This window comes from Leopardus geoffroyi, chromosome D3 (assembly GCF_018350155.1).
Source record: "Leopardus geoffroyi isolate Oge1 chromosome D3, O.geoffroyi_Oge1_pat1.0, whole genome shotgun sequence".
NCBI lineage: Eukaryota > Metazoa > Chordata > Mammalia > Carnivora > Felidae > Leopardus > Leopardus geoffroyi.
This window is the reverse complement of record NC_059339.1, coordinates 18,925,994-19,041,776: the sequence shown is the minus strand read 5'-3', so window position 1 is coordinate 19,041,776 and position 115,783 is coordinate 18,925,994. Positions and strand designations below refer to the sequence as shown.

The 115,783-nt window shown below is 44.2% G+C and overlaps 3 protein-coding genes, 2 long non-coding RNA genes and 2 other non-coding genes across 43 annotated transcripts; 5 read left to right on the top strand and 2 right to left on the bottom strand.

The window, feature by feature from the left end:
• The first annotated feature begins 19,053 nt into the window (after positions 1-19,053).
• CD3H12orf76 (chromosome D3 C12orf76 homolog) lies at positions 19,054-25,235 on the top strand. The gene is made up of 2 exons (XM_045457588.1): positions 19,054-19,259; positions 23,978-25,235. The coding sequence occupies exons 1-2, from the start codon at positions 19,127-19,129 to the stop codon at positions 24,061-24,063; spliced, it is 219 nt and encodes a 72-aa protein (XP_045313544.1). The 5' UTR covers positions 19,054-19,126; the 3' UTR covers positions 24,064-25,235.
• A 2,702-nt stretch (positions 25,236-27,937) lies between these two features.
• ANKRD13A (ankyrin repeat domain 13A) lies at positions 27,938-60,678 on the bottom strand. Of its 2 annotated transcripts, XM_045459748.1 has the most exons (15): positions 60,274-60,678; positions 49,885-50,017; positions 48,936-49,060; positions 45,494-45,539; positions 44,198-44,341; positions 42,944-43,133; positions 39,032-39,098; positions 37,576-37,657; positions 36,673-36,734; positions 35,604-35,734; positions 34,937-35,094; positions 34,112-34,225; positions 32,291-32,451; positions 30,732-30,799; positions 27,938-30,012 (listed from the first exon to the last, which is right to left on the bottom strand). In XM_045459748.1, the coding sequence occupies exons 1-15, from the start codon at positions 60,367-60,369 to the stop codon at positions 29,817-29,819; spliced, it is 1,773 nt and encodes a 590-aa protein (XP_045315704.1). In that variant the 5' UTR covers positions 60,370-60,678; the 3' UTR covers positions 27,938-29,816. The 2 variants fall into 2 exon arrangements, with proteins under 2 accessions (XP_045315704.1, XP_045315703.1); XM_045459747.1 differs by lacking the exons at positions 27,938-30,012; positions 30,732-30,799 and adding an exon at positions 30,806-31,759 and having other exon boundaries at positions 60,274-60,637.
• Positions 43,639-43,700, top strand: LOC123588622. The gene has a single exon (XR_006707940.1). It is a non-coding gene; the product is annotated as a U7 small nuclear RNA (small nuclear RNA).
• A 2,498-nt stretch (positions 60,679-63,176) lies between the features above and the next one.
• On the top strand, positions 63,177-115,537 carry GIT2 (GIT ArfGAP 2). Of its 36 annotated transcripts, XR_006707812.1 has the most exons (22): positions 63,206-63,401; positions 67,312-67,445; positions 68,963-69,075; positions 69,941-70,046; positions 72,042-72,128; positions 72,242-72,372; positions 74,537-74,631; positions 82,479-82,524; positions 82,663-82,668; positions 83,656-83,707; positions 87,013-87,085; positions 87,338-87,435; positions 88,461-88,572; positions 93,193-93,335; positions 95,413-95,562; positions 99,486-99,734; positions 101,329-101,418; positions 105,582-105,664; positions 106,250-106,438; positions 111,416-111,479; positions 112,195-113,423; positions 114,695-115,537. XR_006707812.1 is itself a non-coding variant. In XM_045459158.1 (21 exons), the coding sequence occupies exons 1-21, from the start codon at positions 63,350-63,352 to the stop codon at positions 112,405-112,407; spliced, it is 2,286 nt and encodes a 761-aa protein (XP_045315114.1). In that variant the 5' UTR covers positions 63,198-63,349; the 3' UTR covers positions 112,408-115,537. The 36 variants fall into 36 exon arrangements, 35 of the variants coding, with proteins under 35 accessions (XP_045315116.1, XP_045315150.1, XP_045315117.1 ...); XM_045459158.1 differs by having other exon boundaries at positions 63,198-63,401; positions 112,195-115,537; XM_045459159.1 differs by having other exon boundaries at positions 83,659-83,707; positions 112,195-115,537.
• Positions 83,714-84,924, top strand: LOC123588338. Its single transcript, XR_006707815.1, has 2 exons — positions 83,714-84,103; positions 84,642-84,924. It is a non-coding gene; the product is annotated as an uncharacterized LOC123588338 (long non-coding RNA).
• On the top strand, positions 88,795-88,856 carry LOC123588623. The gene has a single exon (XR_006707941.1). It is a non-coding gene; the product is annotated as a U7 small nuclear RNA (small nuclear RNA).
• On the bottom strand, positions 101,705-102,194 carry LOC123588337. Its single transcript, XR_006707814.1, has 2 exons — positions 102,081-102,194; positions 101,705-101,842 (listed from the first exon to the last, which is right to left on the bottom strand). It is a non-coding gene; the product is annotated as an uncharacterized LOC123588337 (long non-coding RNA).
• Positions 115,538-115,783: the final 246 nt, after the last annotated feature.

The window sequence follows — 115,783 nt, the reverse complement described above, 5'->3', positions numbered from 1 at the left end:
GTCCTTGGCTGGGGCGGGGTTGTTTCTTCTTGGGGCATTCTCGTATCCAATGGCCTTTTTCTTTACAATAGGCGCATTGATCTTTGTCTAAGTGCCTCCTGGGAGGGCGTGTTGTTTGAGTGCCTTCTGGGGGTGGCTGTTCTTTCTGGACTATATCGGCCAGGACTTTAGTCATTTTCTCTGTGGCCTTGATCTGTCTCTCTTCTGGGGCGTCCCTGTTGTTGTAGACCCGTTGTGCTATACGGAGCAGATCCTGGATCTGTTTACCTTCTAAATCCTCTAGCCTTTGGAGTTTTTTCTTAATGTCAGGAGCTGCTTGATTTACAAAGGACATAACGACAGCAGCCTGGTTCTCAGGGACTTCTGGATCCATGGGGGTAAACTGCCTAAAGGCTTCCATTAATCTCTCTAAGTAAGCAGCTGGACTCTCTGCCTTTCCCTGTATGACCGAATATACCTTAGCCAAATTGGTGGGCTTGCGAGCTGCAGCCCGGAGACCCGCCATCAGAGTCTGGCGATAAATGAGTAGCCTTCCCCTACCTTCTGCCGTATTGTAGTCCCATTCGTCCTGTGGAGGTCTGGTTAGGGGGAAAGCCGCATTAATGAGGTCAGGGTTAGATGTCGGCCGACCGTCGTCTCCGGGAACCAGCTTTCTTGCTTCCAATTGGATCCTCTCTCTCTCCTCTGTAGTGAACAGGATGCGGAGGAGCTGCTGACAGTCGTCCCAGGTGGGCTGGTGGGTGAACAGGACACTGTCTAAAAGAGCTATTAGGTCTTTAGGGTTATCAGAGAATCGAGCGTTCTGTATTTTCCAGTTGTAAAGGTCACTGGTGGAAAAGGGCCAATACTGGAGTCGGAGGTTGCCTGTTTCATCGGGGGGTCCTATTTCCCGCCGGGGTAGGGCCACAGTGGAGTCGGGGAGGGGAGGGTTTGGCTCACGCTGGGTGTGCCCGCGGGTTTGGCCGGCTGGCCCCTCGAGGTTGGTTTCGTTTTCAATGGGGTCCGGCGCGGCTGCTGCCTCCGGTCCTCCTGGTTCCGGCGCAGCTGCCACTTCCCGCACTCCCGGTTCCCCTAGGGGGGCAACTAGCGGGGCGACTGGTGGGGCGGCTGCTGCGGGCAGGGCCTGGGGTACGAGGGGAGGGGGATGATAGGGTGGAGGGTCTAAGGATAGTAGGTCCTGACTATCGGGCAATATGGGATACAAGGGCGCGGCAGGCATCCTTGATTTTGGGGGATCTTCAGGCCACATGGCAAGGACCTTACACGTTCCCGAGGAGAGGAAGGGGGCCAACCAAGGGGGTGGATTTTCCACTAAATTCCGCCATACAAGAATGTAGGGAATCTGATTCGGGTGTCCCTCGCGACCCGGTAGAAAAATCTTTGATTTCACCTTAGCAATTATAGGGAGGCAGAAAGTTCCTTCGGTTGGCCATCCAACGCCGAAGGTTGGCCATTCGGAGTGGCAGAGGGTTATTAATTTTCCCCGCCGGATGTCTAAACTCAAATTCTGTCCTCTGGTTCTAACATCCTTGAAGTTGGCAACGAGGAGAGAAAGAGGAGTGCTTTGAGATTGGCCCATCTGTATCCTGGAGGTGGAGGAAAGGATTAAAAGCAGAAACAGTAAAGTTATGAGGATTTCTGGCTGGGCCAGGCCAGGTCACCTGTGAAAGAGAAGGAGTTTAACACTTAAAGGTTATAGAATAGAGAACACAACACTTAGATCGCTAGCGCATTTCAGGTGTCTGCCACCCGAACAGAAAAATTCCGATGGGCCTAAAAAGGTGCCCCAGACGGGTGCCAGTGGACGTCTCCTACTGGACCTGACCGACTGCCCTATAGCGCGTCTGCCAGGGCTGTGTCAGTCACCGATACAGATCCCGCGCGGGAGAGCCAGAAACGAACAGACAAACAGAAACACAGAGCCGGCTCACTTACCGATCGGTCTCAGGGACGACCCGTTGACTTGGGGTCTGGTGGGTTTGGGGGGATCCCGGATGAGCCCCCAAATGATATGCCCCGATTCGAGAGACCCCCCCCCCGAAAACAAACCACCAGAGTCCAGAGTCAAAGCCAAGCGGCAAGGGTCATTTATTGCAGGTTCGAACCCGGTCCTCCGCGCACTCGTTGCCGGTGACGCTAAGAGGCCCTGAGCGAGGATCTTACAGCTTCTTTTATAGACAGGCACAAACAAGTTAGGGATTTTTTTGTGGTTACAGAGCTGTTATTGATTGACATTTAAAATTTGAACACCCAGCAGAACTTGATTGGTTCCCGCCTTTTTTTCAAACCACTCAGCAGAACTTGATTGGTTCCCGCCTTTAGGTCAGACCACAACCTGGCACGCCCTGGCTGGCTCCAGGAACGGCGTGGGGGGGGGGGGGGTGGGGGAGTCTTTTCTTTGCAGTTGTGAGTACACCTGGTAATTTTTCTCTTAATCTCTCATATCCAGGTCTATTTCAGGGTCGTTTGGTAGCAGCCATCAGTAAAATATACAAATCTAGACCCAACATAGCTTGAGGGAAAAACTATATTAAACATGTATTTTATATATATCAGTCATCGCCTGACATCCACCGAAAATAGACTAAAATGGTTTAGACCCTTCACCCCCCATCCAGCGCCTACCAGAGGTAGCTACTGGAGTTTCTATTCATTTATTTTTACTTTTTTTTTTTTTTTTTTTTAATTTTAACTAGGCTCCGTTTCTTGTGTGGGGCTTTGAACTCACGACCCTAAGATGAAGAGTCACCAACCGAGCAAGTCACGCACCCCTGGAATTCTTTTTTTAAGTTTATTTATTTTGAGAGAGAAGGGGCCGGGGGCGGGGGGTAGAATCCCAAGCAGGCTCCAAACTGTCGGCGCAGAGCCCGATGTGGGGCTCAAACTCACAAACCGTGAGATCATTACCTGAGCTGAAGTCTGACTCTTAACTAACAGCCACCAATTCACCCCATTGAATTTTTCAAAATAGAGATAAGGTCATGTATTTTTTAATGTTTATTTCTTTATTTTGAGAGAGAGGAAGAGAGGGAAATAGAGAATCTGAAGGAAGCACCCCTCTCAGCATGAGCCCAACACAGGGCTTGATCTCATGACTATGAGATCACGATCTGAGCTGAAATCAAGTCAGACACCTAGCCGACCGAGCCACTCAGGCACCCGTTAGAGATAAGGTTTTAAGACAGGAAAAGGACCAGAAAACTAAACTGCAGGGTAAAATACAGGCCTGAATAGTGGCTACCACTGCTGTGGATTCACCCCAGTGCCAGACTAACCAGGGGTCAAAGAAAAAGCCGGTATCAGAGAAAGGACCAGGTAAGACCTCATGCTATATATAGGTGTGGCCAGATGGGACATTGCAGCAGGGAATGTCCAAACAAACATTCTCCACTGGGGCCACGTCCTGTCTGTGAGAAAGAAGGACATGGGAAGAGAGACTGTTCTCATTTCCAGAGAGAGAGAGGCAGCAACTCACTTCCCATCAGAGAGCAGGAACCAGAGGATCTGGCCTGACAGGGCCCCAAGGCTGCTCAGATGACTGAGCCCTGAGTTGCCCAGGGTGTGGAAGGTAAGTTTATCAATTTCCTTATTGATACACGAGCCGCTTACTCTGTTCTTATTCAGCACTCGGCCTTGTCTTTCTAACCATAAAATTGTTGGCATAGGGAGGGAAACAAAAACATGCTGTCAGACAATGCCTTTAACTTGTAAATACAAAAGTCAGTTGTTAGTCATGTTTTTCTCTTCCTTCTGTCTTGTCCCACTCCATTACTTGGATGAGACTTAATGTATACGCTAGGGAGGAGGTTTGTTCTTAGGAAGATGGCTTATTAACATCTGGAGAATTCAAACCTTACCCTGATATCCCTTCTAATATGTGGAAGGAAGTAAATCCACAGGTTTGGGTTTGCAGTGTCCCAGGACAGGCTCTTAAAGCCCAACCAGTTAAAGTGACCTTAAAGGGGACGCCTGGGTAAAATAAAGCTGGCTTACAACCGTTTATTGATAAGTTTCTCAAACATGGTATTTTAAGGCCTTGTCAATCTCTTTATAATATTCCAATTTTACCAGTAAAAAAGCCAAATGGGGACTATCAAACTGTGCAAGACTTAAGAGCCTTTATAAACGAGGCAATTGTACCCATCCATCCCATAGTGCCAAATCCATATACTGTTCTCACCCATATCCCTGGTGATGCTAACTGGTTTACGGTTCTTTGATTTAAAAGACCTCTTCTTGGCGCACCTAGGTGGCTCAGTTGTTTGAGAGTACAACTCTTGATCTCAGCTCCAGGTCATGATCTCATGATTAGCAAGATCAAGCCCTACATTGGGCTCTGCTTGGGATTTTTCTCTCTCCCTCTCTTTCTGCCCCTCCCCTGCTCACACGTTGGCTCTCTCTCTCTCTCTCTCTCTCTCTCTCTCTCTCAAAATGAATAAACACTAAAAAAAAAAGTTAAATATTTTCTGCACTCAGCCTGGCATCCACATAATCCTCTGGGAAGGTAGAGAAAGCTGATCATACTTTTTTTTTTTTTCTTAAGAGAAAAAGAGCCAGTGGAGGAGAGGGGCAGAGGGAGAGAGAGAATCTTAGGCAGACTCCATGCTCAGTGCAGAGCCCAACACAGGGCTCTATCCCATGACCCTGGGTTCATGGCCTGAGCTGAAACCAAGAGTCAGATGCTCAACCAACTAGGCCACCCAGGAGCCCCATATTAATCATACTTTAAAATGACACCTTACTAAACTTAGTCCAGAGACAAGAAAATTAGGTTACTTTTTCAATAGAACTTCTCAGAATGAGGACTACTCCACAACAATCTATAGGACTCAGCCCTTTTGAGTTGTTATACAGCAAACTACATCTTACAGTGGACCTGATGTTAGATGATTATAATACTTTATTAAATTATTCACTCGAGGCTGGTTTAATTCATAAGTTACTTAACAAATATGCGGATCACATGCTCCCCAAACCTGATTTAACTATAACTGAAAGTCCACCCATGTAAGCCCCAGAGACATGGTTTATTTAAAAGATTGGGAAAAGAAATAAAATAAGAGATTGGAAGTCAAGGGGTGCCTAGCTGGCTCAGCGAGTGGAACATGTGACTATTGATCTCAAGGCTCATGAGTGTGAGCCCCACATTGGACATAGAGGTTGTGCAAAATAAAAATGATTAAGCAAAGTTTTTTTTTATTTTTTTATTTTACATCCAAGTGGGTTAGAATATAGTGCAACAATGATTTCAGGAGTAGATTGCTTAGTGCCCTTACCCATTTAGCCCACCCCCCCCCCACAACCCCTCCAGTAACCTCAGTTTATTGTCCATATTTATGAGTCTCTTCTGTTTTGTCCCCCTCCCTGTTTTTATATTATTTTTGTTTCCCTTCCCTTATGTTCCCCTGTTTTGTCTCTTAAAGTCCTCCTATGAGTGAAGTCATATGATTTTTGCCTTTCTCTGACTAATTTCACTTAGCATAATACCCTCCCGTTCCATCCACGTAGTTGCAAATGGCAAGATTTCATTCTTTTTGATTGCCGAGTAATACTCCATTGTATATATATATATATATACATACCACATCTTCTTTATCCATTCATCCATCGGTGGACATTTGGGCTCTTTCCATACTTTGGCTATTGTTGATAGTGCTGCTATAAACAGGGGGTGCATGTGCCCCTTTGAAAAAGCACACCTGTATCCCTTGGATAAATACATAGTAGTGCAATTGCTGGGTTGTAGGGTAGTTTTATTTTTAGTTTTTTGAGGAACCTCCATACTGTTTTCCAGAGTGGCTGCACCAACTTGCATTCCCACCAACAATGCAAAAGAGATCCTCTTTCTCCACATCCTCGCCAACATCTGTTGTTGCCTGAGTTGTTAATGTTAGCCATTCTGACAGGTGTGAGGTGGTATCTCATTGTGGTTTTGATTTGTATTTCCCTGATGATGAGTGATGTTGAGCATTTTTTCATGTGTCAGTTGGGCCATCTGGATGTCTTCTTTGGAAGTGTCTATTCATGTCTTTTGCCCATTTCTCCACTGGATTATTTGTTTTTTTGGGTGTTGAGTTTGATAAGTTCTGGATAGATTTTGGATACTGACCCTTTATCTGATATGTCGTTTGCAAATATCTTCTCCCATTCTGTCAGTTGCCTTTTAGTTTTGCTGATTGTTTCCTTTGCTGTGCAGAAGCTTTTTATTTTGATGAGGTCCCAATAGTTCATTTTTGCTCCTCATTCCAGCCCTGCTCTTGGCCCACCACTCAAGGCTGCTCAGCAGGATTCAGTCATGCAGAGCTCAGGTCTGGAGCCAGGGTGCTGCTGAGAAAGTGGGTGAGGGGGTGGCGGGGAGATTGTATAGACACTGGAGATGCGAGGACCTCCTGTGCCTGGACGGGACCGGGTCCTTCAGGATGACAATCGTCCAAAGAGAGAGCAGGGAAGAGTCACACAGGAGATTTATGGGCAGGAAATAAATAGAAAAGAGCTGGAAGTGGGAAGTAAATTATATGCAGATGGCTGGGGTCTGCATCCTAATCCTCGGGATCTGTAAAGCAGACTTCTGTGCACACAAGGGCAGCGACAGTAATGGGGTGGCCTTGGGGAAGGGAGGGTGAGGTCAGGGTGAGGTGAGAACTCAGGCCGCTGCCCCCGGGATTTGCCCCAACCCCAGATGGCAATTCTGTCCTCAGGGCTGCAGTCCCCCTGGAGCCCTGATCCGATCCTTTCTCCAATGTGATGAGGAGCAGGTCCAGGGTCTCTAGGTCCTTCCCAGCCCTCAGATTCCATACCTGGGACCAGGAAGCAGCACCTGAGCCACCCCGTCCCTCCGAGTGGCAGTCACTGTCCCCAGGACTTTGTGTGCAAGACACTGCCCGCCTCCCAATTTCCCTCCCCCGGTGACCACCTGGCCTCCTTCCTGCCTCCTGATTCCTGTCCATTTCCTGTCTCCTGGTCAGCCTCCACCTTAGTTTTCTATTCTTATTAGTTTTCTCCAATATGGGGACAGTGGAACCACAACCATGGGTATACTGCAACCTTCCCTAACCAGTCAATCCATCAACTAATCGATCCAGCCAAATCCAGGGGACCTTCATGGTTGTGCTGGGCCCGTGGAGAGTGACCACCAATTCCCCATATCATGTGACCTGTGCCTGCTCCGACCTTAGGTACTTGGGAGACACTGGACGTTCACACAACCTTGTCCTCCACATGGGTCCCCGAGCCCCTTAGGGAGGGTGACCATGACATTAGAGGTAATGCAATTTATCCAAAGTGGCCCAGTCTATAGGCGAAGCAAAGGGAAAACACCCACCGGTGCGGCCACAGAAACACCTGTGCCTGCCAGCCTTTGCCCTGAGCACTGGGAGGAGTAGGGGAGGGTCCAGGCTGGCACAAGAAAGATCACAGTGTGGGCTATAAGTGTGGTGTGGGGAGCAGGCCCATTGCTGTGTGGTTGGAGCAGTGGGATGTGACAGGGGCAGGAACCCCAGCCCCACTGCCAAGAGCCTCTGTCCTGGGCCTGTTCAGTCCTAGGAGACAGCTCAGCGGGGCTGTGAGAGCCAGTGTGTGCGGCCGGCCCGGAAGCCTTCACACAGGCCTCTAGAATTCCTGCCAACGAGGGAGGGCCTCGGGACAGCCGCACAGAGGTCTCTCTCACAGGGAGGCAAGCACGGGATTTATTCTGGTCCAGGGACCCGGGATTTGGGTGAGGAGAGGAGGAGAGAACTGTGCTCCAGGGAGCACCTCTCACCTCGCTTCTGCAGAAGGTCCCGGGAGCACGCGCAGGAAGGAGGCCGAGAGGGAACGTTCTCTGTGATGCCCACCCCGGGAGCGCCCTTTCACCCACGGGCAAAGCTGAGGGTGGCCCATGGAGGTGCTGCTCCGTGACCTGAAGGTGCAGAGGGAGAGGGTCCCCGGGTCCCCAGCGCCCGGCTCACACGGAAGCACTTTGTCTCCAGTTCAAGTGTGTGTGACAGAGTGCCTCATCGGACCGCCTCTGTCACAGGTCGCACCAAACCCGACCCAGTAACTGCCCCTGCTCGATTCCCAAGACGTGCAAGCCTAACATCGCCGAGGCTTTGATGCTTGGCAGAGGCAGAGCAGAAAAGAGCCGGTCTTGGGGGAAAGAGAAACTTTAAATAACAAAGCAAGAAAAGATACCCTAAGCCAACAGACATGACAGCTCTTATTCCTACATCATTAAAATACGAGAAGAACACACATTTCCTTTTCTCTCTGATTTCACACCCCGCTTCCTCAGTCTCCAAAGCTGCAGGTATAACCTGACTGCCCCCAGGAACCGTTTCCTGATGCACCTGAGGGCTGTTCCCTCCCTGCGGGTTCTTCATCCTCGCTGCTCGAATCATATCTGTGAACAATCCAATCTGTAATGACACAAGCATGTGTGGGGCTCAAACTCCCAAATCGTGAGATCATGATCTGAGCTGAAATCAGGAGTCGGACGCTTAACCGACTGAGCCACTCAGGCACCTCTGGCCAATAATATTTTAATAACATTGTACGGTGACTACACTCGTCATGGTCAACAGAGTAATGTATAGAATGATCCAATCAATATGTTGTGCACCTGAAACTAATATAACATTGTATTTAGACCAATTATTTGCACTGGATATATATCAATTATACATTATAATAAAACAGAAAAAAGAAGATAATGAATTATGGGCAACCTAGTTTCAGATTTATACTAGTGCTCAAAAACATCTGCTAAAAGAAAGATTTCAAGTTAATCATTGTCTTGATACTGGGATAGAAAGAATACAAAATAGAAAGGCGTGACCTGGCAGTCTCTCTCACTAGTAAATTCCAACAGAAAGCTCCTCACTAGCCCATCTTCCATGTCCTTAACCCCCAGCATCTGGATGCGTGTCTGAGGCCAGAGAAGCCAAACTGAGGCTCAAAGCCTGAGTCAGATGTCGACGCCCCCTAGTGGAGAAAGATACTTTGGGGCCTGAGCTGAAGGACTGAGTAAGGGAGAGAGAACAGGCTGCACTTCTAATCCTGACCCTCCCTCCCTCTAGATGTCCAGGCCTTTCAAACAGACAGGGCCTTTTTTTTTTTTTTTTAATTGTTTATTTATTTATTTATTTATTTATTTATTTATTTATTTATTTTTGAGAGACAGTACAAGTAGGGGAGCGGCAGAGGGAGAGAGAGACAGACAAACAATCTCAAGCAGCTTCCGCACTGTCAGGATGGGTCTGATGCAGGGCTCGATCCCACTAACCATGAGATCATGACCTAAGACTCAGAGGCTTAACCTACTGAGCCACCCAGGCACCCCTGCAGAGCCTCTTTGTCTTTGGACTGACTCTACCAAATTACCGGTCTCCTTCATGACTTGCACCAAGCTTAACTCTGCAGACATGAGACACATGGCATTTTTAGTCTTTGTCACCATTTATACGGACTAACATACATACATGCAAATTCACATCCTTACTGTAACAGACCTAACAGTCTGGGTGGAGGATAAGCCTACAGCTAACCCAGCGGTGAGCTTCAGTTCTGATCAACACTTGCCATGCATGAGTGTCACCTCATTTAGCCCTTACAACCACCCTACAAGGCAGAATATCTGCTATCACACCCATTTTACAGAAGAGGAACCCGAGGCCTACAGAGGTTAAGTTACATAGCTAGAAAGAAGTGAAAACTTGACCCCAAGCATTTTGGCTCAAGACTCTATGCTTGTAACCACCCCATTCTACTTTTGGCTTGGGGCAGTTCAGGGTACAGAGAGAGGAAAATAAACAGACTTTCCAAAAGGAAAGTCAGAAGCACATGGTAAGGAAAATGATGGAGTTGTGGTGGCTTTCCAGACCCTAGAATGCACAGAGAAAAAACTGTGGCTTCAAGTCACATAATCTAAGCGTGATGCAATGGCTTGTCAATTCTGTTGCATTGCAAATGTCTCCTTTAACTCCTTCTAATCTAGAGTTAGGTGTATCCTTCAGTCCCCAGTTCAGGGGGAAAGTCGATACATTATGGTCTTGAGGAAAAGACAAGCACTTGCCACAGCCCCTGAGGAAATATTGAGCACCCAGCAAATGTAAATATCAGGGTAATTTCTTCAAACACCCTTCCCCCACTCCCTGCCCTCTCCCTAGGCAAGAGCCTTTCCACACAAACTGCCAAACATAGAGAATGAGGCAAATGAACTCACATTTGCTTCCTGCTGGTTGAAAATAAGTGTCTGGTGACAGATTTCAAATCGTTTACTTGTTGGAGTTAATTCCTGACTCTTAACACCAACTTTGAAGCAGAATAATTACGGGGAAAAAAGAAGGTTCATTTGCACAGAAAACTCCCTGGCCAGGAGCATAAGTCTCTGAAATACAATTATGACTTGGTGTCATCAAACAAACAAAATCTGTAACTTCAGAAGTGCTCAAAGTAGGTTGTACTCAAACTGACAAAGGACAAAAGCTGCTGGAGTTGATGGTTTTAAAATGAGACTGTTGGCAGGGCACCTGGGTGGCTCGGTTAAGCGTCCAATCTTGATTTCAGCTCAGGTCATTATCTCACGGTTTGTGAGTTTGAGCCTGACATTCGGGCTGACAGTGCAGAGCCCGGTTGGGATTAGCTTCCTCCCTCTCTCTTTGCCCCTCCCCTGCTTGCTCACGCTCTCTCGCTCTCTCTCTCTCTCTCTCTCTCTCTAAATATAAATAAAATAAACATTAAAAAAATAAAGATACATAAAATGAGATTGTTCGCAGAAGTAAATTTCACCCTGTCTCAGGACACTAGAGCATACACATGATCCTGTTTAAGGAAATTTTTAAAAAGGCAACCTTCATTAACAACAAAAGGGGCAAGCTGTACCCAAGAAGGCCCTTGCTTTTTTCTGCTCCAAATGTAGCTGCAAATGTACATTTTGCAGCTGTATTTTAAATACATAACTTTTTTGGACGCCAGTCCCCTGTCATCATCTGACACTCCACTTCTGCTAGAGTTTCAACATTTTTCAAACTGTAATCTTCAATGCCCCAGGAAGAAAAATAGTCAAAAAGGACACGAAGGCCATATCGGGATTCCTGTTTCAGCACAACGTGCGCTGAGATGAACTGCCGATGTCAGAGGGAGGAGATGCGAGCACAGACGGTTGTGTCCTGCTTCAGCCCATGCGACAGGTCAACAGTCCAGCCAGCCATTCCCTTTGCTAAGATAACTGGAGTACTTCTTCAACTCGGGCTTCTCCAGGGTCCACCATGTCAGGATCCTTTTGGGTGACAGTCACAGCCACCCAATTCAACAAATAAGCTAAAGCAAAAAAAAAAAAAAAAAAAAAAAGAAAAAAAAAGAAATTGATTGGCTTAAGTGACTGTAGGACTCTACATGAATTTTGCAGTGACTGCAAACTCTAGCCCAGGAGTCCCGGCTAGAGGCACAGTTGTCATCGTACTTCCACCATGTCACGCGATCATCTCAGATCTCTCTTTTCTTGCGTGTTGACTTCATCATCCCAACAACAGATGCCCAAAGTGGCGGTTAGTAACTCAGGCGAAACAAAACAAAACAAAACAAAACAAAACAAAACAAAACAAAACACAAAAACCGGCTTGGCTGTAATTCCCATTGGGCTAGCTCAGAGTGACATGCTCAGGATTGGGAACCAATCACTGCAGCCAGAGGGACGGATGATGCTGATTGGTCACATCTGGGTCACGTGTTCATCGGTGGGGCTATGTAGGAGATGTATTACCCCATCAGCCTGGTAGGATGGGTGGTTCCCCACAGGGCACCTGCTATAACTGGAAGAAGGGGAATAGATGCTGGGCAGGCAAAACCAGAATTCATTTTATCAACACCATGGGATGTCCTGAGCCTTCTTCAACATCTCCAGTGAGTCTCCTGATGTTCACTTCTTGCTCAGAACTTCTCCCGTATGCTTTCCTGTTACCCCACGTGATTTCCTCAACACTCCTAAGGCTGCAGTCATATCTTTAGCCTGAGTCACCCCAAACATGGATTGAACCCCCCTCCTTTATTCCCCAAATGCCCCATTATGCATTATTGTGCATGACCCCCCGCTATGACCTGAATGCTTGTGTACCCCTAAATTCACATGTTGAAATCCTAGCCCCCAATGTGATGGCATCAGGAAGTGGGGCCTTGGGAGGTGATTAGGTCATGAAGGTGGAGCCCTCACAAATGGGATTATAGAAGACATCCCATAGAGCTACCTTGCCCCTTCCACCACGACAAAGTAAGAAGGCACCAGCTGTGAACAGGAAAAGGTGTCTCATGCGATAATGACCATGATGCTATAGCAGCACTCCAGCGGGTCTTAAGGGTTAACTTGCTTCAAGTGAACACACTCCTTACTTGCTAACCTAAGGCCCTTGATCTGTAACAGAACCAATTTACATGCTTTGAGATTTGCAGGCTTGAAGTATCTTGAGTGAAGTATCAGAACTTGCCTAGGCCACAGAGGCCAGCAAGTCTGTTTGAAGCCACCTCGCCTGTCTGATTAGCCTAGCAATTTTTTTTAGCAAAATATTTTTCTTTTGTTTAGGTCACACAGATGTCTATCTGTAGCCTGTGCCCTCCTTTGCACAAAGAACAGAATACTCATGCACATTATGGAAGAAGAATGAGACCCCCTGGCTCAAACCCCAAGCACTGAAATAACATTTGTGGCTGGCATTGAGTCTGTATGTGATGAAGAAATGTTGCAGGCCCCTGCACTCCCTTTGGTTATTAACTACCTTAGCCCCCTTTTTAATCTTTTTTAAGTTTATTTATTTTGAGAAAGAAAGAGAAAGAGCAAGTTGGGGGGAAGGGTAGCAGAGAGAGAGGGAGAGAGAGAATCTCAAGCAGGCTCTGGCAGCACAGAGCCCAACACGGGGCTTGAACCCACAAACCACCAGATCATGATCAGGAGTCAGACGCTCAACTGACTGAGCCACCCAGGTGTCCTGGTTAAACTCCTTTAAAAATGCGTGGGCCATGGGGTGCTTGGGTAGCTCAGTTGATCTCAGCCCAGGTCTTGATCTCAGGGTTGTGAGTTCAAGTCCTGCGTTGAGCTCCATGCTGGGTGTGGAGCCTACTTAAAAAAATAAAAATGCCTGGGCCAGGCAGAAGTTGGCTTTTGGACAGGAGTCCACCCTCTCACCTGGTTGCTGGCTTCCTGAATAAACCTCAAATTCCTTTCCAGTCAAAACTCATCTCTTGAGCAACAATGAATGATGATCTTTCAAGTGATGGGCAACAATGAATGATGATCTTTCGAGTGATGGGCAGCCAAATTTTGGTTCAGTAACAAACTGCCTTGATCTTGTACTTTTCCAGCCTCCGGAACTGTGAGCAATAATTTTTGTTGTTTATAAACTCCATAGTGTACAGTATTTTATCATAGTAGCCCAGGTGGACTAAAGTTTTGGGCAGAGGGTGGTTTTGGAGTCCATCACAGGAAACCAGAGACACCCAAATACCAGATAGCACCAACCGTCCATCTTGTGAGCCTTCTGATACTAGAAGGCTGGGGTTGGCTTCCTCCCAACCCAGCCATTCTCCCATCTGTATCATGCTTTCATCTCAGGGCCTCCACCATGTATATTTCAGGTGTCAGGTGAAAATGAGAAATTAAGATGATTTTACTATTTAAGCAATTTAGCTTCTTTTGTCTTCAGTTCTCCATTCCAGACCATCATCCGGGCTTTGCCTTTCATAACCAAAAAGGCCACCAAAGTATCTTCCTAAACCACAGTCACAAAACACTCCTTTCCTAAGTTAAAACTGGCACCTTCCATATCTTGGCTGTTGTAAATAATGCTGCAATGAACATAGGGGTGCATGTATCTTTGTGAATTAGATACATGCACCCCTATGTTTATTGCAGTGTTATTTACAGTAGCCAAGCTATAGAAGCAGCCCAAATGTCCATTGATTGATGAGTGGATAAAGAATATGTGGTACATATTCAAATATATATGATGGAAAATTATATATATACAACATATATATGATGGAGATAAATATATATATATACTTATATATATATACATATGATGGAAAATTACTCAGCCATAAAAAAGAATGAAATCTTGCCATTTGCAACACCATGGATGGATCTAAAGATTATAATGCTAAATGAAATAAGCCAGTCAGACAAAGACAAATACCATATGGTTTCACTCATATGTGGAACTTACGAATGAAAACGAACGAACAAAGAAAAAAAGAGACAAGCAAAACACCAGACTCTTAAATATAGGGAACAAACTGGTGGGCACCAGAGGAAAGGTGGGTGGGGTGATGAGTGAATAGGTGAAGGGGATTAAGAGTACTCTTACTGTGATGAGCACTGAGTAATGTATAGAATTGTTGAATTGTTATACACTGAAACTAATACAACACTGTATGTTAATTACACTGGAATTTCAAAATAAATAAATAAATTTCAAAATAAATGTAAATTTTTAACAAACTGGTGCCTCTCAATGCAAATCAAAACCACAATGATAATACCACTTTATACCTACTAGGGTAGATATAATTTTTTATGTAACTAAAAAAACCCCAGAAAATAGCAAGTGTTGGCAATGATGTGGAGAAATTGGAACCCTCCTGCATTTGTGAGGGGAATATAAAGTGATGCAGCTCTTATGGAAAATGGTTTGGCAGTTTCTCAAAAGGCTAAATGTAGAACTAATCATATGATCCAGCAATCGCATTCCTAGGTATATATATCCAAAAGAATAGAAAGCAGGAACTTAAACATGTATTTGTATAATAATGTTCATAACAAAATTATTCACAATAGCCAAAAGGTGGAAACAACCCAAGTGTCCAACAATGAATGAATAGATACACAAGATATCGATAGATAGATAGATAGATAGATAGATGGAAATATATATAATGGAGGGGTACCTGGCTGGCTCAGTCAGAACAGCACATGACTCTTGATCTTGGGGTCATGAATCTGAGCCCCATATTGGGTGTAGAGATTACTTAAATAAAGAAAACTTAAAAAAAAAAAAAATATATATATATATATATATATATATAACAATATTATTCAGCCACAAAAAGGAATGAAATTTTGAAATATGTGATCATATGAATGGACCTTGAAAACATTATGCTTAGTGAAATAAGCCAGACACAGAAGGACAAATATTAGATGATCCCACTTACATGAGGTACCCAGTATAGTTAAATTCATAGGAACAGAAAGTAGAGGTTACCTGGAATTTAAAAACAGTACAGGTTATTCTGTTACTGGTAACAGAATAGAGGTTATCAGTGACTGGGGAGGGGAGAAGGGTGAGTTATTGTCTAATGGGTAGAGAGTTTTAGTGGAGGATGATGAACAAGTTTTGGATATAAATAGTGGTGATGGTTATACAACATTATTAATGTATTTAATGTAATGCCACTGAATTGTACATTTATGAGTGGTAAAAATGATAAATATTATGTATCTTTAACCACAATACTAATTAATTAGCTGATTGATTGATTATTGGCAAGTCCCAAAATTTTGCCATTTTTGCTTTTATGTTTCTATGGGGGAAAAAACTATAAATGGAAATGTATTACCTAAACCGTAGGGACTTGGACATCACAGATTAATACTACAGTCTATGATCACGCAAGTATTCATTACACATACATTTACTGAGCACCTACTGTGTGCAAAGCACACCATGTTAGGAAGTTGGGAAGGAAAGGTATAAAAATGAATGAGTTTCAGATTGTGCTCTGAAGGTAGAGTTGTCAGATTTAGCAAATAAAAATACAGGAGGCCCACTTACGTTTGAGTTGCAGGTAAACAACTAATATGATATCTCATGCAATATTAGGGTTGCACTTTTACTAAATGTTACTCACTGTTTACGCAAAATTAAAATTTAACTGAATGTCCTACAACCCTGATGGAAGAAGTTTACAGTCCCGTTAGAGAAATAAGATGTTCATAAATCACCAGAGTATAAAGTACAATGAGCCGAGCATCAGAAAGTCAAGGGTGTGAGAATTTGGAGGTAGAAATTACTACATTTAATTGTAAATGGTCTGCTGTTTTAGTACTGTACAAATATATGTAATGTTACTAAGTGGAGAAAACAGGCTATTTTCAATATTTTTATTGTTTTTCTTCCTCCCCTCGCCTTTTTGCTTACTCAACATTCAACTGGGGCATTTGGGTAGCTCAGTTGGTTAAGTGACGGACTTCAGCTCAGGTCCAGATCTCGTGGTTCGTGAGTTCAAGCCCTGTGTCAGGCTCTGTGCTAACAGCTCAGAGCCTGGAGCCTGTTTCAGATTCTGTGTCTCCCTCTCTCTGACCCTCCCCCTGATAGTACTCTCTCTCTCTCTTTCATAAATAAATAAATAAACATTAAAAAAAAAGATAGTGATGACAACTATACAGAAGAGAAGATGGGCTTGAAGAAGAGTGAGTGTGGAGGCTGTGTCGGGGGCTCCAGAAAGGGCACTCTGAGGAATGCATATCTGGGCGGAAGACTCAATGGTGGACAGTTGCCTGCCATGCACATATCTCAGGGAAGAGCAGTACAGGCAAAGGGAACAGTAAAAATCCTGATGCAGGAACAAAAAGAAGGTCAAAGTGCCTGGGGCGTAATTACACACAATATATTCTCATTAAACAATTGCTTATTCTCTTGTTTTTCTCATTCTTTTTTTGAAGGGAGTGTAAGTTCAAATTGAAATGGTTAAATGATAGGCAGCCAAGAAAGATGAAGCTAGGCATCCAATAACCCACAAACTGTTAGACTACAATGACTTTCAGGGTTCATTTAATTTTTTAAATAATTTTTAAGTGTATTTATTTATTTTGAGAGAGAGAGAAAGTATGAGTGGGAAAGGGACAGAGAGAGGGAGAGAGAGAGAATCCCAAGCAGGCTCCGTGCTGTCAACCTCTGTGTCTATATAACCGTGAGATCATGACCTGAGCTGAAACCAACAGTCAGATGCTTAACCAACTGAGCCACCCAGGCGCCCCAGGGTCCATTTTAAACCCACTTTTCCAAGACGCATTTTCGAGAATAGTAACAGTCAATATCTCAATCACTTATAATGTATGATGTCAGTTGCATGTATTATCTCATTCAGTCCTCTAGCAACTCAGAAGCAAACTCTCTTATATATCATCCCTATTATCTCAGACACTGAGATCCATAGAGGTAATCTAGTGGTCAGCAAGACAGAAATTGGAAGTCTTGTCACTATGCCGTACTACCTCTTTCTACTTTTAAAGACATCAGGAACCCATGGATATTAGGATGGGCTGATGGACTTTCCATGAAAAATGAGTTAGGTCCCTGATCTTGGCTAAAGAGAAGCTTTTTCCTTCCTTCTTTCAGGCAGAGATTTGTTGCATGCCCTACATTCCAGCAGTTCCCAGGGCAGATATCTACAAAGGAAATCTACCAGCCTGCTGGCAATACACTTAGCTGATGCCTAAACTCAAAATTGTTGTTATTATTATTGTCATTGTTTCTTTTTTCTTCTTATGGTATCTGTCACAATTTTGAATTATATAAACCTCCGTGTGATTGGTGAATATCTGTCTTTTTAACTAACGTGAAAGCTATGAGGTCAGGTGAGTGAGAGGCACCTACTATTGTTCGTTTTGTTTTGTTTTTTTTAATAAATGAAGACACTCCCCTTTGGGATCTCCTGAGTTTGGATTGTTAAGCTTAAGAAAAAAATAATCAGATATTTTACCAGCAAAAATGAGTTTATTTGGGATTAAAAGAGAATTGAAATTCAGGATATGCAAGCTATGGCAAAACCGTAGACAAGTGCAACAAACAAAGGAGAGAAACTTATGGCCAAGAGGAACAAAGTTGGGAGGGGTTATTTTGAAGGAAAGTCCATTGGAGAAAAGCAAGAATTCAGGGCAATGACAGGGCAATTCTCATTGTCTGGGTTGCATGGGGTAGTCAATTTATTGTAGGAGATGCAATGTACATTTTTTCCTATGGGGGCCTGGAATTGATGATTCTTTCCTCTGGAGGATTCTTCTGTTGGGTCTGTAATTGACAGTTCTTCCTATAAGTGACATTAAGTGGTGTGCCTCTCCCTTTCTAGAAGCTAGAAGCTTCCCCTTCTAGCATGCTAAGTCCGTTTTAACAAGGTTTCTCTTTATTAATTTTCACAGGATAGGACTACAGAGAGTTGACAGAATGCTTTTCCATCTCTTTGCATTGTGAGGTAAACAATGGTAAACTGCAAATCAAGCCTTAAAAATGAGGCCAGGCAGTGCCTGCAGTGGTAAAGCCTCCAGATTCAGAACTATATATGGGTCAAAGTCTAGCTCTGCCACTTACAAAGCCAAACACTTAACTAAGCTCTGTTTCCTCATTTATTCAGCAAGCATTCAGAGAACGTACTATGTTACTAGTCTAGGCTCTGGGACAGAGCAGCGAGCAAGAATGAAATCTCTGCCTTCAGGGACCTGACATTCTAGGAGGGATAGCAGGTACTCAGAAAATAATAAAATGTACATTGAACGCATTAATGTAAGTGGGGATGAGTTAAGAGGGATGCGGGAGAGAGAGGGAACAAGGGGAGGGAGAGTGTATGTATGTTGAGCGAGTGGGAGAGTTGCAATTTTAGAAAAGGATGTCCAGGTAAGGGCTTCTTGAGAAGGTGGCATTTGTCAGATGGCAATACAGTGTCTATTTCTTGGGCCTGTGGCGAAGATCGAAAAAGAAAATGCACAGATTCGTTAAAACAAACAAACGAACGAACAAAAAACAAAACAAACCAAAAAACCTTCGATAGACCCAAAATGGACGCAGCAGACTCCTACGTAACCCGCGTGGAGCTCACAAAAAGGGGAACGTTGGTCACAGCGGAATGGTGATCGAGGTGGACGTTGCCCCAGACGGACCGGTGATCCCGCTGAAAATTGGCCCCGGGCGGAAACGCTCGCCAAACGGGAATGCTAATCCCGTAGGAACCACTTGCGACAGGGCTACACTGGGCCAGGGATTTATGGTTACCCTGGTAACGGCGTGCGCCGGCTGGGCGGAAGCAGCGGCGGAAGGAGGCGCGCGGGCGGGGACGGAGGCGAGGCTTTCGGCGGAAGTGAGCTCTCCGCCGCTTCGAGCCTGGGAAGATGCTGCGTCGTGTGTGGCGGTGGCTGTGCTTCGGCCTGGGCAGCCTCCTGGCTGGGCAGGCGGAGGCCCCGAGCCCCGTGGAGCCGCCGGAGCGGAGCAGGCCGTATGCCGTGCTGCGTGGGCAGAACCTGGGTGAGCGACCGCGGGCTGGCGGGCGGCGGGGGCGGGGTGTGAAGGTGCAGCTCTTTTCCGAAGGCTCCGCGCCGCGGTTGGTACCCAGTGGGCTCTCCCTCTGTGTGCTGGTTGCATGAATGACCTGGGAGTCGAGCCCCCATTTCTCTGGCTGCGCGGGCCCAGGCTAGACAACAAGGGTGACTTAATGAGAAAGGTAAGGAGGAGTGCAGCCCTGTTTTACGGATCAAAGTGAAATTCAAAGAGATGAAGTTAATTGCCTACGTTTACACAGCTAGAATAGTGGTATTGGAAGACAGTGTATCCCCCCCGCCCCCCGCCCTGCTTTTCGAGCGTTTTCGTTATGCCCCTTCACTCTGAAGAAAAGAGCCAAATTAGTACCTGTTTTCGCTAACCTAAAGAAACCCGAAGAGGATTAAAGGCAAAAAGTGGAAATAGCGTTGGGCAGGTTTTCTGCAGTGCACACCTCCGAGCAGCGGGAGTGGCACCACCAAACTCCTTCCCTGGAGCTACACTCGGCATCTTAGCATCAAGCCGTTATAGCTTTGAGATGTGTCTTAAGGAATCGGAAAAGTCTAAGACAGGTTGTTTGGGGGTCTGGGAAGCTCAGACGTGATTCCGTGTAAATTAATGGTAATTGCTTTTTCCCTTCCCACTATTTCTGCTTATTAAAGATTTTCATAGGCACACTACCTTCAGAGAGCAGGAGAAACTTGTACTAGAACCTCGGTTTTGTGGAGCTTGAAACCTACCTTTTGGGAGGAGCTCTAAAAGACACATACACACACACACACACAAACATACATACATACATGTGGCTGGCTTTGAAAGGGGTCCTGAAGCTTAAAGCTTGGCCGACTTCTGCCAAAGTCAAAGTCCTTCCTTTCCCACTGTACCTCGTGGATACATCTGTATCTCTATGCCACAGAGAATCATTTTGGGTTATCTTGACTCCTCATGAATTCATATTGAATATATGTATCAACCACTTACTGTATTGATACATTCAGCATTCTGTCATTCAGCATTCTCCTGAGTGGGTTCCACGTGCTCTGTGGCTTAATCCTTTAGAACAGTTTCTCCACCTGGGTACTACTGACATTTTGGACCAGATGGTTTTTGGTGGGGTTTGGGGGAGGCGAGGCCCACTGTCCTGAGCACCATTAGGGGCGCCTGGGTGGCTCAGTCAGTTAAGCATCTGACTTTGGCTCAGGTCATGATCTCATGGTTCATGAGTTCGAGCCCCACATAGGGCTCTGTGCTGACTGCAGAAGCTGCCTGGGATCCTCTGTTTCCACCCCCCTCTCTCGGCCCCTCCCCCACTTGCACACTTGCTATCTTGTTCACTCTCTGTCTCAAAATAAATAAACTTAAAAATATTAAAAATTAAACAACATTAAAAAAAAAAAGAAGACTTTGAGTGGCATCCCCAGCCTTTACCCACTAGATGCCAGTTGCACACCTGGCTCCTAATGAGGATAATCAGAATATCTCTGGACATTACCAGATGTCTACTGGAGGCCAGATCCCCCTGGTTGAGAAGCAATGCTGTAGAAAAATACTGTTCATAGAGTGGTCTGCAGACCAGTGGGTCCCCAAACCACTTATCTGCAAAGAGAGGACTACAGAAACTAAGCGTTTAGAAATTTAAAAATTTGACATTGTTGCAACATTGTTGCAAGCAAGTAGAGACCAGTCCCAGGTGTCCCTGGACTGTAATGCTTTGCAGGCAGAGGGAGCTGCTAAATAGTCATGCACATAGTAATGACCTGGGACAGGCTAAAAGTTATAAAATCTAGTCCTTTACCACAGATGGTTTGAGAAACACTTCCCTAACAGTCCTGTGCAGTGGGTATTTTTGTTCCCCATCTTTTCAGAGGAGGGAACAAACACAGAGAGATTGTATAACTTACGTTAAGATCACACAGCCTGTCTATGATCTACATTGGGATTCCCAATCTGGGAACCCAGTCTGACCCCAAACCCTGAATTCTTGACCACTGTGCTATGCTGCCTATTCAGGGCATAATAATGGCTTTCAATTATAATATGCATGTTATATGTCCACACTGTTGCTGAGTGCTTTTCATAGGTTACCATAGGTAGGTTTCAAGAACCCTGGTGGGGTGGGTTTTATTTGCCACATTTGATAGATGTAGGAAATGAAGCTGACCGATGGGAAGTAACCTGGGAAGTAACCGTAAGGAAGGACCTAAATAGTCTTAGGTTCTGCCTGCTCCTGCCGTTCAGGCAGCTAATACCATGTGCAAAGTATGAGAGAGGTAAAAAGATGAAGAATAGAATTTGTCAGGCCCCAAATGGATCGCTGTCCAAACGGATATTGTGTAGCTAACAATTCATTATTTTAAAACAGTTTTGAGATTCCATTCTCCACTTCCAGTCACCTGCGTTCCTGCTTTTGGAGTTTGTTTTTTTTCCAGAGCGCTTCCAAAATGTAAAATGCAAGAAAATGGTTTAAATAGAATAAGGCAACCTAGGTTCAGTTTCAGTCAAATTCATGGAATTCAGGACTTTGAAAATGAGGGCAGGTATGTAGGTAACGAGGCCTGTTTTTGAGATATGACTTTTAGCTTGTATAAGTTGTAGGTTGTCTTTGTCACCTGTGTCTTTTCTTCCCCTTCCCCCCCTTGCATAAATATATATATATAGAGAGAGAGAGAGGGAGAGAGAGTCAGCTTTTAAATAATAAAAGTTTGGGGTAATAAAATAATAATAAATAATAATAATAATAATTATTTTATAATATATAATTTTATAATAATAAAAATATTATATAATATATATAATATATATAATAATATACATTAATATGTTAATTATATATAATAATATATATTATATAATAAAAATAATATATAATTTTATAATAATAAAAATAATAATAAAAAAATAATAATAAAAGCGTGGGGGCATTTTTGTAGGGATCACAAATACCCCCACATTACTGACTTAAATAAAACTGTGGTCAAATCTTATTTTTTCAGTAGCCACAGTGGAGAACAACCATGGTTAGGCTCCAACTGGAACCTGGCATGGGCCCACATATTTAAAAACAAATGTACATTTGCTTGGTGAAGGTAACATTTTGAACTTTCCAAAGAGCTCTGAGGTACTCACACAAATGGGATTGCCCTTTCTTTCGCTGGGTTGCTGGTTACGTTAATTATTTTTAAAATTTTTCTTTATTTTGAGAGAGAGCAAGAACATGATGGAGAGGCAGAGAGAGGGGGAGAGAGAAAATCCCAAGCAGACTCTGCATCGTCAGCACGGAGCCCGACACAGGACAAACCGTGAGATCGTGATCTGAGCTGAAATCAAGAGTCAGACACTTAACCGACTGAGCCACCCAGGTGCCCTGGGTTATGTTAGTTTAAAGCCCTGGTTCTTATGTCTAGTACTGTACCGGGGCTCAACCCAAGTGATGAGTTGGAGGCCCTGTTTCTCACTGGAGCTCCTGGAGATTTTAGATGTGAGATTTGCTCTCCAAAATGTAATAGGTTTGTGAACTTAGTTCATTGCTTCTTGGCTCAGAAGGCCTTTGTCAAGACTCATCTAGAGATTGAAATGCTTTGCTCTTTTTTTTTTCATCTCCGTTTTTACGAACGACTTTCACGTAGTTGGGCGCCTGGGTGGCTTAGTTGGTTAAGCGTCAACTTCAGCTCAGGTCATGATCTCACGGTTTGTGATTTCGAGCCCCACATTGGGCTCTCTGCTGTCAGCACTGAGCCTGCTTCAGAACTTCTGTCCCCCTCTCTCTTTGCGCCTTCCCCACTCATGCTGTCTCTCTCAAAACTAAATAAACGTTAAAAAAAAAAAAAAAAAATGAGGGGCACCTGGGTGGCTTAGTTGGTTAAGTATCTGACTTCAGGTCATGATCTCATGGTTCGTGAGTTTGAGCCCCATGTTGGGCTCTGTGCTGGCAGCTCAGAGCCTGAAGCCTGCTTCGGATTCTGTGTCTCCCTCTCTGTCTGCCCGTCCCCTGCTCATGCTCTGTCTGTCTCTGTTAAAAATAAATAAACATTAAAAAATTTTTTTAAACTTAGAAATGTGGTTGGGCTCTCTGCTTCTGTTCTTGTGCCCTGTAATCAGATGGTTCTCCGTATAGCAGCCAGAGGGATCTGTTTTCCCTACTGAACCAGATCATGTCATTCTTTACGTAAGGTCCTCAAAGTCATCTTAAATCCCATGTTGCCTTCATGGTCTACACAGCCCTGCGTGAACTGGCTCCAGCCTTCCTCTCACTTCATTTCCTGCCTTTCTTCCTTCCCCTTCAGCCATGCTTGCCTCGTTCCATTCATTGGCTTTCTGGGCTCGTGTGGCCCTCAGGGCCTTCCGTTGCTGGCCCTCGGGGCCGCAGTGCTCTCCCTGCAGGTCTTTGGGGCGGCCAGCTCCTTCCTTCATCGTGGTCTCCCATTTGTGTGTCACCTTCTCAGGTCCTCTCTCCACCTCCCTCCCTGCTGTTACCCAGCCTCTACCCGTCACTATCGCATTCCTTCAAGCCACGTGAGATGCTCTTATTTACGTTTTCTCTCCCACATACGTGGAAACATCTCAAGAGAGAATCTGTTTGTGTCTGTCTCCCACACACCCGGCGCAGTGCCTGGCACTGAGTGGCATTTGATAAATCGTCGTTCGTGAACGGATGAGCTACAGAAGCTGGAGCTGCCGCTAGGAGGTAACCTGTCTTCCTTTTGCAGTGTTGATGGGAACCATTTTCAGCATCCTGCTGGTGACCGTGATCCTGCTGGCATTTTGTGTCTATAAACCCATTCGGCGTCGGTGACAGCCGAGCAAACCAGTTCTTCCACGAGTATTTGAGAAAAGAGTAAACTGTGTTGCACGTGGGTCATTGGAGAAGTTGGAATCAGCACCTTCCTGCTTGGAGATGACCTTCAGTCTGGACTGTTGTCAAATGTGAAATGATTTAGAAAAAACAACTGGCAGTTATTTTTTCCTAACACTGTAATGCAAATAATTGGGTCTGCTTCTCAGTGTTTCTTTTTGTACCTGGCTGCACTTACACTTGTTACAAGGAAGACCTGAAGCTCCAGGTTTCGTGTAGAGATGAGAAGACAGTAACTATGTGAGCAGTGTTAAAACCACACTGGGAAGGTCTGAATGTTTGAAAATACTCATTAGAAGTAGACTTAACACGTAGACATTCCCTTCTTAGAAGAACCATTTGGTCACAGTGGGGTTAAGAATCGCATATGTTTTTAATCACACTGAGTTGGCCTAGAATGCTCCGGTTGCAGAGCAGTGTCAGCTGTGGGGAACTTAGGCCGTCACTCCTCATGCTGCATCGACTCTGCACTCAAATGCCCCCGTTCAGGTCAGGGTCACGTCACGTAGGCCTGTGACCGCACGCACCTTCGGCTGGAAGGTTCTGAGTTAGACTGGAAACGTTACTGGTTGGTCTATCTGAAAAAGCGCTCCATCCCACCGAAACACATTGATCTCCCTTGGGCTGCGCTTAAGTCTTTCTAGGTGGTGGCCTAAAACTTGTGGCAGCTTTGCAGATTTGGAACCTAAAAGAAACTCAGCAGGAACTCTTTTTAGCCCAGGGTGAGGAGGTTCTCAACCAACAGAAGCGTGTGTTCATTGTAGGAGGCAAAGTGGCAGGTGGGTGTGTGTTTGCACAGATTTAATTTCAACCTCGAAAACGCTGCTATTTTGCACTGTTAGACTGGATTTTTTTTCCTATTGAAATGATACAAAGTGGTTATCAGTATTTATTTTAAGGGTGCTAAGTTTAATTTTTTTATTAAATTGAAATGCTTACCTTGTACTTCAGTCACAGCACTGATTTTTTTTTTTTAATCTGCACTAAATGTGAAATAACTAATGTGGGATACTGTAACTGTTTGACTTAAGGATTTTGTTTGTAACCCTGACATTGAGCCATTGAATGTTCACTGTTGAGCAAAGTGTCAATTAAAGTAAACCTTAACATGCTGTTTTACTCCTAGTGATTATTTCCCAAGCGTCTAAAATGCTGGTGTGCATTTGAATCCGATCTACTCAGGGAAGCACCGTGAAGTTGAATTTTAAGTTTATGTGTAAAATAAGACAGCTGCCCCAAGCCAAGGTATTATTTCAGAAGACTGGGCCGTAAGTAATCTCTCAGGCTGGGTTAGGGGTCAGAAGACCTGGATTCTGGTCCCAGCTCTAATTACAGACAGGCTTCACTTCTCTAGAGCCTTGGTTTTTTTCATCTGTAAAGTGATGTGTACACACTTTATCTTTCTTAATTGTGGTGGAGATCAAATGCTGTGAAACCAATATAAATAAGGAGGGGTCACCACCTTTGGCCTGTCCTATAAAAGACCGTGGTTGTTGACTGCAGTGGGGAGGAGTAGGTGGGATTCTGAGACTGGCATTGACAGTTAAGTCCCAGAAGTGCACACCCCCACCTCATCTGGAGCGCCATTTCGATATGCTAACTAAAAATGTGTAACAATTTTTTGGATTTTAAAGGGAGACAGTAAAAACTTGGTAGGCCCAGGGTGCCTTGGTGGCTCCGTTGGTTAAGCATCCGACTCTTGATCTTGGCTCCAGTCATGATCTCACAGTTCGTGGGTTTGAGCTCCACATTGGGCACTGCACTGGTGACGCAGAGCCTGCTTGAGATTCTGTCTCTCTCTCTTTCTACCCCTTCCTTGCTTGCACATTCTGTTTCTAAATAAATAAACAAAGAACTTGGTAGGCCCATAAACCTTGTAGCCTGCTGTTTGTTTGCTCAGTGATCACTAGGCAGGTTACAGTAGGATCATGTTCCGGTTTTCTGAAACGATCTTGCAACAGTTCTTCCACATACAAACCCAAACCTAGCCTACACCTTCATTCCAACATTACCATCTGTTCAGTATGAGACTGCAAGCTAAAGTTAGACAGAGGGTAATCTTTATCGAAAGAGGCTTATTACAGAGTAAGGATACAAATCTCAATTCTGGGGGAGAGCGAATTTTACCCAAAACATTCATGCACGAGAGACTGACCACTAGTCCTTTACATGGAATTATTTTACCTTCATCTCTGGTTATACAGGGTGGGGAGGTAGCCCAGACCTCCCAAACTGAACAGTGCCCTGAATACCTACCGTATACCCAGATGAGCAACGTTCACTTCCTTTATACCAATCATAAAAATGATTTCTCTTAGTAAACAGTAATTTTATTTTAAAAAAATTTTTAACGTTTGTTTATTTTTGAGAGAGAGAGAGAGAGAGACACAGAATCCAAAGCAGGCTCCAGCTCTGAGCTGTCAGCACAGAGCCCGATGCAGAGCTCGAACCCACGAACCGGGAGATGATGACCTGAGCCGAAGTCAGACGCTTAACTGAGCCACCCAGGCGCCCCTCATCTCAACTTCCTTTAAAATGGAGATTACTAAATCTGCAAGCGCTGCTCGGGATTTAGGGACTCTGGAAGACTTAGGAGTATATTACATTTTTTCCAGCTGGACCTCAATCTTAAATCCACACATTTCCAGGCACAGGCCTCGTGTGGATTCTGAAGCCCTTCACGGCACTGCACATAGTCCCGTGGGGCTGCTGTCATGCACTTTGTCCTTGAGGTCTTCCACGTTCAGCAGGAAAGTGGTGGTTTGGCAGGTCTCTGTCCCCTGGTGTCACGTACACACTTAGCTTCCTCGACAGATCCCTCACGGTATGTGTGCTCCGGGAAGAGTGTCGAGCACTTTGTTGTACTTAGCTCCTAGCACTGTCTTACGTGCAGAAGTTGCTCGGCCGGGCCCCCTAAGCTTTAATGAACCTAAAGGTAAAGAAACCATTAGTCTTTTAATTAAATCCAGCTACTGCCTCTCATGACTGACAACTAAGTTTTCTTCATGGTGTCCCTCCCCCCACAACCCCTTCCCCCCCCCGGCTCAGTGTTATTTTACCCCCAAAAGCAGAGTAGCTCCTTCACATCTTCTGGGAAACACCAACGCCTCGTTTCTGGAACCCAAACATTTTTTGCCGGTCACTGCCCTTTTTTTTTTTTTTTAATTTTTTTTTCAACGTTTATTTATTTTTGGGACAGAGAGAGACAGAGCATGAACGGGGGAGGGGCAGAGAGAGAGGGAGACACAGAATCGGAAACAGGCTCCAGGCTCTGAGCCATCAGCCCAGAGCCTGACGCGGGGCTCGAACTCACGGACCGCGAGATCGTGACCTGGCTGAAGTCGGACGCTTAACCGACTGCGCCACCCAGGCGCCCCTGCCCTTTTTTTATTTTAATCGCAACATAATTAGGTGTAGGATAAACCTGGAAGCCCCCACCCTCACCTCAACTTGTGAGGACAGCCTCATGAAGCATTTCAGCTTCAGAGGGGAGAGCGGATTCATTCGGTCACATGAGCGATCTGATGTCAGCCTGGCTCCCTGCGCTCCTCGAGGGCCAGCCATCTACGGCAGGCGGACTGGGGTCTGGCAGCAGCCCCGGCACCAGCTGGCTTTTTAGTTTCCTTCTGAAACGAGTAGCACTCGGTGTGTGGACCGTACGACCCGGGTGGGAAGGCTGGGAGAGGCAGGTCACCTTTGTCACATACTCTTGAGTATCGCAAGGCATCCTCGTGCTCTGGTCACGTACGTAACAGGAAGTGGGAGCGACCAGAGAAACCGTATGAAAAGGAAAAAAAAAGACTCCAAGGCGGTCTAGGATATCGTACGAGCACCCTCTTGGGAAGCAATCTTTATTTGCATTTTACGAGAGTGGACACGTAAATGAAACACGCTGCAACGGTGGACACACGCTCAGTCCCTTTTTAACTGACTTCCTGGGGAGCCCAAGACCTCAGGAAGCACAACAATGGAATGCAAACACAGAAATTACTGATGATTCACCGCAGTGAGTAAACGACGTGGCCTAACTGCAGCTATTCCCAAGAAGCGTCTTCACGCAGGGAAAACGCGAGGTGAACAGGAGTGCCAAGCTGGGTCTTTGAAACGAATGTGACACTGCAGTACACTGGCCTTGTGTGCAGACAAAGAATCTTGGCCGGACCGTGACAGACAAGGCAGATGGTTATGTGGAATCAAAAGCACGGTTCTTTGTGGCTAAGAACGTTTTACTGGCAACGCTCACTGTAGGATACAGACGTTCACTCTAACAGTAGTCTATGTCTCCCTTCCGATCCCTAAAGGAGCGCAACAGATAGGAAATAGATGCAGAACGAAGGGGGCTGTTGTTTACCAGGGCATTTTCAGTGCAGCCTGTGGGGATGAAGAGGCGGGCCAGAGGGACAGTGCCCTCATCTCTGTTCCCCTGGCTTCTTCCGTTGTGTTGTGCGATGGTTATTTACAGAAGGGTCAGATAAAATCGTTAACTACTAAAGGTATCCAAAAAAGGCCTGAGAAAATCTGGTTAAAATGTATAACCTTGTATTGCTACTGATGGGAGGAGTTGTTTTTACATCTTTTAAAAATAATAAAAAGATTCTGTTAAAAAATATATTTATCCAGAAAGATGCTGACTTGAACTCTAAAAAGCGATGCGGAGTCATCATTTTCCCTTTGGAACACAGAGCTACTCTTCCAACTGCAAGTCTACCCCTTCCTCTGTAGTGAGCCCAGGCCTGCGGGGGGGCCGTCCTAGGCCTCGACGTGGAAATCTTTCACGAGGGAGGGCGTGGAACACACCTGGTTTTGGTTCTGGGCTGTCCCACTGTGTTGGCCAGCCTGCCCCATTCAACAACAAGCCTCAGGCTCTCCTAGCTGCTCCTTCAGGGCCAGGATTAGCTGCCTTGGATTTAGCCTGGAAGATCCTGCTCTCAAAGGAACTGCCTTTATAAATTCAACTCAGACCCCTCAGTAAGTGGAGTGAGGTGGTTTGAAACTATTGGTAATTTTTAAGGCTAAGGCAACATCCGTGGTCATTTGTATATCCTAATGTGATGCAAATAGCCCTAATCTAAAACCCGTCCTGTACATGTCTCCTCTTTAACTTTAGCTGGGGGTGGAAGGAATGGACGAAGGTGGAGAAGGAGGAGGAACAGTGATAGTGTCCTAGAAACCCTGTATAAAGGTAAAAACAAAAGAGTAGATCGGCACAGATTATCCATTTCTTTGGTGAACTGTAAAGAAGCGTCTCATAAATTCTCATAAACCACGCTCTAAAAAGGCTGCTGCTCTCATATATAAAAGCACCCTGACTCTGCAATAACTTGTTTTGTTATCACTCCTTGGTAAAAAGTAATCTACAAACTCGCGGGGATTGGGGTTTTTGTCTAAAGCTGGTAGTAAAAACGTGACCTGCAAGCCAATACAGCTAATGGAAAGTGACGATGCTCTCCTCCCCTTAGCGTGGAGATGGGGCCTGCCGGTCCCCAGCCCCTTTCCAGGGGGAGGGTCGTGGGTGGGCCCGGGAGCCCCTGGTCTCGCACCTCTGAGTAAAGAAAGGGCAGCTGCTGTCTGCCACATACGTGCGAGGCTGCGAGGCGCAGGCCCTCGGCCCCGGGGCACTGGTGACGCAGCACTGGCGCGCAGCTCGCGTGCAGCCCAGAACCTCCGCTGGGCGCGGCCGTGGGCACAAAGGTCTATTTGTCAGTCAGAGACAGCTGTAAGACCTGCTGGAGCTCCGCCTCCTCCTCCCGCAGCCGGAGCTCCCGCTCCTCCAGCTCTTTGGCAGAGAGCTCCATGGCCAGCTGCAAGTCGCTGTCAAAACGGCTTGTCTCGCTCATAGCACCAGGGCACAGGCCTTCCGTGCTGGTGAGGAGGCTCTCCTGGATGGCCCTGCGGTAGAAGGAAGAGGGGGAGGAAGACAGATCAGCAGCAGCATCTATAGTTGACCGCTCACCGAGAGCACCCCACGCCAGGCATCTGATCGGCACTGCACGTGCACCGTGCCATTCAATCCCACAGAACCCTGGAGGCGTGGGTGCCGTGTACAGGGGAGAAGCCCGAGGTGCAGAGAGGTAAAGAAACCTGCCCGAGATCACCCAGCTACTAAGTGATCGGGTGAGGAATGGCACTTGATCTCTTTTAAATCAAAACCCAAGTTCTTCAACAGGCTTTCGTTTCTGCCTGGAGTATGTGAAAATACTTACAGAATAAAGGTTTCCAGTGTCTACCACCCCCTCCTTTAAAAAGATAATCTACTTGTGTCTGTAGCTGTTCCCCAAAGCCTCATCATTTTTAAAATTGTATAAACTTCCCACTGAGGGTTTCTCAGACCCTGTGTAATCATACATTCTTTGTAGAAGGTCAGACCGATCAAAAAGCCATTAACTAGGCACCTTTCTGCCAATGGCACTGGCCTGGGACTAGTCCACAAACAACTCTATCAACGGTTCCTGGAAACAAGGCTACCAAGCGTTTAGAACTACTTCAGCGAGTAACTGCCACAAGAAGAAGCAGAAGAGCCAACTCTCAAGTCTCTCCTGCCAGGCAGGATGCTGGCACCAAGTGCCTATGTCCACCTGGGTGTAATCACTAAGAGTCGTGCCAGTCACCTCTCATACTGGGCGTCATAGGCATGTGTCTGGTTGATCCCTCCATTCGAAGCTGGTCCTGAAAGTTCCTACAAAAAACAAACGTGATGGACATGAATACCTCCTAGAAGGAACAGGTGTCGTACCGATTAGGAAATGGAAGTGGCAAGAACAAAACTGGAAATGTTGACATGCCCATTATTGGTGGCACTGTGTGAAACACGAACAGGGACTTGGGTCATCTCAAAAACGACACCTAACTGTCAGGTGGCATATGGTATGCTGCTGTGATTAACACCCACAGCCTCTCATACTTGACACAGAACAGTCTATCAGAACAGCTTTGGGCAAAGTTTAAATGAACAAAGCAGACAACTCCTTTAAGCAAGGTGACACTACCTAATTCAATATTTGTCATCTTTGACTCTGGCTGCTCCCCTTTGCAAAATGTATGCTCAACAAAGGTTTATGCAGGTATTAGGGGGAAAAATAAGCTCACTATTTGAGGGGAAGGAGAGCGTACTGGACTGACCGTGATGTCCAGGCACTGAGTCTTCTCCCAGGAGGCCTCACAAAGGGAATATGCTGGCCGTGGGTGTGGTCCTTGGCCCAGCAGCAACTGAATGGTTCTAAGAACGGAGCCATGGGAAATGGACGTGGGTAGGGCTCACACTGCCCCGTCTCTGAGTCTCCAGAATAAAACCAGAATGCCAAAAATCTGAGCTTGGACACTGGAGCGTTGAGAGGGTGCCCCTCTCAAAGCTTAGCCGATCTGTGAGTGCGGGGGCTGGGGCCGCTTCACCACGGAATTTCCACTCTGCAAACATGCTGGACGAATGATGGAAGGAAACAAGAAACCAACGAACAGACAGGCTCCAGGAGCCCAGGACATGCCAAAAGGTGGTGGAAACAGAAGCAGTCCGGACCCCAGCAGTGTCAAGGAGAGCCACGGGGGGGCAGGGATGGAAGGACTTGATGTTGGGCGAGGGGACCACACTGTTGGGATGGAAGGACTGATGTTGGGCGAGGAGACCTGGGGAAAGACTCACCTGAAAAGACAGAGGGCAAGGGTTCTTATGCTGGTCTGCCCTATCCTTAGCTCCACCCTTAGCTAGGCACTCTGCCAGAGTTTGGGATTATGCCCCTTACAATGCAATAAAACATTTGAGCAAAAAACAAAATTTAACAAAGAATCAGCCACTGTTTTCATCACACACTTACTGAGTGTCTTATGAGACCTACCAACACATGGACGATATTCCAGAAAAAGTACAATGATGTGAACTGGCATGGACTTACAATTTCAGTACTAGAAAATTTGCACACTCCATCTGACAAATACATGGTTGTTGGCTGCATGGGTGAACCTGGAAGGAAAGTCTATCGGGAGACATCCTGTGAATGCTCCTAACGGGGGCTGTGCAGATGGTGTCATGTAAGATGCTTTTGTGGAAGACCAGGTGCAGAAAATATCTCTGTAAATACCGTGACTACCCCAAACTCGTTATGTAGGGTGAGTCTTCCGAGTTAGCTAAAACTGGAAACCTCCCCTTCCCTGCCATTTGTTCTGATAAAGGCACCTGGCTCCTGCTGGACTCCAGTAAACTCTGCTGGATGGCAAACTGCATTATCTCGTAATCTTCGTCTTGTAAATGCACATTTCTGCCATTGTCTTGAACGTGATAAGATTCCGGGATTTCAAAAACAGACTGATCAACCTCAAAGTTTGTGACCTGGGAAGCTGAAACACAAGGAGTGACAGTCCGGTGCCTGAATCAGTAAAATGAAGTTCCATTTTACGTTTATAATTTAAAATTAAGAAAAATTGTTTTTAATGTTTATTCACCCTTAAGAGACAGAAACAGAGCGTGAGTGGGGGAAGGGCAGAGAGAGAGAGGGAGACACCGAATCTGAAGCAGGCTCCAGGCTCTGAGCTGTCAGCACAGAGCCCAACGCGGGGCTTGAACCCACAGACTGTGAGATCGTGACCTGAGCTGAAGTCGGACTCAACCGACTGAGCCACCTAGGCACCCCCGTTTATAATTTAAAATTTATAAAAACATTTTCAGTTAAAAAAATGAGAGAATTAAAATGATTAAAATCAAGGCTTGCTACTATGAGAGATTTTGAGGAAGAAAAACCTTGACAGAGAAAAGTACCAAAATACCGCCTTTTTGTTTTTGTTTTTTTTATTTTAGTAATAAAATTAACTCATAGTCAAGAAAAATAAGGATTTCTCTCTCTCTCTCTCTCCACCCTCTTTCTCTTATTTCCAAAGTCCAGAGGTAACCGGTGTTTACTTGTATGTCTTTTGAGGAATGCAGTGCGTATATGTGTATACTCAGTCACATCAAGATCTCTTTGTATTTTTTCCTTTTTATGAAATATGGTAAACACATGAAAAAAGTATAGGTCTGTAAACTAAAATAAAAAGATAATAACATGTCTATGTATCCCTCAACTAGCCCAAGACACAGAACACTATTTTTTACACAGTGAAAAAAAACAAAAACGAAAACGAATTGTTATGTTTCTATAAACTATCAATGAGTAACTAGAAAATAAAATTGAGTAAATAATCCATTTACAGTAGCATCCAAAAGAATTTGGATGGAAGGTAAGGGAGCCTAAGGAAATTTTGGGGGGAACAGAATTATTCTACATCTTGATTGTGGTGGTGGTTACATGGGTACACACGTTTGTTAAAATGAACTAGGGGCACTGAACTAGGGGCACCTGGGTGGCTAGTTGAGCTTCCAACTCTTGACTTTGGCTCAGGTCATGATCCCAGGGTTGTTGAGGTTGTGCCCCTCATCAGGCTCTGCACTGACAGCACAGAACCTGACTGGGATTCTCTCTACCCCTCCCCAACTCACTTTCCCTCAAAATAAGTAAATAAACTGTAAAATATATAAACTAAGGGCAGCTGGGTGGCTCAGTCAGTTAAGCGTTGACTTTGCCTCAGGTCATGATCTTGAAGTTCTTGAGTTTGAGCCCCGCATCGGGCTTTCTGCTGTCAGCACAGAGCCAACTTTGGATCTGCCCCTCTCTCTCCACCCCTCTCCCGCTTATGCTCTCTCTCTCTCAAAAATAAAATAAAATAAACATTTTTAAAAAATGCACTGAACTGTCACACTTAAAGTGGGAGCATCCATACACCTCAATAAAGTTGGGTCTTAGGACTATGCTGTCTTTTTAATACAAGTGGGGTCATATTCTACAAGTTGTTTTTTCACGGACTCTAAATGAAATCTAAACTTTTCTCTCATTCAGAGCAGAGATCTACTTCATAAGATACTCCAATGTCAAAGTGAATAATTAGTTGATAATAACTGAATGTGTGTGTGTGTGTGTGTGTGTGTGTGTGTGTTTTAAATCACAAAGCCCCAACTTTTCTTTACCTGAATCCACCTGGGTCCCCTCCACATTCTGAGATCCAGTTTCTTCAGCAGTGCTACAGCCATTAACGTTTCCAAATGTAATCCGTGCATTTAAGACATGAAACAAAGGAATTTCTAACAAAATAAAAGCTTTTATAAATAAACTTTACGCGAATAATAACAGTAACCATCATTTCCTGAGTGCTTACAGTGCTAGTAAATACTTTTTATAAGTCAATGTCAAATACTTTTTATAAGTAGGACTTCCCTAACATAACAACCCTCCCCGATATACAGATGGGGAAACTGAGATTCAGAGAGGTTAAGCAACTTTTCCTAGATCACAGTGAATAAGTGGTTGAGCCGGCATTGAACAATGTGTCACAAATATGCAACTGTCCAAAATTTAAGTTCCTTACAAGTTGTATGTGTTATATATGGTGTTAGGCATTCCAGTGCGGGCCCTAAAACATACTGATGGTGTCCACGGTCTTCCTCAAGAAACTATCTGATCTGATGCTTAACTTAAGTAAGGTTTGACATGAAAACAATGAAGGTGTCACATTTTTGTGCCTTTTTACATCTGTTAGCATCATCGGTAAATAGAACTGGTGGCTGGGGGATCTAATTTTGACATGCAAAAGAACCAAGAACCATGACACTTCTCCAGCCGCGGTAAGCGAGAGGGTAACTGTGTCCTGCTCCATGAGGTCTGCTACCTTTGCCTGATCATTTGATCAGCTGCCGCCTGCCACCTTTGCCTCAAATGCTCCGAAGCCCGGAAGCACATCCTGTCACTCACAAAAGCCTACAGATGCTCTGGGGTTTCCAGATGGTAGACGGTACCTATCTTGACAGGAAATCCAGGTGGGAACTCCAGCTTGATGAAATCTCTGAGCCGTGCAAAGTGAGCGCTGGTTCGGGCCATGAGGTCAATGATGGGGACGACCTGCTCCACGAGGGACAACGGAAAGTCCTCGCACATCCACAGCATCGCTTTAAACCTGCGGGACCGACCGACACAAAGCTGAGGCCGTCGTCCCCAGAGAAATGGGACCGCTTCTACGCAGCCAGCTAGACAACACCAGCTTCCTCACTGCCCCGTCTGCCCAGTCACCGTACTTCTCTTAATGCGGAGCAGGGAAGGGGCGAGACCCGTGAAGAATGAAGATCACCGTGCAATCTGGCAATCAGGAGAAACGGCCTGCCCTGTGACCTCCCCCTGCAGCAGTCTGAATTGACTGAAGACGCTGATAGCTGGTGCGATCATTTCATTTGATCAGCTGAAGCTTGTTGGCAGCAAAAAACACAAGGAATTCTTACATCCCATCTCTACTCTATTTGGAGAAGGGCTTAATAAGAAGATGGGCAATCTACTGTTAGCTTTTATCAGGTGAAGTAACTTCAAATTATGTTTAAAGGAAGGGGACACAAAAACGACAACAGGACACCAGGAAACAGCAGAACTTCTGAGACAAGAATCTGTAAGCTGAAAATGGCCGCTGAGTCTTACTTTTGCGTTCTAATCGTGAGCTCCTTCGGCCTTCCGATGTCCCGGTCTTTCAGATCAAACTCTTCATTAAAGTATTCATCCGGCGTGATGGCCGTGGGGTTGTTGGCGGTGGCACACTCTGTGGTGAGGTCCTGCCGAGCCAGAACTCGGGGGAATTAGAAATGCCAAATGGTGCTCACAAGTGGAGGCCTACAGCACTCAGCCTCTGAGGCGGACACGTTAACCAACTACGGATCAGGAAGTTCTAGTCATTTCCTCTCCCCTTTTCTTTCAGTTACTGCGCTGAAAATCTATAAAGGCATTATGTAGCAAGCCTAATGGGTTTCCCCGTGTCAAAACATTTCTCCACTCTCCTTTGCATTTTTATCTCCTGATTATAGAAACAGAGAGAGAAATATCTGACAGCATGGAAGATCTGGAAGGCATGGGAGTTTAAGTTCCAAATCTGTCATGCTCTCGCTCAGGACATTGGAAAGGGAATCTCATTTCTCTGACCCTCTGCGATCAACTGTACCAACTTCATGTAGTTGGAAAGGATCAAGTCAGAAAATGTCTGTGAAGGCACTCGGTTGAAATAAAAAGTCCTGAATCCTGTTTTTTTTTTTTTTTTTTTTAATTTTTTTTTTTTTCAACGTTTATTTATTTTTGGGACAGAGAGAGACAGAGCATGAACGGGGGAGGGGCAGAGAGAGAGGGAGACACAGAATCGGAAACAGGCTCCAGGCTCTGAGCCATCAGCCCAGAGCCTGACGCGGGGCTCGAACTCACGCACCGCGAGATCGTGACCTGGCTGAAGTCGGACGCTTAACCGACTGCGCCACCCAGGCGCCCCCTGAATCCTGTTTAAGTTTACAGATGAGAAGGCACCTTCTACAGTCACGACCCTCCTCTAAAATTTTTACCTGCAAGATTCATCTAATTCTCTTCTAAAAGAGTATCTCGAGTTCTGGCTTGGGAGCACTCTTCAGCATTGCAACCAGAGTGGCCTCTTCAGGATTCAGTAAATGCCATCGCGGCACAGAAAAGTCATGTCCTTTGTTGAACCTGAGAACTCGCTGCTTCCACTTACCCCTTGAGCACCAAACTGGTGTTCCACGGTTCCCAGCAAAGACTCCAGGGGGTTCCTGTCCGCTACAGAAGGGGGGAAAGGTTTACTGTCTAATATTATACCTTACTTGTGACTACAGAAAGAGATTCTCATGCTATCTTAAAGTTTTGGATCCCAGCTACCTACATCAGGAAGTCCATTTATGGATAGGGTGGCAAAATCATCCACAGTCAACATCGGCTAATTTATCCCTTATGGGACATACTTTTTATCAGGGTCTCTAACCTAGATGAACAACAACTACAAGAAGTAAAGCAGAAAAGCAGCAAGAGTTTGGATTCAGGAGTGAGGCTGACTGGGCCGCAGGGTCCTCATCTGTCAAACCAGAGTCCTGGTGGCAGTGGGGGCGGCGAACAGTAACTGAGCGCTGGCCTCACTGAGGGAACGTCTCAAAGGTTTGCGTGAGGGAGCTCATCTCATCCTCCCAAGCACCGCCGTTTCACTGCTGAGGGACCTGAGCCACAGAGGGTGCAGGTAACTTCACAAGGCCACAAGACTGGCCACCGGTGGGGCTGTGCAAGAACAACCACGTATTGGCAATGCTTTGGCTCACAGCCCCGGTTCTGTCCAAATCTTTCACGGTGAGAGTTTCGACTAAATCACTCATTCTGGTGAGAACTAGTCTCCGATATCCTTAACTACCTCCCCTGCCTTCTTGTTTCTTCGGAAACGATTCGCCTGAATGGCTTTAACTCCCCTTGAAGCTAACTACAGGTAATACCTTCAAGAACAGGTCAGTCTAAAGGAGATTTTTGTAAAAAAGAAGTTAGGGCTAGGATTAGCCTGACCTGATCATGTTAACCCCCAAAATGAACGAAACCAACAAAGGCTCTCTCTAGCCTAAGGAAAAGCGGGGAGAATTACCTTTGTATCTCTTTTTTTCTTCCTCGGTCAGGTGTTCTGTCCGGATTTTGGTTATCACACTCACATTGTTTACTGTGTAAACCTTGGGAGACGTGTGCAAAAGAAAACAGTGACACAGGGAATCAAAACTCAAAAAATAAGCATAGCAAGAGCAAGAATGCTGAAGCCAAAAAATAAAGAAAAGAAAAAAAAAATTCCAGCAAAATAAAAATGAGAAATGGTTGACAATCATTAGGATCCCTCCGAGAAAATACACAAGCTAATCAACTTAGAAATGCATCAGCAACTACTTGGCATCTCTGACAGTTTTAAAGACCGAGGAGTAAACGGGGCAGGGACGGGCTGCATCTCCCTGCCTGCCCTTTGTGTTGCTAATCGCTCTCAAACAAATGTCCTGATGTTGAGGCCTGCCGGCTGGATTTCTAGCGATAGGCACCCAAACTGGCCCCACGTACTTCTCTGCTGATTTGTGGCAATCTTATAATAGGACGGACTTAGACAGCCATCTGCTGGGCAGAAGGAAAACGGAATGAACACAAGGTTCTCTCTACCTGTGAGGCTTCAGAGGAAACCAGCGAGTCACTACTTAAAAGGGATTCCATCGATGGACAAAAAATTATTTTCACCGCCAGAGTGAATGCTCTGTTGTCAAGGTAGACTGAGAAATTTGGGGGTCTGGAAGATCAAATCTCACGGTAAACTGAGAATTAGCTGTATGCCATACGTGGATTCCCAACGTTCAAAGACTGAGGAAGCAGCGGAACGACTGTGTCTAAATGTGTCTCGCTGAGCATGACGTAAGCCTCTTTGCCCCCTCCGAGGTCACCAGAGGATCCTGCGGCACCACACTCCAGCACGGGAGCCATCAGTCCCTGCTGTACTGCAGGGCTAACGAAAGGCCAGGAGACAGAGGCGTCCCAGCTAACAAGATGCCAGATGACTCGACTGACAGTTGTCTGCACTATGACAACTACGTTCTTAACGCACTGATGTCATGTAAGTGGGTGTCAGGTCACTGGTTCCAATTAGGCTGACTAGGAAAATGGAGGCTCATTAAAGCTACTTTACTTTACTTTTTTTTTTTTTTTTTTTTTTTAACCCACTCAGGTTATTAAAAAAAAAAAAAAAAAGATCAACATGCAGGTTTCAGTCTAATCCTTTCTTTTTCTGCTTAAAGAATTAAAGGAACAGTCACTCCTCTGGGGACAACTGGCACCCGTGTTCATTTCTCTATGACATAGTTTCTCTTTTGGCATACCTAGGGACCTCCTCAGGACATGCGAGCCCATTTTCTGCACATCAGATCAGATACAAATCCAAGTGAGAGACACTAAGCAGCATTTTTTCCCCCAGAGCATCTCCACGGCACAGATGCATGAAAAAATCTGAACAGACTCCTCATTTGCATAGAAGCTAAATAGCTATATTAAATCTTATTTTAAGAGTTTCCTTTTACCTTTGCTTCGTAACCATTAACAACTTCTGCTTTATCTGTCCTCCAGCCCCAGAATCCGGATTTAGTTCTGATAAAAAGTGAACACCACAAATTTCTACATGTACAATATGCCATTCAGATTTATCCCTGCAGCCTTTACAGTTTATTTCCCCCAGCTTAAGTTGGTGAAGGACACTTGGAGATTACGGTCCTATTGTCCACAAAAGGATGCTCTCAGTGACAGATGGCTTAAGTAGCCCCACCCCCTCCCACTGTTACTAATCAGCTCGCCTCACCCCTGGCATAGAAAGCCTCCATTCTTGGCGTCTTTACAAAAACTGCCAGCACAGGCGACAAAGGTGGTGACATTGACTGGACAGCTGTCCTAAAGAAATGAGTGAAGATGACCAGCATCCAAGGGCTTGCCACGAGGTGGTATCTGGGTCAGAGCATTTATCCGGATCACCTTAACTGTGGGTATGGACATCAGTGGCTCTGTCCCCATGAGCAGCTGCATCTCAACTGAGGAATTCTTAGAACAACGAGGCACAGACCATCCTGCTCCTCAGGAGAGAGCGGGTGGGGCAGGAACTCCTCACTGTGGCGAGCTGCTTGGAGAAGCCATTAATGCCTGCGAAATGGCTTGGGAGTCACACGTTTTACCAGGTTTGGTGCAGCAGGGGAAAGGATGTTAAAAGCAGTTTTCCAGCCCAGACAATGACTCCAGGTCTGTAGGACTGCTATTAAAGCAGCCTAGCATCCCAGCAGCAACGACAGCACTGCTAAAGTGCCTGAAAACCCAGTTATTCGACTCAACATACTCCTGGGGAAAAATGCATTTAGGAACCAAGAGCAGCCAAGAGGTTCTGGTTCTTTTTCAAAGCAGCGCGTCCTGGGAAATACTACCACTCACAGGGAAGCCCTGACAAGCCTGGTCTGCCCTTTTGTCTAGGACATCACATCCTAGCTCCACTGTGACTGCTGCACTTGGCCCTGCGTAGGACAACTGCCTGCCTTCCACCCTGACCCCAGAGGGAAGTGGGGACATCACGCAGGAAGCTCCGGGAGCCAGCAGATTAGCCAGCTCACAAAGATCCGTGTAATTTGTGCCTCGTGTTTCCAGTTTCATTAGTCCAGACAGGGCATACAGAGTTTTATGTGTATGTTACAGCTCATCAGAGAAAGGAAGGACCAGGGCTTTAGTTTTCCAAGTAGTTGTCCACAATTAGTGCAGCATGACCCACGGAGGGAGAGAGGGAAACCCCAAAGGGATTACACCAAATGCTAGCTTATCTCCACTTTACACTTCAGAAACAAAACCGCAATCCTGGGGGCGGGGGGCAGGGTCCACACTGATTAACAAACCAGAGTCCCCTCTTAGCTTCAATAATTGAAAATCAAGATCGTCCTTTTATAGTTAACAAAGTCAGTCCTCGGTTCCTTGCCTTTCACCTAGTCACTTGATATTCTGGCCTGGGAAAGGACTGCTTTCTGGCACACGGTCTGCCGAGGTACCAAAGGATGACTCCATCTGCCCCACTTCATCCCGTGAGCATGCTGGGGAGACGGAGCTGCCCCCTCTCCCTGGAGACCACTAGGCTGCTCACTCCTTTGCCTCCGCTCAACTGGCAATCCTGGCTGCTCTGCCTCCCTTTCCATCCCCACGCTGACAGCTTGGTTATTAAATTCGGCATCCTATTTTAAGCCCAAAATTCTAATAACTCCTCAACCCTTGATTAACTTTATGCACAGAGGCATCTGAAGATGACAGGGCAAGACCCAGCTCCCCCTCTGCATTTTTACCTCTGCCCTTCTCCGCTGAGGCTGCCACACCAAAAGCCGCTGAGCAAGCCCTGTGGCTTGGAGGCTGCTATGCAATTCAGAGAGAGGCTCTGAGGGCAGCAGAGAATGTTCTGTTTTAGGTTGCCAGAGCATACTCTTTCAGAGAAGAGAAAAACCCAGACTGCAGCCAGAGGGGACATACTGGCAGGCCAAAAACTCATGCAGGAAGCAAGCATCAAGCTCTCAGCAAGCTTCAAGCTTCTTCAGCAAGAAGAAAGAAATGGATGAAAACGACTCTCCTAAGAGAGCACACCTTCCGAAGTCAATCAAACGCATGCTCCCACCTCCAGTAAGAAGGAGGTGTGCACTTTCTCTACCAGCAAATCTCACACTCAAGTGCTCAAACCCTTGCTCGATGCATAAGCAGCTCACTGACTGCATATACTGAGTTCTGAGCACCACAGAAAAAAAGCAGCTGTTTTCCAGAAATCCTCTCTCAGAGACCCACTGTCAGTTGCCAAAGGAGGTTAACCCGAACCGTCTGAAGAACTCGTGACCATACAAATCCCAGAGGTGCCTCAGCCCTCAGTAAAAATGGGAAGTGCCACCGTTTCCCATTTGCCCTCCGTGGGGTAGCCGCCAGTAATCGGCACACGCTTTGTAAGTTACATGTCAGAACAGTGACTCTAGCAACTCTGCCGATGACCCAGAGGGAACGGCGGCTCTCCTCAGGCATCGTAGAGTCGTGGGGGCTTTAGCAACGTCATCTCGAGATTCACTCCTTTCTTTCTTTCAGGTAAGGAAGCAGAAACGTGGAAAGACAGAGCCACCTCCCCAAAGCTACATGGTTACTTAGCAGCCCTGCCAATGGCATTCAGTCCTTCCAACTTCCACCTCTGCAGCCGGGCCGTGGTACTGAGGACGGGCCCGCTATTTCCCAGCTTTACAAACAGAGCCCTTTGCTGCAGGGGCCCTCCCTGTCTACAGAGGTGTGTGCCGAAGCCTGAAGGAGTCTTCCCGAGATGCTACCAGGTAAAGCCACGGCCCATTCCTGACAGACAGCCGTCACCTGGCAAGGCTGGGGTGCCAGGAGACTGGTGATGGGGGACTGAGCCTGCCTCCCAGGGCTACCGCTGCCAACACAGCAGCAGTACTGGGACACCACGTGGGCTGGCATTTGGCTTTCTCTTCTACTGCTAACAGATGCCCTAATTCCACAGCTCCATCTAAATCAGAAGAAAAAGGGCACTTGAGTCTTATGTTTGACTCAACAGAAAAGTTTGTCTCACTAACATATTTTATGGAAACAAGAAAAGAAAAAGATAAAAAAGAGGAGAGTTAGTATATTCATTAAGAGTAAAGAAAGCCTAGATCCAGGATAATATGTGTCCACGTTAGCTCAGGTTATGCTGCTTTGGTTTACAGAGAGCTGGATGTGACATCCTAGGCAAACACTCAGGGCTCTTACAGATTCCCTCAGCTCAGTGCGTTCTGTGGGGAAATCACTCAGGCTAATAGCTCTGACAGCTTCCGCTTCCCTTACATTCCGAACCTCTTCATGCCTCTGCAGGGCTCAGAGGCAGATGACCAGAGACAGTGTTCTCATCCAGGTGAACCAAGGCACAAACCTCTCCAGAAGCTTCTTCTGGTGGAGTCTGGAAAAGAACTGCAATCCCTCCAGACTCTTGGCTCTAAACTATTAGGCCTCACAGGGGAAGAGAACCACATTTAACTATATGGTAAGCGTGTATCTGACTAGTATCAGTACAACCACAATCAATACTGGGTCAATTCTAGCTTCCAGAAACTCGCAAAGCTCCATGGTCTGGGACTAGGGGGTCTTGTGGGTCCCCAAACACCAAAACAAAAATAAAATTCAAGTAAAATCCATTAGAAAGGGCCCATAAAAGAGTATGAAGATGTTTCTCCAGGACTTAACCAACGTTAATGTCTATAAAATGATCTATGAAAGAGGATGTCGGCTGTGGCTTCTTTTTGGTTAGAACAGAGAGCAACTTGAAAATCCACTAGTGCTTATTATGCCATATTAGAGAAATCCCAGTCCACCCACAATTTCCAATTCATATCTACATGCCACCAAAGATGGCAGTAAAGGGATCGGACATTAAAATGCAGAACCTAAATGCGTACCTTTCAAAAGCAATATTTTTAGTATCGAGGCTGGTGTTAATGACTGGGCTCGTGAGCCGTCTCTCAACTTCCCTACTTTTTGGCTTCATCAAGTCCAGGGTGAGGCGCTCCATTTCTTGGGACAGGTCAAAGTGCTCGGTGGTGACCACCCTGTCATCATGGTTGACTTCCATCAGCTCCGCCCGGTTGTCTGTTAATGGAAACAAGAGCGTAACTAAGGGCCATGCCAGCAAGATGCAAAAACAAGGAAGCCTCAAAAGTTAAAATGCATTGTCTTTCACATTTGTCCCCCACCAAGGGCCACCTACCAGATAAGACCTGAATACTATGATTACTGACCACCTACTTACATGGGAATTATCCGGCCAGTTTGCCACAACCCACAGGAGGCTTGGGGCCGTCTTCCCCAAAGTTGCAGACATTTACAACAATATGCATTATTTGTTAGCAATACATCTGTGTACTTTTTAAAATATACCATTTACACAATTAACATAAATCATTTATGCACAACATTGGGCTGGCAATGCCACTTTTCTCACCCTCTGATAGGAGGATCATGCCTGCTTACAGAGGGGATATAAAGAGATACAAGACAGAGTCTCAAATTCTGGGCTCAGGAATGTGGGACATTCCAAATGGTGACAGTGTTTGGTGGTAAATGATAAGGGCTAGAGAATGAACAGAACTATCCAAAGTGTTACAGCTCCTTTAGAATTTGTCTAGCAGGCTTTCCGGTCCTTACCAGAAGACCCCTTAAAAAACAAAACAAAACAAAACAAACAAAAAAACCCCCAGAGAAACAGAGAGAGAGAGAGAGAGAACTATCCAAAAAAGAAATAGAGGAATTGAGAGTTGAATAATTAACAAGAATAACCAACAAAAACAAAAAACACAAAACACATGCCCCAGACAGTATCAGATAAGGTATAGGAATGCAAACACATTTTGATGGTTAAAAATCACTCTTGTTGGGGTGCCTGGGTAGCTCAGTCAGTTAAGCGTGTGACTTCAGCTCAGGTCATGATCCCACGGTTTGTGGGTTCGAGCCCCGTGTCTGGCTCTGTGCTGACAGCTAAGAGCCTGGAGCCTGCTTCGGATTCTGTGTCTCCCTCTCTCCCTTTCTCTGCCCCTCCCCTGCTCAAGCTCTGTTTCTCTCTCTCTCTCAAAAAGTAAACAAACAAAAAAAAAATTAAAAATCACTCTGTCACTTAGTGTGAACAGTGATTATGAAAACTGAATAGAATCACTCACCTTCTCCCTTAAATATAAAACTGCGCCTCCCTCTTATCCAGCTCATGTTCTCAAATCCCAGCAATGTGATATCCACACGCAGTTTGGCACCACTTTTCCAAATGCGACAGACATCATTCGGGCATATTCTGGAAACCAAGGGCACTGGAGAAGAGAAGTGTACTACTGAGGAAAAACTCGAGGGCCGAGCAGAGCACACAGGCCCAAGGAATCAGGATTCCAGCTTTAATAATAAAAAGACAGGAGCGGCACGCATGACGGTGACCCTCAGAACTGGGTGTGGCTCCCCCACTTACAATAGGGAAGCCACTTTTCAAAACTAAAAATGGACCTTTTGTTCTGTAGCTCTTTATGGAGGTGCAGATGTGTCTTTGTCCAGACACATGAATTTCCCAAGGACATCCCTGATGCCAACACAGACCTGTCTTTTTGACCATCATCAGGGCTACCGAATGTGTCCATCTGGCCTTCTTGCTCACATATGCTGCTCCTACCACGTCGCTGCGCCCTAACACACTGGCATATCCGTCCCTCAAAATATCAAACCTAAAATATCTGAAAAATGCAGATATTTGCATGAGAGAAGAACTTGTAAGTTTTCCAGAAGAACCTGAAGCTCTCTTCTTTCCCATACTTTTTTACTTCATTTAAATGTTTCATTATGAATGTGACTTCTTGCCTGGAAGGGAAGTCAGAGTGAAATGGCTGGCAGCCTGGGAGTTAGGAGCTGTTATTAACTGATCTACAAAGAATAAAAGTGGAACATCTATGAAAATTACTGTCAGTCACTTTGCCTTACATAAGATTTTGGAGCAATACATCCACTTTGTGAAAAATCAAGCTATTCCAACATCCATCTCCTCCTCTTCTTTCTAATAACAAGTTTAAAAGAAGCAAGTTGAACCACATAAGGAAATGAGTAATAAATTACGGTAAATCTTCTTACTAAAATTGTAGCCATTTAAAGTGACATCTTAAAAAACTAATAATATGGACAAGTGTCTCCTATTAAGTGACAAAAAGTGGAGAAAAAACTGTCTCTATATTATATTTACAGATACTTGGGAGAAAATCTCTGTGCGTAGGGGCAAAAACGAGAAGGAAAACATTCAAGGCATTAACAGCTTAAGTTGTGCTTCAGTGAGACTATAGGTGACGGTTTTTCTTTATTTTTTTACTATGCATTTCTTAGACTTAAAAATATATACACATGAAAATCTTAGAAAGGAAAAATAAACTTCTATTCAGGGTCAATACATCTGGAAACAAATAAATTTTAAGCCCAGAGCCACTCACCCCAGCTGGTGAATTCCCATTTCATCTGCACATAGAAATCCGGAGCCTGAAGGACAAAGGTTTAAAGTAAATGACCCTTGGCGCTATAAACTAAATGCAAACATGGTAAGGGTTAATGAGGTTTTAGAGGGGGAGGAGGAGAGAACGGAGAAAAGAAGAAGAAACATAAAATGCAAACCCGTCAAAAATAAGTGCTTATTTTATATGCAGGCTGATATTTTACCTCGATATAAAATATGTCTAGACAGTCAATAAAGTTAACTGAAGGCAACAAGGTTAGAGGGGGATAAAATCAAATCTGATTTAGGATAGTCTGGTTCCTAACAGTAGCAGAAAGATGAGCCTGGAAGATGGGCTTACACACTGCCATGCAGTGTGGGTAACAGACTGTCCTGGGCAGCGAGAAAGGAATGTCAAGTCCGTCCATTCTACAGGGAACTTGACTATAAAAGTTTGTGTGCTGGCAAGTGCTTCATATTCACTGGACCTCGAAACCAGAAGAGGCTGCCAGACATCACTTCCCCAGGAAATTGATTTTCCCTCCAGTTAAGAGACTTCTGCCCTCACTTTCCTCTTAAACTTTTAGTACTTGGCTTTATAAAATTTTACACCACCAGAGCAGCCCTGTTTAGGATGACTTTCTGACCTACCATGAATTCTGTAATTTTCTTTTAATGTTTATTTATTTTTGACATAGAAAGAGTGTGCACACATAGGGGGTTAGGGGGTTGGGGGTGAGGAGGAGGAGAGAGAAAGGAAGACAGAGAATCCAAAGTAGGTTCGGTCAGCACAGAGCCCGATGTGGGGCTCGAACCCACCAATGAGATCATGACCTGAGCCAAAGTCGGATGCTCAACCAACTGAGCCACTCAGGCGCCCCTGACCTGCCAGGAATTTTTACAGAAGGTTCTTGGAGAGCTCTTAAGAAGTCCAGCAGTTACCATCCAAGAAGAGAAATGCTAGAAATCCCAGATGTTGTTCTGTTCCTTCCCACCCCCGTGGTTTGTCACAGTTTTTACAGGACAGGACAGGAAGGGCAAGGATCTAGCCTAGAGTAAAACCAGAATTCCAGTGATGGGCAAAGGCCCTCTGAGGGGCAGCACACAAGAAAAGGTGGGCTTGTTTTAAGGAGACTGTTGAAAGACAAAATGTCAACCACAGCATCTGGTGCCACTGAGCACACAGGTCATTCACAGGCTGTCTACACCTTCAAGCAGAGAGCACAGTACAATGCAGTTTACTGCTATGGATCAATACAGGTAAGAAAAGAAAGTCCTTTACACTGAATTTTTTAAAAGAGGGTGAGTCCACATTAAGTCATTTGCTGTTTTGCTGAGTGGGCAGATGTGTTTTTAGTTCCTCCTCCGGTACGTTAGATAAGAAAACAATAAACCCACTTGGTCTTTGCACACCAGACACAACTGTTTAAAAACAATGCATACAACCATTTCGTATTTCATGGAAGGATTCATGCAGCCCATGAAAAAGGAGTATCTCTAGGAATGCTTTTGCTTGAGTGTCATACAAATATGTCTTTAAAAAAGAGTGCTCACAGCAAAGGAAACAATCAGTAAAACTAAAAGGCAACCAACAGAATGGGAGAAGATATTTGCGAACAACATATCAGACAAAGGGTTAGTATCCAAAATCTATAGAGAACTTATCAAACTCAACACCCAAAAAACAAATAATCCAGTGAAGAAATGGGCAAAAGACATGAATAGACACTTCTCCAAAGAAGACATCCAGAAGGCCCAACAGACACATGAAAAAATGCTCAATGTCACTCATCATCAGGGAAATACAAATCAAAACCATGAGATACCACCTCACACCTGTCAGAATGGCTAACGTTAACAACTCAGGCAACAACAGATGTTGGTGGGGATGCAGAGAAAGAGGATCTCTTTTGCACTGCGAACTGGTGGGAATGCAAACTGGTGCAGCCACTGTGGAAAACAGTGTGGAGGTTCCTCAAAAAACTAAAAATAGAACTACCCTACAACCCAGCAATTGCACTACTATGTATTTATCCAAGGGATACAGGGGTGCTGTTTCAAAGGGGCACGTGCACCCCCATGTTTATAGCAGCACTATCAACAATAGCCAAAGTATGCAAAGAGCCCAAATGTCCATCGATGGATGAATGGATAAAGAAGATGTGGTATATATATACAATGGAGTATTACTCGGCAATCAAAAAGAATGAAATCTTGCCATTTGCAACTACATGGATGGAACAGGAGGGTATTATGCTAAGTGAAATTAGTCAGTCAGAGAAAGACAAAAATCATATGACTTCACTCATATGAGGACTTTAAGAGACAAAACAGGGGAACATAAGGGAAAGGAAACAAAAATAATATAAAAACAGGGAGGGGGACACAACAGAAGAGACTCATAAATATGGAGAACAAACTGAGGGTTCCTGGAGGGGTTGTGGGAAGGGGGATGGGCTAAACGGGTCAGGGGCATTAAGGAATTTACTCCAGAAATCATTGTTGCAGTATATGCTAACTAATTTGGATGTAAATTTTAAAAAAATTAAATTAAAATTAAAAAAAAAAAAAGAGTGCTCAGATAACGGGCAGTGATTGGCTTACTCATTGCAAAACTGTTCCTTTCCTCAACAGAGCTGTTAATTTTTCTCAAGAAATACGTTGACTAAAGCTGTGCAGTGGACTTATCTGGCAAATATCTTTGGAGATATTTTGGGAAGCTCACTCATGTGCTTAAATGGAGAATAAATGACAGGAAGATTGAGGCACAGGTCCTTTCTTGTCTCCTGTTGCCCTGAGAATATTGCACAACTGACTCCTAAGAACGTTGCTGCAGGTAACAAAGACTGTCTGAAAAATGGCAGCCGTCATGCAAAATGGTCGATGAGCCTGGAGGCAAACTGCTATAAAAATGACCCTCGAGTATCACAGAGCCCATAAACCTTAATTCACAGATAACTGTCATTACTGGCCAAAAGCCACTGGGCTGTCAACAAACGAAGCCAACAGATTTGAAGTCAAAAAATGCTAATGGCTGGAGTCAACAGGTGTGGCAAGGAGAAGGTGCACACACACATCGGAGCTCACGGGCCCTGGAAACCCCGGTACAGTAACCAATGCTCATCACAATTTCCTCAAGATGACCTGTGCTCAGAAGGCCACTGTTAAGAAGACAAGCACCCGGACAAATTAGCTGATATATATTTGTCTTAAGCTATCATGTTTAAGTAGCACTTAAAAGGGTAGGTCTAGTGACCCAGAAACGTAATTTGTGAAAGACCTCATACATTTAGTAGAAAAGCAACAATACTATTTGGTATTAAACAGAGCATGTTTATGACTGAAAAACTCTCACGAAGGTACACGTGGATGTCCAATTGTGTCTCCGGCTATGCTGTCAGCAATTGACCCACATCATGGCATCGTCAGATTTTTATGGATACCTCGAGAATCTTCTGGAGCAGCTCAGGCACCCCTTCCAGGGCCATGGATGTGTTGTGGTAGTCCCGGTGCTGCAGAACGGCGCACACCATCTCGGGGTCACCAGTGCTCACAGCCTCGTGTAAAACTGGAAACCAAAATGGTGAAACGTCATCGCCCAGTAGTCTCATGCTCTCTGACAAATTCCTCAGCCAGTCTGAAAAGAATCTACAGATCAAAGACTAACATTTTCTTCAGAGACACAGAGGCTACAGTCCCACCTCACTTTTATGACCGTGGCTGCTTATAGCTAGCTCTTAACAGTGAAAAGAAAATACAGCACTCGTAGCCTCTTGATCAAACCAACTTCGATCCTCCTCCCACACCCCCTTTCTTCCCACTGGTTCTGAAATCCTGCGTGTCTTCAGAGAGCTGAGCTGGCTTTATCTGTGTGATCGCACAACTGTGGTCACGTGGGGATAGGGCAGGTAGGGCTTATGCATCTTCTTGTTCAGCCAACATAAAATCACTCTGACCGACAGTATCATAGATAGCTTGCAGTCAAGTGAAATGCCAGGGTTTCATTGGAAAAGGCTACTTTTAGCCATAATTTCTTTTTGATTTTGCCTATGCTGACAGATTCACTGGAGTTAACATCACATTCCTCAGAGGGAGTCCGGCCTCCATACTTGTGTATGGTACGAGGGTTTGTACTCAGAGCTGCTTTCTGGATAGGAGTCACTCTCTACTGAGGGCTTCTGGCCCAGGACACAATTCTGACCATCGTGCTGCAGGCCAGCCAGCAAGCCTCCAAGGCCCTCATCAACTCACCCCGGTCCCTGGTCCCAAGAGAGAAAGAGTCTTAAGGTAAAGATAACCTGAGGACAATTATTGGGACTGGCCTTTATTCAGTTTGGTTTCAGATGAAAGCAAAACAAAAGCTTTTCAATTTGATTTTAAAAGTATACTTGCCTGTCCATCCCTCACGATTTTCTTTTGTAACATCTGCTTTATGTCGGAGCAAGACTCTAGCAGATTCCAAATGTCCCAGAGAAACAGCAAGGTGCAGTAAGGTTCGGCCTCGTGGATCCAGAGCCTCCACATTCTGTGAAGTAAACACTAGTGTTTACAGGATCGTATACTGTATATTATATCAAAACATGGAAATGTGTTTAAGAGATAAAATTTAGTATAAAAATCGGGGCGCCTGGGTGGCTCGGTCAGTTAAGTGTCCGACTCTTGATTTCAGCTCAGGTCATGATCTCACGGTTCGTGAGTTCAAGTCCCAGGTCAGACTCTGAGCTGGCAGTGCAGAGCCTGCTTGGGATTCTCTCTCCCCCTCTCTCTGCCCCTCTTGCTCAAGCTCTCTCTCAAAATAAATAAATAAGCTTAAAAATTTTTAATTTAGGATAAAAATAGAAAATAGTATTTACACATTAACTACAGAAATATGTAGGAAAATGAATGCTTGCACATGGGCGTGGTTGAAATATTAATTTGGCTATAAATAAAGATGATAACTACTGAGTTCCTTTTTCTATAAAGTTAAATGCCTAATAAATAAACGTTGGCTATAAGCCTCAGATAATGAAACACATCTTTTGCTCTCAACGGCACTCAAAGTAAGACTAAGTAAAGGCTAGGAGCTTTCATGAAATGCAGCCACCCTCTGACACAGAACATGGGGGATTTCTCAAGTATATGTCAGCACTCAGGTCTAGAACAGGAAGTGTAGGACTTCAAGCAAAACTGAAAGTTCAGAAGATAATTTGGGTCAGAATAAAATTACATTCTCTAGCTGGGTCCCACCAAAACGCCACTCTCATTACTCTGAACGGATTTCCAAGCGCCCTAACGTAGCAGCATCCACGGGTCCTGTGACACACATGACCTGCCAGGCGTGTATGTGGACATATTTACAGGTAAATGTGAGAACAAGCACATGCCGTTTTGGTCCATTTCCCCTTGAAGGTTTTCTTCCCTGTGCCAGACACAGCGGTTTGGCTTTCGCTCTTTATGCCTATTCCGGCCCGCCCTCTGCCACCTGCGTTGGGTGGCCAGAGCCAAGTGGCAGTTTCTCTGGCGGGAGCTCAGTCTGAACGCTGAATGCTGCCTTCCAAAGATGACACTGAACGTTCTTCCAAGGACACAGTAAACTGCCATGGGACTTTTGGGATATAAAAGTGCCATCTACTTCTTAGAAGACGTGCTTTCTCTTGATTTGCGATGCCAGTTGCTACGCAGCCTCCACAGATACCCAGAACATGCCACGTACTGGCCATAGGGGAGGAAGGCAAACAGAACGAGGCAACTGCTGTCCACCAGCTACTGAACTTCCCTGCTTTGCTAATTGCATCATGGCCACTCTGCAGTGAAGACAGGAACTGTTATCGAGGAATAACAGCAGTGGCGGAAGGCATTCTGCTGAGTGAACACACGTCCTCCTGGACCAATCCCAGGCCTCAGTGTTCTCTCAAGCACTGGAATACCAACACATCTCCTGGCATGGGGCCCAGGGCACCTCCCAGGATTCCCTGGCTTTTCCCAAGGGTATGGCTTGTCTATCTCACCAAAGACTGAGAATTCCAAAGGGCCAGATCCAAGTCTTATATTTCTTAGCTTCCTCCACCACCCTAGTCTCTACTCTGCAGTAAATCATTGTTTTTAAAAAAGTAATACAGCTAAGACTTTTAACTGAGTTGAAGTTTAGCAGGAAAGAAATAATTAGCAAGTTCATTATTTCCTTACACATCTGTTATACAGACTGTTTTCTCACCGAACAAGTTCAGTCCACAGGAAAGGTGTTGGGTTTAGGACACGGCCTGACAGACAGGAAATGCTTAACAATATTTATCACAGAAATGGGGAAATTCTACCTAATGCAGGTCACACCCCAGAACAAAACTAACATCTCAGACTAAGGATTGACACCCAAGCTCCTGGGCAACCACTAGATATGATGTGTAAAATCAAAGCCAAATACACTAAGTTGTTGGCTCTTTCCTATTTTGAACCACAGGTAAAACCATATGTATGAGATGGACAGCAGCACATTGTGTATTTTGCTAATTGTAGCTCTGAAGGGCCTCATGTAAGGAAAGAAGAATACTATATTATGGTGACTGTTATTAAAAACAGCGGATGACTGTGCCAGGGGCCACCTGGGTGGGCTCAGTCGATGAAGCATCCAACTCTTGATTTCAGGTCAGGTCATGAACCCACGGTTCGTGGGTTCGAGCCTCGTGCCTGGCTCTGCAATGATAGTGTGGAGCCTGCTTGAGATTCTCTCTCTCTCAATCTCTCTCTCTCTCTCTCTCTCTCTCTCTCTCTTTCTCTGCCCCTCCCTGACTCATGCTCTCTTTCTCCTTCAAAATAAATAAACTTTGAACTTTTTTTTTTTTTTAATTTTTTTTTTTCAACGTTTATTTATTTCTGGGACAGAGAGAGACAGAGCATGAACGGGGAAGGGGCAGAGAGAGAGGGAGACACAGAATCGGAAACAGGCTCCAGGCTCTGAGCCATCAGCCCAGAGCCCGACGCGGGGCTCGAACTCACGGGCCGCGAGATCGTGACCTGGCTGAAGTCGGACGCTTAACCGACTGCGCCACCCAGGCGCCCCGAACTTTTTTTTTTTTAAACAGTGGATGATTAAAGTAGAAATTAGCAAAACAGGATAGCAAATCAACACAGAAAAATCAACAAAACCAAAAATTGGTTCTTGGTAAATATCAACAAAACTGACAAACTTTCAGCTAGTTTGACCAAGAAATGAAAGAGAAAAGACTCCAGTTACTGAAAGGAGGAATGAAAGAGGAGATATCACTACCAACTCTACAGAAACACAAAATATTTAAAAGGAATACTATGAACAACTGTATGCCAACTGAGTAACAGAACTTAAATGAAAGGCACATATTCCTAGACAGATACAAACTAGCAAAACTGACTGAAGAAAAAACAGAAAATCTTAACAAACAAGTGACTGAATCAGTAATTTTTAAACTTCCCAGGAAAAAATTTTTAAACTTCCCAGGCCCAGATCACTTCACTGGTGGATTCTACCAAACATTCAAAGAATTAATATCAATTCTTCACAAACTCTTCCAAAAAAATGGAAGATAAAGGAAAACTTCAAACGCATCACAAAAAAAGAAAACCACAGCCCACTACCTCTTACAAACATAGATGCAAAATCCTCAACAATATATTAGCAAAACAAATTTAGCAACACATAAAAAGAGCTGTTCAACACCAGGACCAAGTGAGATTTATCCTGAATGCAAAGGTGGATTAACATCTGATGAGTAGTGTAATATATCATATCAATAGGATAAGATAAAATAAAAAACGCATTATCATCTCAGTAGATGCATGTGAATGTGCTCTGAAATACTAACCTTCAAAGATGATGGTATTAGAAGTGGGGCCTCTGGGAGGTGCTCAGGTCATGAGGGTGGGGCCCTCATGAGTGGAATTAGTGTCTTAGCAAAACAGACCCCAGAGAACTTGCCAGCCTCCCACCCACCATGTGAGGACACAGTGAGAAAGCTACTGCTAGGAACCAGGAAGAGAGCCCTCTCCAGCCACCACACCTAATCTGCTGCACCATTTTCTTGGACTTAGAGCCTCCTGAACTGTAAGAAATTAATTTCCATTGTTTATAAACTATGCCGTCTATGGTATTTTGTTACAGCAGCTCAAACAAGACTAAGCTCTAAACTGATCATAAGCCCAGGGCACCTGGCTGGCTCAGGCAGTTAAGCATCCGACTCTTCAGCTCAGGTCATGATCTCACAGTTCGTGAGCACACAGCCTGCTTGGGATTCTCTTTCTCTCCCTCTCTCTCTGCCTCTCCCCGGCTGGTGCTTGCTTGCTTGCTCTCTCTCCCTCTCTCTCTCTCTCTCTCTCTCAAAATAAATAAATAAACTTAAAAAAAAAATAAATTGAGGGGCGCTTGAGTGGCTCAGTTGGTTAAGTGTCAAACTTCAGCTCAGGTCTTGATCTGGCAGTTCATGAGTTCAAGCCCTACATGGGGCTTTGTGCTGACAGCTCAGAGCCTGGACCCTGCTTCACATTCTGTGTCTCCCTCACTCTCTGCGTCTCCCCAGCTCATGCTCTGTCTCTCTCTCTCTTTCTCAAAAATAAATAAAGATTAAAAAAGTTAAATTAAAAAAAAAATAAGTTGATCATAAACCCAAATGTAAGAGCTAAAACAACAGAACTCTTAGAAGAAAAATAGGAGTACGTCTTTGTGACCTTGAGTTAGGTAAAATCTAATCAGACACAAAACCAAAAGCATAAGAGACCAAAGAAAATACAGACAAACTGCACTTCACCAGAAGTGAACACTTTTGTACCTCACATGATATCATAAAAAAGGTAAAAACAAAAACCAAACAAAAAAACCATTCCACAGAATGGGAAAAAAATAGTTGCAAGTCATTTATCTGATAAGGGGCTAGTATCCAGAATATATGAAGAACCTTAACTTCTCAAGAATACAAAAGACAAATAACCCAATGTTTAAATGAAAATAGAATTGGAATAGACATTTCTTCAAAGAAGATACGCCAGTGCAAAGAAGTGCACGAAAAGAGATTCAGTTTCACTAACCGCTAGGGGAATGTCCATCAAAACTGCAGTTAGGTAGCACTGCACACCCACTAGGATGACTGCAGTCATAAAGACTAGCAAGTGTTGACACGAACGTGGAGCAGCTGGAACCCTCATCCACTGCTGGCGGGAACATCAAATGGGTGCAGCCAATTTGGAAAAACAATTGGCAGTTCCTCAAAATGTCAAATATAGGGGCGGCTGGGTGGCTCAGTTGGTTAATCACCCAATTTCAGCTCAGGTCATGAGCTCGCAGCTCGTGAATTTGAGCCCCGCGTTGGGCTCTGCGCTGACAGCTCCAGACCCTGGAGCCTGCGTCAGACTCTGTGTCCCCTCCATCTCTCTCTGCCCCTCTCCTGATCTCTCTTTCTCTCTCAAAAATAAACAAACGTTAAAAAATTTTTTTACTAAAAAAAAAAAAAAATAACTCAAGTGTGGGTTAAAAGAAAAAAAAAGTCAAACATAGAGTAACCATATGACCCCACAATTCCTCTCGTATTTACCCAAGAAAAAGAAAAACACACTTATATGAAAACTTATACACAAATGTGCATAGCAGCATTATTCATATAGCCAAATAGTGGCAGGGGGGAACAAAAATATCCGTCAGCTGGTAAATGGATAAACAAAATGTGGTACACCCAGACAATGGAATATTATTCGGCCATAGAAAAGAATGAAGTACTGATAAATACCACACGTGGATGAACCTCCAAAACGTGCTACATGAAAGAAGCCAGACACAAAAGGCCACATACTGTATGATTCCATTTGTAGGAAGCATCCAGAATAGGCAATCTATAGAGGCGGCAAGTAGATTCGAGGTCGCCTGGGGCTGAAGAAGTTGAGGGGAAATCGGGAGTGATTCAGGGAGATGGGGTTTCTTTTTGGGGTAATGAAGATGTTCTGGAATGTGATAGTGGTGATGGTGACACAACTCAGTTAATATACTAAAAACCACTGAATGATACACTTTAATGGGTGAATTATATCTCAACAAAGATGTTTAAACAAAAACCTACATAAAAAAAAAATCCTACGTATGTATGTGCTTTATGTAATACGTACAACTAACCTATTATCTATATACTGTTTAACGAATTGCTTAATTTCGGTTGGACTTCAGTTTGCTCCCTTGTAAACTGGGAACAATAAAAAACACCTACCTTACAGAGTTCTCACAAGAGTTAAGGCACAATACTTAACCCCGTAGAAGCACTAAGAATTAGCTCTTATTATCATACACCCACATATGGAGTTTCATATAAGCTGAAACTTTCTCCCTAACAGAGATCTGTTCAAATTTCATTACAGTTAACATAAGGGTCTCCAACCAACGACATTAGCTCGGTGGGCGAGAGCTTTTGGAATTAAACTGGAATTCACATTGGAAGCTGATCACTTTGGTTTTTCCTTTAGCTTTCTTCAATCATGAACTGTACCAAATTAAAAATGCTCACCTCTTTAAATGATAACAGTTCCCCCAAAGAGGAACAGGAATGAGAGTTCTGCACATCTCCTTCCTATGTGCTAATTTAAGCCCACTAACTTTGCTTGCTCCAAGCCTTGTTTACATCCTGCCGCCCTCCGGAGGCAGGAAGAGGCCAAGCTTTGAGTGTAGGCTGCAGAGCCAGATGACAGGCCCGCTTCCAGGCCCTGACCGGCCTCAGGTGAATTTCTCAAACCTTCTGGGCCTCCCCACCGCACCTAGCACCTAGCACCTCGCATGAAGCAAGTGCTTCATAAACTTTCACTGTGACCTCTTGCAGGGCCTCCGGGAAGAGGCTGCTAACTGGCCTTCCATTCTCTCAAGAGTCAATCACCCTCATTCTTGTGCATCTCAGACTGCCCTGGTCCTCTGCGGCTGTGGCCCACACTGACTCCCCCACCCCAAATCAGGCAGGAAATGGTATCCATGGGTGTAGTTTCCTCCGGTGAGCCTGAGCCCCCAGGGCCACGGGAGAGCACCCGAGAGCAGGCTAGCTCTTCATCTTGGATGCCTGGCTCCTGGCAGGATGCCAGCCAACAGGCGCCAACCTGAATGTGAACCCAGTGCCCGACTTGGCCTGCCGTAGACTGGGGCGAGAACCCCGGGGTGGCTCCCTGTTCAGCTCTGAGTACTGCTGCTGCCTAGAACATCCTCTTCCTCTTGCCCTGATGGTGGTGGGCTTTCACCTGCTGGCTTCCTAACTGGGGGCTGGCCCTCGAGTTGGGCCTCATCTGCCACCCTCCACCCTACTGGGTCCTGGGTACCCCCCCCCCCGCCCCACCACACATATAAAGTACATTGCTGACCTTTACATATGTCCCTGTTAAGTGTTCGCTCATTCTCCCAGCATCTGTAAGAAGGCCAGAGATGTTTAACAGACCTCTCTACCTAAATGACAAACATCATAACCATGACACAAATCATCTCCACTGCACAACTTCAAGGCCCCACTGAATATTAAAGACCAGAGAGCTGATGCGTTAAGAGGCACTTAATAAAGTGCTTCTGCTGAGCCAACATGGAAAGCCTAAAACTACTGCAGAGTTGGCAAAGTCCACACTCCAGCTTGCAGCAAGACCTCGGGGTGGGGGCTGACTCACACACACTCACAAACGTGCCTGTCCTCTTCCTCTGGATGAACTTGATTCTCTCTGTGCTGCTGCTCTTAGAACAAAACACAATTCTTACAGCCACCCGTGTGCCTGCTTCAAGTCTCACTCGTGGGATGGAAGGAATGAAGGACCGGCCAGCAGAGGCTTTCTGGCAAACGAAACACCAAGTGAAACAGCTGCTTGTACTGCTGGGCGACAGGAACTTTTTGTTTTTAATTATGCACCCAGTATAGGTTCCTTGCAGAAAAACTGGAGCATACAGAAAAGAAACAGAATCACAGCAGCAATGATGACACAGGAGGTTACTCCCATTTACTATGTGGCCGCACTCTCCGATCTGTTCTCTGCCTTATTGTCCAGAACTGTGAAATGGAGGTACTTTTATGGAAAGAAGTAGAATGCAAGGGTTAAGAATACAGCACTAGGGCAGAGTCCAGCTTTCTGAGTCCACACCCTGGTGCAGCCACTGGCTAAGCATGCAACTGAGCCTCTCCACTTCATCTGGTCTCCTTATCTGTAAAATGGGGATTGTGATAGCATTCACTCCAGGGGATTCGGTGTGAGAATCAAATCTAAAAGTGCATATAAAGCACTTTGCCACAGTGCCTGGCAAAAGAGTAGCCTTGCAGTGCTACTCTCCCTGTTTTTACAGATGAAACAATCCAGCAAGGGTGAATAACTAGCCCAGGCTCACAACGTAATCAGCATTTAACAGAACTGCCTTTAAGTCACAGAAGTAGGAAGCTGTTGCATCGTCAAGAGATCTTGACAAATAAGAAAGCAACGAAGTATCTCCTGTCACATATTTTAATGATGGCCACGTTCAACTTCTTAACCCTGAACCGGTTACATAATTTGCAGGGCCTAGCAGAAAATGAACACGCAAGGCTCCTTTTCCAAAAAAAAAATAATGAGGAATTTCATGACAGTGACAGCAGAGCATTAAACCAAGCACAGGCCCTTGCTGACCACAGGTAACACACACACCCTTGAAGCCAGCCAGCCCCATCTCGACCCCTTCAGTGGCCAAGTTTCAGGACTGAGATTAGATGATGTGGTCATGACAGTCAAGCTTTCAGGGGGAAGATGTTTTTTATGAATACACTTAACTACCTCTTATCCAGAGGAAACTGGTATACTGGGAAATGGTCTACAGTGATAACCGGTAACAGAGGCAAAACCAAATAATTAGCAAGAATGAGTATTGTTCCTTTGACTCCCTTGACAGTACAAGTTCACTCCAGGAAAATCTGCTGCAAAATTATAATTCTCTCATCACGAATGTGCTTAACATTTCTCAAGGGAAGAAGCACAGAGAACTTTCAATGGACATTTTTTTTTTTTTTACACAGCTTACAGAATGAGGAGATAATTATGCCACATTTTTTTAACTGTTTATTTATTTTTGAGAGAGAGAGACACACAGAGCATGAGCAGGGGAAGGGCACAGAGCGAGGGAGACGCAGAATCCAAAGCAGGCTCCAAGCTCTGAGCAGCCAGCACAGAGCCCAATGCAGGGCTCGAGCTCATGAACCTGAGCGGAAGTCAGACGCTCAACCAACTGAGCCACCCGGGCGCCCCTGCCACATTTTAGACTATAACCGAGACTGTGTTCTTATCAAACAAGTTTTTCTATAGAGAAAAACTGCACGGCACTCAAACTCTTTTCTTCATCTCCAATGAATAGGAAGCCTGCTGTTTTCAGGAATCAGTGTTGAAAAAGTATGTGGTTTAATGATGATGATGAAATTTGCTAGCAAAAGGGAGCTTAGTTCTAGGACTTTCTTTGTACTTTATCTCACTATTTCACAAGAAACGGGGTAGCCCCAATACTGAGGAAGTGCAGATACAAAACACAGCAGGATTGCCTGGGTCATTTTTCAACTGTCCAAGGTGAGACACTTTCAGCTGAGAGCAAAGTGATGGAGGATTCCCTCTGGGCCACGTCCAGTAACAGAAAGGGAATTAAATCACCAGGTATACCAGGACACCTAATGGTGAGTCATTTACTCTGGGGGCATGATCTAATTAAGACCAATGACTCTTCCAATAAAAGTTTATTCTGTCTGGACAGAGGGTTTAAATGAAAAAAGAGCAACTTTTGACTTCCAGTGGGTGCTCAACAGATTTTTTAAGCAACACACTGGATAAAATGAAGTCAACAAGAGTTACACCAAAGTACAAATCCTTACCCTAACTGCTAAGTACGTGAGCTTGTAACTTGACTGCACCAATAACTCCCAGAATTGTTGAGGTGCCTTTAACATCCGGGTTCCTCAAGCAAAACACTACTGACATTTTGGGCCAGATAATTCTGTTGCGGGGAGCTGTCCTGTGCAGCTAGGACGGTGGGCAGCGCCCTTGATCCCTACCTCTAAGATCCCAGTAGCTCCCATTCCCTACTTGTAACACAAAAGTGTCTCCATGCATTACCATTGGGAGTCAGGAGGTGCGTGTTCAAATCACCTCCAATTGAGAACCACTGCTTTAAAGAGAAGGCAATAAATAAAAGACGAGGAACCAAAGCACTTTAGGACCAGAAGGGATTTTAAGAACCCTGTGCACCAGAGATTCTCAGACTCTGGTGTGTATCATCAGCCTCCCTGGGCCAGCGAGGGAACGTGCCTTGCCCAAGGTCACAGGGCGAGTTAGAACCTGGACTCCAAACCCCAACCAAGCCCTTTCATACAAAAAGGGTTGGGAGGAGGGGGGTGGGGGAGAGCGGTGCGTGCTGCTCTCACCTCTTTGGGAGAGGCAGTGGAGCCTAATTTGTTAAGACCGTGCACTCTGGAGCCAGTCGGCCGGAGTTAAAATCTCGACTTGGTATTTATTAGGTGGGCGACCTTACGCAAGGCACAGAAGTTCTGAGAGCCTCAGTTTCCTTCTATGGCAAATGTAATAAAGGTACCTACCTCCTAGGACTGTTGGAAAGGCAGTATAGATGGTTTATAAAGCCCTCGGCACAGGGCCTGGCACACAGTAAGCACTCCGATACACGTCCTACTATTACTGTCCCACGGCTGCAGAGGTGAAGAAGGGGTCTGCGGGGCCCCGAAGGCAGGGGGCTAGAGATGGGCTCAGGGGCTCGAAGCGACCCCAGACTCCCCCCACCCCTCACCGTGGGCGGACCCCCGCCCCGCCCCTCACCTGGCCTCGCAGCTCCTTCTCCAGCTGCCGGTAGTCGTTGTTCCAGACCAGGAGGTGCAAGGGGAAGTGGCCGCTGTTGTCGCGGGTCGAGGACATGGCGAGAAGGCCGCAGCCGGGCCCTCACCGCCCGCTTGACAAGCCTCAGCCTCGGCGGGGTCTCCGGTGCCCGCCCGGCGGCCGGCGAGAGAGAGAGAGAAAACGCAGCAAGCGAGCGGCACGGTACGCGGCGGGGCGGCCTACGGGCCGGGTGCGGGGCGCGCGGGAGGTCGGGGGTCGCGGGCCGGGTCGGGGACGGGGGTCGACCGCGCCCACCCCGCGCCCCGCCGCGCTCCCGCCCGCGCTGACAGCTCCCGAACCGACTTCTGCGGGCCGAACTGCCCCAAACTGGGAAGTGCGCGGGGCGAACCACCGCACACCGAGGCGGGGGGAGGCGAGGCCAGCCACCCGGCCCTTGGTCGGCCCGATCCCCCCTACCCCCAGCTGCGCACCGCGAAACACAGTGCAATCCCAAAACAGAGAGGAAACTCTCTTCCTTAGCCCATGATCTCGACGTGGAAAACTCGGCCTACCCGTCACCAGCCCCTTTCCCCCTGCTCCAGCAAGCTCACATGGTTCGGCCCACAACTGGGCCTCTTCCATCGGCTCTGAGTTCAGGGGGTGACAGCGGAGGCCTGGACCAAACCATTCCAGTAACTGACTCCCTTGCAGCCTTTTTGGAACTGGGCAGTGCATGCATGATTGGCCAGAAGCCATTTTGGAAGTGGGCAACACCAAATTTAAAGGAAGAATTCTAAACTCTGGAGAAGTGGCGTTAAAGATTTGCATAACAAGTAGACAGTTCTTTCTCAGGGTTTCTCAACATCTGCACGTTTTAAAGTGAGCAATTTTCTTTCTGTGGGGGTTGTCCCGTGCTTTGTAGGATGCCTTTCTATCCACGAGATGCCACTAGCACTCCTGCCCCAAATGTCTCCAGACACTGCCAAATGACCCCTGGAAGAGAACCATCATTCCCAGTTGAGAACCACTGTTCTCATCTGAACTCCGAACTGGGTGAAGATTCAAAGTTACCTATGGCAGTGGTTTATTCCACATATGAGGCTCATCAATTTTTGAAGCTAGCCAGTTGAATTTTGGATTATGGCAGAAAAGGCCATACTTGGGTAGATACTACCCAAACGTGACCACAGCTTGCAAATATTAAGTTCATTCTTTGGATTTCAACCTAAGGCACTATAGCTCTTTGATTCAATGAAGAGCCAAGTCAACTTGACAGCTACTCACCAGCGTAAGCTATTTGCACAGTTGTCTACAACTAGACCACACAGCTGGGCAAAGTTATTTAATGCATCCTGAAAGCATACCCTCCACCTCCCCTGCTTGTGCACATCCAGTTTTTCAGATGCCTGCAACAGCAGCTGTTCAAGAAGCCTGGCCTAATCCATTGTCCACACGTGTTGAGTCCAGAAGATTTGTGAGTCTGTGAACCAAAACAGGATGCAGGAGCATCAGGATGGCACCCAGAGGCTCTCACTCTGGAATGTGTGGGAATTATGCAGCTATTCCTACACCACACATTTATCAAAATAGAGAGGTGGCTGGGGGCGCCAGTGTGGCTCAGTTGGTTAAGGGTTTGACTCCATGTAGGCTCAAGTCGTGATCTCACAGTCATGAGATCAAGCCCCACCAACAGGCTGCTCGGGATTCTCTCTCTTCCCTCTTCCTCACACTCTCTTTCTCTCAAAATAAATAAACATTGAAAACAAAAACAAAAACAAAAACGGAGAGATGGACCAAAACCAGGGCTTCTTTGATCTCTTCCAAGACTTCCTATCTTTTCAGATGCTTTGTGCAATTTAATCTTTAATCTTTCTGTTCATCGTTCCATGTTTATTAAACGTCTCTCCTATTCATAAGTTGAAAAACTCCACAGAATATCTAAAGTCAAAACAGTGCCTGGCCCTTAAAAGGCATCCAGGATTTGCGGAATGGAGATCACGGTTGCATTTACATACAAGATATACAATAAATATTCATTAGCATAGGGTCACATCTCTTCTCTCATGCCGATTAATCTCCCCTCACTGTGTTCATTTCACACCATCCCATAAATCATTGTAGGTTATTATTCTTCTCAAAAACAAAAAAATTGAGATTAGAAAAGAATAGTAATACCAAATATCAATAATTGTGGGAGCTACTATTATTGAGTGCTTACTATGAGGCAGGCACACCACATTTTTCTGTTAAGTGGTTCCATTTGTCTTTAGTCGCACAATAAATATTTAGCTCTGCAGGCCATATATGAGTTTCATGGAATATTCTTCATCCACCTCATCTTCTCCTTTTTTTTCTTTACAACGCTTTAAAAATGTAAGAATCATTCTTATGTGGCATAACATGCAAAAAAAACAAAACAAAACAAAACAACCGGTGCAATCAGCTCCATTTTGCAGATGAGACTAAAATTGCATTCAAAGACACATCTGACGTTCCTTATTTTACATATTTTATTGTAGATCTACCACAACATAATATAAGCTCCATAAAGACAGGAAATTTTGTCTTCTTTGCTCAATTTTTTCTCCAGCGCTGGGAACAGTGTGTGGAACATAGATGCTCCATAAGTATTTATTGACCAAAAGAATGAATAAGTGAGTGAACTTGACCAGTTATATTAAGTGACTTAACTATTGATTGCCTCAGGAAGGCTGTGGCTGCAGAGCTCTGGCCACTAGATTTTGCTGTTTCCCTTGGTATTAATCAGTGCGGGGACAAAGAATCTCCTCCAGAAAGGGAAACCCAAATTGAAGAAAACTTGTAAGCAGGGCAGAAGATGCTGCCCTCACTCAAGATGGCGACAAGGCAGCGTGCCCCTTCCTGTCACGTGATCTGCCCGTCAACGAAGGGCCCCTCCCCGCGCGTGCGTGCTGCGCCGCGGCTGCGAGGCGCTGAGGGGAGAGGCGCCGCCGCCAGCGCCGCCGCCGCCGCCGCGGGGACCCGTTAGAGCGGAAGCGCTGCCGCCGCCGCCTTCGCTGTCCCCGGGACCCTGATTCCCGGCAGGTGGGAGGCGGGAGCCATGTCGAAGCGGCTTCGGAGCAGCGAGGTGTGCGCGGACTGTAGCGGGCCGGGTGAGTCGCACCGGCCAGGCCCGCTCTGCTCAGCTCTACTCAGAGGGACCCCTGCCCCGGGGCCGCCCCCTCGGGTCGGGCGGGTCCCGGCGGCCGAACCCCACACTTGGGGTCGCGGGGAGGAAGAGGCGGGGAGGCCTCGGAACGGGACCCGTCCCGGGCCTGTCAGAGCCGGGCGGGAAAGGGGGCCGCCGCCCTCCCGTCCCTCCCTCCCCTCTCATCCCCACTCATCCCCTCTCGTCTCCTCTGTCCCAGGCCGGGCGGGGAGGTTGCGGGGTCGGGGCCGCTTCCCCAACAGGAAGGGGCTTGGGCAATCCACAGGAAGGCCAATTACAGAAGTAAAATGCGAGCGTTCTCCCGGCTGCGGCCCCCAGAGGCTGCAGGTGTTCCCTCCCTCCCCTCACAGCCCCCCCCCCCCGGACCCCCGCCCTGCGAGGGGGCCCTGCCCAGGGTGGGCGCACTCGTCGCTTCCGTCCACCGATACTCTCCAGGGGACTCGCGTAGATGATTTCCCTGCTCCTAACATCCCGGTTCCCACTCCACCTCCACCGGGGAGAATCTCCAGGACTTCGGGGTCTTGGAAACACATCCAGCACTTGGGAGGCAGTGCGTGTCTTGAGTTTTGGGATCTGGACGGCCTGGGTTCAAACTAGGTTTGCCTGTGGGTGACCTTGGGCTGGTGATTTCATTTGGCCCGGCCTTAATTTCCTTATTTTTCCGATGGAGATAATTGGGAGAACCACATTCAGTGGTAAGAGTCAATGAATATTCTTAGGATTATCTCATCAAAGTTTGTTTCTTTTTTGTATTGTGGTGTTTGGTACAGAATCTTTGCAGTCTCTTAAAGCTAGAGTTGAGTTTCTAAATCTTACATTAATTACAACCTACAAAACAAACAAAATCACTGGCAAATAGACACACTTGGGGGCATTCGGGCAGGATAGGCATATGGGTGCGTTGAAAGGCCAAAACCATTCTTCCCTGTGTAATTTTCAGATTTAGAGTTCAGATCCCTCTTAGCAATTGGAACTGAATTGACAGGTCTCTATGCTATTTTCTGTGCTTGGATTTTGAGTGCTTTGAAATTTGAAGTCATTCAAAGGTAAGATGGCTTTCTTTGGTATGTTAGTGTCCAATTAACAACCATAACGTAATCATTGCACAGCAGTGTTTTTGCAACTGCTCTGAACTTCATCTTGTCATGTGGAAGTGGAGACTGATTTTAAATAGTACTGTGATAACTCAAACCTTATGTGGTTATTTCATGGCCTGTGTAGTGCAAGTGGGGTTACCAGTTTCCTTTGAAGATGGGGAGGAGGGTGGAGAGCTGAAAAAGAGGACCTCAAGTTAGTGTGGGTTATACAGACTCCATCGTATTCTCTAAAAAAGTTATTTGTTCCACTTCCTTATTTTCTTGTTTGCAGTTGAACTTTCTGTGATGTGTTTGATTCACATGAGTCTAGATTCAGACTTCCTCTTGGAACGTGTGTTCTTGACTCCCCACTAGTTGGTAGGGGACAAAGGAAAGCAGAGTTCTCCATTGCCATGCTTATGACTGTCTTGCCCTTGTGCAGCATTTTGTGCGTATTTCAGAACCTTTTCTCTTCCATTGTATCGTTTTAGTTGTCTCAAATGCCTAATCTACAGAGACTTGAGTCATTTCCTTCCTGTTTTGAATATAATTAGGCTACCTTGAAATGTTGTGTGAACTTGAGCAGCTAGGAATTTGTGCTGCCTTTTCTACAGAGCCCTAGTCAAAGAGTCCCCTCTTTCTCTTAGGGGTCCCTTTAAAAATTCTGATGACTGCGAAGCCCTTCTCTCTGGAAAATGCACATTTAGTCACTCTTTCACACAGAATTCATGTTATAATTCCTTCATGGGGTCCCAGACATTTCTGAAGCTCATTTGTGTTGTTCTTGGAGTCCTGGTCAGGAAGCCCCAGCACAGAACATTTAGGTAAACTGGGAAGGTTCTACCCAACGTCATAAGAACTCGATTTTGATTTTACTCTATTGTGAACATCCTAACATTTTTTTCCATGGGATTCTGATCCATGATGTTGAAGTGATGGAGAACCTTGCTTACTGGGTGTTAAATCCTTGTTGTCTTGTTCCTGTTTAGTTTTCTCCAAGAACACTGTGAATCCTCTGAATGATGTTTGAAAACCAAAGCTAGGTTTCAAACTAGTCTCCCCCCACCATAGTAGTAGCATGAGTACTGTACTACAAAAAGAAGGGTTCTTATGGATCTTTGTAGGTATCTTTCACTTTGATATTTTCAATTTTTGTTTTTCAGGATTCTGTAGTCGTACTGACAGAGTTCTACTTCATTGAATGATTTTGTTTCTGTTTTATTTCATGGCAAACACTTGACCATGATCACATCTTAGCAAATATTTTACTCTTTTTTTTTTTTTTTTTAGTGAATCTAGTTCATTTTAAATAGCTCCTCCTCTGCACCCACCTACCCAGAAACCCCACTTGAGTCTTTTCGCTATAGTTGTGTTCGTCTGACACATTTGATGTTTTAAGTATTGACAAAACCTTTTTCCAGTTGTCATGAATTTCAGTGGCCTCTTGAAAATATCTGAACGCTACCTAGAAAATAATTTAGAAAAGTTAGAACTGTTGATATTACTAAGTACTTACTATATACAAGGCACTTTACCCTTTCTGGCCACCCTCGCCTGAGGTATGCTATTATTCCCATTTGATCCATGGTGAGGATGCTCAAAGAAATTACTTGCCTGAGATCATTGTGCAGGAAGTGGCAGAGTTGGGGTTCCAACCCGGACTGCTTGTCTGCAGAACCACCGTCTCAACCACCACACCCTCTGACTCCCAGGATTTGTCTCTGATTGAAATCATAACTTTTCATTGTACGGTCGGAAAGGGTTTGAATAAACTGTTAAACATGGTAAAGATGGTGTACATGCATTTCAGAGATTTTTGTGGACATTGAAGAATTCTTAAATATAATTCTTAGATCAGGCAGCTTGAGTGGCACCTATTGTCACCCCATTGTGAGTCTGACGACATGGAGAAAGTCTGTTTTTATCTGGGGTTTCTAAGTATGTGTTCAGTTTACTTGCCCGGTGTGGATTATTCTTACTGCCTACCAAGTGCGAATTATTCCTGTCTCAGAGGATGTCTGCTGAAGTTCCGTGGGATTTCGTGGGAAAAAAGTATTGTACCCGCACCAAAAATATTACTCGTTTTTATTTTACATCTTTGCCTCTGTGAAGCTGCTGCCATTACAGCTTCTGTTCCTTCAGATCAATTGTAAGGTGGGGAGGGGGAGGGGGGGACTCGGCCGTTTATTTGAAATGAGTAATGGATGTCATAGAACATTTCCTAACAAAGGCCAGGTTCCTCAGTCTGTCCTTTGAGCCACATAGCCAAGCAGTTCTGTTGTCCTGTTTCTTGCAGCTTTCTGCTAAGCATGGAGCCGTGTGGAGGTATGGCAGTAGATAAGTAGATTTGCTTCAGATAATGCTTCAGATAATGTGGATTATTCACTGACATGATTACGTTCTCTTGCCCTTTGTGGAGATGGGTTTGAGATGATTCATGCGTACCCTCTCAGTTTGCTTGTCTTATGTGCCATGAAGGAGCGAGCATCTGAGATGGTAGATCCCATCAGGGCTACAGACTGTGGCCCTGGACCGGAAAGGAGACAGCTGCTTATTTAGGGCTTCAACTCGTGTTTAGTCTCATTTCACGTTGTGCCGAGTCAAGCCAACATAGGTGGCACCATCAGACAGGCTCACCAGCTTGGTATGTCCACCAGCATTCTAGAGCAGCAGAAAGGTCTAGTTTTTCTGAAAGACCAAACCTCGGTCACCTGGGCCCGTCTGGCAGCATAGCGGCCCCCGGTGTCCCCGCCACTGAGATGTCATTCTTCCTTCCAGACCCTTCCTGGGCATCAGTAAACCGGGGGACTTTTATCTGTGACGAGTGCTGCAGCGTCCACCGGAGCCTGGGGCGCCACGTCTCCCAAGTAAGGCACCTGAAGCACGCGCCGTGGCCTCCCACGCTGCTGCAGGTAAAGAGTAAGGACTCACCCAGCATGTAATTGGAGCTTTCGGGGCTCTTGCTTTTAGCAACTAACATTTCTTCCACTGTCCTTCTTAAATCTTAACAGCAGTGTTTGAATCATAACTGAATAGAGGTGCCGTGCCTATCAGTGCTGTGTGTGAGAACTGAATTCGTTGTTTACGATTGTTTTTTTCCCCCTCTCCTAACAAATAAATCTGGCCCCAAAAGCTCAATTATAGATAGATAAATAATTGTTAAAGTTTTTTTGGTAATGTTTCACTGCTGACTTTCTAGACTGTCACCAGAAATTGTTGTTAAATGGCCCATCTTTTCCCTATGCTATGATAAATGTTTCTGAAGGCTGCAGTCTCAGAAACTTTTTATTACGTTTCCTGCTTTGTTGGAAGCATGGACTGAGATTCCTCAGAAATTTCCGAAACATGTGATTTAAGCTTTCTTGAAGTTTTTCTTAACCAGTTAGAGACCAAATTAAGTTAACATGTGTCAGTTGAATGCCCAACACCCTGCTAAGTGTTAAGTGAGCTCTTTGTTTTATTTGGGGTTGAATGTCATGTCACCTGTACTTCTATTTTGGGGTACACATTCTTCAAGTTCCATTGGAACTCAGAATTAAGCATGTGTTTTGCCTTCATTTGTCTTGAGTACATATTTTACTAGATCTGTGGCAGCTGTACAACGTGTCCCTTAAACTTACCCATATAAACCAAGGAGCCAAAACCAGTGGGTTTGGGTCTCTGATGTGATGGTATCTGCACCAATACAAAGCACAGATGGGGCTGTGTCAGGAGCATGCTTTGAAATGAAATTGGAAGTATGGTTTATTAATAACTTACGCTGAGAAGTTTCTAACACCTCCATCTCATGTGAAAGTAGGTGTTTACTGCTCTCAGGTCTTTGTTTACAGATTTCATTATAGGGCCTGAAGAAAGTCCAGAGATGAGTAGTTTAAAATGCCAGGCTTGACCCTAAAAGATCAATTCTGAAAGTATGGCACATGAACCACCAGTGGTACTCAAGACAGATGTAGGTAATACTCAAGTATGTATTTTAATGGTTGCATTATTTTAATGTGTATAAGAGAACTTTAACTAGCACATCAAGCCATAATTGCTAGTACAAGTTTTAAAAAATGAGTGGATTTAAAGAAAAATATTAGGCGGATAGTCTAGACAGTATGTGAGTTGTTAGGAATCTTGAAAATAGTATTTGGATGATCAGGCTTGGGAAATACTGCACTAAAATGCCAAAGTACTCTTCCTCCATAATCTATAAAAACAATTTAATCAAACCCTCTAAGGTCTTTAGCTGTCCTCCTGGTCAAACCTGAATCCTGCATGCAGGTTCATTGTTCTCATTCTAGAATCAGAAAGCAGTGATTTGTGGGATATCCCCATCATGCTAGTATTTGTAATGGGGCTTGGTTTTCCCAGTTCAGTTACTACAATTCCCAGGGAATATTTGTGGAAAGAAATTAAAATATGATTTTACACTCTTTGGTTTTAGATGGTTGAAACCTTGTATAATAATGGTGCTAATTCTATATGGGAGCATTCATTGCTGGACCCTGCCTCTGTTATGAGCGGAAGACGTAAAGCTAATCCACAGGATAAAGTACAGTGAGTGGAATGTTTAATACTTTTATTTCTTTGTAACACACGGGGCCCACTTAAAGGTGCACAGCTACTTTTGACCAGCTTTCACAGGGCAGCACAGGAGGTGGGTACACCTCAGTTGTGCATTGAGCCTTTTGCTTTTAGAAATGCAGAAGACCGGGCACAGGACCATCTCTTCTGCATGGTTGCATAGCACAAGTCAGTGGCTTCTCCAGTTCGAGACAAAGGCTCAGAGGCTGTTCATGTAATCAGATTTACGCTTAGGTGCTCAAACAAGAGGCAGTCAGACCAGAAATCTCGGTTCTGGGCTCCAGTCTGCCTGATGGTTCACCTATAGGATGGGATGAAACGCCCCTTCCTTGCAAGGCCACTAGGTCAATTACTAAAATTATAAAGAGGGGCCCCTGGGTGGCTCAGTCAGTTAAATGTCCCACTCTTGATCTTGGCTTAGGTCACGATCTCACGATTCATGAGTTTGAGTCCCACATTGGGCTCTGCACACTGTCAGTGCAGACGGAGACTGCTTAGGATTCTTTCTCTCCCTGTCTCTGCCCCTCCCCCTCTTGTGCACTCTCTCTCATTCTCTCAGAATACGTAAATAAACTTAAAAAAAGTTTTAAAAAAGAGAATTACAAAGAGAGGAGAGGTGCTATAAAAAGCAAGTCCTCTGCAGTCCTGGCCATGAGAATGACTAATCGATGTTTTGAGACTGCACGTCTTAAACTCCTGCTGGAATTTATTTCTCTATTGTTCATTTTCTTCTCGAGTGGGAGATACGGGTCACTTCCTCTTCTTTTTACAACCTGAAGAATGGGGAATGTTGCATCTGCATTGCAAGTGAGCTGTTTTCCTTTTTGTTTTCGAACAGTCCTAATAAAGCAGAATTCATCAGAGCCAAGTATCAGATGTTGGCGTTTGTGCATCGCTTGCCTTGCCGGGATGACGACAGTGTGACTGCCAAAGACCTTAGCAAGGTGGGCCACACCTTTTAAAATCTCTACTGTTGCTGGATGAAACAGTGTATTGTTTTGCTTGAAAAAAAATTTAAAGAGGAAGAAGGGAAAAACAACACAAAAACTCCTTTCTGTATTCTAAATAATTAATAACAGCCTTTTTTGGAATTGGTTTCATCTTTAATCTTAATTGAAATGGCAGCCATTCATCTTAGTGGAGGTACAAGGGCAAAGAGAAAAAATAAGTATGTATCTAGAAAACAATTTGTGTTTTTCAGATACAGTTTTAAAGTTGTATTTCTAGGAGCGCCTGGGTGGCTCAGTTGGTCAAGCATCTGGGACTCTTGACTTTGGCTCAGGCCACGGATTTCATGGTTCATGGGTTTGAGCCCCACGCTGTCGGTGTGGAGCCTGCTTGGATTTTCTCTCTCTGTCCCTCCCCTGCTCATACTCTCTCTTTCTCAAAATAAATAAATAAAACTTAAAAAAATATTTTTTAATAAAACAATACAATTATATTTCTATAAGTTTTTTGATTAACTTTGAAATAGGAACCATCCTTGAGTTGTTTCTAGAAGGGACTAGAAAGCTTGAGGGACTTCTTTAGGCATCTGGGTTGTATACTGAGTAGGGTCTTCAGGAAGCAGGATGACTCAAAGCTGTAGTGCTCAGGATTCTTTATTATACTTGCAAAACGAGTAGACGGCTTTCTTTATGTGGGCCTTTGCATGTTTTTGAGAGATGCCCTGAGAAATATGTATCTTTATTTTCAAAGCATTGCCTTTAGGAAATGTTCACGCAGAGCATGGGCACTCACAAGTCAGATTTTTTAAAGTTTGCATAGAAGTACATGTAATTGGGGGGCGCCTGTGTGGCTCAGTCGGTTGAGCGTCTGACTTCGTCTCAGGTCATGATCTTGCGGCTTGTGAGTTCGAGCCCCGCATTGGGCTCTGTGCTGACAGCTCAGAGCCTGGAGCCTGCCTCAGATTCTGTGTCTCCCTCTCTCTCTGCCCCTCCCTGGCTCATGCTCTGTCCCTCTCTCTCAAAAATAAATAAACATTCCAAAAAAAAGAAGTACATGTAATTGTTTCTGTTAATTAATAAGGCTTGGCATGGGTTTTTTTTACCAATTTAAAATTATTAAATAAGTTAATTTTAAAAATAAGGCATGGATATAGTTGCTGCAGTTGGTTTCTGCATTCTTAGATTAAGAGATACGGCATTTTGGACAATTCTAGGTTGGACTTGAAGGAAAGCAGCTCATCTTCTGCATGTGTAAAAGCTTTTCTGCAGTGGTACGGAATTTGGTATACACAGGCCTATTTCAATAGACCCTGAAAGACTTGGTTAAAGTATTGTATACAGCGCCAAGAGTGGTGTTGTGGAGAGGGTGTGCTATAAGGCAGAATCCTGTAGTTTATGCGGTGTGGGATATGCAGTATATGGAGCGGGCCAATATCAACAGTGGATGATAACAACGGTTATAAAAACAACAGCAGCTGTATTCTTTGAGCATTTCCTGTGTACCAGGCTCCATGCAAAGCACTTTGTTATATCATTGACTCCTTACAGTAACCCTGTGAATAATAGGTGGCATCGTTATCACCATTTTAGAGATGAGAAAACGAAGGCTCAGATTGCTTAAAGAACTTGCGCAAGGTCACACAACTTGAAGGGTGTATGGTTTGAAATTTTGGTCTTTGAAACTTCAGAACCATGTTCAACCCCCTTCTCATACTGCCTGTCACTCCAGGTCTGGCTGTGCCCCCTAGACAGATCATGTATCTGGGCCTGTCGGCTTTCCCAGCCCTTGTTTCCTTCTCAGTAAAGTGCACCTGGCCCCACCTGAGAGCCCAGAGGTGGTTGTGACCAGCAAGGGAGAGACTGCTTCATCCATCTTACTGAGCTAAATGAAGATTGTTACTCACGTAATTTATGTTAAAATGATCTGCCAGTTGCTCTAGTACACCGTTCTTTACGCTTTTAATAAACATTTTTTTGGTTTGTGTTTTTCAGCAACTCCATTCAAGCGTGAGAACAGGGAATCTCGAAACCTGTTTGAGGCTGTTATCTTTAGGAGCACAAGCCAACTTCTTTCACCCTGTGAGAAAAGCATGAATTGATTCAGATATTAAATTGAAACTAAGTGGGTTGTGTTTGTGTAGCCTTTAGTTTTATTTAATTTGCTTGTTTGCCTACTTTTTATTAACACTCAGGAAAAAGGAAACACCCCACTCCATGTTGCCTCCAAAGCAGGGCAGATTTTACAGGCGGAATTATTGGCAGTATATGGAGCAGACCCGGGCACACAGGATTCTAGTGGAAAAACTCCTGTTGATTATGCAAGGTAAGAGACCTAGATTCTGGTCGCTCCCTTGGTTAGGGATTATTTATATTGGGTATGATTCATTGTTAGGTGGCTAAATTGCATATGGTTAACATTTAACCCCTTGAAGTTAAGGATTTGCGTCCTATTATTTTGCAGATACAAACGAGCGCAGAGGCTGGCAAAGTCACAGAGGGTAGAGCCATTAACCAGTTAGCTTTCAGTCTTTCACGTGACTTAAAATGCAATGGTATTTGAGCCAAATCAAGTATCAAGAATTGCAGACCCCACCCCTCAGTTTTTTAACATGTTTAGTCATTGCTTGAACTTAAGAACAGATCTGTACGGATAAATCTATGATTAAACAAGTACAGGGTAAAATGTTAATTGTAGGTTTTAGGTAGCCGACATATGAGTGCTTGCTATAAAATTCTTCTTGGTTTAAAAACTTTGACTGTGAAATGCTGGAAGAATAAACAAATCCATAAGTTAGTCTTGAATATCCTTTAAATGATAGAAGGTGGCTTATCTTTCTTCTTCTTGCAAATTAACTTTATTAACTGCAAAGCACTGTACTCTTTTCTGCAGAGGATAAAATGGGTGAGATGACAAAACTGTGCCTTCCCAGAATTTATTATCTCATAGAGGAGATGATTCAGAAATGCATGAAAGAGTTAAATGAAGCAAGATAACATGGAATTCATTGCCAGAATGGACAACTCATCTTAAAAGGCATATATAGGGTTTTTTCATTGTGGCCTAAATCATTAAGAAATTTCTTTAGTTGGACTTTGAAAAATGGGTTGGATTTGGGGGTGTGAAAGAGAAGCTAAGTAAGACATTCCAGGTGAAAAAGAAAGGCCTGAATCAAGTTCAGGAGGGAGGGATGGATAGGGCATATTCAGCACAGCAAAGTGCTTCACTGGATAGAGCAGGGTGAGCTGAGATACTGAGGAATATACTATTTCATCAGATCTGAGACTCCGCCGATTGTACGGGTCATAATTATCTCATATACCACTAAAAAATGAGAAAAAACACGGACAATTTAATGATGGATGGGGGCACCTGAGTCGCTCAGTTGGTAAACATCTGACTCTTGAGTTTGGCTCAGGTCACAGTCTTGCAGTTTGTGGGTTAGAGTCCTGCATTGGGCTCTGTGCTGATAGCGTGGAGCCTGCTTGGGATTCTCTCTCTGCTCCTCCCCTGCTCTTTCTCTTAAAATAAATAAATAAACTTAAAAAAAATAATGATGGATGTGCCATCAATTGTCACATACTTCCTGATTTCACAGCTGTTTAAAAAAATGAGGAAAAGAAGATGCGTATCTCAGAAATCAAACGTGTAGTATGTTGGAGGAATATTCTGTAGTGTCTTGAATGGTGGGAAGAGAAACTGACAGAAACTAGGCTTTATCTTTTAAGAGGAAGTGAGCCCTAGGTACATGGTACTATCACTTACATTGGAATTTCCTCATGTGTACCTTGCATATATAACAGTCTCTCAATGTAATAACTTATTTATGTGCCGTGTTACCAGAAGGATTTCAAACAGTTTAAATACTTATTTCATAAGTGACGAAAGGCAAACCTAATGTTTTCTGTTATGGAAATTGAAGTTAAGGATGTAAAATAGTTACAGGTGTGAGCTATGTGTTCTTTTTGGTCTCTCCCTGAATTAAAGACCTTGAAGTGGTTACTAAACTCATCCAGAGTCAGACTGGCTGCAAGAGCCTCTAGGGGAAGGACCTTCTTCATAATACTGATGTTCACACTCATCCCATCCTGACTGATTCAGAATTTCCAAGGTTGGGGCCTGGATATCTGTATGTTTTCTAAAGCATTCTAATTCAATTTTGAGAACCTGTACTCTAGACCATTTATTAGTTTTATGTTGTACCTCCTTAGATGAAGTTATTCTTCATCCCTCCCAGAAGTCCATGATTTCCTTATTAAGTATTCTGTTTTGTAAATTAAAGGAAAGGGAGTAGTTCAGATTACAAAAAGTTTATAGAGGTGGGAATAAGAGTAGACCTTGGAAGTTTACCTCACACAAAAGGTTGATTATTCTGAGAAGTTGCATTTGGTAAATTGCTCAGGTGTCTTGGAAGACATCTCTGTCCTTTTTTATTCTAGAGCCAGTGGCTGGTGAGGAATATAACTGGTACTTTGTTTTCTCTTGATAGGCAAGGAGGGCACCATGAGTTGGCAGAGCGTCTTGTAGAAATACAGTATGAGCTGACTGACAGACTAGCCTTCTATCTCTGCGGCAGGAAACCAGGTGAGTGAAAGGCTAGTGGCCTCTCCACACCTTCAGTCAGTCAGCCTCTGGAAAAACAAGTTGGGATGCTGTTACCCAAGACCACTGCTTTAACATATCCTCAAGAAAAGTATAAATAAATAAGGATTTTTACTTGAAATAACTATAGCATTTTCAGTTCCATGCAAAGGATATAAGGGTAGTCAAATCTCCTTGAATTTTAGTCTCTAAGACTTTATTTTAGCTCCAGAGGAGTGACTGTTTCAAGAATCAGCACAATTGAACCAAAATTGAATGTACGCCATAGTTCTTGCACACAATGGAACTGGGATCGGAAGAGCAGAGCAGTAACTTGTGTAGTTATTTGAAGAATTCTGCTATAAAAGGAATGGAAAAGGGGTGCCTGGATGGCTCGGTTGGGTGTCTGACTATGACTCAGGTCGTGATCTCACGGTTCATGAGTTTGAGTCCCGCGTCAGGCTCTGTGCTGACAGCTCAGAGCCTGGAGCCTGCTTCAGATTCTGTGCCTCCCTCTCTCTCTGCCCCTCCCCCGCTAACTCACTTTCTCTCTGTCTGTCTGTCTCTCTCTCTCTCTCTCTCTCTCAAAAATGAATAAACTTAAAAAAAAAAAGGAATGGAAAAGAGGTCAAAAGTAAACTTTGCCATTAGCCAACTTTATTTATGAAGTAGAACTAGGGTCAGCAAACCATGGTCTATGGGCCAAATCTAGCCTGTCACCTGTTTGTTTAAATAAAATTTTGTTGTAAGATAGCCCTGCCTATTCATTTACATATTGTCTGCAGCTGCTTTCACACTACTACAGCAGAACTGAGTAGGTTGAGGGGAGCCTGGCTGGCTCAGTTGGCACAGCATGTGACTCTTGATCTTGGGGTCACGAGGTTCAGCTCCCCATTGAGTGCAGAGATTATGTAATTAAAGAAGGAAAGAAAGGAGTAGGTTGAGTATTTGCAAGAGAGATCATATGGCTGCAAAGCCAAAAATATTACTGTCTGGTCCCTTACAGAAAGTTTGCCAGTTCCTGATTAGGATATCCTCGTGCACATATACAGCAGTTCCCTAACCTGGCTGTATTACAGAGTTAAGAGCCCCTGGTGTGTTCTACTTCCCAGTGAGATGGGGTGAGCATACCCCACCGTTTCTTTCCTGCTAATACAATCAAAAACCCTGGACCAAATGCGTGGACTAGCTATCTGAGGACTCTGGCTGGTGGTTTAGGAACTCAAAGTACCACGGAGCTAGTGGTGAGTGTCCTGTCTATTTTACTTCTGAGATGGCCTTGGAGATGGCCTGAAACCTGGAAGTGCGGAGCAGGTGCAAGAAGCCTTCTCTCTCTGGTCTAAGGAGCAGTAAATGAGATTCCTACAGGACAGAGAGGTGGGGGATTCCCCTGGGTTTTTTTTTCTCCTCCTCTTTTCCTCCCACCCTAGACCCTAGGCACTCCTGTGGCTGCAGCAATGGCAGCAATGGCAGCACAGCTGCCTGAGTCTCTGACCAAGAGCGTGAGAGGAATTGTGATTGCTTTTATTTTTCTCTCTGTTCTCTCGCCACTTGGCCCAGGAGACGGAGCCTAACCTGGTCTGTTGTCTGCTAAAACAAAAATGTTAACATTCTCCATAGAATTTAAAGAAGACTCAGAGTCTCACAATATAATATTCAAAACGTTCAGGATATCAACCGTAATTACTTGACATACAAAGAACCAGGAAAATCCCAAAAGACTTGCGGGGGAAAATGTAGTCAACAAAGGCCATCCCCAGATGACACAGATGTTGGAATTAACACAGTCTAAAGCAATAGGAACATCATGGTTAAAGAAGTAAGTGTGAATGTTCTTGAATCACATAGAAATGTAGAAGGTCTTAGTAGAAAAACAGAAGATATAAAAATGAACCAGATAGAAACGTTGAACTGTGGGACACCTGGGTGGCTCAGTCAGTTGAGTATCCCCCCCCCCCGGAGTTTGGCTCAGCATGATTTCGCTGTTGTGAGATTGAGCCCCACATTGGGCTCTGCTCTGGTGGTGGAGAGCCTGTTTGGGATTCTCCTGTCTCTGCCCCAATCCCTACCCCTGCCCACACCATCTCTCAATCTCTCTCTCTCTAAAAAGTAAATAAACATTAAAAAAAAAATGTTGAACTGAAAAATACAGTAACTAAAATTTTAAAACTCATGGATGGGCTTAATAGATTGGAGATGGCAAAGAAAAAACTCAATGAATTGAAATACATCACTAGAAATCACCCAGTTTGAGCAACAGAGAGAATAAAAATGTGGGAGGAAAAAGAAACTGAACACAGAGCCCCAGGGATGTAGGGGACAATATCAGAAAGTTATGTTTTTATCTTCAGACTCCCAGAAAGAGATCAGAAAGCGTGGTGCAGAAAAAATATTGAAGAAACATGGGTTCACAACAACTCTAAATTTGGCAAAACACAGACTTGCAGATTCAAGAAAGCTCAGAGAATCCCAAACAGGATAAACTCAATGAAATCCTCATTCAGACACATCAAAATCAAACTGCTGAAAACTAAAGACAAAACATTTGAAAGCAGCCAAGGAAAAAAACTGACATATAACATATAAAAGGACAGTTATTTGAATGACTATGAATTTTAATTGGAAACATGGAGACAAGTACTGAAAAAAAGAAAAGAACTGTCAGCTCAGAATTCCATTTCCAGTGAAAAGAACCTTCAAGAGCGAAGGCAAAATATATTTTAAGATGAAGGTAAGAGAACTAGTTGCTCTAACAGAAATGCTAAAGAAAGTCTTTTGGGTAGAAGGGAAATGATACCAGAGGGAATCTGGAACTTCAGGAGTAAACAAGAACAACTGAAGTGATAAATATCTGGATAAATATAAGAGATTATATTTTCCTCTTAAGTTCTTTGAGATATGAGTGAGTTTAATGCAGAAGTTACAGTATTGTCTAGTGGGATTTTCAGCCTATGTCACTGGGATACATTTGATAGCTACGACATAAAAAGGGAGCAGGTAAAAGAAATACAGAGATAAGGTTTCTGCATTCATCTTAAAATGGCAAAATATTATTTCTAAGTAGACTAAAAGGTTATGTGTACTGTAATGCCTAGCACAATCACTAAAAATGGACTATATAGTGATATGTAGTCAAAACATCTAGAGATAAAATTGAATGTTAAAAATTACTCAAATATTATCAAAAGATACTTTAATTCAAAACAATCCAGAAAAGAGAGAAAAGGGGAGAGATAGGCACAAAAAACTGAGGCCCAAACAGAAACTAAATAATAAAATCATAGACTTAAATCCAAACATATGAATAATTACATTAAATGTTAATGATCTAAATGTACCAACTGAAAAGCTAATAAGATTGTCAGAATGGATTTAAGACAGTAAGCTCTAACTGCTATCTACAAGAAATCCACTTTAAATATAATGATAGAGGTAATTTAAAAGCAGAGGTATAAAAAGATACACCATGCAAACACTAAGTGAAAGAAACCTAGAGGGGTTGTGTTAACATCAAAGTAGACTTTGAGAGCAAGGAAAATTAGCAGGGATAGAGAGGGACATAACTTGGTGATGCAGTCAATTCACCAAGAAGATGTAACAATTCTGAATGTGTATACACCCAGCAACAGTTTCAAAATCCATGAAGCAAATTTTGATAGAACTGAAAGGAGAAATCCACAATTCGTGGATATTCATTCCACAACAGAACTGGTGGATAGAAAATCAGCAAAGTTATGGGGCACCTAGCAGGCTCATTCGGTAGAGCATGCAACTTTTGAACTTGGGATCATGAGTTCAAGTCCCATGTTGGGCATGGAGCCTATTTAAAATAAATAAATTAATTTAATTAAAATAAGCAAAGATAGCAAGCTGAAACCCGTCAACCAACTGCATCTAGTTGACATTTATAGCATGCTCTGCCTAACATTTTCAGAATAAAATGAATTCTTGTGCTCACGTGAGTACTCACTCTCAAAATAAATAAACTTAAAAATAAATAAAAGAATTAAAATTCTACAGAGTATATTCTCTGACCATAATGGAATTAAGCTAGTAATAAATAATAAAAATATAACTTGGAAATAACCAGATGCTTAGAAATGAACAACACAGTTCTTTTTTTTTATTATTATTATTTTTTATTTTTAGAGAGAGGGAAAGCACAAGTTAGAGAAGGGCAGGGGGAGAGAGAATTCCCAAGCAGCCTCCACACAGAGTGCAGAGCCCAATGCTGGGCTCGATTTCACCACCTTGGATCATGACCTGAGCCAAAATCAAGAGTGAGATGCTCAACCAACTGAGCGATCCAGGTGCCCAACAACACAGTTCTAAATATAAGTCTAAGAGGAACTCTTAAGGGAAATTAGAAAATACTTTCAGATGAATGAAAGTACAACATACCGAAATTTAAGGGATGCTGCTAACACAATGCTTAGACGAAATTTTATAGTATTAAATTCTTACATTAGAACACAAGAAAGGTCCTCAACCTAAGCTTTCCCCTTAAGAAACTATGAGTTTCTTACTGCTTACTCATCTGAAAAGATGAGTAAAATAAACTCTAAGCAAGTAGGAGGTGGGAAATAATAAAGATAAGAGTGGAAATCAATGAAATTGAAAAAGGAAAGCAGTAGAGAGAAATTAATGAAACCAGAAGCTGATTCTTTGAAAATTTCAATGAAATTGATAAAGGTCTACCCATATTATAAATAATTCTATGCACACAAATTGGACAACTTAGATAAAATTAACCAATTCCTGGGGCACCTGGGTGGCTCGGTCAATTAAGTGTCAGACTCTTGATTTTGGCCTAAGTCATGATCTCACGGTTCGTGAGCTCAAGCCCTGTGTCAGGCTCTGCACTGACAACGCGGTGTCTTTCTCTGCCCCTTCCCTGCTCGCTCATGCATGTGAACTCACTGTCTCTCTCTCTCCCTTCCTCCCACTCTCAAAATAAATAAACTTAAAAAAAAAGTAACCATTCCTTGAAAACCACAAACTACCAACCACCACCCAATAAGAAAGAGATCATGTAAATCCATAATCTTACATTTTAAAGAATTTGAATTTGTACTTTAAAATCTTCCATTTAAGAAAACCCCAACCCAGATGATTTCACTGTTAAGTACTGTGAACTAGCTGAAGTGGTGTTGCCATATAACTATACAACAGATATGCTTGATGACTCATGTGATTTGCTAGCTTTGCAATTATACTTAATGGATATTTTTAAGTGTTAGGAATTCACTTTTCAGGTTTTGCACATTAAATGAAACTATTCTACCAAGTATTTGAAGAAGAAATAACATTAATTCTGCATGATATTTAGAAAATAAAAGGTAGGAAACACCTCTGAAGTCATTTACCCTGGTACCAAACCCAGCAAAAACAGCACAAAAAAATAGCCCTCGTGAACATGGACACCAAAATCCTCAACAAAGTGTTAGCAGATCAAATCCGACTATATATATATATATATATATATATATATATATATATATATATATATATATCATATCATAACCAAGTAAGGTTTCTAAATGCCAAAACTGATTAAATATTTGAAAATCATTTAATGTGATTTATCACATTAACAGACTGAAAAAAAGTCATCAATCTTATCAGTTGATGCAGAAAAATATGTAACAGAATTCAACATTCTTTATGATAAGAAAAGAGCAAACTTAGAATAGAAAGGACTTCCTTAACCTGATAAAGAGTATCAGTAGAGACCCACAGCTAACATCTTCTTAATGACGAAAGATTGAATGTTTTTGCTTGACTATCAGAAACAAGGCCAAGATGTCTGCTCTTACCACTCTTATTCAACATTACTCTGGAAATCCTAACCAGTGCCATAAGGCAAGAAAAACAAAAGGCATATAGATTGGAATGAAACAGATACAATTCATCATAAATGAGATGGTTTCTATGTTGAAAATCCCAAGGAATCTACAGTTCTTAGAACAAATAAGTGAGTTTAGCAAGGTTGCAGAATGAATACAAGGGAAGCAATCAAAAATCAATCATACTTCTGTAGATTAGCATTGGATAATTGGAGACTGAACCTAGAAAAACAGTAACATTTATAATAGCTCCACATTGGAAGCTTAGGTAGAAATCTGGCAAAATATTTGTGGGATCTGCATGCTGAAAACTACCAAATGCTGAAAGCAATCCAGGAAGACCTGAATAAGTGGAAAGAGAACTGTTCATGGGTTGGAACACTCAATAGAGTTAACGTCGTTTCTCTACAAATTAATTTGTAAAGTTAGTGTAATTCAAGGATTTTCTTGCATACTTGGATGTGCTGATTCTAAAATTTACATGGAAAGCCAGAGGAACTAGAATAGCCAAGAGACCATTTTGCAAAAGAAGGAGAATGTGGGCAGAATCACACCATCCAATTTTAACTCTTGCTGTCAAGTTTTGCTGTACTCAGACGGTGAAGAGACAGACATATAAGTCTTTGAAACAGTAGACAGCATCCAGGAGTAGACACACAAATATGTTCAGTTGATTTTGGATAGTTGCAAAGGCAATTCAGTGGAGGAAGATAGTCTTTTCAGTGTTGGAGCAACTGAACATCCATGTGCAGAAGTAGAAACTTCAGTACCTCCCACACTGGCGTAAAAACTAAAAATAGATCATAGATCTAAATGTAAAATTATAAAATGTCTAGAAGAAAATCTGTGATCTTGGATTAGGTGAAATGTTTAGATGTAACATAAAAGCATAATCCATAAAAGAAAATATTGATGAATTGGACTTTGTCAAAATTGAAAGCTTTTGCGCTGCAAAAACTGTAATTAAGAGAGTGAAAAACAAGCCACAGCCTGGGAGAAAATACTAGGAAATCACATGTCCAACAAAGAACTTGGATCCAGAATATTTATACCTAAATATATAAAATTCAAATGTAAGAAAACAAACAGCCCGATAAAAACCAGGCAAAGACCATATCCAGATGACAAATGAGCACATGAAGTGAGGCGCTCAGCATCATCAGCCATTAGGGAAATGCAAATTAAAAGCACAGTGAGGTACCGCTACACGCCTTTTAGAATGACTGAAATTTAAAAACCCCTAAGAAACTGGCAATCTGAATGGGAAGATGTGAAGCAACTGTAACTCTCATACACTGCTGGTTGGAAAACAAAATGATAGAGCTACTCTGTCAAAAAGTCTAGCAGTTTCTTACCAAGTTGTGCACACATTGACCTAATACCTCCACAACCTAGCAGTCCCACTGCTAGCTATTTATCCAAGAGAAATAAAGACTGATAGTTACACAAAAACCTATATGTGAATGCATAGAATGGCTTTTTATTCATTGGCATGTGATCAGTGCCCTCCAAAAGCTAGGTGAGGACTAGGTCATTAAGCCCTGCCTGGATCTGCCAAGACCGCCTGCCTCAGCCCTGATGGTTTTATGCTAATTGATTAATTTGAAGGTGAGCCACAAGACCCCAAGGGTGCTCCCCCATCCCACATGGAGAGCTGATGGAAGCTTGCTCTGAGCTAATTCAGCTCCCCACAAATTCTGTCCGTAACTAAAGGTCATCAGTTATACTGGGGATGGATGAAGTGTAGGATTAACGTGAACATAACCTTTCTGCCTAATGGTGTCTAGACCTTTGTATCAGTTGAAAATGGGACTATGATTCTTGCTACTGGCCAGGCCTTAGGGAGTTTGTAGCCAAACTAGCAACCTCTGCCCCTCCCACATAATTCCTAATTATGAGAAAATGCTAATTGCAAAATGTAAATTGAAAAAATAATTATGGTGTTCCTTTATACATCCTATCAGTGTTTGTATGACCAAAACTTTGGCTTGATTTCTCTTTCAGATCACAAAAACGGACAGCACTTTATAATACCTCAAATGGCAGACAGGTAAGGCTGTTGAAATACCAATCAATTTTATCTGTCACTGTTATTTCCTTGGTTGTATAGTGTTTAAGTGTATTATATTTTGTATTTAACAAAGCCCATACATTTTTCTCTTTTATGGCTATACAATTTGGAAATAAGACGGCTGTAAGTAAACCACCATGTAAAACTTAAGCTTGAAAGAGTACACGTAACAAATTTACTAGTAAGAAAATTGGAGTTAGGGATGTCCCAATTTTAGCCAGTTGGGACAGTGTATGCTGTCTATAGATGATATCTCAGAATATTTCTGTATTGTAATAGAAGATATTCTTTGTCTATAACCATGACTGACCAAATTTTTAAGGGCTGAATAATAAATATTTTAGGCTTTGTGGGCCACACAGCCTCTGTCACAACTATTCTGCCAATTGTAGATGCACGCATCCGTGAATGTTATGTAAATGAAGGGCATATCAGTTGCAAGAAGATTTTATTTCTGGACACTGAAATGTGGATTTCATAGAATTCTTCACACTATGAAATATTTTTCTTTTGTTTTGGGATTTTTTTCCCCAAACCATTTAAGAATGTAAAAACATTTAGCTCAGGAACCAAACAAAAAAATGGGCTATAATCTGCCTACCCCTGGTCTGTGAGGTTAGATGAGTTCACAGCTGCAGGAATGAACTTGAAATTCTTATTTAACCAATTACCTTTGCACAAATACTGTCAAGAGTTTATGAAATGATTAGCTGCTGTTCTAGATGTAATCTCGCCCTTCTGGTTTTTCTCATTCTGCCCTTTTCGTATTTCCTTCTGTCGTGCTTTTTTTTTTTTTTTTTAGTACTTTAAGAATTGTGACTTCTCACATAAAGGGGTTGGCGACTAGCCTGGCAGTAGTTTTTGTCTTTTAGTTATCTGGTGATTATTTTTCCCTTTACTATGTTACCTGAGCATGATATTTCTAAAAGGAGTTACAAGTTTTTGTGTTCAGAGTTTTCTCACTAACTCTAATGGGCTGTAGAATTTTTGTTTCTGACCATGTCCATGAACTGTAATTAATGTCTTGATGCCTTGACTATCTTAATCTTCTGCCAGGCTCACAAAAATGGTTTTTATTTATGTGCTTATTAGTTTTGTACATTTTCTTAGCAGCCTGGATTTGTCTGAATTGGCAAAAGCTGCTAAGAAGAAGCTTCAATCTGTGAGTATCTCTGTTTCCTAGTGAAGTTCAGTGTGGAGTTCAGTTCATGCATCCTGCTAATTCCTATCCTTAGCCCGTTACCTGTTACATCAGATGACTTTTCATACTCTCAGATGTTGTTAAATCAGAAGCAGAGCACTGAGTATGTAGAGAAGAAGATGGGAAGTACTATTAAGTTTAGTAGATCCAATTTATTGGCTCTGCTTCAAGTAATGGCGTTTTTTTCTCTGTCGTTTTCAAAGTGAAGACTGTGCCTTTGACATTAGGAAGCTGTTTCTTTTCATAAGAGTTCCTTAGTTTCTCTCCCTGTAAAACAGTAAGTGGGACACACTTCGTAGGATTCCTTCCGGTAGCCTTATAGCACACTAGGGAATGGCACAATTTGGTACTGGAATGGTGAGTACCGCAGCTCCACCCGCTGCCATCTGGGGTCCAGCCGCCAGTATCATGGTCTTGCTTAGCCCGCTTCATTCATCAGAGCTTTGTAAGTGCATGCTGTCGAGGGCTGGTGGTCCTGCCCCGGGTGTGCACTCAGAGCTCACCCAGCTCCCTTCGGTCTGCATACTTCTTTCCAGCCTGCCCACCTCAGCCCTAGTCAGGACCCTGACCAGCCAGCTTCTCTGGGAGCGCTTTCCCTTTGTTGGGGCCCCCCCAGTTGAAGCCTCACCAGGGTGCTTCCCCAACCACTGTAATCACCAGATTTCCCGCCTCTGGCTGTCCTCACAGCCCTCTGGATCTGAACCAAGATTCCTAACTTCTTTTCTTCACCTCAAAGAGTGTCATCCAGTTCTCACCATTCAGTTTTTGCCCTGCTTTCCATCTGATTCCCACTGCGTGCCTGCGCACATGCATGTGTGTGTTTGTGCGTGTGTGTGCATGCACACATGTGTGCAAGTGCAAGTGTTTGTTTCTTTTTGGGTTTACACTCTCTAAGGCCACCTTCAGGTCCTCTCTCGGGAATCCTGTCTTTCTGCAGTCTTCTCCTTCCCCAGCTTCCAGCCCTTTTGTCATTCAAGTAACTGAAATCTGACCACCTTGACAGTATAGGTGGAAGTTTCCCCAAGCCTGACTCTGAAGCTGCACCTCTCCCCTAATGTAGGACTTTCTCCTCGTTCCTCTTCACTAGCGCTCCAAATAATACTAAGTACTGAATATGACATACAAGTGAGTCTATCGTTACTAGTATTTGTGATATGAAATAAATGTATTTTATGCAATCTGGTGTCTCTGTGTTCTGTATCTGTGGTTTTGTGTGTCTGTGTGTTTTATCACCTTTCTTAAATTAAGGCGGTCATATGGTAGGATGATTAAGATGATAACCTTTGGAATCAGATAGCACCAAATAGTCTGTGATTTCATTTTAATTACTTAAGAGTATATAAGCCAATTTTTATTTTAAATAATTCACACGTTATAGATAATACTCAGTCTCCCTTAACTAACCTACATTTGCTAGACTGAAAACCGCATAAAGGTGGGGTTATGTCTGTAATATCTCTAGCATGTGGCAGGCACTAGACAAATATGTGGAACAAAGTTGAGTACAGATCCCAAGAACCTGGGCTGTGGTCAGACTGGTCAGTTAGAGAGCTCATCTCTGACAAGCTCCTTAGCCTTTCTGGGCTGTGGTGTCCTCTCCTGGAAAGAGGACTTACGATCCATCAGTGGCTGCAGATCTGAACTGCTCAGTGAGACAGGCTGCTGTCAGTACCTCTTGACCCCACCCAGTGGTCTCCTCACAAGGGACAGCTTGATCAGTGCCACTTCAGTGGTTGTCCCACAGTATCTCCCTCCCTGATAAGAAACTGAGAAAAATATAATTAGACTAATGTGTTTCTTGAATTAGTTAAGCGTTAACATTTGGAGAGACTTAAACTTGGATCTCAGGTCCATTACTTGCTGGCTTTGTGGCTTTAGGCAAGCTGCTAATTTCTGGGCCTCAATTTCCTTGTCTGTAGGGTGGGATGATCATAGTTTCTATCTGCACAGAAGTGTCATGAGTATTAATATGATGACAGTAGCACAGTACCTGAGGTGTGAGCCCTCAGTATTGCTGTTGTAGTTACTGTCAGTAATAATAATCTTAGCTTGTAGCCCCTTATTGGAAAGAGACCGATATTTGTGATGCAAGTTTAGGTCTCCAGTCGCTCGTCACCTTATCCAGCAAAACGCTATCAGAGCTTATTTTCAATTACAAATATAAGTTAACCACACTAGAGAAAATTTGGAAAATGGACAAGGGGAATCCTTTTCATTCACTGTATTCTTAATGGATTCAGGCACAGTATTTTGGTATGTTTCTTCTAATTCTCGTTTCATATGCCTATCATTTTTTTTTAATGGAAGCTCAATCATAATTATAGGATTTTATATCCTGCTTCTTTCATCCAGCAATTGTATTCATTTTAGCAAGCTCTCACAAGGTCTGTGTAGCCAGCATTTTAAATTGCCACATAAAATACCTTCTGGTCAGCGTGTGCTGGATATTTCCTGGGCCCCATCTCTGTGCCAGGTACTGTGGGTGGACGTAAGGAATACGGTCAGGAATAAAAGACATTCAGTGTCAACTAAAAAGTGACTGCCACCAAACATCTGGGTGTTTTTTATAAGGGGAAAAGTGCAGAGAACTAGAGCCACCTGGTGGACGCTTAGCCTCAGGTGGCTTGAGGAAGACCCTGAGTGTCTTTTTTATCCCAGTGGCCGCCAGGCAGGCGTTCCAGGCAGTGTGGAGATTGTTTTGTTGGCCAACACTGCACAATGTACTGAGTATAGACAGGTGTTTTTTGCTGGGGACACTTGGTTTGGGGGATTGGAAGCCTGCTTACTGAAGAATACAGCAGAGACTTGCCGAAGTCTGGTTGGTAGCTTGTGCGGTGACATGTTTTATCTTTTCAGAATGGCATGTTTTGGCGTCTCTATCCCATCAAGGGTTTAGGATTCTTTATATTCAGAGGCACTGGCAGTTGCTCACGAGCAGAAGAGGGGGACTTTAAAGGGTGATGTCACGCAAAGAGTGGAGAACAGGACCCTACTTTTGAGATTGTGCACTTCAGATGCCTCTTACTCCTTCATAGCACACCCCTGTCTACGTATTACAAAGGAGTGAGGCTGCTGTGGGAGGCAGAAATTTCTAGAGGAGCTGTACTGTTCTGGAAATGTTATTGTCTGTTTAACAGTCGGTATTTTACTAAGCACTGGCTTTGGATAAGACATTGGAGATCAAAGGGTGAATAAGTCACAATGCCCACTCATTCTGCTAGTGTTAATCCTTGTCCCTTGTGTTCCTGATATTTTTTTACTTGCAGCTAAGTAATCATTTGTTTGAAGAACTTGCCATGGATGTGTACGATGAAGTTGACAGGCGAGAGACTGATGCAGGTGACTGAACACGTGGCTTTTTCTAATAAGCTTCTCTTGTCAGTGGGCAGTGACAAGCTGCCCACCTCAGTGTTTTACTTGCCTGATTTCTCCTGTCCTGATGATGTGTGTGTCGACATTTACTTTTGTGTATGTTGGTTTCGGAGTGTGCTTCCCCGAGTCTCCCTCATGACATGGGAGCCGCGGCTGTCAGAGGGGCGGTGGCGCACCCATGGTGATAAGATTCTATCTCTGGCTCTTTCCTCTGGCTAGTCTGGCTTGCCACGCAAAACCACAGCACCCTGGTAACCGAGACAACTGTCGTCCCCTTCCTTCCGGTCAATCCTGAGTACTCTTCAACACGGAATCAGGCAAGTGGCCGAATCTGAGAAGGAACTGGTAGTGTTATTTGGAGAATGGCTGATAACATGGTATTTCATTTTCCCAGGACAGGTATTTTACATTTTTGTTTGATTAAAATGTTAACTGTCCTTTATATATATACACACACACACACGCACAAAAAACTCAAGAAATTGGTAAGAAAAGCAAAAAATGTAAACAGAAGACTGTCAAAGAATATGAAACAATTCACGGAGGAAATATAAATGGCTTACAAATATGAAGAAATGTTTAACTTTATTAGTGATCCAAGAAAGCATTAATGAAAAGGCATTAATGAAAATTTCATCAACCCAATTAATAAAGAATGTAATAAAGGATACTTGAAGCTGGTAGGGGTATGGTGAAATGGGCTTTCTGATGCTGCAGGTAAGAGTTTATGTTGCTGTAGACTTCAGAAAGTCAGTTTGTTAACTGATTTTAAAAGCCTCAAAATTAAGTCCATCCTTTCACACCAGAAATCTTTAGTTGGGAATATATGCTAGTAAAATAAAAATACAAAGAATTATGCACGGTGATTTTCTTCAGAGCACTGTATAAAATAATAGAGCATTCAAAACAGCCTAAGCACCCATAATGAGGAGAAAAGTTGAGTAAATTGGGAAGGGTTTTTAATGTTTGTTGATTAATGGCAAAGGCAGTTCCCAGCATTTTTAACTTTATCTTGAAATTTTACAATTTTCTTCCAAATTTTTCATTATTGGGTCTACTCTGAAATTGAATTGTAATGGAAAAAAGCATCAGGTAGAAACATTTTGTTTTTTTTTCAGAAATGTGCACTGTGAGAATTTAAATGGTATCTAGTTCTCTTATGTAGATGGTTCTAGACTATTTGCAAGGAAAACATTGATGTGTGACTCCATTAACCTGCGGTGGTACTTAGATCATGTTTTGGAAGTCTGCTGAAATCTGACGATAGTGTAACTGGTTTTATGTGAATATTGACGCATATGTTTTCACATGTGGAAATATTTCCAATTATTTTCTCACTCAGGGCAGACAGAAACTAGCTCGGTTTAACGCCCATGAGTTTGCCACACTGGTCATCGACATTCTCAGTGATGCCAAGAGGAGACAGCAAGGCAGTCCTCTTTCTGGTTCAAAAGGTAACTGTTTCAAACCACTAAATGTTTGCTTCTTTGGTCTTCTAAACTTGACACACGTGTTAAGTTTAAAATGACAAACTAATTAAAGCAGTCATAATGAAAAGTTTACCTTTTTTGAGCCCTGATGAATGATAAATATTTCAGTGTTACTAACTGCTATTCAAATTTACCTTATATGTTTCTTCCTCTTAGATCACCTATCTTCCTATAGAATTGCGTCCGGAGTGTTACAGCTCTTTTAGAATTTGTCTGTCAGGTTTTCCAGTCCTTACTGGAAACCCCCCAACTCCTCCCAGTTAAAAAAACAAAAAATGCATCCTGAAATTAATCCAAAAGTCTGACTTAGATCTTATTAAAGGACATAAGAAAATCAACCCTCTTAATTGATATTACAGCTTACCTGCTGTTGCTTACATACAAAACTGAGTTCTAAATAATTAAAACTTGTTACTATAAACTTAGATGTCTTCAGTAAGAATTGTTGTGGTTTAAAATTGTAGAGAGCACCAAGCCCCATTTCCAAGGTGCCCTGTTGCATCTAGTTCAGTAGCTCAGCGTCCTGAGTCTGTGCTTAGGAACACACTTTTCCCCATCTCCCGTTACTCTATACTTACTGGTTTTTTTCTAATTATATATAATACATTTTTTCCTAAGTTTACTTATTTTGAGAGAGAGAGAAGGTGTGTGCACACAAGTGGGGGGGTGGGGGCAGAGAGAGAAGGGGAGAGAGAATCCCAAGCACGTTCAGTGCTGTCAGTACAGAGCCTGCCTGATGTGGGGCTCAATCCCACGAACTGTGAGATCATGACCTGAGCCAAGATCAAGAGTAGACTCAACTGACTGAGCCCCCAAGGTGCCCGTAGAATATGTTTTTTATTATAAAGCATTTAAATTTTTTTAATGTTTATTTGTATTTTAGAGAGAGAGAGAGAAAGAGAGACAGAGCGTGAGTGGGGGAGGGGCAGAGAGAGAGGGAGACATAGAATCCGAAGCAGGCTCTAGGCTCTGAGCTGTCAGCACAGAACCTGACACAGGGCTCAAGCCCACGAACCGGGAGATCATGACCTGAGCCAAAGTCAGATGCTTAACTGACTCAGCCACCCAGGTGCCCCTATTATTAAAGCATTTAAACGGAAGAAGTACAGACTATAAAAATTAAGTTTTCAGTTAGCATCATATTCCCCAAAGACAGTAATCATCAACTGACATCAGTTTTTTGTTTTTTTTTTAATTTTTTTTTTCAACGTTTTATTTATTTTTGGGACAGAGAGAGACAGAGCATGAACGGGGGAGGGGCAGAGAGAGAGGGAGACACAGAATCGGAAACAGGCTCCAGGCTCTGAGCCATCAGCCCAGAGCCCGACGCGGGGCTCGGACTCACGGACCGCGAGATCGTGACTTGGCTGAAGTCGGACGCTTAACCGACTGCGCCACCCAGGCGCCCCTGACATCAGTTTTTGATTTTACTAGTCAACAGGAATAAGCAGATTCTAAGGAAATTTACTAAATTTTGGCAAAGGTGTAGTGGTAAAGGTCCTTATGTAAATTTGAAATGTCAAAATGTACATACTCTTTGATTTGGTGGTTCCGTTTCTAGCTAACTTGAGGGTAAATAATCAAAGATGTTACACATATATGTAACACTGAAAACATTGGAAACAGGTAACAGTTTGCAACAGGTAAGCAGTGAGAATTTGAATATATTTGAGTAGTGCAACCTTTTTTTCCCCAAAGAATATAGAGTGATAGAAAGTAATAAATCAGTTTTTCTAAAAAAGGTTTAGTGTAATTGCAGTTTTGTAAGGAGACCATTTATACACATACATATGTGCAAGTGAATATATCACATGGAAGTACTGTGTAAATACATAATCAGCCGTCGTTATTTGCACATCCTATATTTGCAAATTCATCTGTTAACTGAAATTTATCTGTAACCTCAACATCAGTACTCCCCATGGAAACTCGTGGACATGTGCAGAGTGGCAAAATATTTGAGTCACCCAAAACACACATTCCCAGCTGAAACTGAACTAGGCCGTACTCTGCCTTTTTGTCTCAATTCTCATATTGTTAATAAGTGTCCTTTTTAGGTCTACTTAGTACCACATTTTTACATTTTTGTGCCTTTTGTTGATGATTTTGCTGCTTAAAATGGGCCCGCGGCATTGTACTCAAGTGCTCTCTGGGGCTCCTAAGCACAAGGAGGCTGTGATGTGCCTTATGGAGAAAATACCTGTGTGAGATAAGGTTGGTTCGCACATGAATTGGATAGTGCTGTTCGCTGTCAATTCAATGTTAATGAATCGACAATGTATATTAAAGGTGTTTTTATGGGGCACCTGGGTGGCTCAGTTGATTAAGTGTCCGACTTTGGCTCTGCAGGTCATCATCTCACGGTTCATGAGTTCAAGCCCCACGTCAGGCTCTGTGCTGACAGCTCAGAGCCTGGAGCCTGCTTTGGATTCTGTGTGTCTCTCTCTGTTCCTCCCTCGCCCTCTCTCTCTCAAAAATAAACATTAAAAACAAAAAAAATTTTTAAGATGTTTTTAGGGGCACCTCAGTAGCTCAGTCTAAGTGTCTGACTCTTGATTTTGGCTCAGGTCATGATCTCATAGTTCATGAGTTTGAGACCCACATTGGGCTTTTCGCTGACAGCACAGAGCCTGCTTGGGATTCTCTCAGTCTCCCTCTCTGCCCCTCTGCATGTGCGTGCTCTCTCTCTCTCAAAATAAATAAATAAACATTAAATATAAATATATATTATATTAAACATCAATATAAATAAACACATATGTATATATTCAATGTTTATTTATTTTAGGGAGAGAGAGAAAGAGCATAAGTGAGGTGGGGGAGGGACAAGGACAGAGGAGCTGAAGCGGGCTTTACGCTGACCGCAGAGCCGATGTAGTGCTCAAACTCACAAACTGTGAGATCATAACCTGAGCCAAAGTCAGATGGTTAACTCACTGAGCCACCCAGGCGCTCGTAAAAAAAAAAAAAAAAAAAATATATATATATATATATATATATATATATATATATATATATATATATATATATATATTCTAAAGGTGCCTTTAAACAGAAACACACATAAAGTAAGGTTCTATATTGATTGGTTGACAGAAATGATGTGACCAGAGGCTGGCAGGAACCCAACCCTGTGTTTCCACAGAAACGATGGTCACTGGTTCAGGATTTGCTAATTTAGTCTACACAGCAACTTTCTTTTCTTTTTTTTTTAAAAATTTTTTTTTTCAACGTTTATTTATTTTTGGGACAGAGAGAGACAGAGCATGAATGGGGGAGGGGCAGAGAGAGAGGGAGACACAGAATTGGAAACAGGCTCCAGGCTCTGAGCCATCAGCCCAGAGCCCGACGCGGGGCTTGAACTCCCAGACCGCGAGATCGTGACCTGGCTGAAGTCGGACGCTTAACCAACTGCGCCACCCAGGCGCCCCTACACAGCAACTTTCTATACCATACCAACTGCTATTGATGAAATTGGCTCTTTATATGTATATGTTTAGGGAAAACTCTGGAAGGGTATAGACTAACATAGATCAATAGCTAGGAGTGATTACCATTATTCTTTATGGAGTATTGCCTCTTTTCTATTATTATTATTATTATATATATTTTTAGCTAGAGTGAGTGGGGTAGAGGGGTAAGGCGGTGGGGAGAGAGAGAGCGAGAGAGAAAGAGAGAGACAGAGAGAATCCTAAGCAGGCTCCACACTCAGCACAGAGCCCAACGCAGGACCATGGGATCATGACCTGAGCTGAAATTAGGAGTCAGACGCTCAACTGACTGAGCGACCCAGGCACCCCAGCATTGAGTATTGTTTCTGTAGTCAGATGATACATATATTTTAAATATTAATTTGAAAACTTAAAATTCCTTTTGAGTAACCATAATTTGTCACCCAGATACAAACCAGAAATAACACTGGAAATCAGAGGTCAGCTTGAGTTGACTGAGAGAAGTTGGAGAGGCTTGGATAATTTGTGAAATGTTTTATTCAAAGCGTGTTAGAGCCTGTGGAATCATCCCTGCTCCCCTGTAGGCCATACCTTCCTGGCATGGGTATGTGTGTCCACTGAGTTGTTTTCTCCTCTCTGGCAGTCAGCTGACTAAATGCCAGGAGCCTGTTCTTTGAGCACCAAGTTCACTAGGCTCCATTTTAACAGTTTCTTTTCCATGTCATTACCTTGTAAACAAGTTACAATTAAAATAGAATCACAGTTAATCTTATAGTAGTTACAGTGTTATTTCCATGAGTTGGAACTAAGCTCTGTGCTCTGTCTCCTGGAATAATGAGAAACTTGGGAGCCTGCCTTCTCAATCTGAGCAGCACTTTCCTAAACCACCTAATTAATTTACCCACATTTGCTAAGTGGCCTGCAGGGATGCTTAAATACCTCCATGCAGTTGATAGTAAGGCCCTTTCTGGTTGATAACCTCTGTGATTCCTGTTTTGGTGTGAATATAACATTGCTATTTCTGCCATTTTCTTTTAGTCTTTAAATGGCTAAACCCAAAAATCCTCCCAGTGGATTTTGGGGATAAAAGTTTTTTTAGGCCTGAAGAAAAGTTGTTTGTTTCTGTTGATAGACAACGTGGAGCTCATACTGAAAACAATCAGTAACCAGCACAGTGTCGAGAGTCAAGACAATGACCAGCCGGACTATGACAGTGTGGCCTCAGATGAAGACACGGATCTGGAACCTACTGCAAGCAAGGCAAATAGGCAGAAGGTGAGGCGACATGTTGCACACAGAAAGGAAGAACATGTTTCTTTCTGAAATCTTTGCTCCTGCAAAATCGCCTTATTTATCAACCACTGTGAAAAGTGCTCTGGAGGTACTGTTCGGCTTACTACTAACTTAGACCAGTGAGGTTAACAGGGGGTCCGTGTCTCTAAGTTCGTTGCGAAATCACAGCTTTAGTTGTGACTTTATAAAACTTGTGAGCAGGGACCAGTGCATTTTATTCTTCCGACAAATGTTTACTGAGTGACTTCTCTGGATAATACTCTCCCGAATGAGGCCTGGTCCCTTTCCTGTGAGGCTCTCCCTGCCTAGTTGCCTAGTAGGAGAGAGAACTGCTCTCAGTGGTACAAAGTGTCATAAGAAGCACAAACGGAAGCTGGGGGGTAGGGGTGTGTGAGGAGATGCAGCTTGTTGCTGAGGACAGGTGTCAGGGGAGGCTGTGTAAGTGGGGTGGCAGTTAATATATGCCTTAAAGGATGCACAGGGTTAGGCATGTGGAGAGGCAGAGAAGGGTGGTCTAGGCAGAGGGAAGGTGAAAGAGGGCATCTGGAGGAACCTGCTCATGTGTAGAGACAGCCAAAAACAAGTGGAACTCAGAGCTCCAGCAGAGGGCAGGGCTCATACCACAGAGGAATGTGACACCAGGCTGAAGAGTCCACACCTTGGCGGACAGCACAGAGCCCGAGAAGCTCTTAGGCAGGTGAGGAGGGCTAAGGTCAGCAGTTTGGGTTCCTCTCTTTTGGGAGTACTGTTCTCGGCGGGTCAGAGAGTGGAGGAAGATAAGAAACCCAGGTGGGGTACTGCTGGAGGTCCAGACAGGAGCTGACGTGGGCCGCCACGGGCCCGTGCTGAGAGAGTCTGGGTAGAAGGGAAGTCTTGGTAGCAGAGTAAACGTGGGCCCAGGGAGAAGCAGTAGAGGCCTGGCCGGTTCACCCACTGCTGAGTCACCAGGACCTTGCCCCAGATCTGGCCCACAGAGGGGCTCAGCAAACGTTTGAGAACAGGTGGACAGGAAGACAAATAAACAGTGATAAGATGGATGTGTGCAGTGGGGGTATGGACTTAAAGAGGATGTGTCCAGAGCTGTCCAGCTCACACGACTGTAAGAAGGGTGGATCCCCTGGCAGATGCAGGGGATGCGGAGGGGACAGCAGAGGTCACTTGCCCCATCTTATCCGCCTCTGTCCAGTGTCCCTGAAGCACCAGATTCAGTCAGAGCAAAAGCCAAAGTCATGACCAGATCCTACCAACTGGCTTCTTCCTCTCTGCCTTGCACACCCACGCCCTCTAGCTGAGCTCTGCTGCTGGCTAGAATGTTCCTCCTCCGGACAGTCACTCAACTACTGTCCTTCCACTTGACTAATGTCCTTCTGGCTGTTACTCATGTCTCACCTACCCAAAGGCTTATCCCACCTGCCTTATTAAAACGCACCCACTTCACCCCTACTTCTCTCCCCGGCCCCTTACCCTGCTCCATATTCTCTTTTCCACAGCACTTGTCATCTTCTGTCTCTCTCCCACTCTGCTGGGGTGCAAACACTGTGGAAGCAGGGATCTTTGTTTTCTCTTTTTACATATCCCAAGTCCCTAGAACACTGCCTGATGCTCAATACAGATTGGAATGAAGGAATTACTGAAAGAACGAATTTTTAAAAAGAAAAGGAGGGTACCTGGCTGGTTCAGTTGCATGTGACTCTTGATCTTGGGGTTGTGAGTTCGAGCCCCACATTGGGTGCAGAGATTACTTAAAACCTTTAAAGAAAAAGGAATGGGCAAGAGAAAGTCAGGCAGTACCAGAAAAATGCACTGAGAGAGTCATCGTCAGACTAGATTTAGGGCTGCACCTCCTGTTCTGTTAGAAAATATCGACTCTAGTATTTTTCAAGTATTACAGTAATTCTACCTTTATGTTTTATTTTTGCATTACTCCCTGAAGGCTTGATTTGGTTTGATTAACTTTGCAGTCCATCTGGCATGGTCAGACTTTAGAAATTCTTTAGCTGTGAGTCTTGAATGTTATCATCATCTCCGATTGTGAACATTTTCCCCAATTTATTTTTAGAGCCTAGATTCAGATTTATCAGATGGACCAGTCACTGTGCAGGAATTTATGGAGGTCAAAAACGCTCTAGTGGCTTCTGAGGCCAAGATACAACAGCTAATGAAGGTGAATAACAACTTGAGTGACGAGCTGAGAATTATGCAGAAAAAGGTAACATGTCAATAAATGCCAGGATGATTGACTCTTTAACCCTGTAGCATAAGGAAGAATCCCAGGCACGATGCTTGTGGGCAGAGGGGGAGAAAAGCAGTTATTGTAACAGACCTAAGAACCTTTGGCCAAGCTGTCTTTTTGGAAGCAGTGTGTATTTGGAGTTCAGACGAAGTGGTTTTGATGGGAAATAAATCCAGAGTGAATTTCCCAAGTAGTTGACACGTAATAACCTAGTTGCAGCCACCTTTGCACTACTCCGTGCTCCCTGGGAATCTGCATGCCCCTCCAGGGATGCAGTCCTTGCTGTTTATTGCTCCTTCTAAAGACTATTTACACCGTGAAGACAGAGCGGACAAAAGCCCTGGACAGGTGTCTGTGCTGACCAGCACTCCGTGCAGGGGCTGTCATCCCTGCTCACTCTTAGTCTCAGTTGTTACCCACCAGCTCCAGCAGCCCCATCCCACACCCCGCTCTGTTTTCCACCGGTACTTCTAATTTATGATGTCCTCAGAGCCTACAGCAGGGCCTGCCACAGAGTAGGCGCTCAGTAAATACAAGAAAACATTTTTCATGTGCGTGAGTGAGAGCTGTACAAATCCCATTTGTCTGGCATTTTCTCATTCACTCCTTTTTGGGAGAGTGAGAAATATATGAACATATTAATCTCTAAAAGGAGTGTGGCTAATAGTAGCAAGGAATATGCTTAAGAGGGGGGTTATGGACATAACTCTTTACGAGAAGGCTAAGAAAAGGAAGTTTTAAAAATTCTCAATTCTGTCCAAGACTTTGTGGGTGCTATTACCATCATTCAATTCTCTACGAGATGAGATTTTGTACGCTTCCCTTAAGCAGAAACAAAACAAAGTATGTGTCTGTGCCTTAATTCTGTCATTTGAAGAGTAGTGTTTCAGAATCATTATCAAGAACAGAGGACAAGGTTCGCTCCCTTTGTGATTGGGCCCTTTCCAGTGACGCTCCCTAAAGGAAGGCCAAAGAACTAAAAAGTCTGTCCCCTCTGCCTGTCAAGGACAGACACTGCAGTGCACTCTCACCTGGGGCTTGGTCTAGAATTCTTTTGATGTTGAGATCTAGACCTTTTTTTTTTTTTTTTTTTAGAAAAATGCTCCAAACCTACAATACTGCCTTAAGATCAACCAGATTTCTATCCAACACCTGTTCTGTGCCAGCTGGTGTGCAGCCATGAACAAGGCAGACCAAGAGCCCTTTTGCTGTGTAATCATAGAGGGCTTGCACTTCCTCTGTCTTTTCTGAAGTATTTTCTATTTAATGAATTATAGTTTGTCCCATTAACTGAACTAATAAATTTGTTGAGGTGACTCTTTCTGAAACATGCCGACTTTGCCAGTATAAATCAGTCTGCTAAGCATCACCTTTTTTCCATTTTCATTTTTTTTTTCTAAAATGCTCTTTTAGTATTTATAGAAGTCACCAGAGATAACCTCGTATCTTTGAAAACAAATGTCTTGAACCTTGAGAAATGCAGAGTGAAATTATTTGCCATTGCTCATGGATTATCTCCTCAATTCTTAGAAATGCTCTTGATTTCTGGAACTATTGAATTATCTGTAACTTTTCATTACCTGTTACACTCCTTCCAAACAAAAAGTATGATCTGATTCTTATTAAGATTGGCATCAATCAAATTTATTCTAGAACATCTCTCTAAATACAGAGGACTAAAATTTTTTGAAATCAAGACAAGGAACTTGTGCTCATCAAAACACATTCAAGTAAAATCCACGCTGGATGTTTTAGAGGCATGAAAAGCATTAAGATGAAGTTTCACGGGGCGCCTGGGTGGCGCAGTCGGTTAAGCGTCCGACTTCAGCCAGGTCACGATCTCGCGTCCGTGAGTTCGAGCCCCGCGTCAGGCTCTGGGCTGATGGCTCAGAGCCTGGAGCCTGTTTCCGATTCTGTGTCTCCCTCTCTCTCTGCCCCTCCCCCGTTCATGCTCTGTCTCTCTCTGTCCCAAAAATAAATAAACGTTGAAAAAAAAAAATTTTTTTTAAAAAAAGATGAAGTTTCACGTTTCAAGACCTTGTCTAAAAAACCCTAAGGGAAGGTTTTTACACAGACACATGACCAGACACCCCAGTTGCTCATCCAGAGGCATGTGTCTGTTCTCCTCACTCCCTGCACTGCATCCATTTCACTTTAGGATGGGGGCTCTCTAATAAATAGTTTGACAGGCACCTCATGCCTGCCTCTGTCCTGGAATGTAGGAATTTTCAGTGGCTGCTTATCACTTTGCAGCTGTTCTTTCTTTGGAAAACAAGTCGCAGATAGAAGTTATACCCTGAAAGCCTTTGTGGTATAGAAGCAATCTGTCTGCCATTCTTTAGTGGATCACATATAGAAAAAAACAAGAACTGAGGGGATTTCTGTGGCAGAAGCAGTAAGTCGGACTGTCACAAAAATTTGGCACTATGACTATAAAGTATGTAGAATTTGCTTATTTTGCAAAGATGTGTTGGTTTTGTTTCAAAGTTAGGTAAACGTTCTTGTGTATTTATAGTTGACAAAGTAGCATGATTTGTGTCTGATCTTTCATATTTAACAGTTGCTTGGAAAAGATGCTAATTAATGAAGAGGAGCAGCCACTATTGGTGTATTTTTCACAGATCGGTGCTTTCTAAATAAAAATTGAAAGTAACTCCTAACCCTGAATGGGCTTGCTATTGAGAAAGTAATGATCTTCTGGTGCAAATACATTTGCTTGCGGACTTAAGCCTTGGCCCTGGTGGGGAATTTGGTCAGAGTTTACAGTCTCTGTCAAAGAGTAGACAGCTGAACTTACACCACCCCCAGCTTATAAAGTGTCATGGAAGATGAAGGAGCACCAGAGAGGAAGGACACTGTGCAGGACTGGACTCAGTTAATTGTGTTTGAAATGCCAGACGCTAAGGAGTGACACGATTCCTTGCTGACCCCCTAACTCTAATTCATCAAACACCATGAAGCAGCCTGCATGTGAGGAATGGAAAGAGCAATCAGGGTCTCCAAGTGACAGCCTCTAACTAAAGTAGGGTGGTGCCAGGCACATTAGAGTGTTTAAAGCTGACACTGCCATGGTCGCGTTTTTGAGTGACAAAAGCCAAAGGAGAGCGAGGCCAGGTGTCCCGGCCCTGGCGGAAAGATGACCGATCACCAGAGGGAAGCACGCGTGCTACGTGGAGCATTCAGACGAAGATGTTAACGTAGTTCGATAGGCCTCCAGTTTTCTTCGTGATATGTTAATATAGCAAACGTACCGTGATTCAGTTCCCTCTCTTTTTTAAAAGTGCTAAATTGTTTGGAATATCAAGAGTATTCTGCAATAAAAATTTATTGATCCTAATTTTCCTTGTTGGCTTTTTGGGAAGCAGTAGCTCATCTGATTTTTCATAAGCTGAACTTCACTGTCTTTCTTGCTTTGCAAAGCAACCCTGGTTATCTCTGTGCTGCTTCCATGGTGTCTGCTGGCATTTTTGGCATTTGCAAATCGCTCAGGAATCATTTGAAAAGCGAGTTACCTAAGTGACGTCACGTCTTAATGATCTCAAACTCTTGCTTGAAACAGCCTAAGAACACTCCAGAATACAGCTTGCCCACAAACATTTCCCAGGCCCACCATGACCAGTTTTGAAGTAGTTAGACATTTCGTTTTTAAAAAGTCCAAACTGCAACTTTGCCACAATGAGAAACTAAGCTGTTTAATTTGCTGAAGTGATGAAGTGAGTTGATTGCGTGTCGCTCATTCTAGGAGAAAGAGTTCTCGTTTGTAGTTGCTGTAACTTTCGACCCAGCTAGCCGTTACTGTTCTTACTGTTTAAAGCTGGTAGTTGTATGCGTTTACTTGGTGTTTGCTTTTTCTGCTTGCTGTAGAAAAACACCGTCCCACTGCCAAACATTTCTTTCAGCTTCAAACACTCCAGAGTGAAAATTCGAACCTCAGGAAACAGGCCACAACCAATATATATCAGGTGCAAACTGGTTCTGAGTACACAGACACTTCCAACCACTCTTCCTTAAAGCGACGTCCGTCTGCCCGGGGCAGTAGGCCCATGTCCATGTACGAGACGGGATCAGGTCAGAAACCATATCTCCCAATGGGAGAAGTGAACCACCCCGAAGAGAGCAGGACGAGACTCCAGCCTTTCCCCGCGCACGTAAGTAACACCACTGGCGCTTCTGCTGTTCACTCTCTGTCCATCCTGACCGTTGCTTTCTCTCTTCTGAACCAGCACATCCCCGTGTCTCTGCTTTGCCAAACTAGGCTAGGAGATTTATCCTTGTGTTTGCTGTATTAACATGTCAACAGATGCTTGTATTCCCACAAGCAGAGAGGGCCGTTGGCTGAAAGTTTCCCAACAAAGTTTGGGACTCTGGCTCTTGTTCAGCTCCTCTCCCTCTGCTCTCCCTCATATCCATAATATCTTTCCCAGCCAGCCAGTCCTGGAACGTTCTTTGTGACAAGCTTCCTTCCCCACTTCTAAAAACAAAAACAAATTATGAAGGTCACCAGCAAAAGTGCTGTCTTCTTTGAGGTAGACAGGCACTTGCCCCTTTATGAAATGGAGCCCTTAGAATTCAAGGTGCTTCTCTGCTCCTCCCGGTGGGCGGGTCTGGAAGCCTCCGGGCCTCCGCAGCCTCTCCGCGTGTGGTCAGCCTGCCTGCTTAACTTCTGCACCCCCTTGTCCCCTTGGTGGAGAAAATGTGGCTTTGTCATTTCACACAAATGAAATGTAAAAACTCTACACTGGTTTTACAAGGATTGTATTCCAAAGATTGTGTTCCGTAACAGGCTGCTAACAATCTTATTTTACAGTGGGATGAGTATTGTGTCGTGAGGTTTTCAAATATTACATCTGTCTTGGATTATTTTTTAAAAACCCATGTTTTGACAGGACGCTATAGACATTGGGAACTTCTGTTTTTTCAGAGAGTAGTCTTTATCGTTTCGAATGTGAAAGTTACTATTCCTTCAAATTTTATAGGGGTTTTCAAAAAATTCTCAGAGTAAGTGCAGAGTAAAGGATATGGTCTAGTAAATTAAACCCTAGTTTAATTTTGTCAAGCTTTAGTGTGGTAAAATTTCAGTGATGTTATATTGTAATTAGGACTCCTTTATTTCAAGTTTTTAAGTTGTTTGGACCAAAACATTCTAAGGCAATTGATTTGATACATTTGGTGTCATGGAAATGCCATTGAACTAACGGAAGAATCTTATATTTGTTTAGCTAAAAACAAAAGTTAGGAAAAGCCACTTTGTCAGTTTTCATAGTATACTTTTTTACTTTAGAAACACTTAGAATGTGATGTCACTTTATTGCAAAAGTTCTGTGTCTGTATTGAAGAGTAGATTTGTAACATAAACCAACTTAACCGTTTATATAGTTTCTCATTTCCTGTATGTCCTGATTAAAAACCAAATACTTGTTTAGGCTATCCATTAAAAAAAACTATTGACAAAATTCATAAATTATGCTAGGTGTTCTCTTTTCTCTTATAGAAAAGTAGCTTTATAAATTCTGAGTAATTTCTGGGAGGTATCTCACTAAAGGAGTAAACATTTCTGGGACCTGTCATCAGCTAACATGGCAGTCAGCCTGCCTGTCACAGAAATTTCAGCACTGATCTCATGTAGTGAGTTGCTGTTTAGGATTCTTTGACCAGGAAACCCCAGGCTGAAGCCAGGGTAGGTGGTAGGGATTTTTGTTTGTTTTGTATTTTCCCCGAGCGTGTTTCTTTTTCCCCTTCCAGATCGGGAGGAGTGCGCTTGTGACCTCCTCTTCGTCTCTGCCTTCCTTCCCCTCCACACTTTCCTGGTCGAGGGATGAAAGCGCCCGAAGGGTTAAGTACACTCTGACCTGTCTGCTCTCTGGAGGAGGGGCAGTGCTCCTGGGCGCTTTGTGCTTCCCCTGGCCCTCCTGTCCCTCCACTAACTGCCCTTCTGTCCTGCATGAGGCAGTGCTCACCCCGGTGTCTCAGCACAGTGGCGCGCGGGCACACGCACACGCGCATGTCTGTCCAAAGCGGTCTCCCTTTGGTCTAACCCAACGTTGCTCAGTTTCCCTTAATATTTAACAGTGTTTGCAGTTCACCCTATAACATTTATTTGAAACATACGGTCTTTTTAAACCTTCAGAAAATTAGCTGGCTGCTGGTTAAATATTGTAGCAAGGCAAACATGTCAAATTTGTCCAGAGCAACAGTTATCAGATATTTGGACCAACTGAAACACTAAGACATCATCGTGCTTTTTTTTTTTTTTAACCTGTTGCATTTTTTTTTTTAATTTTTTTTTTTTTAACGTTTATTTATTTTTGAGACAGAGAGAGACAGAGCATGAACGGGGGAGGGGCAGAGAGAGGGAGACACAGAATCGGAAGCAGGCTCCAGGCTCTGAGCCATCAGCCCAGAGCCCGACGCGGGTCTCGAACTCACAGACCGTGAGATCGTGACCTGAGCTGAAGTCGGACGCTTAACCGACTGAGCCACCCAGGCGCCCCAACCTGTTGCATTTTTTATGTGAATGCCATTCCTGACGTACCCAGGTGTTGCAGTCCCTGTGTCCTACATCAGGATTGCAACATGTGGCAGCATTGGAGGTGTAGGCGGCTGTTAGTATGAAGCTGTTCACTTGCTGAGTTGGTCAGGGCCAGCTTGCTGATGTGTAATTTACATTCTCAGTAACCACACATGATTCAGGTAAGCTCCTTTTAGAGTAGGCAGACAGCAGTGTCTATTAAGCACCTCCTCCACACCCAGCCTCTTGGTAAGTCAAAGGGTCCTAGGGACTCCCTGCTCCCAAAGGCACCATCAGTTTAAAAAATCCTTTCCTGGGCCACCTGACTGGCTCAGTTGGAAAAGCGTGGGACTCTTGATCTCAAGAGTCCTGAATTTGAGCCCCACGTTGGGTGTAGAGACTACTTAAATTTAAAAGAAAAAAAAAAAAAAACTTAAAAAAAAATCCCTTTCCTGCACAGAGTGCATGATGGTAAGCTGGGATCGTGGTGGAGAGAGCATATGCTTTGATGGCCTGAGTTCAGGTCATGGCTCTTTCTTTCTTTAATAGAAGGATAGTGTAACCAATCCTAGAGGAGGGAAGGTGGCTGTGCGTGAGGAGCTACCCTCACAGATAGGGTGGGGTTTGCACTGGGCCTTTTTCCATTCCCTCCATATCAGTAGGAATGACAGAGTGGTTCTTTCCCACTGCAGGTGCCATATGGCTCATCGGGGCCCTTTGGGGCTCTTTTCCGCACTTGGAGGTAGTCTGTTGAAAAGCATTCTTGATGTACAATACTGAGTCTTGGCAGTTCTGAACTGCGATGTTTTTATTATGGTTTTTTTTGGTTAAACTAAATAGAAATGAAACCTCTCCTTTGAAATTTTGTTAGTAAGAGTCAAGTAGACCTCTTTTGCCCACTGGGAGATTTGTCTTTTAAAAAGTCTGTCATCTTTGGTAGTTTTGAGAATCCTTGCAAGGACTGCTTGCTGAGACAGTGTTTTATACAAGATTAACAGTTACATCATTGAAACTGATAATCTTGATTATTCCTGACTGCTTCTTTATGAGTTTAGGTATTTATGGCATGTCTGTATTCAGAGACAACTGCACATCTGTTCAGTAAACTGAACCAGCACCAGCTAGAAGGTAACTTTTCTACTAACAGCTTTGAGAGAGCAGCACTTTGAACTAATAGGTCTTGATCTTAGCTCTGCATGTGTACAGTAATTTTCATAAAATTAAATGCTGGCTAATTTGAAATCCTGTCCTGTGCTTTTGTTTGACAACGATGAAAGACTGAATCCGTAAGTAACTGATTTCTTGGATGGTTACTGCCATATGTTGTTTTCTGTGCTTGAGGAACGTTTCCTGAGTACTTTTATTAGATATATGAGTTGTTACTCTTCTAAAATGTTTAAATGAGACCTGGTGCTTTTGTTAATCGTGGGGTAATGCATTTGATTTGTAATTATCACATTTACCTCAAGGAAAGCAAAAAGATTGATTATAAAAATGTGAGATTCTCTGGGTTTAATTCTGTTTTCTAGATATTTCCACTGGAGCAGCTCTGGATGAATTTTCTAGAATAATTATTTAAGTGCAAGTTTTTTACATTTCATTTATGTATGTGTGTGCATGTGTGTGTGTGCAGACACACGCACACACATACACTCATCCTTGTATGTGCATATATAAAAACTAAAGGAAAAGAAATTTAAAGATTAAGCATTCCCTGTGAAAGGTAAGATGGGGTATTTTTGTTTGCTTGTTTTGGGGGAGCTTTTTTTAGATCACCTCTGGAAGAGCCAGCTGTCCCCATTCCCTGCACTAGGTACAGTGCCTAGCTTTGGTCTTCCAGCTACACTTGTAGTGGTCAGTAACTCACTGATAGATTCATAAGGCCAGGTCAGAATAAGGCAGCGGTTGAAGTAGAACTGCTTACTGGTAGTAAACACAGGGATCTGGAAGGTTGTAGATTTTATAGAACTCAGCTTTACAGACTCTCTTATGGCACCAAGCCAGTATTTTAAATCATTTGCCAGATGCGTTTGAGTGGGAGAAGTATGAGTTCATGTTGAATTTTAGGAGCCTAGCAAGTATCTTATCTTAGAGTGGCTAGGACCAAATAGAGCCCTCAGAAAAGTGGGAAAACCTCAGCCCACAGAAGAAGGGAGCCCTTGCCCTGGGAGGAGAAAGAGAGGCTATTGGGGAGAGTAAAGCAAAATGTGGTGTGAATAAGGAGTCTTTCTCCACTCTGGGGCTGACGGTCTTGCCTGTCTGCATCCGGCCTTCAGAGGGCCAAGCAGCATTACCAGTAAGGAGCAAATAATTGGACCTTATATAGACTCTTAAAACTGGCCAATTCTGTGGTAGCCATTTTTTTTGGATGAAGCTACAAGGTCTCCATAGGTTTAAACAAGGGTCTTAGTTTACAGCTGTATCTTTAGCCACATTTTATTGCATCATTGATAAAATTCCTTAGTCACATGATTAACTTGGATTAAATTCAGGTATAAAGGTGGAAATCGCTCATATTTGTATTTTGCAAGGTAATCAGGTTAGGTTTTGAATCAGCTTCCACTGACACCTGTTCTAGATGAAGAACTTCTCAAGCACTATGGATAAAATAAATACTGAGGGGAAATTATGTTTATTAAACACTCCAGAACTAACATAGTCTCCTTCAGAGAAATGTGTTCCCCTTCAAATTCTGTCACCCTGGAAGGCCCTGTACTTTGCCATGCTGCCATTTGCCCAAAACATTTTTAGGATCCCTCTTTTGAATCTGTGCACCATTTTTTTGATCTCCACAGTTGCATCAGATATTTATATTCTAAGAGATAGATTTTTTTGGGAAACATAAAAGTGGTTGGAGACCAAGTGTCGTGCCGGGTTAACCCATTTTGGTTCACAAACGACATGCAGCAGTAAGTTAATAGTGCTGGTTTTCTTGTGTGGCGAGCCCTAAATGTTTGGAATGGTGACAGTCGTCAGGGTGCAAGGCATGGAATAGTGGAGGTGGTAGGAGACAGGACCTAGGTTCTCGCTGCTGGGTTTCTGCTGACTCTGTGGCACTGGCTTTGTCCCCCAGCTCTTTGGCCCTTCATTTTCTCATCTGGTATTAGAGTAGATAATCTACAGCTGGCTTCCGGTGCTGGCGGTCTCTGGATACGTAAGCGCTGGCCTGTGCATTATATTATAGTTAAACTCCATATTCCTTAGAGAACCAAACATGGGTGTTGCCTTGCATGTCTGTGTTAGTTTATACCAAGGATCTGTTTATGGAGTTGCCACTGAGCTAAGAAGAAAATGGTACCAAGAAAAAAAGAAACCATTTCTGGGTCTACTATTCATCTTTTACTAAATTTTCAATAAAGGGTTGGCTCCTGGCCCAAGTGAGATCTGGGCCACAAAGGCCCCGTGGCCTAACAGGCAATGATTCCTAGGCAAGGCTCCCAGATGTCTTGTGCTCAAAACTAACGGGTGTTGCCTTTTTCTCTCTCAGGCATCCAGGCTGGAGAAGCAGAACAGCACGCCTGAAAGTGACTATGACAACACCCCCAATGACACAGACCCGGACGACACAGGGTACAGCTGTGGGAGGACTGCCCTGGGGCGGGCTCTCAAACCTGAGACCTAGTGGCCATGCTTAGGGGATGCGATTCATCCCCCACGTGTCTCCACTCTGTGTTCAGACCCATAAGGTCATGAAATATGGACGCGTAAGTTCATAGTCCAACCTCTTATCCCATATTACCCCAGGGGCCTGTTCTTTTACTGGCCGGTCACAGACCGTCTCTGAGTGTCTATAGGGTGCTTAAAATCGGTATCTTAAGTCAATATCAGGTCGCGTTCTATGCTTATACCCCAAGGGATGAGCTGGATTAGGGATGGCTTAATGACAGCACCTCCTCCCTGCTGCCATCTTTACCCTTTCTCCAGGAGTCATAATTTCCAGCCCCGTGGTAGAATGAAACAGCCGCCCCGTGAGCTGTGGCTGCCTGTTGTTGACACAGCCTCACCGTGAGTCCCCTGCAAGACAGGATAAAGGAAACCACAAGACACAAGAGCAGCCAGCTCATGCAGCAGCAGATGCACATGCAGTGGCTCCTACAAGCAGAGCAGCAGCTCATGAGCACCTGTCACAGCAGGCCACTTCTTTAATGTTGGCAGGTCAGGCAGAAAAGGAAGGCAGAGGAGTGTGGTGTGGCAAGGTGATGGCTCAGTACCAGATACGGCAGAACCCCACGCAGCCCCAAGCCCCATCCTCCCCAGCACGGAAGACGTCATCCGGAAAACTGAACAGATCACCAAAAACATACAGGAGCTCCTACGAGCAGCTCAAGAAAATAAACACGACAGGTAAGGAGGTTTGAAAATCCTGCCTGGAAAAATGGACATGCTTTGCAAGAGAGGCTGCTCCATTAGGAACAGGGATTTTTTTTTTTTTCCCCCAATATACTGATTTTTTTTTTTTTTTTTTTAAGATTTTTTGAAAATTCAGGTTTACACAACAGGCTTAAGAACAGATTTGTAGATTTGGATGGTGAGTTTTTTTTAACATGATGTTTTCAATTTTCTGCATTCTTACGAAGGGCTCTGGAAGCAGATGCCTCTAGAAGTAAAATTGCAGCATGGTTGGGGTAGTGATATTGCTGGTGCTGGATGGTGAGGGGCAAGAAGCTGCTCCTTAGGGCTTGCCGTTGATTCTTCCAGCCACTGTGCTCCCTGTGTGTGCCCTTGCTAGAGTTGAGTTGGCTGGCATAAAAGGTATCTTTTTTTTTTTTTTTTTTCTTAGTGTTTATTTTTGAGAGAGAGAGAGAAAGAGCATGAGTGGGGGAGGGGCAGAGAGAGAGGGAGACACAGAAGCTGAAGCAGGTTCCAGGCTCTGAGCTGCCAGCACAGAGCCTGACGTGGGGCTTGAACTCACAAACCATGAGATTGTGACCTAAGCCGAAGCCAGACACTTAACCGACTGAGCCACCCAGGCGCCCCTGGCATAAAAGGTATCTTGGCATGAACTTGATTTCTTAGGCCTCCCTCGTGTGCATGTATGTGTGTTCATGCGTGTACGCGGGCATAAACATCTAAGAAACAAGTGGTTTACAAATAACAATTGACCTAATCGTCACCTGCGCTCCTGAAATGAGATTCATCTTATTCTGAGCAGAACCATATCCTGCAAAGTTATTTCTTCCGGTGGAGAAGGGACTGGCTCTTGTTCCAGCTCATCTTTTTGTTCCTTGAGCACGGGTTCTCTGAGAACTAGTGGTGGGTCGTTAACTGTCCTGAGCAGTGTCCTAGTTTCACATGGCCAGCCGCATCTGGACACACTCATGAAGCATTTAACATCCTCCCATTGGGTTTAAGAAAGCAGCAGAGGTCCGTCGAAACCCCAGAACGATCTCACTGTTTTCCGTAGGTCAGTAAAGTTTAGTGCTCGGGTGAAGAGCTCCTTTGCGTGCAGTGCAGTCACAGAAGTTATTCAGGGGACACGGGTACTGCTCCTCCTTGGTCCTCTCTGTTCTCTCCTTCCACATAAAGATGGGCCAGAATCTTTTGCCTTCTCTGTGTTCCCAGTATCGCCAGGCTAGACTGCCCTGCTCTCCCCCTTTCCCTTTTTTCTCTGCAGTTCTGACTTTCCCTAATGTCACTGTTTCCTACTTGGTGAGAAAGGAGCAGTCTGTGTTCAGTGAAGGATGAGCGTTTGTCCTCCTGGATGGACTGCTGGAGGGTCCTCAGAGGTCCATGGGAATTAGGCGGCTGTTTATCTCCCTCCTTCCCAGGCAGCCTCTTTATCACACACTGCTCCTCCCCATCCCCCGCACTCCACAAGCTGCCGGTGCTTACCAGTTGACAACAGATTTACTTTAGTTCACAAGTACCATGCTTGTATTTCAGACAAACAAAAAAATATGTTTACATTGCATTGTCAAAAATAGAAACATCTGCCTGGAGGCCATTTCTGTCCTCAACCGAAAGATATACGGTGCTTGGCACAATTGGGGAAGTTCCCCCCCCCCCCCACACCTTTTTTTTTTTTTAAGATGTACAAATCCATGCAAAAACATGAAGATCTGATTTTTTTAAGACCCTGAGAGGATGATGCAGAGTTTAATCATTAGTTCACTCTTTTTAGTTTAAATCAGAATTGACCTAGAGAATTTATGTTTTACGAATTGCTCACTGCTTTACTGAAGTCTATGGTTACTTAACATGTGCGAGACACTTTCATTTATAACTCTGAGTTGTACTGATTAAACCCACGCCTTTTCCTCCTATTTTCTCCTCTTGTTTATCTGTCACCTGTGCTCACTCTGAGTAGACCAGCAGCCCATGCGGGCACACTCAGGCTTTGCCCCTGTCCCTTGAGCCTAGCAAGCTGCCCACAGTCCCCGCTTTCTCTGAGTCTGGTGTCCACCCTGAGCTTACAGCCCCACTCCTGGTCCGTCTCTGTCTCTCTCGCATACACACACATGCACACACTATTAGACCTCACACTATGCACACAAGCCTTCTTTGAGGAAAGATAAGAGCTGGAAGTTGTGAACATGAACTTTCTCCTTAATCTGTGCATGCTTGCTTTTGTGGTTCATTGAGGACATCCTAAAGTATTTCATACTGAGTGAGTTTTGGGGAGGTATCCTTAGGAAAAGCAAGGCGTCCCTGCTTCTGTGCAGCAAGGGGAAGGTTGAATTCTATTTTGGAGTCAAAATGAAGATGTTAACCAGCGTTAATGTATTTTTCATGGGCATGTTAGTTTAAGCAACATTTAGGCCTGAATCAGTGGCTGCTATAACAGGGTCTTTTTCTGAGCATTTGTGTGACCAGATGGGTTGTTGCCCCTTCATATTTACAAGTGAAATAACCCCTTCTGTGTGGGCCATTTTGTTACTATGTGGTGTGTAGTTCTAATTGCTTGCAAAGGTATAAGTCAGGATTCCCCATTTGAAAGTATTTTGGGATAATATAAACCACTTTCTGGAAATGTAATGATTTAACTAAAACATAGCCAGTCTTAATTAAAACAGTTTTGTTTTTTTTTTTTCAATTTTTTTAAACGTTTATTTGTTTTTGAGAGACAGAGAGAGTGTGAGCTGGGGAGGGGCAGAGAAAGAGGGAGACAGAATCCAAAGCAGGCTCCAGGCTCCGAGCTGTCAGCACAGAGCCTGACACGGGGCTCAAACTCACTGACCTCGAGATCATGACCTGAGCCGAAGTTGGATTCTCAACCAACTGAGCCACCCAGACGCCCCAGTCTTAATTGAAATAGTTTTGAGACTAGATCTTTTACAAAGATGAAGTACAGAGGTGCCTATGACAGTCTTTAAGCAGAAGCTAACTTCATGACTTAAAAAATGGGGAAAGAATGTTAGTTGTTAGGCTGGATGCTGAACAGGATTTGGTTCCATCTTGGAGGGGGAATTTTTAAACAGCCACATGGGTGCTTGTGGAAGGCCAAACCTGAATATTTGCACTGTATTTCCTAACATGCCACCAACAGGCTACCAGAGAGCTTTTCCCATATCGCATTTCCCTTTTGGGCTCTGTGGGTCAGCTCTCCCAGAAACAAAACCCAAGCCTGGGTGGCAGTATGCTGTCTCAGAACTGTTGCTCAGTCCCATCTTCAGTCTGTCTTTTCTCTGCAGTAGTAGTTTGTAAAACATACTACTCAGGGCAGAAGCCTAACATTTTTAAGGCGCAGGAAACTAGCCTCATATGTCGCATGTTACAATATCAAGAATAAGAATCCTGAATGAAACCGAAGTCTCCATCCTTCCAGTTCCCATCACCTGAGAAGTCAGAATCACCAGTCACGAGTGGAAAGAGGCTTGCTATAAAGAAAGACGTAAATCTGTTGTGTCTCTGATCCCAGGAGAGGACTGTGGTGTGTCAGTGAGAGGCCCAGGCCCAGGTGCTGGACAGCCGGGTTTGAGCTCATCTCTCTCTCACCAGTGGTGGGACCTTGGGCAAGTTCTCTCCTTCTCCAGGCCTCAGTTTGCTCATTTGAAAAATGGGTGTGTTAATAATACCAGCCTCATAGGGCCGTTGGGAGGAGCACAGGAGTCTCCACAAAGTGCTGAGAACAGAGTTGGCACTCCCTCAGTGTTCCTGAAGACTCAGCTCTCAGACTGTCATCTAGGGGGCCCCTAGGAGGCCAGGCGGCCTGGTGGAAAGGATGAGGACAGGCAGAGCCAATGCTCTTTGTCTTCTTAGAGCTCGTGAAGCGAGCAGAGAGAGTGCCGGCTGTGTTCATGGCTGCCTGTTACAAACAGTCATGGCAGCTTCATGAGAAAGTAGGTAAGTGTCTGATCCAGTATAAGAACTGACTCAGTGTTTTCTCTTTACCCAAAGTAAAGCTTTCAATTCCCTAATGGTTGAGATGCATTTGAATAGAAGGAATTTAGAAGTGTCTGTCAGTTTTAACCAACATGTGGGTGTTGAGGTGTAGGCTCTGGCTGTAATTTAAAAAAAAAATTTTTTTTTTAAATTAGTTTTCTTTATTTTTGAGAGGCAGAGAGAGACAGAGCATGTGTGGGGGAGGAGCAGAGAGAGAGGGAGACACAGAATCCGAAGCATGCTCCAGGCTCCCGGCTGTCAGCACAGAGCCCAACACAGGGCTCAAACCCATAAACCGTGAGATCATGACCTGAGCCAAAGTCGGACACTCAACCAATTGAGCCATCCAGGTGCCCCAAGCTCCAGTTGTAATTTTAAGAAATGTTTTCCAGTCCTTTATTTTTAAGTTCTGTGGCCTGTGCATGGGAATCCTTGTTTGTCTTTCAAGAAATTAAGGAGATGAAGCACCTGAAAAACAAATGACCTACTGGAGGAAGTGTGAATATCTTTTTTTTTTTTTTAACGTTTATTTATTTTTGAGACAGAGAGCATGAATGGGGGAGGGTCAGAGAGAGAGGGAGACACAGAATCTGAAACAGGCTCCAGGCTCTGAGCGGTCAGCACAGAGCCCGACGCGGGGCTCGAACTCACGGACCGTGAGATCATGACCTGAGCTGAAGTCGGACGCTTAACCGACTGAGCCACCCAGGCGCCCCGGAAGTGTGAATATCTTTATAGACTGACTGTTCTGTGGCTTCCCCTAACTAGTCATGTATGTCACCTACGTCCCATGTGTGGAGACTTTTTATCAGAATGAATGAACTTTGGAGAAAGGGTGTGGACCCTGCTTCTTTTGGGGTGACATCCACAGTGGGCTGTCTGCGGCCTCAGCCCCTTTGTGGGGGACCCACGAAGAATGGAACCCATTCTAGCCCCAGGTACTCTCTGTCTCTGCGTTATTTCTGCTGTCTTTGAATAACCTCTTCAATATTCTTGCAGTTATATTCCCTGCTCAGAGAGGATACACGTAGCTGTTACTGAAATGGCAGCATTATTCCCCAAAGTAAGTCACTTCCTACTTGGTTCAGATCCCTTTTTCTTTTCATGTTTATTTATTTTGAGAGAGAGAGAGAGAGTGGGCGAGCAGGGGAGGGACAGAGAGAGGGAGAGAGAGAATCCCAGGCAGGCTCTGCGCTGTCATTGCAGAGCCCGACGTGGGGCTCAATCTCCTGAACCAGGAGATCATGAACCGAACCGAAATCAAGAGCTGGATGCTTAACCGACTGAGCCACCCAGGCACCCCAGTCGGTTCAGACCCTTTTAAATGAACTGAAAGAAATTTTCTCAGGACCTCTTATATTAACCTCTTTGTAGCATATGTTTTAAATATGCAAACATGGGAATAATTTTGTCCTACACGGATCTTGGTTTTAATAAGAATGTGTGAGCACCATGCTAAAGGCAAAGCACTAATAGGTTAAAATGGTGTCTGGAATATTTCATCCAAGTGGATTAACATGGTCAAAAGCCACCTCCGAATAGGATATCCTACTAAATTGACACTGCATGCACTTTGACCTTTGAGTGCAAGCACGTGGGCATCTCGCACGCTGTGGGCCGGGCAGCTTGCTGTGTCCCTTGCGCTACCTCTGGGGAAGGGCGTGACAGAACTGCCGTTTGCTGTGGAACAGCTTGAGCTGTCTTCACAAGAAGGCTCGTCCCCGCTCTCGGGCGTCCAGCCTGCAGTTCACGGCAGATGACTGTGTTCTTCCGTTTAGAAACCCAAGTCTGACACGGTGAGGACTTCCCTGCGCTTGCTGACGTCCAGCGCCTACCGACTTCAGTCAGAGTGCAAGAAGACCCTCCCGGGGGACGCCGGCCCGCCCACGGACATCCAGCTGGTCACACAGCAGGTCATCCAGTGCGCGTACGACATTGCCAAGGCCGCCAAGCAGCTGGTCACCATCACCACCAAAGAGAACAACAACTGAGCAGCTCGGCGCCAGCCCTCCTATTTTCTAGGCTTTTTAAAAGTCCAGTTTCAAATGCAGACGTGGAATTCTGGCAGTTTTTACAGAAACAGACATTCAATGAAAGTTTAAAACTGTTTTTAAGAAACTCAGTATTATTTTTGCATGTTTTCTAACAAAACTTTTGACTATTAATTTAACCCACTTGCCTTATTTTGTGCCTGTCTGCCAGTTTCCTCTCCAGTGTTCTGTTGTGCTGTCCGTGACTGTTGTTGAGTTGATGGTCATAGTCATTCAAAAGCATAGCTTCATTGTTTCGAGTTTGTTAGAACTTTTCCATCCCTTTAAAACTGCCCGTCTAGGGTTAAAACTATAAATGAGATTTTTAGTGAAACATTTTCTGGAGAGAATTGGGTTAAAAAAAAAAAAATTCCACCTCATCTGTTCCCTACCAAGCATTGTGCAATAAGCGAGTTTTTCCACCCTAGTGCAGGAATCTTTAAGTTTAGGGTGTTTCCAAACATGGATGTAGAGAAAGGACTTTGCCACTCTCTAAAAGTAGCGTAACAGTCTCACTTGGAAACAGTGGGCTGCTCCATTTGTTTTACCTGTTCTGTCTTGGTAGACGTTCTTTTATTTGATGTTTCTGTCTTGATCTTCTGTCTCTATTTTGCTATCCGCCTGAAGTCTCCGTGGTGCCAGATAAGTACTCATCCCCCACGTCACGTGTCCTGTGGCCCTGTCCAGGTGGGAGTGCTGCCACATCATCACGCGTGGCTCAGGGCTCTGCCTTCCCACAGGAAACCAGATGTGTCATTCCAGACATGCGGCAAGGAGGAGCCACGTCCCACAAGCCATAACTTACTCTGTGCCACCCCATTCAGATACCACTGCCATAAACCATGGGAAGAGAAATTAGCTGCTCCCTGACGTGGTAACATATCTCTTCCCCAGAACTCGATTACTCCTTTAACCACGAAAGCTTCGTCACATGGCCTGTTTGGTAAATCTCATCACCTTTAAGGACTTCTCGTAAGGTAAGGTGTCTGCGGTCATCTGAGTTTGTTTCTCCTCCATTGTCTCGCTGGTACTTAAAAATGAGACATCCTCTTTCATGAATTCCTTAGAGAGTGTGCTCTAGCTGACCACCGGCTATCCCAAAGCCACAAAAGCACAGGTTTAAGTTCTGGAACAAACTGACGTTGGTTTTTAAGCTACTGAAGAAAAGACCTTTCTTGTTCTGAATGCTAAAGCATGTTCCTGCCCCCGCTTATTGCGGCAGTTGCGTGGGTGTGGCTCAGACCCTGACCTAGACCAGAGGGGCCAGGCAGCATTGATGGAGATGAATGAAGTGAGCCAGGTGTAGAGCAGGGGCGGAGGACAGTCAGGGAGCAACGGTGCACCTGATGGGGACAGCAGTTCCCCGGCCTCACCCAGGCTGCCTTGTGGAAAAGTGGGCCCGAGCTGGCCGGAGCTTTGATTTTTTAAGAGACTCCAAAAACATGGATATTATTTGTGCCATTCCTCTGTTTATAAATGTTGGTGACTAAACATTCTCAGAGCACACGTGCGGGGGAACTGTGACCTCCAGGCTGCCAGCTCACAGCCTCTGCCCAGGGGTCCTGTCAGCTGCAGTATGAGGTCGCACCTGGTTTACCTCCGAGCCTTACCTGTAACGTGGCCACCCCTACCCTGTGTTAAGTTGCTTTGAGTCCTCATCTTACCCATGTATTCTGTCCCGTAGTGCTCATACACGTGAAGAAGTCAAAGTAATCACAGTTGCCTAAATACGTGCTAAATAAGCCTGTGTTTTCACAGAACTGTTTGATTCACAAACATCTTTATAGCTTGACCGTATGCTGTCATGAAGGAAGCACCGTGATGGTGTTTGGTTTACTAAGGCCCAGCGTGTGGATGCTTTTGCCAGATTTTGCTACACTGAGTAGCGCGGGGAAAGGGTCCACATCTCCAAAAGACTCATCCACTTTTCTGCACAATCCTAAGTGCCATGTTCCTGTTGGATGCTGAGGGGATGCCTTCTACCTTAAATTAAGTTCGAGCCCCATCTGATAACCTTTGCTGCATGCTGCACATACTTAGCTGTCCCTTCTCTTTCTTGCACACACCTGCCCTCATGTTGGGCCCATGCAGGGGCCTCGGGGAAGCCCGGTGGCAGTCCTGGGCTGGTGCCTCGGCCTCCCAGGGAGGGCGGGCTTCTAAATAATGAGTTGTCTGCGGTGGGTGCAGTGGCGTCTTCACTGGAACACTCAAGGACTGGTGATGGAGGGCCTTGTCTCTGTGTCCCTAGACAAAGTCCAAGAGTGTGGGACCCAGAAAGCATCTCCGATTGTAAGAGCGGCGCAGACGTTTGCTCTGTCAACCCACAGTGCCAACGCCCCGAAGGAAGTTCTAGGTGGAGTGACGTGCATGACAGAGGGGCTGCCAGCCTCCCTTCGGTGCCCTGAACACTTTCTTACCTCTTCTGAGACCCAGTTCTGTTGTCTGAACGGCTGTTCACCATCTTTTGCACGTGTGTCCCGTAGCCTTGCACTAACGTCTGCGTTCTCTAAGGTCACTCGTCACTCTTAGTTCTCAAATCTTCCTCCCGCCCGAGCCGAGAGGACGGAGGTGCACTTTATGAAACTGGCGCTTGCTGAAGAGGAGACCGCTCCGCCCTGAAGCTCCTTTAGCTGAAGTCCTCCTCTGCCTCAGAACGCAAATAGTTCTTATTTGCCAAAGAACAGGGAATCGGGCCCAAAGATCAAATGCGGCATTTCATAAAATTGGAAGTGTAGACGCGCACCTCGGGAGCTGTTACCCCATGCCTCCAGGGATTGATGCTGCGGAACCAAGAGTGAGGCTAGCATGTGTCTGTCCACAGAGGCTGTGAGCTCCCCAATCATAGAATGTTCCTTCTTTCCTTGTCCCGGTGAAAGGCACCCCTTTTTTTTTTTTTTACAAAAGAAAATGCTGCATAGGAAAAACGAAATGCCTTTTGTTCAGATGTGTTTTATCCATGTCACTCGTTATTCTGTACTTTTTGTGTTTATTGTACATTCTATTCCTGTAATTATTGTACAACCCTGTAAGCGTTGTAAAATCGTTTTGGAATTTGTGCCTGCTAGTTATGCAATAAACAGGCTCTATAGTGTCTTTGTGGTAATTCTGTTCACGTCAATGAGGTGATGTTTCCAGATACTCTGTCAAAGTTTCAAGAAAGTTCTCCCATAACCTAATCTTTAATGAGACAGTAGTGAATATTTTTCTACCCGGGGGACTCTTATGAGTTTACAGGAATTACGACCTTTTTCCTCCTTGTGCTTATCAGGTAGCTTTTTTTTTTTTTTAATTTTTTTTTTTAATGTTTATTTATTTTTTTTTTTAATTTTTTTTTTTC

Coding starts and splice junctions, on each gene's coding strand:
- CD3H12orf76 (XM_045457588.1), top strand. CDS start 19,127: ATGCTGCGTCGTGTGTGGCGGTGGCTGTGCTTCGGCCTGGGCAGCCTC. Junction 19,260..23,977: donor GCTGCGTGGGCAGAACCTGG/GTGAGCGACCGC, acceptor TTCCTTTTGCAG/TGTTGATGGGAACCATTTTC.
- ANKRD13A (XM_045459747.1), bottom strand. CDS start 60,369: ATGTCCTCGACCCGCGACAACAGCGGCCACTTCCCCTTGCACCTCCTG. Junction 45,540..48,935: donor TGCTCCAGAAGATTCTCGAG/GTATCCATAAAA, acceptor TTTGTCCTTCAG/GCTCCGGATTTCTATGTGCA. Junction 36,735..37,575: donor AGAAAAAAAGAGATACAAAG/GTAATTCTCCCC, acceptor CCCCTTCTGTAG/CGGACAGGAACCCCCTGGAG.
- GIT2 (XM_045459158.1), top strand. CDS start 63,350: ATGTCGAAGCGGCTTCGGAGCAGCGAGGTGTGCGCGGACTGTAGCGGG. Junction 83,708..87,012: donor CTAAGAAGAAGCTTCAATCT/GTGAGTATCTCT, acceptor TTTTACTTGCAG/CTAAGTAATCATTTGTTTGA. Junction 95,563..99,485: donor TGAGAATTATGCAGAAAAAG/GTAACATGTCAA, acceptor CATTTCTTTCAG/CTTCAAACACTCCAGAGTGA.